This window comes from Takifugu flavidus, chromosome 6 (genome assembly GCF_003711565.1).
Source record: "Takifugu flavidus isolate HTHZ2018 chromosome 6, ASM371156v2, whole genome shotgun sequence".
Lineage (NCBI taxonomy): Eukaryota > Metazoa > Chordata > Actinopteri > Tetraodontiformes > Tetraodontidae > Takifugu > Takifugu flavidus.
This window is the reverse complement of record NC_079525.1, coordinates 10,746,647-10,890,825: the sequence shown is the minus strand read 5'-3', so window position 1 is coordinate 10,890,825 and position 144,179 is coordinate 10,746,647. Positions and strand designations below refer to the sequence as shown.

The 144,179-nt window shown below is 41.1% G+C and overlaps 1 protein-coding gene and 1 long non-coding RNA gene across 3 annotated transcripts; one reads left to right on the top strand and one right to left on the bottom strand.

Moving 5' to 3' along the window:
- The first annotated feature begins 32,638 nt into the window (after window positions 1-32,638).
- On the top strand, window positions 32,639-137,211 carry sorcs3a (sortilin related VPS10 domain containing receptor 3a). 2 transcript variants are annotated; one of them, XM_057036351.1, is made up of 27 exons: window positions 32,643-33,522; window positions 75,933-76,000; window positions 88,033-88,132; window positions 92,863-93,021; window positions 105,058-105,131; window positions 106,340-106,404; window positions 106,740-106,858; window positions 109,322-109,411; window positions 110,243-110,422; window positions 112,448-112,594; window positions 113,217-113,319; window positions 115,100-115,176; window positions 116,381-116,472; window positions 117,465-117,572; window positions 118,439-118,556; window positions 118,639-118,772; window positions 120,239-120,352; window positions 120,469-120,640; window positions 126,309-126,495; window positions 127,222-127,355; window positions 127,608-127,731; window positions 128,212-128,324; window positions 131,964-132,095; window positions 132,207-132,306; window positions 133,369-133,474; window positions 134,057-134,217; window positions 134,769-137,211. In XM_057036351.1, the coding sequence occupies exons 1-27, from the start codon at window positions 32,875-32,877 to the stop codon at window positions 134,825-134,827; spliced, it is 3,684 nt and encodes a 1,227-aa protein (XP_056892331.1). In that variant the 5' UTR covers window positions 32,643-32,874; the 3' UTR covers window positions 134,828-137,211. The 2 variants fall into 2 exon arrangements, with proteins under 2 accessions (XP_056892332.1, XP_056892331.1); XM_057036352.1 differs by lacking the exons at window positions 131,964-132,095; window positions 132,207-132,306; window positions 133,369-133,474; window positions 134,057-134,217; window positions 134,769-137,211 and adding an exon at window positions 128,493-129,489 and having other exon boundaries at window positions 32,639-33,522.
- Window positions 94,451-95,856, bottom strand: LOC130527664 (uncharacterized). Its single transcript, XR_008951094.1, has 3 exons — window positions 94,889-95,856; window positions 94,680-94,803; window positions 94,451-94,606 (listed from the first exon to the last, which is right to left on the bottom strand). It is a non-coding gene; the product is annotated as an uncharacterized LOC130527664 (long non-coding RNA).
- Window positions 137,212-144,179: the final 6,968 nt, after the last annotated feature.

The following is a 144,179-nucleotide window of genomic DNA, read 5'->3' as shown; positions in this document are numbered from 1 at the left end:
AAGAGGGCAGGGCAGAAAATGTGGCGCCATATATTGCCTCAGTGGCACAATTACAGAATCATTTTGTTTCGCCGCTTCCCTGATGCATGAGTTTAGTTCTGTTTGTATCTCAGCATAACCCTGGGCTCCTTGTATGCAGACAGCAGTACATTAGATGAAATCCAGTTGACAAAGGAACAAAGGGCCTAAAATATACAATGAAAAGGAAAACATTACAAATGCCTGACCTGACTGGCACAATTCAGCAGACTTTTTCTTAGCATGGCCTGCCACCGTTTGGCCTGTAAAGCAACAGCACAACAGATTCAACTGGAAAAGAGTATTCAAGGCGAGCTTAGATAGAATCAAATATGCTGCCAAGCATGATGGGAAGAGCTTTGTCTGACTGTAAAATGAGTAATGCATAATATAAACGATCTCCTCTCACTTTACTGGTTCATGACCCTGCCCCCCTTCCCCCCACCCTTACAGATTAATTGAAATGTATCTATTACTCCATTTCCCTTCTACATAATCTGAATTCTTCTCTGATTTTCTTTGAATGGTGTTATCAACCAACAGTCTGTCTTGTTAAAGCTTGCTTGGTGCAGAAGGTTGGTTAAGAGCAGCAGATTGATTCTCCATATTTGGTCAGCCTTTTCTCCATCTGCTGGTGCCTTGGAAGGCTGGTATAAAGATCCCCCGGTGGAGCAGACCCTGCACAAGCCTGGCCTGGACTCATGTGTCTGTTCAGGTGTCTTCTACATGCTGTTATGTCTGAACTGGTGCCCAGTTGTGCCTTGTCTGAAACATTAACCGTCTGAAGGATTCACAGTCGTCTCCTGAAGCAGGAATATGAAGGCATTCCAAAGGTAAAAGTCACTCAGTGAAATGAGGTGGGTTTTTTTTTTAAAATTTTATTACTTAGTCCACTTGCAGTGTAAGAATTATAAAAGGTTAATCCCAGAATGATCTGAGAAACACAGAAAGGGGATGCATTTTAGGTCCAGCTACACATTGGAACATCCTCTTTGATGTTCTTCCCTTTATCCCTGTCCATGCATCTATGCCAACAATTGCCACAATTTTCTGCAGATCTACTGATTCATGGGATTTTCCATTTAATATATTATTTTGTATTAAAATTGTGATTACTTGTGTGCATGGTGAATAAGAAAATCTATGTCACTCAGGATTGAGGCTACACATTTTTGCACAAATGTGATCCAGATAAATTGTGTTTTAAACAAACTATGCACAGTGGCAGTTTGTCTACAGCTGTAAATCTTTAATCCACTAATGTCAGAGGCTGAAGGGAGGTCCTCCTACCTCGGCTGTTGACAACAAGTTGAAATACGTTGGCTTACTGGTATTGCTGTGCTTCCATTAGCGCATGTTTTCACACACTCTTGCAGCCATGTTCACATTCTTAATCACCCAGCATGGCAATCTTTGAGGACTCTGAAAGCGGTAATTACAGAAATGTCAATCGATAATGACATGTTTTAGTTCAGACTAAATGCCTTAATGGATTTCAAGATGTGGCATGAATAATGCACAGACCAAGACATATGATTACAACCATTGGCCAGCTGCTGTTTAACCAAATGTATGTAAAATGACACTTTCTGCCATTGCAAAAGCCCTCGGTATCTACTACGAATTCAGAAAGAGGCTGAAATTAGCATTAAACTTAGCCCAGCCAAGCCGCTTACCCCAGCTGCCCCCCCTGTGAAGTCAATGAATCCCCATGTAAAGGCATTAGATAAACTCATCTTAAACAACACCTCTAAGCACCCTCAAAAAACAGTACATGCTCTATCACCAAAATGTCCTATGTCCACAGATGTAGGATAAAGACTTCAACAAAAAGATGACCAACTTTGCCTTTTGGTCTTTTTGCTTAAAGAGTTATGGACAAAGGGACAGCTGCGTTATCTCAACTATGCTGCTGTACATGCACTGTAGCTGCATGTGGCCCTTCAGCTACCTTTAAGTTGATAATACCTGGGATAATGTTTAGAGGAATATTGCTGGAAATCGGAAACCCGATTAGACCAAAGGTGTCTGAGGCATTGAATCAGACACAGGGCTGCCAATCAGGCTAAAATAAGCTATATGATTGTTAGAACCTGTTAGGAGTTCCGAGTGTTTCCTTCTCCCCCTCCCTGTCTGTGTTTTCCCTGTCTGTTTATTTCCAGGCTGCCCAGAACAATCTGCTGGATCAGGAATTGGCGGTGCACGCAGGCTGCGTGCTAGATCTCCTGCCAACGCCATTCACCACTACAGCCCTGGATGGCAGGATCATTGCCCAGGTCACCCACAAGACAATTCCTGTTACGGTTGTCACTTTGGGGAACCACTCGGAGCCTAATCTCCTTCCTGGCAATCCCAGCCTCCAGGACCCCAATGGTCCTGGGTTACCCCCGGTTGCGCCGCCACAACCTTCAGATTGACTGGATACAGTGCAAGGTGTTGAGTTGGAGTTTGCCCTGTCACTCTCTCTGCCTCAAATCGGCACTGACTCCCAGAGAGAGTTCAGCTGCTCCATGCTCCCCACCAGCACCCCGACCTTTCTGGGGTGCCCGAGCAATACAACGACCTCTGTGAGGTGTTTAGCAAGGAGACGGCACTCTCCTTGCCCCTCCCCACCCGCCCTATGACTGTGCCATCGAGTTATTGACCAGGGCATCCCTTCCTCCCGGTCGGCTATACAACTTGTCACGCCCAGAGGGGGAGGCTATGGAACGGTACATCGTGGAGTCCCTAGCGGCAGGGATTATCTGACCGTCCTCTTCACTTCTTGGGGCGGGGTTCTTCTTTGTTGAGAAGGACAAGTCTCTCTGACCGTGCTTGAATGATGTCATGATCAAGAACAAATACCCCGTTGCCTTTGATGTCTTCTGCATTCGAGCCTCTTCAGGGTGTATGGGTCTTCACGAAGCTGGATCTCCGGAATGCCTACCTCCTGGTCCGGATTCGCAAGGGTGACGAATGGAAGACGGCATTCAACATCCCACTAGGGCATTTTGAGTACCTAGTCATGCCCTTCGGACTCAATGCCCTAGCCGTGTTCCAGGCCCTGGTGAATGACATACCACGGGATTTCCTCAACTGTTTTGTGTTCATGTACATAGACGATATTCTGATCTTCTCCCGAAGCATGGAGGAACATGTAGGTTATGTGCGGCAGGTCCTGGCGAGACTGCTGGAACACAGGTCAACCCCAGTCTTCATCTTACCTGAGGACCGTGTGGTAGGGGTGCTCAACTGGCAGGTGGAGAGGGTGGTGAAGGAAGCCCAGTGTTAGGGTCCAGGGTTGTGCCTGCTTTGTCCTGCAGGGGGTGGTGTTCAGCTCAATTGGTGGCAGCTGGCACTGCAGGCAGGCGCACCTATAGGCAATTTACATCCTGCCACCTACTTAAGGTGGGTGCGTCTGCAGAGTGTTGATTTGGTTTCCACTGTTCGTGTGTTGGTTTGGTTGGTTTTCTCTTGTCGTGTGTTGGTTTGGTTTTCGTTGCCAGAGTGTGGTGGGTTTGCCTCTGGTTTTGAGTTCTCTGCAGTCCTGGAGGACTGCTTCTGGTTTTGAGCTCTCTCTGCAGTCCTGGAGGACTGCCTCAAATCAAAATCAAATCAATCTTTATTTATATAGCATCTTTTACAATCAAAATTGGTTCAAGGCGCTTTCCAGAATCTCAGGGCCTAACCCCAGACAAGCAACAGTGGCAAGGAAAAACTCCCCTTTAACAGGAAGAAACCTTGAGCGGGACCAGGCTCATGTAGGAGGACCCTCCTGCTGATGGCCGGCTGGGTAGAGAGAGAGGAGAGGGGGAGGACAGGTAGATGATAGAATGGAGATGAGAGGCACAGAAACACATACAAAAATACACTATTTATGCAAGCTCTGGTTGCAACTCTGGTTCCCAAGTTCTCTCTGCGGTCCTGGAGGACTGCCTCTGTTCCCGAGTTCTCTCTGTGGTCCTGGAGGACTGCCTCTGTTCCCGGGTCTCTCTGCGGTCCTGGAGGACTGCCTCTGTTCCCAAGTTCTCTCTGTAGTCCTGGAGGACTGCTTCTGTTCCGATTCTCTCTGCAGTCCTGGAGGCTGCTTCTGTTCCCGAGTTCACTCTGCAGTCCTGGAGGTCTGCTTCTGTTCCCGAGTTCTCTCTGCAGCCCGGAGGACTGCCTTTGTCTTCCTTGTGTTGTTTCCCCCTGTAAATAAAACCCTTTGACCCTCTTACCACCGTGTCCCTGCCTTCTCTCTAGTTCTGTTAAAACCCCCTGCTATCGTAACACCCAGCAGCAGCAGCATGCAGACCCAGGAACTGGCCCGAGAAATTGCCTGTTTGTCCCAGACCCTGTATGCTCCCAGTTGCTGCAATGGGGACATTTCTCCCAGTTTGCTTGCCCCCCTGGCATCAACCGGACCATCACCTTCCTTAAGCGTTTCTTTTGGTGGCCGACCTTGGAGAAGGACACGCATGAATTTGTGGCTGTGTGCGAAGTCTGTGCTCAGGGCAAGGCACAGCACCAGGTGCCGACAGGTCTCCCACAGCCCTGTCCATCCCCGGGTCAGTTCCCGCTGGCACCAGGTCCCGCAAGGACCCCCTGCTTCATCGGTCCCTCCACCGTTCGGCTGACCTTGCCTGAATCAATGAGGATTCACACCACCTTCCATGTGTCCCAGCTAAAAACTATGTACAAAAGCTCTCTGTCCCCTCCTTCCGAACCCCCGCCTCCCCCCAGCTCAGATGATCAGCCCGCCTACACTGTGTTGCGCCTATTGGATTGTCTGATGCAGGGGTTAGGGGCCTGCCGTATCTAGTCAACTGGGAGGGGTATGGTCCGGAGGAGCACTCCTGGGCCCCAGTCGTTCATCCTGGATCCAGTACTCATCAACCAGTGCCACCGGGACAATCTGGACAGACCAGGTGGGTCACCTAGAGGCTCCTGTTTGGGGGGATACTGTTAGGAGTGTTTCCCTCTCCATCTGTGTCATCTGTGTCTCTCCCCTGTCTGTTTATTTCCGGGCTGGGCGGAGCGGCTACCAGACTGTACCCCGTTGGGTGATCAACGCACACCTGGAACCAATCTCCAGCCAATCACCCACACATGCCATCTGTTTTATAAGCCTGGTTCACGTCTCATTCTTCGCCAAATCATTGTTAAACCCGTGGTTCAGCCTGGCTCCAAAAAAATTTAAATTCTAGTTTACCTCGTGATTCCTGTTTCATGTGCTATCTGACCGTTCGTTTCTCCTGCAGATCATCCATCTCAGATGCTTGTTCATGCCGCCCAGCCCGCCCTTGTTTGATCGTGTTTCTTCTGCCGCTTGAACCTCTTGGTTTCTCTCTTAAAACCTTGACAGTAAACGAACCCTTGCACCAACTCCAGTCAGTCATGTGGGTTTGCTTTTGGGGTCTATATTCGTGTCTGCAGAGGCATAACATAACCTCCCCTATTGTGATGCAGATTCTTGGACACATCAGTGACAGTACCTTGGGTCCTAAGGGGGGGACCTTCAGACCCACATGCTCAGGTGACCTGACCGGCAGTGATCAGTTTCCAGCATTTGTCCAAGAATCAATCATCGTCTCCTTTTTGTGATCCACAGCCATCAGGAAGCTCTCTGCAGCCTTGGGATCTCTACTGCTACACTATATTGCCAAAAGTATTTGACCACCCATCCAAATGATCAGAATCAGGTGTCCTAATCACTTGGCCCGGCCACAGGTGTATAAAATCAAGCACTTAGGCATGGAGACTGTTGTACAAACATTTGTGAAAGAATGGGCCGCTCTCAGGAGCTCAGTGATTTCCAGCGTGGAACTGTCATAGGATGCCACCTGTGCAACAAATCCAGCTGGGAAATTTCCTTGCTCCTAAAGATTCCAAAGTCAACTGTTGGCCTATTTATAATAAAATGGAAGAGTTTGGGAACAACAGCAACTCAGCCACAAAGTGGTAGGCCACGTAATCTGACAGAGAGGGGTCAGCGGATGCTGACGCACATAGTGCAAAGAGGTCGCCGACTTTCTGCACAGTCAGTTGCTACAGAGCTCCAAACTTTATGTGACCTTCAAATTAGCTCATGTACAGTACGCAGAGAGCTTTGTGGAATGGGTTTCCATGGACTACAGAATTGGATTATTTTGGTTTAAAGCGTATCACAAACCAGGTGGGTAGCCTCTCTAATCCCTGGAGGATTCACCTGGGTCTGTCACATTTGTCAGTCAGATCGTCAATAGATGGTCCAATGGGGGGGCAGATTCCTCGACTCAGTTTGACAGATCTGACTAGCACGTTCATGGCCAGGACGAAGAGCCACTTAAATGGGACCCCAGTAATGATCCTTTTTCCCCCAGTCTGCGCCAGTTAGGTGTAACTGCACTCCCTGAAAGCCTCATCCCTTAAATGCCAACACTGTATAAATATGTTGTGGAAAACATACATTAGCCTGATCTACACACATTTGAGTGCTTATAATTCTATTTGTACTCAGTGACTTTGAAACTTGATAACAGACCTTTTCCCACCTAAACTTTACCTAGAAGGACAATAATAAGCATTCAGAGCTCCAGCTACAGATGTCCCTTCAATTCTCTCTTTTCCAACCTGCCACAATTCCTGATTGACAATTTGCTACCAAACATTCCCCTTTTCATCTGTTTCCTGCCCTCTGCTCTCCCCCCTCATCAATCCCTCCATTACCTTCCTTGTCTCCTCTAATGTCCTTCAAGCATCAGCTTTCACAGAATGGCACTTAAACAGAACATTATGGAAGCGTGTGTGTGTGTGTGTGTGTGTGTGTGTGTGTGTGTGTGTGTGTGTGTGTTTTCCAGCTAATCACAGTACCACAAGAAACTCTTTAAAGGCAATTCTCATTTGTGGACGAAGATGAAACAAAACATCGGTTGGCATCTTGTCTTCCCTAACTGCACTGTTCATGAAGGGTTGAGTGTCTTTGGAGCTGGGGTTGGAAACCATTTCCATTGAGGTCAGCAGTGAAATGTGGTTGATTCATTAGTGTACAGTGAGTGAGGAGACCAGGTCTAGGAGAGCAGCGCTTTCAGATCAAATGCAAATAAACGTCTCTATTGAGCAAAATGCCGCTCATTATAACACACATCTCTTAGTGGACTCACACTCCTATTTAATTAGTCATGGGGACCTTTGACATTGTCGCCGCTTATGCTTGAATTCTGATGTGCTCATAAAAATAAAAAATAAAACTTTAATTCTTACATTTGAGGTTCTGTCAGTAGCAGTAACTGTTTTCATCTGCATCAGATCTGCAGTGCAGAGAGATAAATGATATATAGTGTTTTCTCTCTAAAAATCAATGTCATTAACTCTACAAGCTTCTGAAATAGTGCACGACTTCTGAATCAGTTAAAAGTTGTGTTCAGATTTAGCTCTCATATGTTTGCGTAAACCACACTACAGCTGCACATGGAAATTAGAGATCAAATCTAAAATTTTAGTGATTATTAGAAAAATAGTATAAATATATATAGCAGGCTAACTAGTTATCTGCTTGATGGCTATGTAGCCTTTCCACAGCATCCAGACTCCACTATCATCTGAATTTCCAATCTTGCAGACTTTAAATATATCCCCAGAATTACCTCTAGGTTTGTTACATCCTCAAGGGGAGTCTGGGAAGATGAGGGGTGTAACAAGATTGAATTGTAACCAGGCTAAACAAGGAGAGGAAAACTGAATGGCAAAACCAAGTAATTTATTAGACAATGGTTGAAAAGCAAAATAGCAAAAAACAGATGTGATTGGACAAATTGACATAGGCTCACTGAAAACACACTCTATCAGACTTGGTTTGGTAAGAAGCGCACACCTAGCCGTCACACTTGGTTGCTTCCTGGTTTACCCACTGGTGGAACCTGCTGCTCTCCACCAGCCTTTATCCTCTTCCAGGCCTTGATTAAAAGTGATGTCACCTGCGTTCACTTGCAGCAGGTGAGAGGAGGGGAAAAGATACAGAAAACACACAAAACATACACACAAGGCCCAGAGGCCCTGACGAGGTTAATCCAAATCCTAAACCAGCAGTCCAAGCTGCACTGGAGCCTAAAAATGGTACATATAATAATAAAGCCAAGGCTGTGAAGACGAGGAGGCATTAATCTTTGGAAGTGCACGTGAGATAGTACTTGTACATACAGATGGAACAAAACAACATATAACAGACTGGGCAGATAATGATGATCAAGAACTATAGTCTGAAAGAAGACTTACAAAAAGGAAAGGAGGTTGCGAGTCCATCTCAGGAGATACATATACATGTGCCACACCTACTGTATATAACATACATAATTCCGGCGTGATCGGGGAGTTTTTGAAGATTTAATTCCCTGAAAAACAAATAGCGGTCGGGGGAAAGTGCTTGCACTTCATTACCAGCACTAAGGTATCCCTGAGCAACCTTAATTGCTCTGACTCTTGCACATTTACCCTCACTAAGCAGCTTACAGAGCTGTCGCTGAAAATTAAACCTTAGCTTTACACAGAGATTGTGGAACATGGCAGCAGCTCTTTACCGACAGACGATCCCAAATTCCCCTAAAGCTGGATTTTCACACTTACCATTCACACATACTTGCGTGCCTGTACGCAGTGTGACAAAACTCACTCCTATCAGGCACGTAATTAATTAGGATGGATCAATTAAGAGTCTCTCCAATAATGATCTCATTTGGACAACTCTATTTCAGCTGGGAGGTGGGGGATGTACATAGGGGGTGTCTAATCATGTACAGATTTGACAATGACAAACATTGGCCATGACAGTTTTGCACATGCGGACACACAGCAAATGCTGATCAAAACACATCTTGTCCACATATAGATGCAGCCAACAAAAGCTCACGCATGTATACAAACACACACGCCCACAAACACATGTGCGCACACACACACACGGGCAATTAGGGAAAAAGCCCTCCCCTTGGAAGCGAGCCAGCATCAGCCACAATCACAACACACACTTATCGGAGAAACTATGCACCATAACATTTACTGGTTCAAGAATAAGCACCTATTATTTGGGAATGATTCAGGGCAAATGTCGACGTTGTAACTCGTGAGTTGTCCTCAAAGCAATCAGGGGAAGTTAAACCTGAAGTTTGGAGTGGTTGAGAAAACATATGGCACTTACTAATAGCCTCTGTGTAATCTGTTTTCTTCTTTCTTTTGATGTGAAAATGTACTTGGAAGTTATGTCTTTAGACCACAAAGGGACCTTTTGATAGCAGGTGGTTTTGCAGACTGGCAACAGCAGGTGGTGATAGCCTGCATAAAGGTGTTGCTGAACGGCAGGCAGCCCTCCCTCTGCCACTGGATGGGATTGGCTAGAGGCCCTGTATTTGACAAACTTTGGCAGCTCACTGACAGGGTAGTGGCATGAACGCGTTTTGGCAAGCTGACACAGTCTCTGTGGTTTTTCCGCATCTTTGTTTCTCCTCCTTTTCTGCTGCTATTTCTGACTTTTCATCGGGGTTACGGTGGCACAGGAGCAGAATGGAGGCTGTCAGACAGGTCAAAACTGGCTCCAGGTTTCAACAGTGGAAGGTTTCGGCTTTCCAAACAGCATGTCATCTGCATAATCCATCCGTTTTACTGTTCAGCGTGAATCTTCAGTTTATTTGTACTGTCTGCTTATCACGCGCGTGCTGCAGCCATCGACTACGGTATCAGCCCCAATCAGGCGGTTAGTTTGTGTATGAGTGAGTCAGTCCAGTCAGTTGGTTGTCAATTATTCTCTCCTGCTTTGAAGGATGTAAGAGAAGGTCTCTGTAATATGTCAGATGCTGACAAACTGACGTTAATGAGCTTCAGAAGTGTGTGACATCCTGCTAAACTCTGGCACCGTGGTGCACCTGACACCATCTGCTGTGAGCACAAAACAGAAAACACTGACTACATTTTGAGATATTAATGAATAGCCGGTAAACGAGCGACATCTTTTTTTTGCCTTCTGTCAGACTGTAAGTCATCGTCAGAGTGCACGGCGAGGCAGCTGCAGCGTGACATGCTGATTTATGAGCCGTTGCTTTATTGTCAGTTGTAAAGCTGGTGACTTATGCTGTATGTCAGCACTGAACTCTGATTCTTAAAAGAGGTTCAGGGGGTTGCTGTGTAATCATAGAGAGCAGAGCCAGCGCAGTGTTAAAGCCATTTGTCATGTGTTTAATTGGAACAAAGCAAAAGAATTCTAGGTTGCTAATCAAAGACTCTGTCTTTCGATTATGTTGCAGTATTTTATTGAGATAATTAACCTTGTGTGTAATGTAATTTGTGCTGTCCCTGAGGAATAAACAATTAGCTACACCACATTTGCTATGCTACGCTTGCTTGTAGCACATCTTTGTTAATGTTAATTCTCTCGGCAGCGCTGTTTAAGGGCCTGAAGATCATGGCCGCTCAAAATTGACTTTCATTTAATCATTCTTGCTGATAACCATAATTTTGTCGTATTGCCAGTCACAAAGCTATTTAAGCCATCATTATTTTGCTCTCAGTCTTGATGGCATATATTGTCAAGGCTTTTGACACACAAGGGTTAACTGGTCTGTGCCTTTGGGAATGGAGGGAGGGGAGGAGGCATGTGTATCAGTGTGGAGGTGAGTAAGTCAGACCGGACAGAGTGTGAGATGCTAGAGGGGACAGCAGTGGTTCAGCACTGTTGAGCTTGTGTTAAAATAAAGAACCTAGACGAGAACCGAGGTCTTTGGCTGACTTGCTGCAGTAAGGGGCATTACATGGTGTCAGAGGCTCACGAGTCATCATCTTTACAGGCAGCAAGCTGTGAAGCTTACAAGCACAGTTTGAACTGTTAGCGGCTGGTTTTACAAAATTAAAGCTGCAGCTGGTTATGTCCCTGACAGAGGATGCTGCAGCCCAAAGGAAAGAGCACTACAACATGCTGGTTGGAGCTCTGCAGAGACACTTTGACATATTTAATCAGAAAGACTCCTTAAGCTGTGGGTTTAAGCACTGTGTCAGGCAGCAGGGTGAGCCATTCCAATCCCCGGTATATAAGATTGGTGGTCTGGGCAGATGTGGATATTCCAAACACTGTGTAGAGTCAGCTAGACTGTGACCAGTCTCTCCGTGTCCTGCACGGACAGCTCGCCTACCTGAAACACTGGAAGAGATTGGCTATTGTTCCGCAGAAAGGGACCGATTCAGAGCTGACGTCAGCAAAATTGTCGACAATGACTGGGCAGAGAGCCACCATGAAAGGCAGAGCGGCTTCATATTAGGGATTTATTAGTGACTTTTCCACTCTAGACCAATGTGTCCAGGGCACTGACTTTGAGATTTATATGGTGTGTTGGGTCATCCGGAATGATTCCACGCTGCCAATTTCAACCACATCACTCTCAGATGATTCAGCCCAGTTCCAGCCCCCACCCTCAGCCCCCAGCCAGAAGATCGCTTGGAGGCTGTTTGAACCATCTGGTAACAGAGTGAGTCTCACATACCTGGTTGAGCCTCACATTGATAGTTGCTAAGACTCAGCTACATCCCTGTTGTTTCCCTCTGGTTGCTAGTTGGTGGCCAAAGCCATCGGAGAAGCTTTGTTGGGGGTGCATCACAGCGGTCTCAAGTCATTACAGAAGCACTAAGACCTTCCTCCGACCGTATCACAAGTTTTATGTATGCAATATCAATTATTCCCTCTAGTATTAATGAGTTCATCCATTCCGCTTTTGGACTGTCCTTGAACGCAGCACTAGTTTTAGTAAACAGTCAGCCAGACTTTTAATGTATCTTTAAGTGCACAAATTCAGAGCCCAGATGAAATAACTGACAGGCAGGACATAAAATAGACAACACTGGCTGTACACCAGCTCCCTCAGCATTAAACTAAGTTGTCGCCGGTGTCTCCATTTACATTCTGTCACTTTTTCCAGGCATGAATCCTGCATGAAGTTTGGCCTTGCAATTACCAGCATCATAGCTCATGTGGGATGTGTTATCTCACTTCAGTAGGCCATTTATTCAAAACAACAAATGCGATATCCTGATCAATCTCTCAGGTGACATCAGATCCTGCTCACCTCATTTAGCACTCAAGGCTTTTGCCCTGTAAGATGTTTACCGCAGTTTCCACTTGATTTTGTTTTCCAGAAATATGAGGTTATATTCTAAAGCCTTTAATATCTTGCTGTTCTCATTGGCCCAAAACCATTTTATCAAACCATAAAGTAATTTAATTGAAACAAATATGAAATGTAGAAATAAATAGGATCTGTCTGCAGGGATGTGTGTTGTGGGTTGCTTCAGTAAGAATCCATCTTTCAGAGACTTCGGAGATGAGACTTTGATGATGATCTATAGTGACGTGTTTCTGTTTTTTTTTTTTTTTTTAACCTTGCTCAGACAAATGAAAGGACAGCAAGGCACACAATTTAAAAAAAAAAAAAAAAAACCTTAACCCCCCCAACACACACACACATAAGATTATACAATCATGTAACCCTGATGGTTTTATCACTGAAATAAACTATTTGTCCATCAACAATAGGTGGCTAATCAGAAGACAGAAGCCTTATAATATACGTAGAATAGGGCCAAAATAGCTTTTCTCAATGAGAAGGTTCAAATCTACATTAACAAGAACGTGTATATCCTTTAAAATGATATTTATCAGATATATTTATGACAAAGGGACTTAGCTCACAGAGAGAGTCGAGGTTCTACAATTATATTCAACTGTTATATACACCGCTGCACCCCCTGAGGTTAGGATTAGAAACACTTCATATATAGAATAGAACCATGAATCCTCAGAAGTATATTACCATTTTTAGCTTGTTTATTGCTTACAAGATACATACAGTATTCAGGAATATAGTGCGTAATGAACGCATGCATATCCAAAGATAAACATAAGGGTGTAAGAGTGAGTAAGGTGCTCTCAACAGGCACTCTGAGCATTATGAGATTTTGTAGCTTGCCCAAGGGCATGTCAGAAGTGTCCCGGAACCTCACCTGCTACTATCCCAACTTTTGGTCGACAACCATTACTCAAAAACAGAAACTCTCTGAATGTCAGCTTCTGACGAACAGCAGCAAGAAAGACATGTGCAACAAGAGATGTGCAGAGGCAAGAAAAAGTCCTGGAACCTTCTGGAATTTCATGGTTTTTGAACACAAGGGCACTGACATTCAAGCTGCCTTGAACAGTAACAGAAAAAAGCTCATGGAAACAACCCTTTAAATTAATCACTGGTGGACCCTGTTTTTAGCAGCAAGAACCTCAACCAGGCACTTTCTGTAGCTGTGGCTCTGATCTGCATAGTTCAGGAGGAGTTTGAGCCATTCTTTGCAGCAGAAATGCTTTCATTCTGTCATATTCTTTCTAATTCTCAAGTGTACAATTGTCTTCAATCGAGCTGAGGTCCGAGCTAGCTTTTTCTTTTTAAACCATTCAAATTTAAAGCACGGCTCCCATAAGCATTATTCGTTTTGCACAAGGAAACCACAAAATCATTACCTTAATAAGACTCCAGGCATGCACCTGACTCAAAGGAGCATTTCTAAGGTCATTAACTCAAGGATCCACTTTAACTTAAGGCCCCATTTTTGCAATCTTAGAATTTAATTGCATCTTACACTGCACCGCATGAGATCTCATAAACTTTGGTACGACATCGGCGCTGTCGCTGTGATCATTTCATAACAACGAGTTAGCATAACTTAAAAGTGCTTTAAAAAAACTGAAATCCTGCTGTTGTTCATCCCTCACTTTCAATGCTAGTCGGTGACATTTACTGTTGCTAAATCCAGGAGCAGTAATTAGGAGATAAGGTTGAACCCTGCTTTATTCAGGGCTTTATCTAAATACCCATTGTGAATAGAATGACAATTGCTTCACGATGTGTAAGAAAAGATTATGTGTTTGGAAATTGTCATAATTAACAATCGTGTCTTTGAGAGTAACTAAGTAAGCAGGTAAATAAATGACCTCCTGGCCCCTTTAATGAAGCACATGAAGACCAATTGATTTTACAGCCGACAGGCTTAAATGTTTGAAAGCCTTTATTTAAAATTTGGTTTTTATAGTTAGCAGGCAGAAAGGGTCTTGAAGAGAGATGGAAGCAGTTGAAGAGAGAAAGAGACAGAGAGGGAGAGAGACATCCTGACTTTTGTTTGCATTTCTGCACAAACATCTCCTCAGTAATATTGTTTGCATCTTCAGGGAGGTCTCTGTGTTCACTAATGAGTTTTTGAGTGACAGCTAAGTAGTGGCTGTACAGTGTCCTCAAGTACAGCTCATCTTGACTTTAGCACTGGAATTTAATCAAACAATTTCTTTTAATTGTCTTTTTTATTTAGTTGATTCATTTATTTATTATGCTATTCCTTCTCAGTGGTTTTTGCTGTGGGTCTTTGGTTAGACACCACTTTAAATTCATCAAGTTTGATTCTACCTCAAATGTACTCCATCGCTGTCATGATTTCATATTTCAGCCTCACTCTGAGTTTGTGTTTCTTCGGAAGAGAGCTGGATGCTACCCAATATATAAGGAAATGTGACTATAACTTCCACACTAAAAGTAAATACAGTTGATTAGATCCATTTAATAGATCAGAGTCAGCGTATCCGCGCTTTTATTTGTGGATTGAGTCCATTTTTGATTCCTTTTCATGACACATGTATCTGCACCATCCACCACAGTCGCTGCTCTTATTGGAAGCTGAGTTTGAGCTCTTAACGTTGGTCCAGATCAAATTAGAGGTGCTCCTGCACTGACCAATATGAAACTAATTGGGTGAACCCTTAAATTTCTTTAAACTGCTGGATAATCAGAGGCTCTTGCACATGTACACACACACACACACACACACACACACACACACACACACACACTTGTGCCAGTCCTACTCTCTAACACACATATTCTAACACACAAAATCACGTAGTAATGTGATATATAGAGCAAACAGATAAATTGTTCATGACAACAATAATATCAAAAGGTGTACAGTCATAGGCACAAACACACACACACACACGGATAGAGGCAGAGAAGCACATACTTAGAGAAGAAACATTAAGTTAATTACATCAAACATTGACTATAAAGCAAATAAATAACCCAATATATCAACAGTGAATGTTGGCACTAATCAATAAACAATAAGAAGTAATGGACTCAATAAGGTCAAAGCAATTAAACAATGTATAGTCGCTTAACCGAGAGCAGAGCAACCCAAGAGGAACGGACAGGAAGTGAAGAATTTGAACACCGATGTTAGCAATTATCTCATAGAATTAATGATGGTGTTAGCCAAATGTGCATGCTCTATCTTTCTATGACATATACTGAATAATTGCATATATTTATGAACCAGTGTGCACCAAGAAAATTAACACAACCTGTAGTGTTGATAATTAATAGATAAGTGCTTCCAGGCGATAGTGACTTTACAGAAAATACGGTTGTGTTATTAACTGGTGTTAATACTTCTGTAACATGCTTTAGTTATTCTAACCATTAAAATACAGGATATATATTGTACTTTATAATACTTGTGGGTGTACCACAAGCCTGCCTGGGAGCAAATACTTGCCCTTTTGCCCTGACCTTTTTCAAACCCATTGGGTAAAGACACAGCATTTGAAACGACTGATTGTTGTGAATTACAAGGAAGCTATCCTCAACCAAGCCAGCAGTCCACAAAATATTGGACTGAATGGAACTTTGAACCTTTGTTTCCTTTGGTGCCATGGGAGAAAATCTTAAGATGATTCCATTTTCATTTTAACTGGTTAATTTTGTAATTATATTTCAGATCTTGCTGGCCCCAAAACCATTGGTCCCTGTGTTTGGGTGCCCACCTTCAGCACCAAAGCGTTCCTCAGCCAGGACCTGTACTCAGAGTGAGTCAAACCCTGGCACATATGTCTTAAGTCTTCCTCTGCCTTCAGAGAAAGCCAAATGCAGCACGGCATGAAAACAAGCTGAGCTGAAGAGGAGAGCCTACATTGTGTTGTCATCTGGGTTCAAATGCAAGTAATGAGAATGAAACTTTGAAGTGCAAAGAACGCAGAACATGGGAAAGTAGACCTTTTCATTTGGAGCTTGGCTCGAAGTAGGTCACACAGTTTGCCTTTGTTAACAGATGCTGTTTGTTTTTAGTCTTCGTCTTACTCCGACTTGGAAAACTAAACGTTGGCAACAATGCTCCTTTTTCTAACTGCTCGCTTCAGACTTCTGCACAGCTGAACAACTTTTTGTTATTAGTAGCATTTTTGTCTCCATAGGCTGTTGTGGGCACGGATTAGTGGTTGCAATCTGAACTGAAACCTGTGAGAATGACTGGTTCCACTCCTTTGTCTTGTGGATTAAGACAATGTCTGTTGCTTGCTGATGTTTGATGAGTTCTTTGTGCCTAGACAGGCATTATTGTACATTGACAGACTCATTAGGATGTTCTCTGAGGCACAAAGTGCTCACTTTAATAACTGGGTGGTATAAGAAACAGGAGAGGAGTTTGATATTGTAGGAATGACTCAATGACCAATTAGTGGTCTGCAAATAAATATTTAACAAACGCCAGAACAATTAGTTAGCCATCAGATTGATATTAAGAGAGACAGAGATGTTTACATTCACATCTCTGTATAGATAGACAGTTACATTGCTATTATCACGACTATAATGATGATTATTATTACAGTAGCTTCTTTTATGGATCCGTACAACTAGACTGTGTAACTGCCAGTGTCACTGGGTCAGCTTTCAAGAGGAAATGACTTCAGACACCTCCCAGCTACATCAATAGATAAAATGATCCCTTGGTTACCATGACTCAGGATTAGGAACAATCAAATTAAAGGATTCAGGAGAACCCTTTAACAATGAACTAGAAGACTTTTCTTTACAAACTGTGCCTCTTTCAGCTGCATATTTGATGTGATGAATGTAAAGAGCATATCACCTCTGGAGACTTGCAGTCACTGAGTCAGGCATTTAAAGAGAAAAATGAATATCAGGCTTTTTGTCGATCAAGCGTTTTGATGGCGAAAACAGCGAATGTTGAAATTTACATTAGCTCTCAGAGACATGAGTGCTGTGAGCACTGGACTTCACCCTGTTAACATATGCCTTATCAGAGTGCACGTGGTGCAGTCTAGGGCCATGTCAGGGGAATTGCCCGGCATATTTTAGAGTTACAAATGTGCTGAACAGCCATTTGTGTAGAGATTGGAGGGTCTGAAAAAGCTCCAGCACAGGACCCGCGTGCTTATCGTGAAAATACCAATAAACTGTTTGGGAGTGGTGCTGGGGGAACGAGGGACCCTGCGCTGTAGATTTGTCTTCTTGTATCAGCGCAATGATTTATCTTGGTGATACAGGTTAACCTTGAGTCCTACAGGGTCTCACTTCATACAATGAAGAGGTAAAACGGCCCCTTTCTGGCACCACAGTTATTGTGAGGACTTTGATGGTATCTGTCAGGGAAGAGGCTTTTAGTGAACTAGGTGTGAATATTGAGATTGATTTCATGCCCTTAGTTCTTCAATTGTGTTTGTGTGTGTGGGTGTGTGTGTGTTTTAAAAGAAAGAGACAAATATTCTCTAACTTGGATCCAGGACAATATATGATGGAATTAATGGTTATACAAGAAATACTCAACACCTTTGAATAAGTATTAGCATCCGGAATGTGGTGGTTCGTGCGGAGGAGTTGGAAAGCTGGAAGGTGTAGAGAGCTCTACGAGATCTGCTCATTGAGACAGATGGGGCAGATATGTCCGGGGCAGTTTATTATCTTGGGCCTGTTATTTTTAAATTTGCAACCGGAATGTGATATAATGTGTGACTTTAAAATTAGCCTTTGCGACGGTACGTAAATATTTGAAGACAGTCATTTTTCTTCAGCAAATATCTAAAAGGAACTGTATAAAAATACTAATGAACATGGCGACGCCGATTTATCAGGCGATTCAGTCAAAATTTGGATTTTAGCTGAGATTACATGTAAAAGAGATTTTGCATCTCCTTCTAAATGATATCACCCAAAGCTCAAAGGTGCTTTCTTTTCAAGAAATGTTTTGGTTGTTCTTTTCATTTCATTTCTCTTGACTTGAGTTCTCTTCAGCTCCTGACTTAAAACAAAAGGGTTTTTATTTCAACAGTTTCATTCGCGACCCTCACGGTCTCACTGTCACTACGACCATCTTGAAGTACCAGCAGCAGCTCCTGTAACTCACAACTCTGCGACACTTAGCACTGCACTCTGGTCTTATCAGGGCCTAAACTTTGTCCAGCAAATAATTATTCATCATCTGTGTCTCCATACTGGGGTCACAGGGACAGTAGGAGAGTAGAACTGCTGTCCCTCCACACCGCACTGATCTGCCTGACGATCTCCTGCTCCATTCCTCCCTCATGCATGAACAAGGCTCCAAGATACTTGAATTCCTTCACTAGGTTCAGGAACTCATCCCCATCCCTTTTCATGCTGAGGGCCAGGATTTGGATTGGGAGGTGTTAACTCTGAGCCTAGTTGCTTTACACATTTGGTTGCCAGTGGTTCCAGTGAGAGTTGAAGATTAATAGAGTCACGTCATCTGTAAAAGCAGAGGCCACCAAATGGAAGCCTTCAACAACCAGGCTGAGCCTGAAATTTTTTTTTTTCCTTAAAGGTAATAGACCTTTATGGAAATATAAAACCCACATGAATCCAAAGGACATGGTTAAACACTTTCTCCAAGGCCACAAAGCACATGAAGACTGGTAGAGTGAACTTCCATGTTCCTTCCAAGACCCTGCTGAAGGTATGGAGCTGGTCCTCTGCTCCACTATCTCTGGTAGAGGTGTGTAAACCAATGTACTCCTACTTTTGAGAAATTCTGGGCAGATTAGAGGGCTCAATTAGAGGCCTCTTACTGGAATTATCGAAGTCTTTGCGGGAATTCTTCAAATAACACACACCGTCCCAATTTGAGATCAGCAGCAACCCCCCCCCCCCCCCCTTCACACACACACACACACATACACAATGTTGAACCGCCTTCTGAGGACCCGATGGACCACAGTCTCCTCAAGGCCATCGAGGTGTCCTTCTCTGTGGCCTTGCCAGACAACTCCCAGCAACCGTTGAAGCCGCATTCTTCCTGCCATGTCGATATTCATTAATTGCCTCCAGAGTCAGATGGTGACCAGTTGACAACTACACCCCTCTCTGGTTTCAAGTGATCGATACATGTCACCCCGAGTCCGATATGTGACAGTGTGTGTTAGCAGGACCGCGATGTGTTCATACCACACAGGCTGACAGATCCAGGGAATGAACAACAGTAAACAACAACTTGGGAAGGAGAATCAGTTTTAAATACACAAGGAGACAATTAGAAGCAGCTGAGACCCATGAGGGTAGTTTGGGATCTGTCAGAGGCGGGTAGGGGAAGACAAGACATAGCAAATCTGAAATGACAGTAAATAATCCACAGAAAGATCCCAACAGGATGAGACCTCCACAGGGAGTTTAGTGGTAGTTTATTGAATTGGCAGCACTTAGGGTAGAATGAGACATTCGTACAGTTACCATAAACCCATAGACAGATGGAAAAACATGCAGCCAGACTCTTCTCAGCAGGCGACTCACTCCAAGAAAAAGTGATGTTACAAAGGGGGGCTATTTTAAGATGGAATTTCTGCAATAACGTAAATTGTTCACATTTTTTTTGCTTTTTGATCATTTACTGTTAATGTTTTGTCCAACCCTCCAGTTGCTGTAAGAACCATAAAAACACAAGAGCCCTGTTATTCAATAATATTCCATTTGAAAAATATGTTGTTCACAGGTGAAGAATGTGATATAAATCAATATTATAACCCTCCAAAACCTCAAGGACAAACATCTGATGTTAGCCTATGCTGCCCTTTTATTACTGCATTGTTCTGAGTTGACAAACAACTGAAGGGAAACATATAGAGATGGTGTCTAAACAAGACAATGCTCAAGTGTTGAAATACGCACGTGCACGGGTTTGGAAGGACACCTTTAAAAGTAATCATGAAAAAGATGTAAAATACATAAAGTTTGAAGTGAAAATGGCTGTAATTAAAATCTACATAAAAATGCCAGTTAATGCAATTATTTTAAAAATAAATTTTAAAAACGCACTCTGTTTAAGAAGGCTACAAAAATGCCTTGAAGGAAAACTGTAAACCTTGGACAACAATGAAAAGGCAAACATCAATAGAAAGGAATGGGTCGAAACTACTGAGGCAAAATAAATCTGTCATGTTTAAAGGTAAAAATGAGGAAGGGAATATGGCTGCTAGGCGTTGTACTTTACAGTAACCATGTGGATTTGAAAATATGACCTTTGAGTTGGGTCATCTTAACACTCGGTTTTCACCAATTGACAAACCAAGCATGCACCAGTCCCAATGAAATGGTGCTCTGATGATGTCATTGCGATAGGACCGCCTCTACAGCTCTAGTTTCAATACTTCCATTTTCTGTTTCCTTTGCATGTAGCTGTTAGATGCTGATTCTTTTCCTCTCAAGGACATACCACATATCTTCTCCCCAATGCTGCTCAATCCTCTTTGGCGCAAGAGGAAATTGTTTCAATTAGCATTATAGGGGTGTTGGTTATTTGCTTTGTACTAGCTGATTTATCATTGGCTACAAAGATGAAGTGGGACACACAAACAAAACTCATTATCAACACCGGTGCTTTCCGTGCTTAACTCTCCCCTCTTTCCCATGTACCGCTTCTGCTTTTGCTGCCACCTCCCTCAAGATTGAATACTTTGCATTAGAAACTGGGCCACCTTGGCAACCTGACAAATGAATGCAATAGCATGTTTGGAGACACTTCTTTCAAAAGTTATTGAAGTTGATAACTTATCATTTGCATATAGATAAGGCATTCTTACCTAGACTGAATCCATGGCATATAAAGTAGAATTGTATTTTGGGCTTGGGGAGAGTTTTTCTTTCCTAAAGCTGTGTTATTTCAAGAAAACCTGGCATTCAGTCAGCAGGCGTATTGTTAGAAGTGTTTGGGTGGCACTGGTAATGAAAGCAGAAATGTCACTGTGCTAGAGAGGGTGTAATTACTAATGACATGAAAATTTCATTAAGATGCAGGAGTGAGCATTTTCCCCTTTGGAAAGACAATATCTGTGCAATTACCCAGTATGATTGAATTCAACGTCTAAATTTCACTGTTCTGTATGCAGGAGAGCATCTAATCAGACAAAAGCAACAACAGTGAAAACAGATTTGAAAGATAAACATCCAAAATGTAGCTATTGTTCTGAGGGCTTTAAAATTCTTTAGCACTTGCATTGGTCTGTGCATTTATATAGCACTAAATGCATGATTCATCATTATTGTTGTTGTTATTTCAAGGATTTTTGCTGTGGTTTTATCAAATGTTGTCAGTCTGTGACGGGAATGAAGCTAAGTGGCTCATTAAATGGTGCAATTAATACCTTTAGCATTAAACAGCTAATACATTTTCCTTCACCAACTTCTATGAAGGCATTGCTACGGAAAAGAAAAGCCAAAATATTTTTAATATACATTAAATATCAAAAGCTGCAGCAATATGTTGTCTACACAAACATCCACAAGTCATTTGCATTGTGTGAAGTTGTTGCATTTGTCTAGACTGTTTGTTTTTGCCTTGAAAATCATTTTCTGATGAGAAAACATATTCCATAACCCATTTTCATTAGTGTTGCGCAATCTTGCTACAAGACTGGAAAACCTATTACCCTTTAAAATAGTCCAAGATTTTATGTTACCCCTGATACGCAAGCATGGTAAATATGTACCCTCTCTACATTAAACGATATGATGGGGGCTCAGTCTGTAGGGGACTGGTTCTTGGTTCAAACCCATGCTTTTGTTGTCTGACTACTAACATTATTTTCATTGTTATGATTATTCCACGGTTAGGATTAGCATTGAGAAAGTTCCTGGGTCTTTTCACTGCTGAGCAGACAAATTTGACATTAATGTAAAAATAGTTCAATAGTTCAACCTTTTGTCTGAGCCCCCAAACATTCATTGTACTGTTAGAATAGATGCGACAGGACTGGTAAACATCACAATATTGCTGCGATCAGGTTTTAAATATGTATGTATATTAGAAATAAAATGCTGGTTTTGTTTTTAATTTGTGTCAGCGGCGTGTTGCTTGCTGCAATTGTCAATGAAATATTTGGTTTTGGTGTAAACCACCATGTTCTCTTTTTACTTTAACAAACCTTTGTAAGAATAAAAATGTAAGCTACAACTCGTCTTTCTGACTTTGTAAGGACAATTTTCGACGTGCTGCCGAACTGATTGAATACAGGAAGGTCATAAAAATGTGCGACATATTCATTTTGCCAGCCATCATTTATAAATATAAAGATACTAAGATTCAAAAGTTTGATTGACCAGTGTTTTCATGAGAATACACTGCAGCTGCTTGTATCACGTCCATCTTCTCTTACGGCAAAAAATGGCAATTTAAAAAAGAAAATCAACCTAATACATGTTAACGTGTAAATGAACTGCCCATAAAAACCTGAAATGACCCCAATCTCTTTAGCCTTCTTTTTTGTAAGGATCGTTTTCACTATTTCGCTCTTTGTGCGTACCGCTGGATTACTTGCAGGGGAAAAAAGAAACATAAAAACTAAAACTCCCTTTAGATCATCATCTCCTGCAGAAGCGAAAAAAGCTAACGTTCTCCCCAGCGGACGGAAATGATTCTCATCGTGAAATATTAGTTTCAGTGGAGGTGTTTACTTGCACAGGGAGTTTTATTTTATTTTTTTCTGAAGTAGCTTTGAGAATATTCAACTGGTCACCTTCTGTTAACTGACACCAACCGGGGGTCACAGTGGGGGGTCTATCCTAGCATTCACCATGCACCAAATGAAAATACACCCTTGATGGTGTGAGAGCCCGTCACGGAAACGCACAATTCACACTGAGGGGAATTTACAGCAGGACTGTCAAATGTGCAGCCTGCATATGACCCCCCCACACCGAGGTCCACACTCCACAAGTCCACCAAGTTATATGAAGGAAAACGGGAACTCTCATTGCACTTGTGTTTGTGAGCAGTAGTTCTCATTCAGCAAAGCCACGGAATCCTCTGAGCAGCCACCGTGGAACATTAGCCATCTTGGATTAAAGTTGGGATGCCACAGACACTTAAAAGTGACGTTGAAAAGCGGTGACAATAAAGAGAGGCTGCGCATCAGGCCGGTGGGTTGCGCCTGTTATATGCTACCTTTATGATTCGTTGGGTCTGTAATAAAGTCGTTGGTTTATTCCAGCAACAGTCGCTGGCTAAAGGGCTACGGGTTCCCCCATTACCGGTCAGTAACCAAATCACTTAATCAGTTATCATTTAAGCATCAATACTTATCCAGAGTTTCTAACATGTGCATTCAAAAGTGTCTTAATGTCATTTAAGTGTCACTAAACTAGATTTCCTGGGACAGGATGGTGTTACAACCTCATCTTACCCTCCACTAAAATCTTTTTGATATAAGAATAAGGTCTAAAATCCAGGGCTAATTTGGACTGACCTGAAAATTATTTCCCATTTGAGCTGCTGATGTCCTGACGAACGTCCTAAAACTATAGGGGCAGAAGGTGCTGTTCCACTCCAAAGCCAGTGTGGTATAATGAGGCAGCCTGGGAACACTGGTCTTACTTCTCAGCCTTCTATCCTCTGAAAGGTTAGCCCTGCCCAATTAATTCTGCTGGTTAAAAAGGTCAGGGCCCGGTGCAAAAGGGTTTGGGAAAAAGTATACGCGGGCCATTCACTGCCACCTCATTACTTAGGCTTCATTTATGCTTCGTTATGAAGCTGTAGAAATAGTTTAAACATGATTCTAGGGAGCCAGGACGGAGGTCCAGGCTTCAGGAAAATGAATGGTTTATGTTGGATAGTCGTTTGGTGGGCAGTTGGTCTGCTGCCATTTCCAAAACATCATTAAAGTTGTTTTCAGGTTGAGTACGAACTCTTCAAATGCACCTTTATGTTGTCATTTTCAGACCCAGCGCCAGAAGTAATGACCACTAACAGGCTGGTTAACACGCTGCGCAGTAATTCTGCTGTACTTAGCACCAAGTTCAAACTGCTAAGGAGGCAACCGTACAGTGTTGGACTTTATTTTTAGGATTCTAAAAACTTTTATCTGTTATCCTCATAGCCAAGATTTTATCTCTATGCGTTTATGCATGGAGACGCTCGTCAACAAACAACAGTTTCAGATTGTAAAAGTGGAAACTGTGCGTGTCAAACTTATCGTTAGCCTCGGGGCTTAGATGGTTCATTCACCTAAAACTGACTTGTTGATTTCAGCATATTATTGACTTTAGATGACTCGAAAATAACACTCTTGTAACATGTAACAGTGAATTTAAACACAAGGGATTTGTCTAAATACAACATTATGGAGCTTGGAACTTTTAGCCGTGTCCCTAAATATCCGATATTTGTCTCACATGTGTGTGACAGAACCGTTTTCACCCTGAGGACCACAAACATTATGGCTTTCTGACCCATTGTCCATCCTAATAAATTACAATTATCAGTTTCTTATATTATCAGCTTCTCTGAGACTGCATAGTTTGCAGGCAGCTGCAACAAGATAAAACAAGTTTATCTGCTCAACAGCAATTAAGAAAGACAACAGACCCAGGGGTTCCAGGTAATTTCTTTTGTTTATCACCGAGGGTCGTCTGTAGTCTTCCAGTAATTGTTGCACAACTGCAGATGATCGATGGCGGAAGGACACACACTGACTCCAAGGACCCAATCAAGTCTTAAATGATGACAGCTATGGCGTCATAGGTGATTGTTTGCACCGTGACCATCATTTAAAATGATAACAGGGTCTTCAGTATATGCGTGACCTGTTTTTAATGACAAACTCCTCAGGAGAACAAAGGCAGCAACAGTTCACCGTCTAAGAAATGAAATGCAAATGAGTATGGATCTAGTTTCAGCCATCAGTAAATACAGACCTACACTTGTTGTGAGGAGTTTGATCCCGTCTGTCACCATAGACTCCACGGCTCCACGCAACGGCTGGAGCACTACTTCCTCAGTTGCTCGGCTCTTTTAACATATGCAACAAGATGCTCCAGATGTTTCATCAGTATGTTGTAGCGAGCACTGTCATCTTTGCTGCAAAGTGTTGGGGTGCCGACTTCAAAGCAAAGGACACCGACAGGCTGAACAAACTCATTAAAAAACCAGGGTCTGTTGTTGGGCCCCGCTTGTCACCCTGGAAGAGGTGGTGGTGCAGAATAGAAGCTGAGGAGCAGCTTCTACACTTAATCATCAGCAGCACTGCAGGTAACGAGGCAGGAGGCTGTTGCACCTAGCCATCGCTAGGCTTTTTAATGGAATGCACGTGATATAGATCAGTTTTCTAGTCTGTTGTGGACCACTTAAAGTGCCTTATACTTTGGTCTAATTTCACCCTTTCACACTCACATTCACACACTGGTGATGCAATAACTGTCCCCGTATTAAGCAAACAAATAAATAAATACCATAATTTCCGGACTATAGAGCACACCTGATTATAAGCCGCATAATCTAATTTTAGAAAGAAAATCAATTTTGTACTTATACAAGCTGCACCGGATTATAAGCCGCAGGTATCCTACGTAGTAATATGAAAAATTAGATCGAAAACATTCAGTAGCGGTAGATGTTTTTATTACCGTAAGAGACGAGTCACTGACGAGTGACAAACAGACAGGTAAGAAACAACAACCACTCTTTTCACTTGTATGTTTATACAGAGACCTTAAATCCAAATTTTATCATGTCAGGATTTTTTAACTTTTCTTTTAGTTTAATCCGCTTAGCAACATAAACAAATATATTCTACCGGTAAATGCTTTTCTTTTTTCTAAAGGTGTCTGTAATGCAGCTACCTTGAAATATACATTTGTATCAGCTACACACAAATTACGTTGTTTATGCTTTTTTACTCAAACAATGAACAATCTAAAAACCCCCGATGGCCCACCTCTAAAATCTTCTATTTTAATCGCGATGGCATTGCTTTTGCCTTCCGTCTGATTTGTACAGTGGAAACACCACAGCCGCCTGCTCTCTGTGTGTTCACCCAGTCTTCCAGAACGTTTTCAAGCTCGAGCCACCTGCGATGTTTACATCTAAAAGCTTTTGTCGTCTTTTTGCTTTGGATCAGTTCTTTATGCTGGCGTCTCCACCTTCTCGCCATTGATTACTGTAATGTATGCGAAGATTACGTGCGGCAGCTCGATTTCCTTCTTAAATCGCCAGAGTGATCGCTTTTAACTTAAAAGTCGCATCATATGCTTTTCTTCTAGTATTTTCCATGTTGATGAGGGTTAGTAAAAATGACTGATTCACAATAGTTGTGATAGTGCGCCACGAAAAAAACCATAAATAAGCCGCACCGCAGAATAAGCCGCAGTGTTTAAAGTGTAGGAAAAAAGTAGCGGCTTATAGTCCGGAAATTACGGTAGATATTCACACATCTATCTATCATGGAAAACAATGATATAATAATTTAACTATTTTGCTAATTTAGCTACCTTGCTAGCTGGATGGAGAGGTAGCCCTTTATCTGGTCATGATTTTGAAGGCTCTAGAAAGGTCCTTGAAGGTTCTTGAAAATGTTTTTAGTTCCTATTTGAAATGTTTCCATGGTAAAAAAGGAAAGAAGTTACGCGTCTGGAACAAATGGACGTTGTTAGGTTGTGGTTGTGTCTGTAAGGCAACACTACAGATAACAGATTTCTGACCTTTGGTGAAATCAAAGGGGTTTTTTATAATGCTGTGGCAAATCAGGATTTCTACATATGGAGCAATGGCACCAGAGGAGACTTGGCACAGCGTGAATGGTAAAACATCAAGCAGAGCACCACCACCCCTGCTGATGTACACTCATTCCCATCTATCCGATTCCAGCCTTGTCTTTTCCCACCGCTGGAGCACTAGTTCCCTGTGAATTATCCAGTGGCGTGCAACCTGGAGTCCTTGTGTCCTGATTAAAGACTCTGGAATTCCACCTTGTCTTTGGGGAGAAACCCAGCGATGCTCAGATTGGATCGGGACTGTATCTCTGTGAAGCTCTGATGTTCTCATCTGATCTCAATATCAGCACCTCGCACGGTGATAAAAAGAAACCCTGCTTTGCCCCTGTTTCATAGCTCTATATTAAAGGATTTAATCTCGTCCCTCATGTCTACGGTGTCCATTGTGGGTGCTGACGATTTCTTTTCCCTGGAACCAGAATGTTCAATTTCATTTGCCTCTTCCTGTTGCTCTTTAATGGTTTTCCCCTGGGAAACATTTGCTAGTTTGGGGATCCTAATAAGATAATATGATTACTTCCACATACTAACGCTTAAAACACAATTGTATCCATTTCAATTTCCTACAATGTTGCTATAAAACCAGCTATTCAAGTGAAAAAAAGAGTGTGGTCCATAAAGTGGGGACCTTAATACCTTTTTCATGCCAACATTAATTTCACACCGAGTTATGAAAAAAAAAGAAAGCAAGGAGAAACCAGAGTGTGATATGCTTCTAACTTGATTGATAAGTTCAGTTGTGATTAGGTAGCAAGAAGGAATCGACAGCCTTAAAGAAAGAACTGGTGAGAGGAGAACTTGGGTATCTCTATGTGTGCACAGCATCCAGACTTCACTTTACATAAGCTACTAAACTATTCTAATTAATAGTAGATGGGATACATATGGCTGAGGTGATACATCATTGATAAAGAAAATATTCAATGCATTAACTCGGCCGCAGCAGCAACTAGCTGGGCATTATGCAGTAGACGTGCACAGGAAATGCATTAGCTATTGGGAAAGAAAGGAAAAAAATAAATTGTAGGAACGTAAACCTTAAAACAAGGTTCAGAATTCAATGACGTAGAGCTAAATCACAGATATTTGACCTTTAGGCGGCTAGCTGTGACTCGGCCATGGGAGGATCTGATAGCTGTCTGAGCTGCCAGTGTCTACTTAGAATTAATACCCTAATCAATGCAGGCACCAGTCTAACCCCCCACCTTCAAAACATCTGGGTACTGAATGAAGCGCTTCAAAACATCAGTGATCTGAAAGGTCTTGCTTCCCTCATGCAGGGGCAGATTTATCACCTGGGATTTCAAAGAAATAAATAAGCAACACAAGTGTTTTGGCTGCCAGATGTGAGGAGAAGAGGCAATTAGTGGCGGACCGATCAAAACAGCAGGCGTGACAACTGCTCTATATGCTGAGCAGGGTTGAATTTCCCTCTCTAAGTTGCTCTTCACATTTGACCGGCCAAGTGAGTTGTACCCCAACCCCTTACAACAAGAGAGCAACTATTTTTATCCTTGCGCAACCCTTTGTTTAGAACCCTACAGTGAAATTTGGAATCAGAACAACCTTCCCTGTGGAAGAACAGACCGGTCTTCACTGTTGTTTCCATTAAACAAAGCTTGGCTGTGAACCAGCGACCTTCTCAGTGGTTTGTTACAGTGGATGAATTTGAGGCCGTTATTTGAAGTTTTAAAATGTTGATGTGGTGTCGAAAATGTCTCAACCCTGTCGAGCATGTTCCTTATCCACGAGTGGCTCAACTAGATTGTTCACTGCTCACCAAATCCAACACACTGTAGTTTTAGGTTTCATGGACATGTTAGCTAAACGTGAACATGGGTGTCTAGGTCATGAGGAATTCCAATTCAGCCAATTGTGGCTGATTGCACGTTCTTCCTCAGACGACTCAAATCAAATCAATCTTTATTTATAGTGTCTGTTACAATCAAAATTGTTTGTAGGTGCTTTCCAGAATCCCAGGGCCTGACCCCCAACAAGCAATAGTGGCAAGAAAAAGTCCCCTTTAACAGGAAGAAACCTTGAGCAGGACCGGGCTCATGTAGGGGGACCAGAGAGGAGAAGGGGGAAGGACAGGTAGAGGAGAGAATAGGCAGAGATCAGGGAAATAAATGCTACTCCTACTCAACGTCATCCTCCTTCCTCTTTCACTCTGGCCTTTGTCTTCCGGAATAAACATAACAAGCATTGTTTTTTCATGTAGGATTATGTCATTATTTTTAACTAAATCAATAATTAGTGTTTCATGTCTAGTTTCGGGGGGGGCAATGGTGATGTGTGATGGGTTTATGTTGCTTGATTTGGGAGCATCGGTTGTCCACTAGCCTACTTTTTTAAGTGCATCATGGGATATATTGAGTGCACTCCTTAGGGTACAGCGATCCTCACTTAACTCCAACAAAAAGGCGCACACCCTATGGAGTGCACTATATAGGTTAAATAGTGGGTGGTTAAGGACCAATTTCCTACCATGGGGGAGGGGTCCCTCGTGTCCACCCTGGGGGACATCGTTCACCATGGTAACGTAACCTTTCTAGAGTCTAAGTGTGTCTCCATGTTAACATTCAAGCGGATTTTAGGTCACAATGAGCAGAGCGTGTTTGTATTTGCTGCCAATTTCCTGACTCCCTAAGATGCAAAGTCTGTCATCAATCATCTTGGGCTAATTTGAGCTTTATTCATAAGGGTGAATTTGCAGAATTGTGACAAAATTGTCAAGACTTCTTTCTGTGAGGTAAGTAAACCAGCTTGTTCATGTGGACGGCCGATTTCATGGCTGTTGACGATTTGCTAGAGGACTTTTATCGATGCCAGTGGAAAAAGAGTCATTTAGGCTAGCTGCATCATCTGTCTGCCTGCCTGCCTGCCTGTCTGCCTGCCTGCCTGCCTGCCTGCCTGCCTGCCTGCCTGCCTGCCTGTCTGTCTGACTGTGCACAGAATGACAGTGAAAGCAACACCTGCTAGCTGCAGAGTCATACTGACGTCGGCCTTCGTGTTGTGATTAACGCAGTATTATTGCAGTTCAAATGGGTTGATTCAGAAAGCCATAAGAAATCAAACCATAAAGCCATGTGAACGCTCATATCTTAGACCATCTTACCAATGATGTAACGGATGCCTGGGTTTCAACCTTTAGTTGGTCTTAGAAAGACAAAGATTCTAATGTTTTACTCCAGTCACCAGTGTTGAACCTCAAAGCTTAATACTTTAATAATGACTCCCTGAGCAACTGGACTAATTATACTTGCACAATGTTGAATAAAGCCCGGCCTCTGCCGAAGCATGTGCTAATCTATTCCCTGGTATCAAAGGAAAAGGTCCATTACAGTTAGATGTACAAAGACTCTTAATCATACAGTGACCTTTTGGATTGATGTGCAGGGAAACCCACAAGAGGTTGGTCCAAATGTAGCATGTTTCCTTTGAGCGCTTTAAAGTGTTTACCATTGCTGTATGTAATTGCGATTTAGACCGCTTTCCCACCGGTGGAAAAGCCCGCTAACACCTGCTAATATCCAGCTTTTTTAGTTGGTGTGAAATCGGCTTTAACTCCTGGGTCAAGTGACCTGGCAATAGAGCTGGAATTAACAACTCTGGCAGCGCCAGATGAATTACCAGTTTACAAAGCAAATAATGCAAAGTGTTGATCAACTCAGTTGAGAACATTTTTACCAGCAGGTTCTTTGACTACTAATATTGAAGAAATGTTAAGTATCCACATAAATGCAGCGACAGTCTCCCCTCCGAAGAGGTAAAGTTCATTGATGATGACTGCTGATTGACACTGGTTGTTGTGATTTTCTGTCCATCTCTGTGTGAATTTATAATTGTTAGATGACAACATGGAGTCGCACTGTTGTGCTCTGCTTCCAAACACGCTGGGATGCTGTATTGTGGGTCTTTGTCAGAATTTAATTTTTATACATAAACAACAATTAAACCTTTAAAGCCATTATGAGGGGAAACAAATCAAAAGCCATTTTAAAAAATCTGAAAGCAGTAATAATTGTTATAAAAGTCTTCTTTCTGACAGTTCTGTGATCTTTACAGGCTTAATTCTTGTTTTAATTGGAAAGTTAATTAAACCCACACGCTGTCATGATAAAGTTATATGATGTTTACAGATGAAGACCTTCGTAATAGTCGTAATTTAACATTGTCTTGTGTGAAAATCATGTTTTTCTGCTGTCTCGCTGCAGGGAGTTCAAGGAACGTTGTCAGTTATAGATGTTCGTCTCTGGGTCAGTATAGAAGCAAAAGTCTGGCTGCAGGTCTTGCAGTTCTGGGAGTCAGGTCAAAGCAAAGCATTGGGCCACCGAACCTGTAAATATGCTCGTCTATAGCAAGGAAACAGGCTCCACTTCACTACAGTACTCGCCTGACTCACAAAACCCTGTTTATTTGGATGTTGATCAATTTAAGAACTTCTCTCTAATGTATCTTTAACCTCCATTATTGGTTTTCACTCCATTAATAAACTGGGGGGATTGATGAATGTCAACGACAAAAAGATGAGAAGTTTCACTCTTTCCCATTAAAATCTTATTATTTTTCTCTCAATTTAACAAGAGTTTTCAGTTATATTGATCAGACTTTTTGATTAGTCAGAGTCCTTGAAGGCTGACGTGTCGCACAGAGGAACCAGAAACGGGAGCATTTAGCTGACAGATCAACAAATAATCTCATTATTAATACGTAGCAAAGAGGCAAATTTAAGGAAAAAGAGACCAATGTGACATTTACAAGGGTCGGGAATGGCAAATTTAATAAATCCAACCAAACATCATTATTAAACAAAACTACCCGAATCAATTTAGATAAAAATTGATATTGTACAATTTTTTTTACCGGTAGTTTTGTACGATCTCACAGTATCTGGCATTAGTTCTTTTACACCACCGTTGGAATTAAATAGATGTTGTACTGGAAGAGACCCCGACCATTTTTCAGATCCAAAATTCAACATATTAGGTCCATTTGTTGAATAGAGATTATGGAAATATTTGGGAGGGGGAGGGAATGAAACTGGATCCCTAAGTTTTATTTATTGAAACTATAACTCACAACCATATCTGATTTATTGTCCTTTTTTAAAGGAAATAATGACACAAACAGAGTCATGTTCCACCAAATGGGAATGTTCAAAGCAGATGATGCATCATTTGTGTGAAACGGACCGATATTTTAATAAATTCTAAAATTATGCTTATGCATGGCGAAGGTGGGACGACTTTGGGGTGAGGGAGGGGGTGGGGGGGGGGTCAGGACTTGGGAAAAACATTGACAACCCTTTGCTGCCTTGTCTTGGTGTCCTTGGGATGGTCGGTGTGTCGATGGGTCCTGCTCTGTGGAGATTCTTCTGTCCATCTGTGCTCCTGGCGGAGTGCTGATTCATCCAGTGTGTGTGTGTTTGGTGGGGGGGCAACATTCTATCTATCTATCTATCTATCTATCTATCTATCTATCTATCTATCTATCTATCTATCTATCTATCTATCTATCTATCTATCTATCTATCTATCTATCTATCTATCTATCTCCTCACACTGACCTCTGGCCTCCTGTCCCCCTTCAGGTTCAGGCCAAAGTGACACCAAATGTTTTTGAATGTATGATGTGTCTTTTCCTCTCATCCTTCCATCCTCCCCTCCTGTGCTATCTCCTGTTCTCCTCCTCCTTTCCCCAACAGGCCATCAGTAGGACCACGGATAGCGGCTCCCTCTCTCTCTCTGTCTCTCTCTCCCTCCCTCACTCCCTCTCTCCCTCATTCGGCAGCTGGCTGTGAGACAGCTCCTCCCTCCAGTGTGGTGGCTTTCCCGACCAAACATCCTTGGACGTGCACAGTTTCGCTGAAGAGCACTTTTGTTTTCACTAATTCTAACGCCAAGACGGACGGAGCGTCAACCAATCCATATCGACGAGAAACAAGAGAGTAAAGCTGTCGAGGGCATCTAACGGTGCTTATCTCCCCCCAAATCTGTCAGCGATGGAGACTTGGGCTGGCTTTTGCCCAATCTTCCACTTATCTCTGGCTATCTGGCTGATGATAGCCGCTCATGCCCCACAAAATGCCAAGGCGGAGATAACTTGCGCATCTTGCGCGTCGCCAATTCAACTTCACTCGGATAAATTACAGCCACTAACGCGCACTTCGCAGGCAGAGGAAGCGGACACTCTACAAAACATCCGAGTAGAGTTTAGGGAACTCGGATTTACTGAGCAAAATCCTGGAGTGGACGTCGAATATGGAACTGGCGGTTCTGCAGAACCCCCCCACTTTCTTCAAAACGCCAGTCTGGATAAAGTTCACCCAAATGCAACTTCTGCACCGTCCGGCAGAGACAAACGTCCTGGCGTTGACGAGTCCGAAAAGGGTGAGGACGGTTCAGTCCGGAGGGCGAAGCGGAGCGTGTCTGACTTTGCCCGGTTCGGTGATGCTGGCGCGCTGGAGGAGGATCGCGGATCGGTACTTGACGGACACCGACAGGGAAGGTCCGACTCCAAGTGGAGCCGAGAGGACGGAAGAGCAAATAAGCGACCGGACGAGCGGAAACTCATCAGCAACACTTTCTCTCTAACTGGGGACTCTGCGCACAACCACGCGGTGGTTTACTGGTCCGGACAGAACAGCAGCGTGAGTAATCCTGGATTAGGGTTTTATTTCTCTAAACACTTGAACTCTACAATGATACACAGTCTGCGTGAACACACACACGCGCACACACGCATACACACGCACACACACACACACACACACACACACGGCGCGCTGCCGTTGTGCTCCGGCTGTTAACAGGTGCACCGGACTCTGCGCACCAGCGCATCCGGCTCCCGAAATGCGACACTGTAAAACGAACTGGACCACGACTGTAGGCCGACCCACTAAACTTCCGTCTGTTACCAAATCTCATCTCCAAATTTGATTAGTGACTTCTCACAAGTGTGGAACTCGTGCGCGCAGATCGGTTTCGCCTGATTGGCTGCAATAGAAATATATGTGATGCTGTTTGTGGCGTGTATGAGATATGCTAATGCATGATTTATACCCCCAGAATGAATTCAGTCTAAACTAATTGATTGGGGAAGGAGGAAGTCATAAATTATTCTTCCATAAAGGCGCACATTATAGATTGTGATTTGCACTCGCGCATGACTGCACAAGCCTCACCTGAATTTTGGAATAGATTAAAAGGAAAAGCCGGGAATAATTGCTGATATTTTCCTGGCTGGTGAAGGTACCTCCACTGTAAGATTAACATGAAGGAACTGTTGTTGATGCAGTTGTTTGCTTGGGGGCTCTAGATGTTGAGACAGTCCAATATCCTAAACTGGAGATTAGCAGCACTCACACAAAATACCTTCTTGGCTGCCAACATTTAATTTGATTTGACACTTATTGTTCTTTTTTTTTTGACAGAACAGTGGAAGATTTAAAGGTGATGCTATCAAATTGTATGCTTTGGATTTGGCACGAACCTTGTAAACGACACATTTATTTGATTTGTTTGCACACATGGACACCTGGAGTGCCGCTGTAGCTCTCCATCTTGACAACAGACACGAGCTGCTGCTCTGTGGCGCACACCTTCACAGCAGCACTAAAGAGTTCTACATCATAAATGACACTGACCATATTCAAGCCTGCACACTGGATGGAAATCCAATCCCTGATCCACAGAAGGACCCTCATATGTGAAGAGAATAATGAGATCAAATGAATTACACGATTGTGGAGGCTCACAGAAGGGCTCGCCTTTGTGGTTTCACAAGCTTCATTTATGTTGTCATTGCTCTTCTCGTTTTATTCCCTTGAAAAATCAAGATGAATGCCATATATTGGTCCTTGTGCATGCTGATTATGACACGGCACATGAACTTGTTTTTTAACCCGCAGTAAAGATCGAGGCACTATGAGGGAAACATGCTCGCATGCGAGTGCGACTGCATGGGAAGGGTTTGGAGCTTATTTATGACAGCTGGCCCATAGCTTCCAATTTTTAATAATTATCTCAAAGAGCAAGGCCATTCTGCAGCTTCTAATGCTTTGCAGCAAAAATAAGGAAAATTGACGGTGCCCTCTGGAGCCTCCTGGAAAGAGATAAAGTGTGAATCGTCACTGGTGTGGTGATAAACATAGTGTAGGAGCAGAGCTCGACCACAGTAAGTGAAAAAGTCACTCCAGGCCTCTTGGTTTGAATGTGTAGCTTCAAGTAGCTGACAGGGATGCTAAAATTGTATCATCAATTCGTGTAATTTTGCAATTATCTGCCATAGAGAAAATTAACAAACACAATTAATCAACTCAAGATTACAACCTGGTTCAAGCAGGTTTCCCTGAATGGGGCACATACATGAGCAGAAAATACAGTAGAGAAGACAAGTGCATCATCCACTTGAGGTAATAACTGCCAAATCTGGAAAGTATAAAGGCTAAAACAAGGACCTGTGGATGCTTTTATACTGGAAACAAAACCTTCATTGGAGCACCTTTGATAACAAGGCTGAATTTCCCTTTGTGACTTAGAAACAAAAACGTTGACTTACTGTATATTACTTAGTATTAGACAGTAATTTGTGATTATTTAAATGTATTCTTGATGCTAAATGTAGGCTAAATGATTGATGCCACCACTCAATGATGTTTAGATACCAGATTAAACTGACACAGAGAAAAAAATATTTTGTTTTGGGAAATAAATGAGGATTAATGTGGCTAAAAGTAAGATTTTCCCTGCTGGTATATCAGCAGTGACCTTTTATGTTCTTGTCTGGGCACATGTCAGGCTGTAGCTCTTACAGAACTGACCATAAATGCACCATAAACCATAAACAGGCACGCCACAAACAGAATGCAGATATAAAGTGTATATTTTAAAATCTTAAATAAGGAACCAACAAAGCAGCTCTTTCATGCCTGCTGCATGTTTCCTAGCCGTCTCTAGCACTTCTGTTGCAGCATCCCATTTACCCTCTCTTCCTATAATAAATGCACATCAAACGTGCACAAAGTGCCCTGTCGTGACACAAGCCCGATTACCATTTCTTCATGCATTAAAGCCACATCAAACTTGCACCAATTGCACTTTTGCACAGCAGCCTGCTTCTCATTTCTTCATGAACTAAACCTGCACCAAAGGAGACAATGGGTATTCAGGGAAAAGCATCTTGTTAATTATTATCACAAATCTGTTTTTATGTGCCCCATCAACACACGTTGGTATATAGCTGAAGCGCTTTTATCAAAAGTTGAAAGGAATCACAGCAAGTCTCCATCCTCCTGCTACATCCTTGTAACTTAGATGATGGGATTTGAACTCGCTGGTGCGTTCTTGATGACAGCCTGCTTGCTTGCTTACCTTTAGCCAAGAGCCAGTGTTGGCCATGGGGCCATGGGACCAGGAGCTGCGTCACCCATGTCCTGTTATTGTTTCAGGTCTGGTTCCTCTACAAGTAACTCAAGACAGGAGACAATTGTGCCAAGCCCAGGCCCATTTTTCCTTTAAAATTCAGATTATTTGGCTAGTTTGGATCGTTCGTTGGTATGGTACGCATTGCTGGTATGGTACAGTTGGTCACGCATACGCATAAGCATGGAAACGTAGTCAATAAAACCCAGAATAATTATTGAAGTGTGAGTCCTGTTTTGAAGTGCTGCAACTGCGTATAAGCAACGGTTTTAATGACGGTGTCACCCCATGTGTATGTTGTCATATGTGATGTAGGTGTCAGAGGCAACCATTCTTGAGTACACATAGGCTCTGGGTAATGTGAGCGCTGGCCCCAGGGGGGGGCATTTGAGCTTCAGCACAGTATGGAATAACTGGTTCTAGCGTGAGTGCACCCTCAGAGCCATTCGTCCATGCTGACATCACGGGATTCTTTACCAGTCATGCAAAGGGAAGCGTTGTCCTGGTGAGCGTCCAACAGTTTTTCTCAGCTGAAGAAGAGTTTCAGATAAGAAGTCAAACATCTTCAAGACCGTAAAGAAAATATCCAATCACCTTTGGCTCAATACTCTCAAGACTACTAAAGGCTGGATGAGGTCTGAGTATACAGGTACTACCTGAGTTGTTTGTTGTGCTACCCTGAGGTCCCTGGACAGTGTTGTATCCTTTGATGCATGAACATAATAAAAATACACTCTCATCATCTCTGTGAATGTGCCTCCCTTGCCGTCATTGCCATGTTTTGGTCTTCAGTCTTTTTAGTCCTGCGATGTGGCTCCGTTTATGGCTGAAGAAAGTCATGCAAAGGCTTTGACATTATCTTAAAGTTTATTGATATCAGATTTCGAGTGGATTAACGCTTTGTTTTACTGTGACACAACACTTTGAGGTCCCTTCATCCGTTCAGAGTAGCGAGGTTTGAGAAAATGAGGGATCGTATGATGATGGCGTGGTCTTTGAGACAGGCACGGGTCAGTTACAGCTCGCCAGTCATCATGGACAATCCTTTGATTTTCCAAAGGGAATTTTCACAGGACATTTGTCCAATATTTGAAAAGAAAAGTTGATTTTTTGAAAATCCTCGTATAACAAGGAACATAAAGATGTCTTTTTCCTGCTAACTGTCTCCCAAATAACTTAATTTCCACACTGTGTGTTGCATTCTTTCCTGGCTGGCTTTTGCTCTGTGACCTAAAAGCTTTACAAAAACAAAAGCATCAGAAAGGAGATTCCTTTTTTTCCTCTTTTTTTCTAATTTTCGAATTCCTCCTCCCTCGTTTCCTTCCATTGCCAGCAAAATGCCTTGGCAAAGAGCCGCCGACCACGTAATGTGAATGGAGGATGTGTGTTGAATGGCCCCCGGGGCAAAACTCTTGACTGCAGTTATAGTCAGGTCTGGGCTAATTCTGTCTCTTAATGTCTCAGTTTCACATGGTGTCTTTGATAGCATCACATACTGCTCAGAGTCTTTGAAGCTCCATGGATAGATTTGGCATCAGAGTGGTTGATTTTTTTATCATTTCATTTTTAAACAAAAATGCTCCGCGGGACAACTGACTACGCATAATATAATTAAATTAACTGTGTGTGATGCACTGAGGATGAAATCTATTGGAGTTAAGGTCAAATACAACTGCATCTCTTGTAACTTCCATTTTCATGTCCTGAAGATTCATTACTCTCTTTTAGATTATAATGTGAAGCCCAACGAAGAATGTTGCAGTTTGTCTCACAAACTTTTTCCACCATCGACAAAAGTGCACTTTTTCTTTTTTAAATGAAGCATTTAATGACTTTAGTGAATGTAATTCTTAAAAAAATGGAAAGAAAACACTGTTTATAGCAGCGTGACCAAATTTTGTCAAGAAGACTGTGATTATAGCCCAGAGATGCAATTTAACAAACACATTTAGTTCTAAAAGAATAGTCACGCTGTATAAATTATGCAACCCTTGGAAAAAGGAATGAGAGAAGATGTCAAAATAAAATTGTCTTTTTTGGTCCTGTGTAATGAAGCTGTCATCCACAGACACCCAAGAACGCAAATAAATTTAAGATAAATCTAAAGAAATAGACCGCAAACACATTATTTCAACTGCAAATGGAAACCTTTCTTGTTGGGAACCTGATTTTGTCAATTGTTCAAATAAAACAAAAGACAAAGTTCAAAAGTGGTTTTATTGTGTAAATATTACAGTAACATCAAAAACCATCAAGTGGACATTGCGACAAGGTCTTCAGCTGATCAACATCATTCAAGACTCACTTTATAGTTCCAGTAAATGTTCATTGAAAGCACTAAAATGGGACGCTTAGTGTGTTAAAACTCTTCAATTTGGAAATGCTGCCGCGTTAAAAGGGCAATTGAAAAGCCATCAGGTGGAGACGCAGCACGTCTGCTGCTGCAAGACGCTGCAGTCTGAGAGGGTCTCGCATTGTATGGAGAAGCTAAAAGCTTTAAAGCTGTGAAGGTGTGCAACACAGACAAGAGGCGTTAATGCTGCATTTAGCAAACGTAATGGTCTCATTATTTTTCCTTGATGACTGCCAGCTTGGCGATGTGTCTTCCCACTGACCCTGTTCGGTAAGGGTTCCTCTCAGTGAGGGGGTGTACGGGTACTCGCGCCGTGCGTTAATCATCCTGATGCACCGCGGTGCCATCTGCAAACACAAATACAGGTTTCTCTGCTGTTTCGTTTAAAAAGGTGAAAATTATCTTGAACTGCCACAGGCGCCATTTACGGTGGCCTCAGCTACCTTTGCTATTACCGGTAAGATAGATAAGATAAACTTTATTGATCCCACATCAGGGAAATGCACATGTTACAGTAGTAGCCAGTGGTATACAATACTAAACGAAAAACCATTATGTTATGTACATTACTATGTACATTATGCATTATATACAGAGAGGAAATTATATACAGAAGGGAATATTATACTATATGAAGAAAAATGAAAGTGCAAATAAGAGTAGAATTGCGGCATTTACAGATTGCACAGGATGTTGCAAATATGTTGTAAATATGCATAGAAAAGAAAAACAGTATAAGAAAAAAAATATATTAGATTGCACAATAGCTTATCTGCTGATTCCGGAGGTAGTATGAGGGAGTAGTGCAGAAAAAAAAAATCTAAAGTAAGGTAACGTTGGTGCAGTTTGCCATCTCCAGGAGATGAGGAGATCAAGAGAACCCAATAATGAAGCGACAGACCGTGTGCTGCCGACCTCTATTGTTTCCTTGGCCCATTTAATGACCAATTTCCGATCATCACAATGTGAAACTCCCTAAATATTTTTCACATTTTCATTAAAATTTTTCTCTTCAATAGAAGCAATTTGTGTGCGGCTCGGAGAACGAATGCAGCTGATTCATATTTGTGCCCGTGCTTCTCCGGCATACACGTGCTCATGACGCAGCTCAATAACAAGCTGCCCGAATGCTTTTTCTGTGCTTCGTTTTATTCTGCAATTCCACCAAAAACTTTGTTAAACAAACAGGACAGGGACAATTCTCCCGTCACATTTACAGAAAAACGAGAACGACGCGGCGCTCTTCTAAAGGAAGCACCGCCTCTATTCATCCGACTGTAATGCAGAGCTGCCATTTTAAAGGAAACTGAAATGAATGAGGTTGTGCAACTTCTTTCCCAAAGATGAATTTCCCATTGACTATTCTTGATCTGTTGCCTCAGCGGTTGCATCAGTGGGGGGTGCCACGCCTGCAGGAGCCTGTCACTGATGGAGACTAATGTTGACACATCACACTCCAGAAACTGCAGTCAATTAACAGGTTGTCTAATTAAAATCATCCACTGGTTTATCTGTGGCACAACGAAAGCGCTTGCAAAGTGGGCGCTTGCAAAGTGGGCGCTTGCTGCGCGGGCGCGATGATCCGGCCCACTCCATGTTTCCCCCTTTTATTGCCAGCACTTGGAGCGCGATTCTGATGATCTGGATTCCATTTCTGTCTTCTCTCAAGACGTGGGGGGCGTTGAAACAGCCAACAACTAACTCAACTTCTACTCACTGACCATCCCCTGCTCCCACCTTTGGTAGCAACCACGTAGCATCGCATCAAACACAGTAAACGCCTCTTAGTTTCTCAATGGGCATGACGGGTTGCTTTTAAATGTTAATGATGCTGGAAGGGTTGTTTCAAGTGCTTGATGGGTCTTCTTTATAACAGAATGAGTTATTAATCATGAGTGCTCGTTAATAGCTGCTGTTTTGTACAGATGGAGCTTTCATTACAGAAAATAGAGGCACTAATCCCACTAAATACTGGCGATACAGAGAAAAAAGGCCAAGACGGACACTTTAGGTAGAATGACTTGCTGACGGCCCGCAACCTGTCTCCCATTTAAAAAATTGATCACGGGAATTGAGTCTTTCTGTGGACTCAGGCCAACAATCCACCGGTCCCCCAAATCAGCCCCTTGGCTCACTAACATGGAGAGAACAAGAAGAATGAAACGTGTGCGCGTGTGTGACCAATGTCGTAATGAAAAAGATGTAAATATTTGCTTGGATTTGGAATTCAGTCATTACAGAATGTAAATTGTGTGGTTTTTTTTTAAAAAATGATGCTTTCTTGTCCCAAAAAGAATCTAGAAGAATCCAAAAAGCATGGATTTTTGACAGTATCAGGAATATGGCAGCTGCTAACATGTAAAGGTGATGTGCTCAAATTCTAAATTGTGCAATCAACCGTACCAAAACACATCATTTATTACGTCTGTGTAGATTCTCAATCATCCAGGTCATTGTATCCAAGGTAGTTTTCTCTGTCAACTGGACTGGGTTTCTTCTCTTGAAGACGTTTCGCCTTCTATCCAGAAGGGGAGAGAGAGCTCTCTCCCCAGCGATTTCAGAACTGAAGAAGCCTTTTGGATAGAAGGCGAAACGTCTTCAAGAGAAGAAACCCAGTCCAGTTGACAGAGAAAACTACCTTGGACATTATTTATTAATTCACATTTTTAACAGATGTATACAGAATTTCACGTATTTCTGGCTGCTCTGGTTAAGAGTAACGTAGATATAGGTGCTCATTCTGGTGTAAACTGTTGTCAAAGATCTTTGAGCTTCAGCATCTTTATCATACATGGAACAAGCTGTTGCCACTAGTAGCAGTGTTTGTTGTGCGAATATACACAGGAGGGTGGTTTGCGTTGCTGGTCAGCATTGGCTTTTACTGGGGAGATGAGACACACTTACAACCATCTGTGTGCAAAGGGCCCCTTCGCTACAGGCAAGAAAGTGAAATGCCACTGTCACATATCACAAAACCATTTTTGTGAGTGTTTGCAAAATTTCTTTGAGCATTTTGACCACATCAGTTTGATCATATCGTTAAAGTGGTTGCAAAGTCGAACCATTTACAGCGGAAAATCCGCGACCAGCTAAACGACTTCTTTACGTGGGGGCACCTCTGTGTTCACTAAATGTTCCACATCCCATTGTTACATTATGGATGAAACAAAATAAACAGCACATTCTTTTTTTCCCCTTCTACTACACCCCCGTGGCTTCTCTGGAGTCACCCAGCATGCAAACGATGGCGGCCGTATGCCAAAGCCCTTTTAATTATCACACATTTCCTCGGCGCTTGACCTTTTCCTCTGAGACACGAGCAGACGCACAAACAAAAACGAATGTCCGCCTGTCAGACATCAGGGTGTCGAGATGCTGCTTGTCCAAACACACCGTCTCCTCCCAGCTGACAGCCGATAGACCTGTTTCCTTTAATGTCCTCAGTGTTTATCTGTTGTTCTTCTCCCTGATAACTGCTCTGAACGCGGGCAGGATGTCACTGTTGCGCGTGATTATTAGCATGTGTAGGAGGAGGACCAAGACGATTGGATCAGTGCTTCATCCAGATGAGGGAGATGAACGAGGGGGGGTCTCGTTGGGGACCAAGAGACCGGGACGAAAGAAGCCAGACCAGGGAATTATCACATTGCATCGATTAAATATGAATGAAGGCATTTATTTTTCGACAGACAACAGATGAATCGAGTGTGTTGGTGTGCACCCAAGTATAGCTGTGTCCTATTGCTCACTCCATATAGACAGGACATGCACATTTACAGCAAAAGACAAAGAATAGCGCGCTGTATGTGTTAGTCCACTGGTTGCCTGAGATGTCCGTCGCTTGATGAGCGCGCTGACGCTTCCTGTCATTCCTACATTTTACCTGCTGGCCTCTCCTCAGGCAGTGCATTTATCCATCACTAGAGGGAGTGGGTAACCTAAATAATAATAATAATGTGTAGGAGTTGCAGGACAGCGGTAGATGAAGGGGAAATAAAGTCCAGTTATGATGTACTGTCTTTATTTTACAGCTGCTGCTAAAGGAGGCAGCTCAATATTCCATAGGTGGGAGGCTGCTAACAGGCTGCTGTTGGTCATACGTGAGATTATTCATGCGCTGGAGGGATTATTTAGCAGACCCTGATCTAGATAAGATTAGCTATTACAGCAATATGTGTTGTAGCAATTTCGGGCCATGAGGATTAATATTGCCGACACGTCTGGCTGAATCACGACATTATTACTTTGAGAAGCTGTTAAAAACTTTTAAATGAAGGTGATTTGCAAAACAGGGATGGCTTCTATAAACTCATATCAAAGAATGTCGCTTTTAATTATTAAAATTATTCGTTCATCAAACACTAGGGATTTTGAAGGATGCTGTAAAAATGTAATCTGCGGATTCAGCTAACCAGTTTTCTCTTATCACAGGAGCCTTCATGCATGGACTCTTACAAAACTGCTCATTTGGAAGATGAAAACATGTGGCACATGTGTGGCATTCATCGTAAATACTAAGGATTCCAGTCACCTCTCACATCTGCATCCTTATACCTTTCTGCTACCTTTGTGCCACACACTTGGCACATATAAAAAATGTTTGTTTCCCTAATTGAATTTAAAGCTACACGGTTTTTCAGGTAGAACAGCAGTTGTAGAGCAAGCCGCTACAAGGGTGTTAATCTAGCCAGTATAGATCCATTGCTTATATGGCAAATTTCTTCATTTATAGAGCTTGAGGGAGAGGGAATTTGTCCAACCTTAGCAAAAGAAGTGACAAACAGTAGTGAAAACCAGGCTAGTTATTACACTGTGGTAGCTTTTGCTAAAACAAGAACTGTAACATCTATGATTCATCATATTTGATATCCATTTCTTATCTGCCCATTTGATAAGAACTGGTGCTTTTTGTTGCAGCATTAGTGTAATTGGGAAATTAAAGGTTCATCCTTCCACCATCTGTGTGAAACGATCTCCTAATATACCAAAACATACTCTTTTTAACAGCAATGACACAATTTTAGCTTAATGAGCAAGATAAGAACCACTAAGAAATTCTATACACACCACCATCCATCCATCCATCCATCCATCCATCCATCCATCCATCCATCCATCCATCCATCCATCCATCCATCCATCCATCCATCCAGCTCCTTTCCTTACAGAAGACAAACACAAATCTGTGTTGCAATACAGTATTGGGTGTGTGGGTCCTTTGAAAAATCTGTATAATAGAATAACAATATTTCAACGGATGTCCACCAGTTGGAGGTTCTACCTCATGCGTCAGCTCCTGCATCTGCAAAGACACATCTGAGCCTCCCCCTCAACCCGAGGCAGATCTGTTGTCAACACGGGGGTAGAGGTCAGGGACGTGCCGTCACCGACCCCTCGTCAGAGCTGGGAGTGACGGGCACCCAGAGCTTTAGAGCGGTGACAGAAAGAAAGGTTTTCTAGGACAAACCAATATATATAAAAAAAAGACGTGAGAGCAGTGTGGCTTGGTTAGCATGCCTTTAGAGCGTATAGTAGTTGTGCAGAAGCTCACTGCAAGAGTGTGTGTGTGTGTGTGTGTGTCTGTGTGTGTGTGTGTGTGTGTGTATGGACTGCATGTGTTGTCGCAGTAGATAGTCTTTACACAGTTTCTACGTTATGGAGAGTGACATGCAGTGTGGGTGGATTTAGAGTTCGGACTGAATCTGCTCCTCAGGCGCTGGTGTGCACAGTGGGATCGAGGAGTGAAATGACGGAAAGAGCCCACTCCACATTTTTCTGCGCTCCCTCTGGGGCCACCTCTGTGGGAGCAAACTTCTCTCAGCGCTGTGGTGTGTTCCATCAGGATACAGCCGAGACTCCGAGCAGCTACTGGAAGTGTAGGTGTGAAATATTGGCACTGACCATCATGTGACCATCACAACCACACACACACACACTCACACAGAGCCTTTTCCTGTATTTCAGACAGCAAATAGCAGCTACCTGCTGCTACAGATTAAGATATTCCCTAAGCTATAGGTTATTTAGCTTACACTAAATGGCCATCCATGTGTCTGCAGGTGTCGTGTCCCATGTGTGTTCCATGTGTATCCATCCATCCATCTTCTTGCTGCGAGGTGACCCCTGCTGCTGTCCATGTGCCTCCCCCATGTTTTCCGCTTGTTTTACTCAATCAGGCTGCAAGAAATCAATTATTTGATGTGCAAGATCTTTGTTTTAAATTGTATTTTTCCTAAATGCCTTATATTTTGTGCCTGATTTTGTGCTTTACGGTTTATACCCGTGAACAGGGAGGGATTTGTCTTGGTAACGGCAGGTGAATTTAATTGGCTTCATCTCTGTGCATCAAATAATGTGCCTTTGATTGGTGCCATGGATTACATGAGCTCTGATAATAGTCCCCAACATTTCCATTTTGCAGAAAAATCAATCATTGTTAATGTCCCAGGTAATAACGGAGGATAAATATAGAAGATGAGATTAAAAGAGAAGAGGAATGACTCCACTCATGTCCACCATAACAACCAGTTCTTGCCATGTGAATAGATTCCAAAGGGCCAATGCTGTGGCATATGTTTTCCCAAATTAAGAAGCAGTTAGAAGGTTTGAATTGGCTCCTCTCAGTGACTCCCCAGATGGATGGAGATTTCCCCGAGGACAGGAACTTAAGCCATCCCCAGCTTGCACACCTCCTCCTCTCCTTTAAGGGCCCTTCTGCGGATTTGAGATATGTCATTTGCACTTTCTGACCTTGAGAAGATATCTCCATTTTCTCCATTAGACACACATAATATTCCCTTCCATCCATCCTCGAAAAGTGCTGGCTGAGCCTTTGGGAATGTGACATCACTTTGCCCCCGTTGGAAGATGACATTTGGAATTTAAATATTCCTCTTCGGAGGTGCGTTTGGTGCAGTTGTTGGATCATTTAATTCCTGAGTTACACGACTCTTCTCTCGGGGGAATCTTTTCCAAACAGTGACATTGAACACGTTGAAGTTGAAGACAGGGTTAATGAATCCGTTGCCTCGCCTGTGGCGCTCGGGGCAATCAAGTCTTTCAGGACTGTCTGGAAATGAAAGCCTCCCTAGAAGCAGAGATTTTACAGCAATTAAAAACAAAGGATTTAGTTTATATGAAATTCTGGGAGGCAGAATCTCGGCTCGGTGATTTATTGGCACCTACAAGCTAATGGTGTCAAACTCGATTGGTAAGCGCGGTGCGTTGCGATGGCGCCCGACGCCTCCCACTGGTGGAGGACTGGAGAGGTTTCCTGGCCATTTATCTTCAGCACTGGCAGCCCGGTGGCAGCTGTGGGCTATACCATCATAAATCCTACAAGGATGAGGAATGAACTGATCAATTAGAGCACGGCATTAAAATGGTCGAGATGTGAGAGGAATGGCCACCGCCTTTCTCTGGTGCGGTAATCCAGCTCGATGAAGCGCGGCTGTTTTCTCCATTTACCCTGAAGCAGCCAATTCATTTAAGGGTTCTGATTTACCAGAATGACCAAAACAGCTGCAAATATTCAGCCAATCTAATAACTATGATCAGACCCCCCCCCCCCCAGGTTTATTTAAATGCGTGGCATTTGTCGCTGTGATGAAGAAGCAGATTTGCTTAGCTGTGGAATCGATTCTTGTTCTTGTCCAGTTCACTCAGTTTGTGGGGGATTATGTTGACCTTGATTTTATGGACGAAAGCCACAAAAGTGGAAAACCATCTGAGAGGGTTTGAATGCAGTTTAGAGGCATCATGTCCAAGGATTTCCTGTCATTTTCACTTGGATCTTTGAGCATTTATTTATCCAATGAAAGGAAACTTAGACGTATTGTATACTTTGTGTAGTCTTGAGCTCCTCCCACAGTCCAAAAACATGCATTTGGGGGTTAAATCGGCCAATGTATGCTGACCTTAAGCGGGAATGGATGTTGGTCTTTGTGCGTTTGTGTGCCCTGGGGTGAGCAGGCGAATCCTCCAGGGTGTAACCTGCCTCTCGCCCCAAGGCAGCCAGTTGTAGCCCCCCCATGCGGCCCTGTTAAACGGGGGTGGAGGTGAAGATGGATGAATTGATGGAGGGACGGTATATTCTGTTAATATTCTGAGTGGGTCTTCCTTGGATGAAGATAAATGAGATCTACAGAGCTGTGTGAGGCCAGCGGGCAAATCAGTGGGAATCAGCTGTTTTCTTGTAAAGGAATCCAGGTTTTGCTGCTGTTTTTATTATTTTCTTTTGTATTCATACTTCCTGGTAACCTGAACAAATTTGCCAGAAAATATTATGTACCTTGAACAATCGATGTTGTTGACCTGAGCATTAATTGAATGTTTTAAAAATCACACAAATTTGTGCAAATTTAAATTTTTGCTCTTGAACTACAAAACTGATGAACCTGATGATTGCGCTTGATAATAGTTTAATTGTCCATGATGATTTTAACATAGCAAGGGCTTAAGGCGGATGCTAATGAACTGAGAATGCTCAGATATAAATGTCCTTAACCTCCCATCCCCCAATGATTGTGGACTTGGAAGCAAATGACCCATTTTTTTCATGAAACTAACCAAACTTTAGGTGAAACGCCATTTCCATGGTTTCTTTTGCAAAGTTCATAAATAATTTACAACTCAAAGATACAACAGTGAAGCAGGCCGACTTTGCTATCTAGGTGTGAACCGATGTATACTCACAGTTATGTGCCAGAGCTGGTCCACTAGATTGCCGATCCAGGCAATCGTACAAGAGATCGACTGCAGCGTCGGCTGTGCTGACGGTTTCGGTGTTTCAGCACTTCCTTTAACGGTGAGGGTGGACTCCCAGAGTTAGACGCCGGTCGCACCAATGTGGATGATGGTGATCTGTTAACGCAGAGACCAGAACCTGACGGGGGAAGCTCAGTGGGGGGGAGATTGTTTTGAACAGAAGCGGTAATTAACAACCTTCAGACCAAACATGGCTCCTCTCTGAGATTTTCTAATCATACTCCCCCGTCCTCCCTCCAAGTCATTGTCTGCTCAGTGAAAGCTCAAGGTGGGTGGCACGGTGGTGTGGTGGTTAGCACTGTTGCCTCACAGCAAGAAGGCCCCGGGTTCAATCCCCGTTTGGGACTGAGGCTGGGGACTTTCTGTGCGGAGTTTGCATGTTCTCCTGTGCCTGCGTGGGTTCTCTCCAGGTACTCCGGCTTCCCCCACAGTCCAAAGATATGCATGATTGGGGAGTAGGCTAATTGGAAACTCTAAATTGCCCGTAGGTGTGAGTGTGAGAGAGAATGGTTGTTTGTCTATATGTTAGCCCTGCGATTGACTGGCGTCCAGTCCAGGGTGTACCCTGCCTCTGCCCATTGTGCTGGGATAGGCTCCAGTCCCCCCACGATCCTCAGTGGAGGAACAAGCGGTAGAAAGTGAGTGAGTGAAAAGCTCAAGGTGTCTTCTATTATCTTTCAACTTCTACTTGAAGAGTTCCGAGGAAGTAATTCTGCGAATCCTTTTTAAAGTACACACATACAAACACAGCTAGTTTGCACTCTTTGATTTAATTATCAATATTTCAGTTGTCTGATAGTTTACGCCAATGGTTTCAGGCAATATTGGAAAAAAAATGTCAATATTTGACACATTTTGTACATCACATCTGCACATGTCCTTTTCTATATTATCCAGTTCTTCGCAAGTGCAACTTATGAAAAGAAGCAGCGCAACACCATTATTGACAAAAGCATTATGCAAAGCCTCACCATGCCAACTAATCCCCCTGATCCTTACTCTAACCTTAAAACATATCTTAACCCTTAAACAATCCTTGAAGTTGTGAAGACCAGCCAAAATGTCCTCACTTGGAAAGTAGAATATTCAGTATGCAGCAAGTACAAGAACACACACACTTGCTTTTCCTATTCTACGAATTTTAAGCTTGGGCGATGATCTGAAATTTACCTTTAAAACAACTTCAGTACTTTGCTTACTGTAAAAGTGCAAATATTTTTAATCTGCTTACAAAGGAGATCCAAAAGCTCGCCATCAGCGAGTTGACCTGACTATGTTATCGGCGTCTCATGTCCATATTTCTTCTAGCTTCCCTGCCCCACTGGGGGTCAGTGTAATTTTTTTCATTTTCCATATATATATAAATATTTGGCATTGACCTATTTCTACTTTGGTTTGCACGCTGCGCTGTTCCTTCCAATTTCATGCTGACCGAGTAACCCCTTGCAAATTTGGTGACTGGCCCTCAGGGAAATGGACAAGGGATGATAGTTCAAAAGTAATAGTAGAAAATATGACTTCTGACAGAAGTGGAAAGAAAAGAGAACCCCGTTTAAAGTGGAGTTTTTTTTTCCCCTTTCAGACTGCAGGACACAGATGCAAACCATTGCTGGAATGATGAAAACTACTGTAGTTTGAACAAGAGAAAAATCAGTCATATCATAAAAGCAAAAAATCCCCAAAAATTCATTATACCTACATTATCACTGCAATATAGCGATTGAGAATTTTTGACAGGTTCATCATGATGTGGATTAATCTACCACAACTGACCACAAGACCTGAATTCATGTGATAAATTAAAACAAAAACACACCCAGTTGTTTCCCTTTGACTTTCATATCCTAAAAGAAGATTGAACATTACAACAGAAACACAAATAAGAGGACTTTGACAATCCCTTTTGACAAACTTGACCTTCCACATAGGGATGTCAGGACTTGGCAACACTTTGGCTTTTGTCACAGATGATGTATGAGGGCATAGACACTCTGAGGATAATCTGGCAGCGCAGTCATGGGGCATATTACATCAGCAGATTTATTGATGAAACCATTTAATGACTTCACCTAATAATGGCACTCTTCCATACCAGTTCATCACTTCTGGCTTATGGAAAGAGGACAGATCGGGTCTTTGCAGAACTGTAACTTGCAGATTTCAAAAAAAGAAAGAAGGAATACAGCAAACATGAGCACCAAACATCTGAAAATACGCTCTCAGAGACAAACAGTAGAGATTCACTTTGTTTTTCTTCCCTGTGTTTTTTTTCCCTCCTGCTCCGTTGAGGATTCCGTGCAAACATTAATTACTAGGCGCACTGATACATTAGCAGTCAGCACGGAATATAAAGCAGAAGCTGGTCTAAAAAAGGAATTAAGCTTATTGTTCCAATCTACACCCTTATGATAACCAATCTGTGGAACACTGCAGTGCTCTGCTCTTTGCTGTGGGTCTCATCTCGTGATTTAGTCAAACGTATAAACATTCACTCACCAAATTCCCTCTAAACTTCTCTCCCAACAGTGCAGACTTGAAGCTTTGTCTGGTTTGAGCTGGAGGGCTGCTGAGCATGGTTTGCTTTCTGTCTTGATTATGGAGACCAAACAGAATGCCTCCTCATAAAAGAGCCTCATCGGAGATTGGATGAGATTCTTCCGGCTCTGAATGCTAATGACTGATAAATATGTAATGTCATTACTTCATTGTGTTACAATTCCCACAGTGGTTGTTTCCTGTGATGTGTGGTTTTTTTTTAAACTGCTCGAGACCTGATGTGCGTTGGGAGGTTGACAGCTGCATGTTTCATTACAACTACAGACAATTTGATTGGTTTTTAACACATTTTCTACACTGTCGTGCATTTACATGGTTAAACACCACTTGTCATTTAGAACAGAAAGGTACTACTCTCATTCTCTTTGGAATAAATTACGTTTCCCATTATCCACAGATGGATAAAGCTGTTATATCTAGTGGTAACTGCTCGGGGGAGGCAACATAGAGGACCCCCAAATGTGAAACAATTCAAATGAACTTAGATTTATTAATGCAAAGGGAAACTGGCTGGATAGACACGGCTTCTGCAGAGTCTGATTAACAGAGCGAGAGAGACCCATGTGGAGGAGGTTTAAACCCCACCGAGCAAATGCCAGGCCTAACCATTCCGCCCTGCTGGTTCACCTGCAACCACAGCAACAAACACAACAGCCAAGCCTGGAAAAAAGAGCTCCTCCATTCTGGGGAGAGAGCAGAGGCGTGGGTAGGTGGGAACTGAGGGTGCTGCTTTTATCCTGCCTGTGTCCATTTATATTTATGTAGTAGCTTTTCAACTCATGAACTAAGTTCAATAAGTCTGTGTCGAGGACAAGTTTTGAAAGAGCAGTTTATTGTAGCGTTGACAACAACTGATCACCAATCAGGTGGGCTAAATGCTCCTCAGTGCTGTGATTGGTCAGGATGTGGGAGTGGGCATGGTCAATATGTGTCAATTTTTTAGGAATCATTTTCTATATGCATAGAACCTCCCTGACTAATATAGTAGTATATGCTCCTCTATTTGTGGCTCTATAGATAACTGCTACACCATATTTTTAAGCTATCAAATTGGTTAAAAACAGGTGAGAGGGATGAAAAAGTCGTTCAGATTTCAGCGTCGCGAGGGGACAGCTGAGCACTGATGTGTCCCTCATTTATGTCTTGAGCAATTTTAACTTCAGATATTAGTTTTCACAGAAAATATGAAATGATAGGCGCCACATATAAGCGGAAATACCCAGGATGGTTGATGTAATAGCTGAATGTTGCAGCAGCAGTACTCCCCCCTTCCCCCAGCATCAAAAGGTTCCCGAACACCAAGACTGAGGTGTAGGAACTGTCATTTAATTTTAATATCTAATTATAGACAGTTTGCAGAGTGGGCACCTGAGTGCTCATTGTGCTTTGCTCCCACCTCGCGATGGTGTGGATTTATGGAAAATATCCGACTGAGCAAAGTATAAGTCCCTAATTCAGACTGTGAAAAACGAAGCTGCAGTCAGCCCTCGTGATTTATTAGATTTTCTCTGAAGTCTTCAGGGTTTGTCGTCTTGCAATCACAGTTCATATATTTTCCGCTCGTAGGAGCAGGAGCTGAGATCTACGAGTAAGTGTGCAAAAGAGCAGAAGATTATTGGCTAAAATTGTAATCCGGTTTAATTCTGGCAAACATTCAGAAGAACATAGGGCTGACACATAAAACACTCAGATGTGCTGGATTCACTGGACTTATCAGATGCAGATAATTGGTGTGTGTGTGTGTGTGTGGGGGGGGGGGGTTACAGCCAGAGGGTCAATCAGTTCAATCAGAACACGTCAGAGGGGCAGAGCATCAACATGGTCAGGAATTTCATTAAAAATGCTCTGAGATAAATCAGCATTTACTTGCTGTTGTATTCCTGGCTAACCTGTAATGAGTTAAACTCAGTCTTTACGCCATCAGGATCTGGTCTTTACTTTGGAGTTTACAGAAATGTCATTAGTGATTTGTCTGGCAGTGATTACAGCAAATTTTGCCTCACCCCTGTTTGACTGTTGCTCTCCTCCAGTTGTAAGTCTGCCTCTTTTTATTTTCTATTGTTTCCATCTGGTTTGACTTTGTATTTAGTTTAGTGAGTTCGCATTAAGTTTCAGATTTTTGACAACTTAACCTCTGATTAAGAATAAAATATCAACACTCTTTGGCTCTTTCAGTCTCTTTTAAGGTCTTAACTCTGCCTTCTGAGCCCCTGAGCTACAGATTGCAACAACTTCAGAACGTTAAAATATTACACACCATTAGAATTTAAATTTACAAAAACAAGTTGAAGGTGTTACAATAAAGGCAATGACCTGATATCCTCTGCACTTTTTTTATCATCTTAAAGGTTGCCCCTTTAATTAACCCGTGCTCATTAATTTTTGCCTTGTTTTGCTAATATACAGAACAAAAACATTTAAAATCTTTATTTATACAGTATTCATTATTCTCATTTCAGATGAATCCATTCTGAGGCCAGGTCTAAAAACATAAATGCTTCTAACCGTAGATGTCAAGACTCACTTTGTGGGCTGCCCCTTTTTGAACATGTTGGTCACCTCAGTGAATTTGGATATTTGTTCCACGACCATGCACGGTACCGTAATTGGACACAGAGGACTAACTAAGAGACTAATGAGACTCTGATGTGAATTTTAATTGAGTTTCTCTGAATAATCACCTTGTAAAAAAGGGGCATTATCCATTTCCTCCAGTCTCATTTATCCTGTAAAATGCTTTTTATGTGTCATCTTCCGCCATCAGCTTCAAAATCAGTTTTCTGTCTAGACTCATATGGTGCATAAGAGCCCCTTGGTTTAAATTCCCCTCATCTTTTTATTTACGCATTCCGTGGATACAATCTCAATAAATGCTCTTAAGGGGTTTCCTTGATGGATTTGAACCAAATATGAGGCTTTAATTAAATACACACACTGGTTACAATTGAGATTATTTATGACAGTATGTTAAAGTGATTTGTAAAAGAAATACATGTTTTCGATAATGTCTGTGCTCTTACCCACATATATGTGTAGGTTTCACTGTCCATCAAGGATGTGGGTCAACACAATGTGTGTGTTGTTGCCCTTTTGCTGGGAATATAGAAGGGATGGACATGAAAGAGGAAAAACATCAATGATTAGCCACATACATTTCCATTATTAGGGAATGCTATGTGTATGTATCTACACAGCCCATAATATAACCAAAGAGCTCCAGAAGACACAGTTATTGAACATATCCAGTACTGACAAAGGTGTTGGTCAATTAAATAAAGATGTTTTATGTAAGAACACATGAACCAGAGGCTTTCTAAAGGACTTTAATGAGGTGCCATTGAGACTGTGTCAACATCATGAGGGTCTCCTTCATTAGCAAACATGTAATAGCAGCACTGACCAGACAGACAAGTTTTCAGAACATGATTTTAGGAACATGCTAATGCCACTCGGTACACCGGATTGTCATTGTTTGTGGAGCCACTACAAATGACAAGGAAAAAAGAGTCAACCAGCAATCACCGAAGCATTGCCATGAAATAATTTTATGTGATAATAACTTGGCACCAAACTCTTCATCAGCTACATCGGCAGATGCCTTCAGTGACTAATTTATTGTCTGTTGTTAGTTTAATCTGACTAAATCCAAGGCAATGGAATATCCCACTGACAAGCTGTGCATAGCATTTGTAAGGAAATGGGCTAATTGCAATGACTTTCACAGCGTCTCAGCCTGTGTCCATATGTCCATTTGGATGAACCCCTGTGGAATCACAATATGGAACAGACCTTACTTTCACTATTAGAATTAGGAAGCATGCTGGGACAGGCCTTCTGATTCTGCTGATGAGACCTTGGCAAGTGTCGCGTGTGAATCATTGAGTCCTTTAGCTACAAAGAGAGGGAATAGTTTGCAGAGAAAATAAAGAAGATGTGATTTTTTTCCCTCTTTCAGAGGGGGAAGTGGTTTTGCAAGAGGCGACAATGTTCATGGCCCATTTAGCCCTGAACACATCAATTCCAATGTGCCATCTGTGTTTTTCACCAGGAAGAGATGAAGTCCCAGAAAGCATGATAATGTGGCATGGGGGAAAAAATGTCCCTGCAATGTTTTACAAGTGCAGTGCTGAACATAATTCCATTCTACCGGAAGTCCACTGAGAGATAATGCAGCACAGAGAGCTCTGTCAACAGTTCCACAAGTATCGTCTCATTTAAGGAAAATATGAACTTGAGTGACATCCCAGTCCTAATCCATAGGGTTTCACAAGATGTTGGCCCACCAACTCTCTAGGGAATTCTTTCTACGAGATTCAGGAATGTGCTTGTGGGAATTTTTGGACCATTCTTGAGGTCAGACACTGATGTTGGACGAGAAGGCCTGGCCCGCAGTTTCCGCTCTAATTCATCCCAAAGGTGTTCTACCGGGTTGAGATCAGGACTTCCTCACCAAACCCCCTCATCCATGTGGACCTTGCTTTGTGCACTGGTGCACAGTCATGTCCAAAAAGGAAAGGGCCAACCCCAACCTGTTCCCAAAAAGTTGAAGGCATGAAATTGTCCAGAACATCTTGGCTGGAGCATTTAGAGCTCCTTTCCCTGTTGCTGAGGGCTCAATTCCTGAAGAACAACTCAACACTATAACCCCCCCCCACCACCACCACTGCAACCAGTAGTGTTGTAAAAAAAATAACACACACACAGGTCTGTAGCTCATTCATATGTACATGAAACAACCAAACTCACACAAACACAACCCCCCCGCCCCCCACCCCCCCCCCCCCCCACACACACACACAATATATATAGGTGCGTATATATTGGGGTGATTTTTCTTTTTCTGACTTCCATTAGAATGCAAAGCATCAGAAAGCCCAGGAAAGGGAAAAAACAAAGGTGGGAAGTTGAAGAGGAAGACATGAATGTGAAATATGTCTGCAATTGTGTCAACTGAATATAAATTGGGCATAAAAAAGATGAAGATGGAGAGGGAAGAAAATAGGAAAGTGAACTTACAGAAAGTTGTTTTTATGATACTTTCTGTCGTAATGCCGCATGGCATGCTGTAGAATTAAGCCTGCTTTGAATAATTGACTGTTTGCCACAGTTCCTCTTTAAGAATACAAGAAAAGCGTTCAACAAATGGTTTTTCACCTGTTTTCAATATGAATCCCCAGGGAGGGCTGTTGCGAATATATTCATCATATTTAATTCAAAAACACTTTGTGGATAAGACTTCTGCAGCTTTATGGGATCTGATGAGTAAGGGTAACATTCACGCCCTGGGCAATGTTTAGACATTTCATTAAAACTGTGGTGGTGGTTTAGTGGGTGGTGGATAGCGGTGTCCTGGAGGTGCATCGAATATTTTCGCCTCCTTTAAGATGAATGGACAGTTTTTCGTTTTCTTTGCTCAATTCGCCTCGTTTTGGCTGTGCCCCAAACGTGGGCGCTTTCTCTCCCATCTGATTTTGCTCATTTTGATCGTGTCTGTAAAAACGTGTGTGTAGATGCATCTAGCAATTAATCACAATACATTCCTGCATGGGTAAGTTTTGCCGAGCAAATTTGTTGAAAACAGTAAGGAAAAAAAAAAAGCTTTTTCTGCTGCAAACATTGTCAAAATTCTCCATCAGCGCCTCTCCCCGTTCAGTCGTTTTTGAAGAATAAGTCCAGGAATCCTAAAAATACTCCCTCCTTAGTATAGCCAAGGGGCCAATCGGATGACGGATCCTCTTGAATATTTATGAGATTTCCAGATTTATCCTGTGAAAAAGAAATGGCTTCCTGTCCTCTTCTCTCGTCCGTGTGTGTTGCCGCTTTTGATAAGCATGGATCTGCAACGTATAGTGAAAACATCTTCTTTGTTTCTGGTTTTGTCTTTTGTAAAGCTGCACGCACAACAGTGTACTTCTCCTGCAAACCTGCATGGGACACATTAGCAGTAAGACATCATTGACCAGATTAACCTTTACTTGGATCTTGATCTAAAAGTCAACCGGCATAAACCATCATTCTTGATTGTGGTGAGCTGGCAGCCAAAGACAACGTAGCCTTAATATGAGGCAGGAGAAACCATTGTTTCAAAGGTGTGAGAATGTACAGATTCAAAATTGTCCTAATAAAATGAGAACAAGACTTCCCCAAAACCCCACTTTATGTTCGCGAGACAGTGGCATAGACAAGGAGGCAGGCACTAGACATAAAGAGTCTGGCACAGGAAAGGCAGAATCAGGCATTAAATACTCTTTGTGATTGGGAACAGGTTGAAACAAATGGAGCGGGGCAGAAACCAGAAACACACAAGGGCAGTTAAGTTCAATTACCTGAATCAAGAGGACGGACATATGACATCTCCATCTATCTCTATCTCTCTATATTTACACCTATCTATATATGTATAGATAGATATGTATGTATAAATGAAAAACAGAATTAAACAGCATTTTCTGCATTAAATGGTCTTGGTTTGCTGCTTGTGCATATTTTGATAACATAATCTTGGCAAGTGATGCGCAGTCATTAGAAGCAGCAGAGGAGGGCATGAGACAGGGACTCCTCCAAAAGGGTATAAATCTGATGTAATGTGCTAGGACAGTGCATAGTATCCCTTCTGGTGGTGAGCAGAGGACAGGGAACACAAGACAGAAGCATTTCATCAGATCATGGATACAGAAGAATGGACACAAATGTCCCTCCTATGAGATTGAGAATGTATTTAGCATTTATCAAGCTTTGCCTCTGGCTAATAACTGGTTAAAGGAAAGGCAAGGTTAACAGGTGAGATGCTAATTTTAAGAGTCCTATTCACCCATTTTAATCAAAAATGCCATTGAACACAATTAGGATTATTATTGAACACATTTAGTGATTATATTGGTTAAATCCTTTTCAGAAGAATTGAATGTGGTTTTGAACCAAGAGTAAGAGTAAGAAAGGAGGAGCAAGAAAAACATTCTGTACCACCTGGCAGAAGACACAACCTCTCTCACCCATGCATGAGAGTTGCCCAGAAGAAATGGTTGCCAGATTGTTGAAGCATGAAGTACTAACAGCTTTGCTCAAGGCTGACTTCAACCTTTTCCAAAGGAATGGAATACAAGATGTCTGTTGAATTTACAATTGTTTATAGGCCCATTTTGTGAAGAGATTTTGTCCCTCGCATAGCGAAACAAGGGAAAACCAAAGAGGTGAGAAGATCATTTGATAAAATGAGCATTCCTCTCAAATGAAGCTGTACGGAATTTAAATGATAAATTGAAGCTGGAAGGGTGTTATCATGTGGAGTAATTGAACAATTCCATTTCCTCTCTGTGGAAAAAAAAAATTGTTTTAGGGTTTCTCCTCTGGTCAAATTTAACGTGACATTTTTCATTGATACGTTAAAGTGCAAGCATGCAGCGCCGCCACAGTTAACATGTTAGCCTTATAGCAAAGACATTCTTGGTTTTAATTCTGGCTCAGCCCTGGGATGAATGATGCATCGCCCCAATATCAGGGTCCAATACAACCTTTAAATCATCCTTCATTCAAGAGCACGATGAGGTTACGAGCTGATCCTGTTGGTTCAGCAATGCACTATGACAGAAGTTCTGAAGCCTTTCCATGCCAAGGCCCCCAAACAGCAGTAGCTTCTTACTGGGTTCAGGCTGCCTTCAACCTCTGCGATTTCTCGAGGTCCCCCTATTTGTTTAGGGGGGGTTAGCGCCATGGCCCCCACTCCAATGTCTAACTGTTACTGTGGTTCATTACATGTAAGTGTGGTTGTTTGTGAAGCGGCTTAGTAAATGTTCAACACAACCAGTGAGAATGACAAGGTTGTCAGAGATTCTAGAGATTAAAGTTGAACTTTGCAGGCAGCACATTTGTATATCCTCCACAGAGACGTTATTGTGCTGTGGACTGTATTTACTGGCTGTAACATATTCTTGGAGAAGTTTTGGAAGCTATGCATTACTGGTTGTTAGCGCTCAGCTTTGTGACATTCTCTTCATTTGTCTCCCAGACATGGAAAGCAGGTGTTTGAGAACTCATGTCTGACTCTGCTGGGAGCACCCAGCTCATCTCTACTCTAATGAGCTACATGAGACGGATTGTTTCTTTATCCTTCATTTGACTTTACAACAAAAGTGTCTTAACAAAACTGTTCCGCCGCTGACGGGATATATTTACCCCTCCGAGGCACCCGAGGAACAAGTTGCCCCGATGAGGTCTTTGAAGGTGGCATAATGATTTTCCTGAGGCAATGTTTTGGCACTTTTATGGTCTGGCTGTCAGTGGGCCTCAGTCTGTTTTTATCGCACATTGTGACAGTGACCTTTTGGCTGCAGTAATAGTAAATGTAGATGTTTAGGCAAGTGCAAAAAAACACATTCCTGGTTGGAACTTAGGTCCACGTCAAAACCAGCAGCGATGAAACAGCAGCAGTTTACTGAAGTTATGTTACACTGCAAAACAGCAACTACTCTGAGAAATACTGCCTTTAGACCCAGGAGCTGTCGAAGCCCTCCATACAATAAAGATTAATTACAAATCTATAGGGGAGCCATGTTCTCGCCCTACCTTGAAGGTTTCTTGACCTCTACATGCATAATTATTACAGCACTAAAAGAGTCCAGTTTCACAATGGCGAAAGCACAAGCTGCCATTAATAAATTCAAGGACATGATTGACGTGATCTAAACAGCTTTTTGCTAGTTGCTTGTTTTGAAATACAAGTTGTTGGTTGTTTTTTTTAAAATATAAGAATGAGACAATGAGAATAACAGGCACAGAGTTCAACGTTTTAGCTTTTCAACTGTAATTTCCCTGATTGCGTAGCGGACTACCCTGCACTCAAATGGAGTTCGCAACTGATATCTGCACGAACACACAGAATCTGCTCAACTCTAAGATAATACAGCACATTTTCCAAGTGTCGTGCATGAGAAGATGCCTGGCAATACTGCTGCTTCCTTTTCTCCTGAGCAGAATATAAAATGATCATTTTGCATCATATTTTATTATTATTATGCTTTTTAAAAATAAAAACAGAATGAATTGTTTAGGTAAAGAAACATTTTCATTCTGAGCTGTCATGCATGTAATGCAGAAGGCACACAGATTATCCTGCAAGAATATTTTTAATATAAAATAATCATCATTATTCTTCAGTGACCAACAGGTAGACAGGATGTTCTGCTTTTTCATTTGTTTGTGTTGTAACAAATATTCCAAAGCGGATATCCCTAAATTCCTTTGCACTATCGAATGACTCAGATCAAATTTGAAATTTTCTTTTTAAACCTGCGTCCGCCTGCTAATTTTGATGTGAAAGGACCAGTGCTCTTCTTTCTCTACAGAGTTTATTTGCTACAAAAGGTCAAAACACGGCAGAACAAGATGGAGCATGAGAGGATAAAAGAGGCATTAGATGGACTTGACACTCGAGGAATCTGAGCTTGTGCCCCTGAAGAAGGTGATGGATTCAATCAACATGCAGGCAAGGAACAGAAAGATATAAAAAGAGAGATTGTGTGAGATGGAGGGGTTTGTATGGAAGTCGATAACCAACAGGTGACAGAGCTTGTTATGTTATTGATAGCAGGAAGAGTGATACAAACTCAACTTCCTCCTGGCTGTGGTTGATGTTTTTAGTGAAACAGAATGGAATCATCCATTTAGTGCCCATAGGCAGGGTCGAGAAGTCTTAGACTCCTGCACTTTTCTATTGCCCCCCCCCCCCACAGTGGAAGCAGTGGCCAAGGTTAGCTCTGTGGCTACGCTGCACTTTCCGCACGGCTGTGAATAAAGCCAAGGATCTCTGCCAGATGCATTTTCTCTAATTCAGTTTGGAATTGGGACAGTTTATGGGCAGCTTTACATATGGCAAGCCAATAACCGATCCATTTTTCTGTTGCCAAGGTGACTGTACATCTCCCTTATCATTAAGAGTTTTCAAAGTCTGACACTCTCGTTGGTTGATTGCAAGAACAAAAGTGGTTAAATGTCATGCATCTTTTCCAAACCAGTAAAGGGGCTAATAAAGCAAAGTAATAACACATGAATATATAAGTAGTTATATATCGTAGTTGATTCATTACAGGATGGTAATATGGACTGAAGTATACATAAATATCGTGACGCGTTCAGGTTCTAATATAAGTGTGAGACAGCTGTGAGTTATGTTGGTGGATGATGGAGGAGTGGATCAGCGGTGGACGCCAGTTTTAGGGGGTTCTGCCTGCACTCAGAGGGAAAAGAGAGGTTTCAATAATATCACCTACTGTAACGGTGAAGCCCACAGTGAATTTACAGGTGCAGTCATCAGCCCTGGCACACACGATGAAACAACCCACCAGTCCACATTCATTTGGAACTTCAGAGGTCCAAGAGTCCCGATTGTAAAAATTCAGGTGCAGGGTTATGAAGATTGTGCACAAGAGCCATTGTTGTTTTATTATTGTCTAAAAAGCAACTGTAATATGCACCATTCTTCACAGCGTCACCTGCTGCTTTTATTACTTTTCTCACTTAGATGTGTGAATAGGTGATAATGCATAACTGAGCGAGTTAGGTCTTTTGGTAATGCATTGAATAAAATTGTCCCCATAAACCATTAAAATGAGCAGAGAGGGACATGACCATTTACAACTCTATTTTAAATCAGCATTTTTGTGTATTAAGCACTCTGGACTTTTAAAGCAATTTGCTAGATTGCCAACACAGATGATCTTCCAGCATAATAATTGATTCCTTAATGTGGACATGTGATACTATAAGAGAAATATTTGTCGGTTTTCTCTCATGTATTGTATGTTTACATGATGTTTTCATGTGTTTCTTTTCTAAAAGAATGAATATTTGAATGCCATGGCAACTTGTCATCTGTGCCAAAGCCAGTTTCAAATGGTCGGAAATTACCTGTCATTTTGACACGTGCCAAGCCAGAGGCTGTCATCCTGGTTAGCCAGCAATGTTTTAGAGTTAATTAACTGCACTAATATTGGAAATGTAATCAGTGTTTCTGGTCCAGACTGCTGTCTCTTGTTTCTACCCATGTGAGGTAGCAACTCCTTTCTCAGCACAACAGCTTTCTTTTATGCTAATTAAATATTTAACATTTTCCATTACAGTCTACGGCAACTAATTAAAAACAATAGTTTCTTTTGTTTACATATTTGTTGCTATTTTTTGTAAAATAGGTAAAACACTTTTCATGTCATAAACAATTATTAAATTGGTTTAATAAAAAATCATAAAAAATTGTTACACAGCATAAGATTTAATCCCATCTGAAAATGTATTTATTGGACTTTACTCCTTCAGCTACTAAACTTGTATGGTTGCTTGGATCAAAATTTATTTTGTGGAACATCTTAAAGTTACCATAAGGGACCACATTTCGATCCTTATTGTGGGAGTGGGAGTGGGAGTCAGGGTTAAGGTCAGGAAAATTATGAAAAATTAATATCAAATCAATCATCATTCATTGAAATGTTGGGGTCAAGACTTGAATAATGTATTGTTTTAAGTTTGACTTTATTATTTATAATGTAATGCAGTTTAAATTAGGAGGTCTGAAAAGAAAAAAAATTCTAATATCTCAGGACATTCTAATAAAAAAAATCTAAAATAAAAGGCAAACATGCTGAAGAGTTGAATGGTGGAATAACTGAAATCATTAAAACAATTCAAAATAAACCACAACAGAATAGATATTGATTACCTTCTACTACTGATAGCCTTGAAAAATAATGTAGCGTTTCACAGAATCAGATATCAAAGTATCCAATTAAGTCTATTAAATATGGAATCAATTAATACTCGAAGGGCACTGTTTACTTGGCTGCAGTTTGATTGATGATCAGTTGGAAATGGAAAAACCTGTATAATCAGCATATGAACTGAACCGAGTCAATGTCTGGTAAAAATCCCATTATGCCCATAATAAAACCAGCCCATAGTAAGGATGGTGTAAAAGACCCAGGCTGGTCTCAGCCACCATGATGTGATTGCGTCCCATTCCTCCACTCCTCTATCCCAGTGTGACTGAAGAATTACTGGATTTGAAGCAGTTTGAGGGTCTGCTGAACTGTGAATATGTTTCAACCCTGGACAGCTGTCTTGCCCTGAGTGAAATGTGACGGACAGGAAGGAGAGCATGGGGGGACATATGGAGATGTCCAAGGCATACAAAGAAAATTTAAAAAAAGAAAAATGATGGTAGCGTGTTTCTGTAACCCCCAACGACACAAAAGCGTCTTTCTTTTGCAATTTTTTACAAGACCCTGAACAAATTCAGTAAATTCTTTCTTTGAGGTTAGTAGCAAAGTAGCATAGGGTGAACTGAGATAATCAGGTCTTTATTGACACCCGCAGTGTCGATTCATGCCCACGAGCTGGGTGGTAACAGCAGCTTCAGCAACAAAAATTAAGACTGACAAAGTGGATCAACGGCCCAGATAGTGGCAGTAAAGCATCATTTCTGAATAACTCCGCAAATCTGACGAAGCCTTAGTCAGCAAAGGAGCTGGGGGGGCATCAATCCAATCTAAGGAGATTGATCCACTAACAGTGTTTGCATGTGATGGTGGGAGAGAGCTGAAGGGAGGGCTGGTATCCAAGAGGCATGTGATTGAGTACATAAGGCTGTCAAGACGCCAGAACAGCTTTAAGTGGTTTTATTGTGTGATATGTGAGCGAGAGTGTGCTTCCACAGAGTGATATGCGTGGGAGTGGGGCGAGACTTCAGTGAAGTCTGCTAAGTAAAAGCTGAGGAGGTGACTGGAGAGGGGCGCACGTGTTGGCGGTCTGAAAAGGTCACCATCATCTTTTTCAATAATATTGAATTCATACTGTCATCTAGTTTAAAGTGTGTAAGTGGCTGAAGGAGCTGAGCTGTTTGGACTTTCTTAGCATGTGGTCACACTATAATGTAATTGATTGGCTATTCCAGTTATTTCATACCAGTACATCGATGTTCAATAACATCAGAGAAAGTTTGAAAACAGCTTCTGGAGCGTGCAAATTTTAATTGAAAAATGTTTATGGGCGACTCGCCAATTTAATTTATTATATGTATTATTTATTGTGGAATACCGACTGAAATTATGAGTGCATGAGGTTTTTATGAAATTAGCAGATCGATGTCTGTCACTGACCAAAAAGGATCTTGACAAATTCTGCGGAGCCAGTAAAGCACGTTTAAATTCCCAGTTGATTATTTAAAAGAACCAGTGGCGGCATTGTCTTGGATCAGTGTCTACAGTGGAACCTAATGAATACTAATCTACATCCATGGTTTGATTTCCAGACATATTTGCTACAGTACCATCATGAGCCAGAAAAAAAAAAACTTTTCTGAATATATTATGCAGAGTAGCAGGTGCTGTTGCACTCAAACATTGCAGTCTGAAGCGATTTAGACACATTGGCAAATATTTGCAATGACGGTTTAGATAAGGCGTTGATTTTACCCACACATCATGATGCCAAACTCATCTTATGGTAAACAAAAATATGAGCTTATTAACTTTTCACATGTCAACAGCCTTGTTTAATTGATATTTTGGAAAAGGAATTTAAGAATATTGTTTTTATTGAAAGAGGATTTTCTTTTCACAGTCCATGTTTTCCTTTTTTCCATGAGAACTTCAGAAGAACGCATAATTCTTGGGGTTGCGGTTATTGAACAATCACCTTGGTAACGACACTACCCAACTCTCTTGGACTTGTTCCAGTGTTTAAGCAAATTTTACATTTTGATGTACGATACGGGTCGGCGGTAGCTCACTCTGTACGGGACTGAGCTCAGAAGTGGAGGCATCTTGGTTCAAGCCCCGGTGCAGACAAAACTTGGGAGATGTTCTGCTAGTAGGTGGGGGTGCCAGGGCACTGCTGAAGTACCCTTAAGCAAGGTACCAAACCCCCAAATGGTCACATAGGACCCTGGTAGCACTGGTGATCCTCTCTGTGACCCTGAAAGGGATGAAGCAGTCAAAAAAAAGAAAGAAAGCGATTCATGTTACTGATGTTGCTATGCTCTCTGACCTAAAGCAGTGTTAGCCCCTTCTGTTCCGCTCTTCATGGTGCGTTATTACTATGGGGATTATTCGCCTGTCTATCGGCAGAGAGAGGGAAGAGGAAAGGCAAGAGTCTGGGACCAGGAGTAGCAACATTGACTTTTAGGACTGGCGAGAGATGCGAAAAGCAAACGTGGATATTCTGTGTAAAGAGGAGTGGTTAGCTGTGGTGACCCCTGAGGTGAACTGCGTTGTATTATTTATCATCTAACTGTCTGAACCAACGGTTTGTTGTTGTTTTTTTTACCCGAGTACGCTTTCGTTCAGGTTAATTATGGTGGATTCTTCATTTTTCACAATTATTACATCATTTCAGCAACAGCTTATAATTATTGACCTGCTATCCTTATAAAACAATAAAGCTTGAAATCATACTTTGAAGCCTTAAATCCATTGTGCTTTTGGCAGTTGCAAAGAAGGTCCGATCAAACAGAAGCTGCATCATTTGTCTCAAGCGGGAAACAACAGAGGTTTAGTTTTACCTAGTCCCCCTACATGAGCCTGGTCCTGCTCAAGGTTTCTTCCTGTTAAAGGGAAGTTTTTCCTTGCCAGTGTTGCTTGTATGGGGTTAGGCCCCGGAGTTCTGTAAACGCCTGGAAACAATTTGGATCGTAAAAGACGCTATTATAAATAAAAAATTTATTAAAATTGATTGATTGATTTTGAAGGTCAGAAAGAGATAGAGTACAGAACATTAGAATGAGGGTAACAACAAGAGGATGAAGAAAAAAGACCGCGAACACGTTCGCCTGCTGCTGAATTCCACCTCATCTAAACTGTGCAGGGACTTTAAACTCCAAGAGATGGTGCCTGCAATCTTCCCAGTTGATAATGAAGGTGCCGCTACAATGATATCAGCACAAAAAAGAAAGTTAACCAAAAAGACATCGTTCTCCCACAAATGTCGTGACACGTTTATTACCTTGCTTTTCTCAGGGTCGCTATTTATAGAGGAGTGAGATGCAAGGACAATAGCAGCCAACAGAAAGCAGGAGAGTTTAATATGAGCACACACAGCAACTCTGCAGTTAGTGTTTGGAGGCAAGAGGTGCATGCAGTAGCCACTTACAGTCCAAGATGACTTTTTTTTTTTGATCATGAATAAAAATGGCTCTCTCGCTTTCCACATGCTTCTGTGATGCTGATTAGGTTGGGAAAAGAAATGACTAGGTAATCTAGTCACATTTCCTTCTACTGGATTTCTTGATTTCCCTCTCATCTCCTTCTGTCTGGAACCAAAAGTAGAAGAAGAAACGAGAAGCTGTTTTTTTTTTTAGTTTACATGATTGTTTGTGGTTTCAGAAATTCATTGGCATTAACCGCTGTGTCTGAGCGGATGATAGTAAGAATAAACCTAATTCTCTTTCTAATAATCACGTCAGAGCTTCTCTTCCTCCCCCAGGAGGCTTGAGGGAAGGCTAGAAAACACAGACCCAGGCTACGTTTAATGAAACCTAATGGTTCTAATTGCCTGCGTCAATAGGAAATTGGTTAATTTCTTTCTGCTTTCAAGGAAATGCCTCTACATCGGGAGGTTGCAGTGTTTTTCTGAGCTAAGAATAAAGGAAAAACCTTAGATTTAAGGTTTTTATATTCTGCCCCAATACTGCAGTGACTCAAAGTAATTATTTACTGGATATACATCTTAATAAAATAAAAAAGCAGTCAGAGTTATCCGAAATAGGAAAACAAAAACTTTTTTTTTTAATTTAAAAGCTGTTCACAACTATAAAAATGTGATTTATCTCTCCTGATGAGCCAGTGAAACCATTCATGTTAGTTACTTTTTATAAAATATATCACACACTATTATAGAAAAAATACACATTTGACACACAAGACTGGAGCTTTTTGACATGCATGATGCTTACAAAGCAAGTGAAGACTGACTCAGTGATGCGGTTTGCTCATCCGCCTCTTGTCCAACCGCCATCCATGCCACATCTATATACACAAATCAATTGGAGTTAGGCCAAAATCCCCCTGTGTGTAGTTCAGATTCATACTAGCAGAGAAATCTCTGAACACATTATTAATATTAGCGGTCGTAGACTTCCTTGATGGTCGTAGTTTTAACAGTAATAGTGTAAATTGGTAGACTGATGGTCACCTGGAAGAGAGATGGGATTGAATGTTAACCTTGACTGGTAGTTCATTTCCAATACTGAACAAATAATGTGGTTTCTTAAAAGTCTATAAGTTGTAACAGTTTTTTAATAGTGGAAATTTACACTTTGCACTTCTCTTCTGAACTTGCTTTTAGCAGATAAGTACTTGCGTCTCATGTGGTTGTTCTTCTTCCAAAACTTCATTATAGATTATGATCAATTGCCATCTCTTGGCTACATTTGACACGAATGCCATGCATTTGGTTTAGATAAGTTTTCATCTTTTCTTTTTATCAGTCCATTTACCAGAGGTACAAATGATCTAACATGTAGTCCAGCTCAGCTGAACAACTTCCAAGAAGTATGATAATCAGAACAGAGTACGACCTGATCAAATCGTGCTGTTATTGCTTTTTTATTTGATGCTGTCAGTTGGCCTTTTCCTCCTCTAATTAGTTTCAATAAAGTTTCAGAATTGTGATAAATCCTGTCTGGAAAAATAAAAGTTGTTTCAAATGTTTCCTTTAATGCTTGTGCTACATTTCAGTTCATGTGAACTTCTTTAAAGTTTTGAACAGATTGGTTTGGAAAATCAATCAGTATTACTGTGGTATCACAAAAAGGTTTATTCAGCAGATTCTTTACCAGAAGGCAGCTAAATAAGGCAAACAAACCCAGCCCAACAGATGAAGACAAGCAGATCAACAATCCAAGCAGAAAAGGATACGAGTGGCACGGCTGGACGCTTTCACAGGGAGCATTTGATGCAAGAAGGAAAGGAAAGAGGGTTTAAATACACAAGGAAGTGAGCTGGGACAAAAAGATGCAGGTGAGAGACACATGAGGGTAATTAGGGTCAAGAGGGGGGACAGAGACAGACATTACAGGAGGACACGCTGAGAAAATGTAAAAATTGAAATAAAAATAAACAGCAAGACTTTTCACAATGTGAAGATAAAGTCTCTGATGTGTTTTCATATTTATGTTTATTTTCTAAATGCAGAGGTCTTGTGATCTTTTTTGGGGGTTTCTTTTTGTATGGCTCTCTTTGGAGCAGAGGTTGCCTTAGTCTTACCTTAAATGGCCTTAAATGCAGTCAGTTGGCCATTGAGTTTATTGGGCCACCACTTTGATGGATTGTTATTTCTAGTTTTGGTTCATGCATTCCTTTTCATTCCACATGATCCAGTCTCTTCTTTGAAATAATTCCCACTTATGTTGTTAAGGAAAGGCTGATTTGCTGAGGGGCATTTTTGCAGCATCTCCCTGCCGAGAGCACTCCCAAACTTTACAATTTAGGCCTTATTATTATTTTTGGAGTAAAACTTGAGACTTCGAACCACTTTAATATTATTTACCGGTACTTGTTTCACTTCATGCAGGTGGATGAGGAATTTTATTTTCATACATCGCTTCTGCCATCACAGAAAGCAAATTCATGCAAACTTTTAGAAGTACTTGGGAGTGACGATCGCGTGTTGACTACATTTTGTACCGGATGAATCAGCTGCTGGTTTTCCAACAAACAAGATTGGTCTGGTATTAATATCACTGTGGTTGTCACGGTGACAGTTACAAAACGCCTGGTGCATATCCTCCCCCAGCTTTGAGGTTTCCATGTACTGTATTTCTACTGACAGCAGCTCTCAAACAGCACGTTCGTGTCTGTTTTCAAGGAAGCTGTAGAACCGTGTGGCTAATTCTGGTGACTTGATCCTCTCCTGTAAGATCAGTCACACAACAACTTTCAGGTATTTTAAGGCTGTATAACCAAAACAAACATCTTGACTCCTGGCAAGGCCAAATGTACGCAACCTCACTGCTAGCCTATCCACATGGTTTCAGACAGAAGTTTTTTCTGCTTGTAAACAAATGCAACATACAAATACATATATCATTATAAATGAGCGGATGGTTCTGGTACCTGCAGGTATTATTGTAGGATTGAAATAACATCTGGAGGTGGAACCCCACACGATCAAGTTCCCGATTCAGGAGTGGGCATGCCCTTCCCAGCCCATCCAACATGTTCTTACGGTATAATTATAGGCGCCAGCATCTCCCCAGGGTTCCAAGACTGGAACATTGTCTTTGTGATGGACTTGAGCAATACCAATGACCAGCCAGGCCCTTCGGCAAGCTACTCAGGATGTGTTCCAATCTGTCAGAGGACTATCGAAAGCAGGAAGCATTTGACTGAGTCAAAAAGGGAACTAGGCTGAAGAGGAAATAGAGTAGCTGCTCTTTTGACTTACTCTCAATGACCTATATGTAACTGCTGTGAATACCATTGCACATTGTCCAAACCTCATTCTCCTCTTTGAGGTATCAAGGCAGCTGGTGTTGTTGAAACAGTTTCCTGCTGGGAGGGGAGAAAGGAGGAGGAACATGAGCAAATGTGGGCAAAATACCAAGAGCTGGTGGAGGACTGCCGAAAGAGTGGGTGGAAGACCAGGCGCATTCCGGTACAAATAGGTACAAAGGGATTTGCTGTCCGGTCCCTTAGCAAGGCCTACGGAGCCTTGGGCTTAACCAGAACAGCAGCTGTCAGAAACAATGTGGACGCAGCAGAAAAGCATCCTCAGGACTGTGAACCAATGGGGACAGTAGATGGTCCCTTGGACTCAGCCTTATTCAGGTTGCTTGGAAAATGGTGTCTGTTGTAAGACCCAAAACACTCAATGGCTTCGTAAAATGGCATTGATGATGAGTCCAAGCGCATCAGAGGGGGACGGTAGGACGAAAAATGGAGAGCAGTCAGGAATTTGTTCGGGTGAGATTTTTTCGGCAGCAGAGGTGAGCGTCTGTGGCCCACGAGCCATCACCGAGCTGCCTCGTCTGGAGCTGCACCAATAGATCAAGCTCTTGATGGATTGAACAATGTCGCCAAAAGGACAATATGCTGCAAGTTTAATATTGCCGAACTCATGCAAGATACTTTCGTTCTGTCTCTGTGTGGTTTGACCCACAGTATTGCCCATTCTTAGACAGGCAATAGAATGTGAGTGGGGGATAAATATCTATTTAAGGGTAAATGTGTTTAAAACAGTGCATGGCGTTAATCATCTGTCCTGCTGTCTTGGTATCAAGTGACCTCTGCAGAGATCTGCAATGACATGCTAGTAAGCCTACGGGTAAAACTCTCTAGCTCACTCCCTCTTTTCTCTTGTTCTGTCTCACAGCAGTGTGGGAAACTACCAAAGCTCGAAAACATCAGAAAAACCAACTAATATAAAGAGGTAAATGATAGGATGCAGCTAATTCCTGTCTCTTATTTGCTGAGTAATCAAAAAAAAATCTCTCATCAGAAATTATGCAGACGCAAAAACACGTCTGTAAAGATTGATCGTTTTCCATCTAGGGTGTGCTTAGATCTTCATCTGCCAGGGTGATTTATGTTACTTTAGACTACAGAAAGCATATAATATGTGTAATAGTGTGTCTGATGAGAAATCTATACAGTAAAAGGAGACGTTTCCAAATACTGACTAAACATTGGCTCATACCTCACCTAAATTCAGACCACCCACTGCTTCCCTACTGTCTAAATTGATTGATTGTCTCTGTCATTTATTTACTGCATAGTACATCACTGTTATGCATCTTTAGATCACTTTGCATTCTGATTTTTCCATAACTCACTGTTATTTTTTAGGCTATATCTATCTATCTATCTATCTATCTATCTATCTATCTATCTATCTATCTATCTATCTATCTATCTATCTATCTATCTATCTATCTATCTATCTATCTATCTATGTTGGGGGGGTGTTTAATTTTTGTAATCATCTTGTGTAAGACATTGTTTCCATATGAGACATTCTCTCTTCCCAAACACAAGGCTACTGTTATCTAATTAGCGAACGTGCAGGGCTACATTCTTATGAAAATTGTTTCTTCAGAAGGATGGAATCTCTTTGAACATCTCCAAGACTGTTACTGGGAGCATGGGCAGAATAAACCCTCTATGAATTCAATGCTACATTTTAAACTTGGCCTGCTTTCCTACTCTTTGCTTTAAATGTAGCTCCATTAAACTTTACATTGCATCTTATTATCATCGTGGGACATGTCCTGCACGTGACGTCTGCCTAATCTGTGGCTGCCTGGGTTGTATGGCATGATGGGCTGGAGTCAAGCGGGCTGTCTTGGCTGCATCCTCGCCTGCACTTTGATAAGTTCCAACCCTCAGTGCAGGCTCCGCAACCAGACAGATAGAGTTTGTTTCACTTGACTTCCTCGGGAGCTGGTCTGGGAGACAGATGTATCACTGGAACGTGAAAAATGTGCAGCTTGACAGTCTTTGAGGATGCTGTCCTGGAGGACCTTTGAATGTTAAAAAAATATAGATATGAAAAAAGAACAGCCTAAATTAATAATGATGATAAAGCTATGTCACTTTCATTCATTTGAAGGAGGTGATGCAGGTTGTGAGTGAAAGGATTTTTGGAATGGATTGAAGTGGTAGCAAATTTACAGCACAACAGCAGCAAAAACACCCAGAGGAAGAAAAAACTGAAATAAGAATAGAAAATATATAAAAAAGAATATATATATATATATAAATCTGAGATAAATGGATAATTAGCCTTTTTGTATACCTGTACATAGTACAGAGAGTGTATACAACATACATATCAGAATATATAATATTCAGTGTGTGCAAAATGGTTGAAATGCTATTAGAGAATTGTAATGTTATTGTGTGAGTCCAGTGGTAAAAGCAGTTATTTATTTATGTAATTATGTTTGTTGTGCAGTCTGACAGCAGCCAGCAGGAAAGATCTGTGATACCTCTCCTTCACACAGCGAGGGTGGAGCAGCCACTCACTGAAGGAGCTGCCCAGTGCTGCCAGGGTGTCCTGTAGGGGGTGGGATGTGTTGTTCAACATGGATGACAGCTTAGTCATCATCCTCTCATTTCCCACCACCTCCACTGAGTCCAGGGGACATCCCGGGACAGAGCTGGCCCTCCTTACCAGTCTGTCCATCCTCCTCCTGTCCCTGTCCGTGATGTTGATGGACCAGCATACTATCCCATAAAAGATGGTAGATCCCACCACAGAGTCATAGAAAGTCCTCAGGAGTGGTCCCTGCACACCAAAAGACGCCTCCTGAGCAGAAACAGTCTGCTATTGCCCTTCTTCACAAGGGGATCTGTGTTGTGAACCTCACATGTGTCCATTTGTTGGACAGCAATGTCCAGCTATTTAATTCTTAGACTTAAGCGCTCAAGTTAGGAGTTAATTTCACCATGCAGGGAACTTGAGCCCACCTGTCCATCACACTGAAGCCCCACACTGATGGTCTAGCTTGTTTTTTAAAGACCTGCTTCTTCATAAAGCAAACATGTATCTTGCACCAACAAGATCACATTGTTCCTCCAACTATTACTACGACATACTTTAAGTAATTTCCTCTGGGCGCTGAAAGCATCGTCACATTCATTTCCATTGAAACATAGCGGTCAGAAGTCGCCACGTTGCTCTGGAAGCTCAACGAGTTCACTGGTGTAGCCCACTTCAGCCACAATGTAATAATTCCTCACTAAAGCTTCGAGTTTAAGCAGACAAAACAAACTCCTTTTCTAGGGTTAATGCTGTTTTAAGCTGTGACTAAAAGCACAATTCTGATTGTAACAGATGCTATATAAATAAAGATTGATTGATTGAAAATTAGAGTCGCCCGCGAGCGACATGACCTTCACGTCCTTCTCTTTTGAAAACTTCCACTGACTTTCCTGTCACCATTGAATGATTAGCTTCTAAAGGCTGCTTTAGTTTTAAAAACATTACTGCTTCTTTGGACACCTGGTTAAGAATCGCTGACATTAATGTCCTTTCACGTGCTGAAAAAGTGCGAGTTATACAATGTTAAGTTGATTTAGTGTTGGGGATATAAGCCGGGAAATGATCTGACTGGTACATCACTGCACTTAAATATAAGGCATTTTGAATACTTGTGCAACCATGAACGTAGTGCAGGTGAATTCAGCAGCCTCTGCCTAGAAGGGGTGTCGGTCTTGTTGGAGCCTTAATGATCTGCAGCCTCCTGCATGAATGGAGGAGTTGAATTTGTGATAGTTTGTAGGCCAGCTGGGTGACAATTCTCTTTTCATGCCACACTGCCTCTACATCTGTTGCTGTAAATGTCAATGATGCAGAACCGTGATGTAGAACAGTTTCATACCAGTCTGAGTGAACCGGTGTCCACTGGTGTAGCGACTTCCCACCCCAGTCTGAGCCAAAGTTCAGACAGGCTGTCACTGGGCTGTACACAGTGGTGTTGATGCTCCACGCCACTTAAATGTCACTGTCTCATCGGCTTGTCTTCAATTTCTTACAAATAAAGATGTTTTACTTGCACAGAAAAACACACCAAAAAGGCCCGACTGACATGTAAAAAGCAACAGATTTATAAATTAGTATTTTACATCTCTTACTATCTTTATATTTACACAGGGCCAATTTCTGCACTGTGCATTTACCCACTTGAGTTGATGGTCTCTTGTGATGGCGCCAAATTGTGTGAAAAGATGTTTGTCTTTCGGTGATGTTAAGTGGCAGCTACGAAGCTACCAGTTGACAATCTGCCAGGAATTTCTTGCCAAATGACAGAATAATTGCAAACCCATCGATGTGCCACTTAATCACTTCAAGATAATGATCAGCTCGAGCTTCCATCCTTCTGTTGACTACCTTGTGTTTGTTCACCAACCTTGTGCTTTCAGCTTTCTGACATTTCGCAGTCAGAGACAGAGAACGCACTTCTGCTCAGAATGGAGAGTACAACGCTCTCAGCTCTTTGTAATTCCCCCCAAACCTTCTAACTTCAAAATGTCGGAAGTCTGTTTGTTTTGCTTTAATGAGTTGATTTGATTGCAACTTGAGCCTTTGACTACAGTGAAATGTGATGTGGATGTCACACAGGGAGCTTAATAAGATCATCTAAGCTAACTGTTGTGTTTTTTTTGTTCATTTGTTTCTTTGTTTTCAACGCTCCAAAGTTAAAGGCAATATTAGATTGGCCACAGCATGACTGAGGTCCGACCCATATTACTGGCCAGGACAATGTATGAATATGTTCTTTTTAAATTTGAAATTTGCTTTTTGGATGCGCTCTATCTGTTATAGATGGAGGAAACACAAAGCAGATTACAGCTCTGGCCCTTGTTTAATAGGCGTAATTATCGAGACATAGATATATAATAGGAGTACCAGCACATTATTACCTGAACCAACGATCGAGCTGGGATTTGGTAGCTGACGTAGGAGAATATGCAGAAACTGTGCCTTTTTACCATACAATTATAAACAAACTATAGTGGCATAAATTGTATTTGAAAGAGACAAAATACTGTGTACTAAAATGAGAAAATATAGTAAGCACAGAAAGAAACTCTAAAAAGCACTATCATTTAAAAACATGCATACTTGTAAATACTGTCTGTAAATAAATCCAAACAAAGCAGCTGTGGGTTTTTGGGGTTGTTTGTTTTTTTGAAGTTTTTTGGAAGTTCTGGGTTAGATGGGAACAGTCATGTAGGGACAAGATCATGTGGGTTGTGTGAGTCAGCCCCCCAAGCAGACCACATGACCACCAAAGTCTGACAAGCCCACGGGAGCACGTACGCACGCACACGGAGGTGCTCTCATTCTGAAACTACGCTGTCCCATGCGTACATCATCAAATTTGGAAGCGAATATCCCCTCAAACGCATGCAGTTGCACATTGATTCCCTTTGCTTTGTGAAACCTTTGCACAGCAGAAATCCTTTGTCATCTTATTCAACAACGCCCCTCACCCTGGCGCTGCATCCTTGCATGGCCTGACCTACTACATGCTCTGAATTGCTGCAACGTCCCTTGAGCATGTGGCACAGCTTGCTAACAAAAATGTACTGTAGGTTCCTGATACAACACTGGTTGCTGAGACAGGCCGTCGTAAATGAGGCTCCCAACAGGTGCTGTTTTTTTCTCCAATTACCAATGTTCTTTTGCAGAACTTGTTTTAAAGTCTTCAGGCTCTCAGAGATGATTCAGCTACCATTTGAAAGGCCTCTTCATCACCATAACTGACGCGATACATGTTCCTTTTTGCGGTGGTCTCAGTTTCAGCTCTGACCCCAGTAACTGTCAGAATATTCAGCATTCCAACTTTTCCTCCCCCTCCTAGCTAAGTGACTCAAGAGAAGCCTGTCTGGGTGCTTCAAATAAATGGAATCTAGTTGCATAGAGGGAAATGTTGCTGAGAGTCATCGACACAGATGAACACAAACAACAGTCATTTAATCAGAAAGGGGGAAAAAGGAGAGAGTGCACACGCTAGTTGACCGAAATAGCATCTATTATATGAAAGGCTGTTGCCTGTGCTCAGGTCAAGCCAACTGTGTAATAAAAGCATTTCCACTGCTTCGGTGCACTCTGCTTTGTTTTCATATTCACTTTGTTTTTCCTATCAGATAGTAGTAAAGATGTGTGATCCACGATTCATGACGACTTGCTGCTGATTTTCACCTCAAAAAGCACCAGCCAGCGGCATAAAACTAAAATCCACTGAGTTCAGGAGGTTCTCAACATTAGACATGTTCATTAAAGTTGGGAATCCTTTTAGCAAGGGGTGGGATCTAGCTGGAAAACAGTGATAAGCCTTATCCTGACATCAGCTTCTGTCTGTCTTTAGCTCTCCAGCAGCAGATCTTACTTCTGTCATCTATCAGTTTTTGGACTTTTTAGTCTTTACCTCGAAGATTTATTGTGAATGTTGCAGCCTAAAGAGGCTCATTTTCTTTCCAAAAAGTCACAACAAAAGGAAAATTGCTGGATCATTGCTGATTGTATAGAGGAAGTTATCTGAATAATAGAGTTAAAGTGTTTTATGTAACTTTATGGAAAAAGAAACAGTTTCCACAATTATAAAAAAAAAATTAAAATCTGGGTTTGACTAAATTGTGACTGTGTGACTTATGAAAGAGGATAAAGCGTGAACAAAGCACAACAGATAATTCAGGTTTGAGTTTTTTATTTGTTGTCTTGTTTATCTTTATCTCGTGCTGTTGACTCTCTTTCTACTGCCGCCGCTCACATGTTTATTGGGGGAAAAGTGCCGGTCAAGAGGACATTTTATTGATTTTAATGACAAATAAACACAGTGCAAAATGATTCAAAACTTCTTCCGTGTAGCACATCAAGATAATGAAAATGACTGAATCTTTAGCCACGATATTAGTGAGCAAATATGATGCGTTGCATGTACGTGCAGGATGTTCTGTTATCTTAATGTTCACAAGAAAGTAACTGTCCAAATTGCATCTTTAAGACAAAAGAATGACTCTAGACTCTGCCTCTCCACTCTGATCTTCTTAACACTGTCATTGTTTTCTAGTTTAAAATTCTTCCCTCCACATAAATAAACCTACAGGATATTTGAATCATTCATCACCAAGTGATTCAACCATCAAACTGACATTTTGGTACATGGTGGTGTTTTATTTCACAGAATTCAACACCTCCTCTAAGCTAAAGCACAGTCATTGCAAAGCAAATTAAGCCAAATGTAAAATAAATGCAACCTTTAAACCATAAAACATTGTTGAAAAAAACAAAATCAATAAAGTTTGCCAATTGATGAAGGCATGTCAGAATATTCTGATGGATTCCTGGAATATCAATTCATGAAACATTGTACCAGCAGGTGACTATAAGACAAATATCACATTTACATGTTAATATGCCTGTTATGACACAAATGTAATGCTTGAGAGTAATTCGTGATTCTTTCCCTCACAGGTCATCCTGATTCTAACTAAGCTGTATGACTTTCACATTGGCAGCGTCACGGAGAGCTCGCTTTGGAGGTGAGTTTTTAAAGATATATTAAAAAGGACTCAAGTACATTTACAACTGGTCTTTGGATGTAGGCAATTACAGTAATATTGTATCGTTTTGGGGTCACCTGCAAACCAACCAATGAGTGTTTTATATTCATTATTCAACAGGGGAAAAAAAGGAACTTGTCTGACTGGCGCCAACGTCGATTTGGTCGGTATTTATTATGTGACGCGAATGTTTAAGGGAAACGTCCAGAATCAGACCGAGATCTGTATCTGGTCACAATCAAAACCAGTTCATGAATGAAACTTTAAAGCACACATGAGTCAAAACAGACTATTTTGATAAAATCTCGGCTCGTCTAACACAGGGTCTAACAGGGTGTGACATACAACCCAAAATGCAGTTGTTTTTGGAGGGCGTCACATGGTATTTATACGTTATCATGACTACAAAGGATATTTTAAATGCTCTGAATGTTTACTTCACTTGTTTAGAGGAATTCTACATATAACGACCCTACAATTTACAAGATATAAAACAATATTGGAATTACCCAATCACACACAGAACACATGCATGCTAACTGCTGTCACGGCAGCGAAGAGTGTCTTGATGGAAAACCCCTTAAGTCACGTTATAGAAAAGTTCCCAGTTGAGTTTTTCTGTTTGGACTTTAGTCATTAGTCAAATTATTCTCAAGAGTTTCACTCAGTCAAGGTTAAAGAGTTCACTTTTAAAATATCGGATATTAAAAAAAAAAAAATCATAAATTCACTCATGTGGAAAAGCAGTTTAGAGTTGTTTTTTTCTGATGGACTACCTCTTTTATGAGGTTATATGAATAGTTTTAATTTGAGGTAACTTAAGTAAATAATAAAAAAATCCATCGTTATTACTGTGTTGACTTGAACTAAATACGCACTTCCTGCAACTGGAAAATAGCACAATATAATCTCTGCAGTTTCATCTTGTCTAGCAAGATCAAGTCAATATAATCAATGAAGCACTGAGGCTTAAGTTTGGAAGTCCACTTTAATAAATCTCAGTGAAACATCTAGGATAAATTGGCAACCAAGTTTAAATTGGTACCATTGGTATTAGAGGGGGTTTAGGGCACCAGGAAAGGGGCACTCACAGGCTGCAGATGATATTTCAGCCACAAATGCACTTTAAAGGAAAAGCTAAAGCTCAGTGAAAGCAGAAGTTCTTCAGTAGTTGTGATAGCTGGCAGGTAAAGGACGAGAAGGAGGGAAGAGAACAGACTCATATATCATACATGCAAGTAGTTCGTTATGTTGAAGGCACAGAATTGGATCAGTGAGAGGAGAGGAGAGGAGAGGAGAGGAGAGGAGAGGAGAGGAGAGGAGGAGAGGAGAGGAGAGGAGAGGAGAGGAGAGGAGAGGAGAGGAACATGTTTCTGATGATGCCCGATAACCCTGTTTTACCTTTGAGTGTTAGCTTGGCTAGAATAATGACCAGGGCTATAGAATTACTGATTATAACCTTTCACAAAGAGGAAGGATTTCAGCTTCATCTGAAACGTAACAGAGAGTCAGCCTTCGCTACCTGGACAGGGAGCTGCTTCCACAGCAGGGGGGCCCGATAGCTAAGGGCTACTTGTAGAAATTGGATGATATCAGCCTTGCTGAATGTTGCCCTGAGCGAAAATTTCTGAACCCTTTGTGAATTGTTAGTATACATAATTAGCCAATGAATGCAACTTTCCACATTTTGATGTAGCTTCTGCTTATAAGTTTTGATTATGTAAAGTCTTCTTTTTGTTTTCAGTTGTTTCTTCCTTCTATGTCTTTAGTTTCAGCTCTCTTCCCACATGGCTACAGACATTTCCTGTGTATTATCTGCAGTCCCATTCTCTATAATATTGTTTCTGACAAGTGCCCACAGAATCTGTATCAACCTTAACCTCTCCGAAATCATTTTGGCTGAAGTACTCCTGAAAACAGTGAAATTGAGGGTTTGAAGCAACTACAAGTACAATTTCAAAAGGTCACAGACATCAGGGGGGCCTCTCTGAGAGTGCCGGGCCCTTATTATAGGCACTGACCTGTGAAATATAGCATAGCCTATGAACATGCCCAGCAAAATGATATGAGAGGATGTCACTCTTTACACCAAGGTGACCCCCCTGCCCTACTAAACCAGGAAAAGCATCCACAACCAGCGAGTGATAACACAGAACATTCTTATCTCTATACAACCCCATGTTTCTCTAAACCATTGTGCTTGGTAATATATCACAGCATACATCCTGATCAGTACCTGGAAACGTCCCAAGTACAAAGTCAATAAAATGTCCACATAAGTCCCTGCATACACGGGCAAATTTAAACACGGGCAAGAGAAGATCCCTGATTAGCCTTTATTCATAGTAATTGTTCATTCATTGCTAGTTTATTAGCATATTCTTCAAGAAACGTTGAAATTCCAGTACAGGCTACCATACACCCATGTCTCACAATAAAAGAATGAATGAATAGTGCTGTTTGTTGTATTTACTGAGCCAAATAGCATTGGACAACTAAGTGAACGTGTTTTACAAGAGTTCTGTGGACATGTTTCGATGCACTGATCAGTAATGGTAGAAATCGTAGAGTATGTAAGAAGTGAGGAAATGAGGGATCAAAATTGAAGCACGACAGTCAAACCTTTTCCTGTTTTTACGCTTGGCTGCATTTATAGCCGGAACAATGTTGCGATGCTCTCATGCATCTGGGCCCTAATAGAGACAAGCGGATGACAAATTCTTTATAATCACTGTCCTCTTTCCTGAATCTGATTCTTTTAGCCAACGATCTTAACAATGAATAACTGTTTATACCAAACAAAACAACAGTAATCAGCATGCTGTGTATTTTCTGGAAACTAAAATTCTAAAATAAAAATAAACTTCAATCCTGAAGTTGATATCGCAAATATTTCTATGAGGACATTTTGACACTAATTGGCCTGCTTACCTCAGAACATGAACCATTTATTGTTTGCTTCAATGTTGATTCCAATGCATCTTTCATTTGCATTGGTTGGTTTAGTGGAAGTATGTCATTAATCAGTTAGCTTGTTAAAAAACTATCCAAAGGGGGCTCACGCTCCATATAACTTGATGAGAACCTTGAAGTTTTGATCTCATCTTAAAGTTCTAGTATTATACTATGAGCATTGATCACATTTGATACATTTTGATCCACACATGGACAAAATTCCAGTGAGAGGAGGCATGAGACCACCTTTGGAGACGCCTCATGTTCCGTAGTTGATTTGCTGTCAGCCTTGACTAGCCTGACTTCGCTTTGATCCACTCAGCCACATTGATTTGAAGACCCCTTCAAAGTTATGCACAAACAGACTGATCAGCTTCCATTCTTTAAGGTCAGGGTGTTCATTAAAGTTGACAGACTGACATGGACGATATTTTGAGGCGCTGCCACTGACTTGACCTTCATAAAAAGGAAGCGTTCCACCTGCCAATTGGGACTTTTTTTCCTCCGAAGTGATAAACATTCTCTACAACTGCTCATCTTCAAACACAATGAGAGCTGTGACTTCAACGAGTCAGGGAGGAGGAGGAGAGTCCCAGACCAGAGCTAACACTGGACAACAAGGCATCACGATGAGCCAGGTTTGAAAACCTGTCCTGAATAAGCCTGGTGTCTCCTGTCCTTTTGTTCTGAACCCAAGATGGCTGTCTGTATTGTTTTTAGCTGAACTTCAGTGTTTTCAAATCAAATTTGTTCTACCTAAAATTAGCTGATGGCGTCATAATACTGGATGGATTTCCTTTAGCATCTACTTGGTCTGTGAGGAATCTCGGAGTGATCTTTGACCAGGATCGAGTGTTGCTTCTAGGATGGACTTGTAATTTCCTGGCACCCCTTCTGAAATAATTCTGTGAGAAGCTTTCAGATATCCCAAAGTGCTGCAGATAGCTCCGATAAAACTATCAGGAGAGAGCACGCTTCTCTTTACTGGCTACCCATAAATTCCAGACCCTGCCACCTATAAAGCCCTCAGTGGCCAAGTTCCATCACACCTGGAGAAGCTGATAGAAATATAAGATCCCAACAATCTGCTCTGCTCTAAAAGTGCTGGTTAGCAAGTGGTTCACAAAATCTTTGAAAGATGGCTGAGCCTTTAGCTCTGAGGCCCTTCTGCTGTGAGATCATCTTGTCCAGGTACAGGACACTGATGCCCTCCCTACTTCTGAGATTAAACTGAACACCCTCCACTGTGAGAAAGCTTTGAGTGGGTGATTCTGCAGCTAGCATCATTCTCCTAGACCAGGGTCATCAAAGTCCTCCGCTGCCGTCTTAGGTCTGCTGCTACAGTCTTACCCCAGGCTGCAGAAACATGATCCACTGACAGGTTTCTCTTACTTCATTGGTTCACTGCTGCTCCCCTCCTCCCCTCCCCTCCCCTCCTCTCCTCTCCTCTCCTCTCCTCTCCCCTCCTCTCCCCTCCTCTCCTCTCCCCTCCTCTCCTTCCTTCCCCTCCTCTCCTCCCCCTCCTCTACTGTCCTCTCCTCCCCCTCCTCTCCTATACTCCTCCCCTCTCCTCTCCCCTCTGTTCCCTCCTCCCCCTTCTCTCTTCTCCTTCCCTCCTCTTCTCTCTCCTATGTTCCCTCCTTTCCTCTCCTCCCCCCCTCTTCCTAAGTGAGTTTTGCTTTTGTCAAAACAATTCTTGTTTACCCGTTCTGCCACAAAAGTATGTGAAGAAAAAAAAATCATCTTTTTAAAAGTGTTTCTTTATTTCACTCTTACTTTACTTCCACCAGGTATTGAGCCGGTTCTCTGCTGAGCACTTGCATTTATGAGTCTCTCATCCCCTGCAACTTCCACGTAGAGAAAAGCAGGGATGATTTAAAATTGGAGTCTGCACACGAAGTGCGCGATGAGCATACATCTCAGAGGTTATGGCAGATATAAATCAAAAGTTTGTTTGCTACCCTCATCCATTACAGCGCAGCATTTTGAAAAGAACTCAGAGGGATACAAAAGTTGCTGCTGTCAGCGGAGCGTGACATATTCTGTAAGGAAACATTTTTTCACTTTAACTGTTTGCCTCATTGCTTTTATAGGGCTTCTAAACCGAGGGTATAGCCTATTATTTTTAAGAGAAATCCTGTAAATTGACGCTCAAATCATCATTCTCCTTCAGCATGCACATATGAACTGTCCATTTGTGAATGCGGTCAAAGTTTATAGTGTCATTTACACTTTGGAGATAAAATTATTTTCAGCCCCTCCTGCTCGCTGTCACCCACAGCTCACAAATAAATATTTCAGCCCTGTTCTTTATGTGTAAGAATGAAAAGGTTCACTGCATTTGAAATACGACTTTTGACAATGCCAGTGGTGAAAAACTGTGTTGTTTTGTTCACATTTCTAAATGGCCTTACTCTGTGGTGTTTTTAATGCAGTCAGTAGTAAAATAAGCACAATTCACCGGATGTAACTAGACATGGAAACAGCATTCACAGGAGCCCTGGGGCCCACTGTCATAACACCAGGCCCCCTAGGGTGTTCACCCCCCACTTTGAATTCCAATGGTTAAGCAGTAATTGTTCACTATAATATACGTTTTGGACAAAAGCTCCATTTCCAAAAACACAACACATCAGATTCTGACACTGGAATTCAAAAGATTTCAAAGTGGCTTAACACTTCCTGCTGACTGTTTAAAGTCAGTTATGTCATCATTAACGACACTCCAGAGATTCTGCTGGAGCACAAAATTGCTCCCCCTCTCCTACGTTATTCCGTTCTATAATTGAAACTTTAAATTTTCCAGGTCGGCTCTTGGCATGAATAAAAAATGACAGTCATTCCAGTTGTTCCCTGCCCACCTGCTTTATTGGGGTTGAAAAATACACCGGTACTTTTCCCGCCATGATTTGCATCACATACAGTAGAGTCTAACTGTGGTCAGCCATTGTTGGGGTTCAAGGTAGTTTTCTCTGTCAACTGGACTGGGTTTCTTCTTTTGAAGACGTTTCGCCTTCTATCCTCCTTCTGGATAGAAGGCGAAAGAAGACGTTTCGCCTTCTATCCTCCTTCTGGATAGAAGGCGAAACGTCTTCAAAAGAAGAAACCCAGTCCAGTTGACAGAGAAAATTACCTTGGATACAATGACCTGGATGACTGAGAATTTACACAGACATTGTTGGGGTTGGGCATGGTTGTGAAATGCTAATGGTCAGGACAGTAGTGACAAAAGGAGTTTTTATTATCAAAAAACAAACTTCTTGGCTTCATAAAATTATCATTTCATCTGGGAGGATATTTAGTTTTGTTTTTTTAAAGATGTATTCTTGAGAAGAAACATATTCTGGAGAAGAGCGAGTGAGAAAGGGTACAAAATAAGGATAATTCACTACCTGCTGTCAAGGCTGACCAGAGTACAGGAGCTGTGAGCAAGATACCCAACACATGTTGTCACTGAAAGCGATCTGTGAATGTCAACACTTCTGTCCCACTCCTGCTCTTCCTTGAAGGTATTTCTTCAATGCTGCATTATGCGAGCTGGGTTTTTATTTGGCAATGGCCTGATGGGGAAATTCCCCGGTGGAGTTTCATTGCCCCTGATTGATAATAGATCACATACAGCAGAGGATCACCAAGGTGCTGTCAGGTTCTGCTGCTGTTGTCTGCTTGCGTGCAGCGGCGTGGAGGGAAGCCAGTGTGTGTTCTTGCAAGGTTGACAGGCACATTTCATGCTTCTCTTGCTTTTGTATTACACACAAAAAAATGACACACAGATGTGCGTTAACTTAAATAGACTTAAATAGGAATGCTTGAATTAAGCTTCTGAGAGTCTTTTTGCAGCCTTTCCTTCTTTGTTTCTCATATGCTTGATCAGCCCCCTAATGTTAACAAACAAACACAGACACATCTTCAAGTACAGTATCTTCCAATCTGAATGTGGTGCTTCTCAAAGTGCTTTTCAGTTATGCTTCAGTGGATTAAGCATTGCAGACTATTAAGCAGTTGCCCGAGGTGAAAACATGGAACTCTGGCTGCGCTGCGGGTGCGTGCGAGAGAGCTGGACTGTGCGTCTGTTGCGATTGGCCTGCAAGTTCACATAAAAGGGCTCCTGAGGGTGCGTGTGTCATCCACTTCTTGACAGCAGCTTCTGTGTACTAAGATAGACCAAACTCATGGTGGCAGTCTTGATTAGGAGTCGCTAATGTGGGCTGTCTCTGATCAAGGCTCCCAAAATTAAAACTTTTACACTGAGATTCACTTTGGTAGCCTGCTTGATGCATCCATCCATTCATCTTCTACTGCTTCATCCATTACTGGGGGAGTGGAGGGGCTGGAGCCTGTCCCAGCTGCCTTCAGGCAAGAGGTGTCCAGCTTGATACACATATAATTTAAGCTCTGTGTTTTCTGTGGTTGCAGGTTTTGGGCCTTTCACTGTAATTGTAAAATATTTTCAAACTCAGAATGTGTTTGAAGTTCAAACACACAGCATTTCTATTTGGAGTCCCAGTAGATCCCCGCAAAAAAGGACACTGGGCTGGCAGCAGGAGAGGTGAGGGAGCACTGCTGAGGTGCCTTTGGGCAAGGTACTAAACCCCCATAATGTTAGGAGCGGCAGGTACTGACACTCCGCCCCCTAGACACCATGTGCATTTGTCCATGTGTGTACCGCACTAAAAACAATCATTTCCCATCTCTCGGAATTTAAGGCTGTTTTATACTGAACACAAAAACCACAGACCTGCGGCGGTGAACCCCTCAGTGTGTAGGTGCAACTGCTGTGCAAGAGCACGCCACTTTGGGCCAAGCGGAGCACGAATTTACGCTCAAATTGAAACTTCCGTGATTTTGCAACAGTGCTCTGTGACAACATCTCTGCACGGGCAGTAGAAGAGTTCAACAGACTCATCCTGACAAAGCCAAAACGGCATTTAGGTGCCAATGCTGCTGTAGTGAGTTCAACAGAGCAGAGGATTGTGTATACGGCGTCCCAGTGTTCTGAGCTGTGGGATATGAGTCTGGTGGGTGGAAAGGCACTAAGATGGAGGGAGATCCACAATACTGGATGTGTTCAAACTGATTTTGCTTCTCCTCCTACTTATTCCTAATTAGAACCATAGCCACGCTTGCTGTGTCTTGCAAAGCTGTAGCCTACTTCCAAAATAGTGGGAAAAGAGAATCAGCCAGGAAAAGCACTTCCTGTTTGGTCGCTTAGCAAAACGTGCACACATCTGCGATGCGCTTGGGTGAGCCTGGCACCACTCGGTGGCGCATTCACTGCGAATCAGCCTTGTTTCCTTTTTTCCCTCCTCTCCTCTCCTCATGTGCTTAGTTGCTTTTGTTCTCAGCCACCTCTGGTTAATGTACTTTTTCTTTTAAAATAACCACTAACACTACTCAATGTAAGCGATTCATCGTCATCCGTAACCTGCGCGCTTTGGTTATAAGCACTTGATAATCCTTTAATTGAATGTAGCAGTAGACTGGATAAACGCTTCAAGGAAGTCGTCCTTTCCATTCATTTGCTCTAGCTGCTTCCTTTCGCTCATCCTCACTGGGAGGCTCGAACCACCCCCACAATGCCTCAGACCTAATACTGATGAAACAGTACAAAAACAGGAAACAGGTCACCAGTCACTGTAGGGCCATTGTAATAACAAACGTATCACAAATTACCCCATGGACATTTCAGACCCACTACGGTCACTACGGCCATCTGCTGTCGAAGCTCTCCTTCGATACTTAGTTATAACACCAGAAGCTGCATAACAAAGCTCAAAACCTTGCAATGTTCTGTCAAACTCAGAGATTATCGGTCTTGCAGAACCTCGAGATTGAAGTGAGAATAAGTCGGATTGCCAATGAGATGCAATACTCAGAAATGCAATGCAGCAGCTATGAGTTTTCAGAACTCAAAGAGTAGAGCCAGATCAGTGTCACTATGAAAGGATTGGGCCAATTACACACTTTGTTTTTAGAATGAAAACAAATATTGTGTCTTGCTATCATTGCTTATATCATCAGCCTTTGGCTCACGTGTTGCTGCAACAAGATGCTGCAACAGACAGGTGCCGCAGAAGCAGCTACAGTAAATCTCTAATGCACAGTGTTTTTCAGGCACATCAGTCAAGGCGTGTTCGGAGTCTCCTGACTTGATTTTGCCGCGAGGCGCTTCACAACGGAGCCTCTCCTCTCCCCGTGTCTCTCACTTTCTGATCCTCCTGCAGCTCTGCATGACTTTCCTTCCCGATGCGAGGCAATTGAGTCGTTACTGCTTTGCTCGGACTTCGAAAACCACATGATGCTTTTGTATTTGGACCAGTGATTAGTATTGATTTTGGGTTTTCTGTTCTCATTGTTTTTGGACATGCAAGCGTAGTTTTCATTCTGTGACGTGCAGTCAACAGAAAGACTCAAATCACACCCACAATTTCTTCAGTCTATATATCAGGGCGCAGTGTTGTGATGAGCATGAGAAACTTTAATATCTTTTTGTATTTGCCTGTCTTCCTTACTGCCTGCCTGCCTGTCTGTCTGTTCGTTCCCCAGTGCAACAGTGTGGCGGCAAATGTTCTGCATTACAGGCAGCCATATGGCAAAAATGTACAAGTATTCCCCAGTGCAATTCCCATCTGTCTTTCCCCCTTAATCACTTGATGCTCTCTGTCTTTCTCATTCACTCTATGTCTCTTTTTATTTATTATAAATATATATGGAACCCTTTACTTTGTCACTGTTCATATGCAGATCGATTTTTTATTTTGTGTCATGAATTTTTTGTCAAAGGTTTTTTCAAATGCCCCCCCATGTCAGATTCTCAGTAAACTTTTCCCTCCAGAGAATCTGATGTAGCTTTCTGATTCAAAGCTGCCTTAATCTCCTTTACTCATCACAGACGTTCTAACAGTTGCTATTTTCCATCACAGGTCTGCAACCTCCATTGCAATGCTCAGAAACCACCAGTCTGATCAGAATTGAGCATGCTGTATGTTAATAACTGTGGTATAGAGCCACATCATCCTTTATAACCCCACATTTATTTGTTTATTTAAATTATGATTTGTTGAGAGCGTCAATAAAGGCCTCATGCTCATGTTATCAGAGTTACTTTTTCTTTAACTGTAAGCTAAGGTAGTACAGCGGTCTCTCTCTCTTTCTCATGAGAGGAAGTTCTTTTTTTATCCTGGACCTTTGCCTCCTACATTTGAGCCTATCCCAGCTCCCCCTGGTTGAGACGCCTTCTCACGTCTCTGGCGGTGGCGGTCACAGATGAACCTTGGTCATTGAGCAGCATTGTGTAGAGTTAGACTCCCAATGGATGAGGGAAAAAAGATAAATGCTATGACAACAAATGTCAAATCAGTGTCACAAGATCGCCAGGGAACCAGGTTATGTTCTTGCAAAGATTAGCTATAAAAAAAGTATTCCTAAAATATTATGAAGCGTGAATATATTTATGATAAAGGTCTTTGTCTCGACTAAGAAGTGGCTTCTGTAAAATTAATGAGCCCTGAGTTACATTACCATTCTACACAATCAATGCATTTAGCAGTACCGTGGAAGCATTTTTTTCAAGAGTTCCAAACAAATCTGGTAAGCCGTACTTACAAAAATGAGCCAAGGAGAAGAAGAGGTATCCTAATGTCAACATTCACATCATGACAATCTGGATTTTTTTTTGTATTATTATTTTTTTTAAAGCTCATTATAATTTTAATTTTACATTGTTTAATCGCCTTCCCATGTGATGCAATAACTTATCCATATTTGCTGTGTGATTCTCTGTCGATCTGCGTGCTACTCTTTCTAATTTGCTGCTGGAATTTTTAAATTTCCCTGAGGGAGTCATCCCAAAGGGATCAATAAAGTTGAGTTGAAGTTGAAAGCATAGATGCCACTCAAAACCATGAATATTGGCTCCCTCTGAGCACTTGTGTTTAAACTTGTGTATATAATACATTGGTTGTAGTTATAAGAAATTATTTCAAATGGCTTTATATGTTATAACATTGTTCAAAACCGTTTTGTCCATTAGAACAGCAGTTTTCAAAGTGTTAAATAACATTGCAACTGTAATTGTTAAGTCCTTCTAACTGATTAGACCTTTTGTGAAAGATGGGGTCATGATCTTAATCCAAAACCTTCGATTCTGATTGCCGCAAAATCAAATGGTCCATGCCCCTGTAGTACCAAACACAAAATATGTTCTACATTCTGGGGAGAGTTGCTATATTTTCTACCATCTCTGCTCAAATAGGGTCATCCCAGGCACATTGTTTCTCCACACACACTTTCACTTCAACATTGCTGTGGAAGCAATATTGTCTGTCTGATTCATTACCATGCTTTGTAATCATTGCAACTGTGCATCTCAGAGTTTCGGGAATTAATATAAATGACGTTCTCCAGTAAAATTCCTCCCAAGCAAAAAGAAATACTGCCAGAAGCATGTTCACTTCCTTTCTATGGAGACAGATATTCCCAATTATAGCTATGCTGCACTTTGAATGGGTGGGTTTGTCACATTGGAGAGATGTGTTTTCAGATCTGGGCATATGAAATACAGCTTTCACAAAAAAAAAACAAAAAAAACACAAAAACATTGTGTGGCACAGTAAATTCTGTAATAGTCTACTTGAAGCAGACTCTGTAGTCACTATTGGGAATGGATTCATGGTGGTGAATGAATCCAGACAGTAGGCTGGCAAAAAATAAAATATAAATGTTCGTTCGCAATGTTACGTGACTATGGGCTAGTCTCAGGAATTTTTGCTTTTTCATTTTCCATATTAGTACTTATTAGAAAAGAATTCAAAATTATACCTCAGATGTCTTCTAAGGTTTCTTTTCTTTTGGCACCTATAGATATTGGTTTGAAATGGTAAATATAAAGATTTGAATCATGCTGTAATATTGCTTTCTTGGTGTTTGGTTACAAATGAATAGTTACATAAGGACTACTTCCTTTGACTGATTATGTCATCAAGCTTTGTTTTGCTCCATCTCATGTATTTTTGTATGTTTCTGATTGTATCTTTGGTTTTACTTGTGCCGTGCAGGTCCACAGATTATGGGTCCACTTATGGAAGAATGAATGACAAAATAGGATCCAAGACTGTCCTGAGTTACCTGTATGTCTGCCCAACCAACAAGAGAAAGGTGAGAAGAATTATTGCCTTCGTTCATGCTAACTAAATATGGAGCCGAGTCAGTTCAGATGTGTCCAGCCCTACAGGTCATCTGTAAGGAGACCTCTTTTTCTCACAAGGTTATTGTGAAATGGTGAAATACGTGAGCAGTCCTTTATCGGACTTTGCGAACAAAGCTTCTGATTTATAATAAGAAAAAAATGTGTCTTTTTTATCTTTCCTAGAGTAATAGTGGTTAGTTTTTTCCCACTTAATTTCTGTTCTTTAAGGTGCTTCTGCACCTTTAAATCTACCTTTCTGGACTCTATCACCAGAGATCCCTCGCCCTTCAGGGCTGTTCTGACTGAACTGGTTGCTATGCTTTCTACAACTCCTCAGATAATATACACGAAATTACTAATGTGGTGTGTAGCTATTAAATTCTGTGAAGATACTGGAATGTATCCTATTGGCTAGTTAAGGTTTATCGCAGCCATAAACCATGGGTTTCATCTGAAATGGAAAACCCAATAAGTCAAAAGAACATTGTTTTTAACTGTAACAATGTACTCATGGTTAAAGAATTATGAAATATAATTTGGCAGAAATTAGGACATCCAAATGCAACTACAAACCCTAGATAGAGACACAATTCTGTAGTAACAACCCCAGAGTTGTTTGGACTGATATGAGAAAAAGGGGGAAGGAGTTAGACTTATGGTTTTAACTCCTATAGGGATCTTGCTGCCTGGGATTTGACGAGCATGATTTAATTGGTAATTTGAGACATATGACGAAGTCATCTCTTATTAATTTTGACATAAACATTAGGTTAGGGGTTAGATTATTCAAGTAAACCCAGAGCAAAACGAGCCCAGACTCAGAGCAGATCCATGAAACAGTGCTTAAAACCTGTGCGGAGCATTTGGGAGGTATGTTCCAGTGCATTTTTTATGGAATGCCTAGAGAAATAAAGGATTCCCCCTATCCGAAAACACTCAATTGTTGCCCCAGTTGCAAAGTGCTGTAATCCCAAAGCCCTGAAGGGTTTCAGACTCCATTCATGAAGGCGTTTGAGAGGGTGATGAAGTGTATGACTCGGGCCTAGGTGCAGGAGACCCTATGGAGCCGGTAGAGACATTGCTGAACAGTCTGTACCACATGGTGGTTGGTGGTGGTACACGTCCCATGCTAGATCTCATTGTATTACCTTTTCCTCTGCTTTTAATACTTTACTATACAGCCACATTTGCGTGTTGAGAATCCTCTCCATAGATTTAAACTCGATTTCAGCATTATTAGTTGGATTTTAGACTTTATGACTTTATTCATATCTCACAGTGCCCAAGAGTCAATGGTGTTCTCTCTGAAAAGCTCTACTCTTCCACTGGTTCCCCCAGGAGTGTGTTCTTACACATCCCTTGTACATTGTAGTAAGTTCAATAACAGGCATCATCAAGTTTGCAGATGACTCCATCATAATAAGTCTTAAGAGAGAAGAATTGGTTTATGGCCCAATGGTGAATGACTTTGTCAAGTGGTGCGAGGAGCATTACGTGGAACTCAGCATCCAAGGACAGCGTTATTGATTATAGAAAGTCTGCACTTACTCACAAGCTTATGGAGATATAGCAAGTGGAGGTAGAACCAGTGGATAGATGCAAATACTTTAGAACTTTGCTGGGTAACGATTTTCTTTTCCAGGCTAATGTGGATGCTGCCAATTAGAAGATCCTACAGCGTCTTTATTTTTTTTAGAAGACTGAACACATCAGTCATTGTTGCCTTTTTAGCAGTCTGGTTTGGCAAGCTTAACCTTCCTGAGCGAAACAGGCTGGGTCATCTTGTCAGTGTTGCTGACAAGGTTATGGGGTGAATCAGTCTCTGATTTATATGACTGTCACATCTTTGGACGGGTCTGGTTATTTTGAGCTTTGGTGACCACCCCCTCTACAGCGAGTCTCTGCTTCTACCCTCAGGTTGAAGGTATGGAGGTCCCATTCACATGACCTAATGTTAACAAATCTCTTTTACAGTGCTGCCATTAACATGCTGAATTTGCACAAATGATTTTACACTTTCTTTTTTGCACACTGGTCTTTTGGACTATTGCATGTCTTGGTCAATCTTGTAGTGATCACATTGTTTTTTTTGTTTTATGTGCTGGTCCCTATCTGTGTTGTGATACCATCTCCTTCACTATTTATTTTGTGGTCTTTGTTGTTGGTTGTGTTTTTTTTTTAAATATCTGGCTACAACTTAATTTCCTCCCTGTGGGAAAATAAATTTGACTTGATATGAATTGACTTTTTACAGAGGTTTTGCAGATCATGTCGCTTTCTCAGTAATTCCACCTGAGTAGAGCTCATATAGCCTGACGGTCAGAGCGCTTGACATGTATTGTTTATTTTTAGACTCTCCAAATGTCTCTGGTAGGTCTGCTGCATATCCATTTAAAATGTAGTAATATTGACAATTGACACTATTTTTTTAAATCTAGATTTCAAAACTCTAATTAAAAACTATTGCGTTCATTATTATTTTTTAATTAATTATGATCTGTTTTCTGTGCCATTAAAAGTGGTCGCCAAAGTTAGAGTCAGGCAAAAATGTAATTCAGAGAAAATATATGCAGTATGTGTAGTTTCACTTGAGGTTTAGATCCCTGGATTGTTGAGCTAAACCACTTTGAGACCTGGAGACACACATTTCCAACCCATTTTATGGGGTGATGAGTATTGAACTCGCAACCATGCTCATAGTAGGATTGTAGGTCCTGTGCATTGCTAATGCCAATAGTGCATTACATGTATTATTGACAAAATTAAAAGTTTCTGCTGTAGATATCTCAATCACCTGTTACATAGGTGGATAGGATTTACCCATATGATCACATTCACATGTCATTTTACTAGAGAGCGGTCACATTTCTGTTTTAATTGATTAAAAAAAATGTCCTAATTGCTGCTCTCTGACGTTCCTTTCAAATGTAAGAACACTAATATATTATAATAATATAAGTAGGTCAAGGGGGTTCTCTCTAAAGGCCTTTTACTGCATCTGATTATAAAATCTTTATTGTAATGACATTAAGTTGCAAAGTTAATTTGATTTTTTTATTTTCTGGTCTAATTTATTGGCGAAGCAAATGTAAGTCAAATTAGATTTTTAAAATGGGTCATTAAAACAAACTGTTGAAAAAAGTGGGGGGCTTAAGTTCAGATCCATGGGTAATGAGCATATTGCAGTGATACATTTCGTTTATCATCCAAACCAGGCACGAACCATGGAGTTCATGAAATATACTTGCTGAGGAGTGTCTCGTCCCATATATCACTGATTCATACCTGCTAACACATGCAAGTGATAAAATAAAAACAGTTATCTATTCAACCTTGATAGATTTCTTGTTGTTACCCCCTCATTAAGGCCTGAGAGAAAGCCATGAGAGGAAATCTTAATTACCCATACCTAATGCTATTGTTAGCTGTAGTTTTCAAAGTGAATAATTACTCTTCAGGCCACAGTCAGAGGGGTTCGAAATTGTCCCCCAGTTGGTGATTGGCTGTAGGGTCTTTTTAATTACAGATGAAGCATAAAAAGAAGGCTCATTACATAATGTGCAAGGAATGAAAAATGTGGCAGTTTTCACACTCCTGCAGTGGTAAATGAATAATAGGTGATCGCAGCCCTTTTCTATGTAGTAACAGATTACCTTGCAAAGAAAAGTTAGAGGTAAAAGCCTTTGTTTTATCATGAGGTTTGTAATGAAAAAGAAATGACAATCCACCGAGTTTTGGAGCATTGTATTTTCCTTGTTTGTGTGATCAATAATCCTCTAAAATATTTTTAATCACACTGCCTACACAGCTCTCTTTCCTATCCCTAACACACACATATTGTTGGACCTCTATATTTTTGAGGACTTTCATAGAAACTACCCAACTCCATACCCCAACCACCTAAATGTCTTACCTTGACCCCAACCCTGATCCTCACCAAAACCCAATTCTGATCTCAACCTTAAAAGCAAGTCTTGACCCTCAAACAGCCCTTTGACTTTCCAAGAATATCTTTATTTTGCTTGTAGTATTTTGGTACTCAATATGTAGCAAGTACAGGACCACACTCACGCATGTGTGTGTATAAAACATATTTTAGTCAAAGAGGAATCCTCTCTCACCATTTTATCTGTAGCTACAACAACCAAAAATGTCATTAGTGTAAAGAAATATGTATCGTGGAATTCTCGCTCTTATTGAATCCTGTAATAACTGTGGCAGAGTCACTTCAAGCATGAAATCAATAAAAATGAGCTTTGACAAATGTGGAATTGTTAAAATGAAAAGAAAAGATTTTAAAAGTAACTGATGAAGACAATAACATTATCCATTTTGTGGAATTGTGCGGTGTTGCTTCACACCGTTGTTTACCACCTAATCGCATCAAGAACATAAGCTTTCTTGCCTTTTGTTACAGTACTGGTTCAAATTGCTTCTTTTTTCCTCTAGTAAGTGCTTTACAGCTTTAATTTATCTCATATTTCGCTTCTCACAGAGATTAACAACCTTTATCTAATTTTGGAGGAATGTTGTTAATTTCCCACCTAGGCATGTCTTGGCAACAGAACTTGTTAGCTCTGTGTAATGAATTTGGAAATATATAGTACTTATTTACTCAGCACAGTACTGATTTAAACATGACTTACATCAGACTTTCCACTCAAACTCACCCTTCAAATCCCCTCCATCTTCGTTTCAGATTATGGTGTTGACAGATCCAGAGTTTGAGAGCAGTGTGCTCATCAGCTCTGATGAGGGAGCCAGCTACCAGAAGTACCGCCTCACTTTCTATGTCCTTAGCCTTCTATTCCACCCCACTGTGGAGGACTGGGCCTTAGCCTACAGTCATGACCAGAAGGTATGTCTCCTCCTGATGTAACATTTCTTTTCTTTCCTTGTCAAGTGCAACAGCTTCAGCATCCCTGTTCACACTTCCTGTTGATGTGAACAGTTAAGCTTTTGTTTTGTACAATTTTACAGGAGAAAAACATGACACTGCAGCATACAAACAGATGGGAGCATTGAAAGATTTGAGCTCTCAGATAACTTTGATCAAGGTAGCATACTTTAATTAGCTTAATCAGCCCGTTACAGTCATGGCTGGAATCATAAGAACATCTACACAAGCGTTCTTGGAAACAAGTCCTGTGGATCAATGGGGTTATAATAGAACTCCTTGGTCGCAGTGAGCAATGATATGTTTAAAGAACAAAAGGGCACAGAATTTAGTGAAAAGAACACCTGTCCAACTGAAGGCTTTGTGGTTGTGTTGCCGCCACTGGCATGGGGAACATAAAGGATAGAGGGAAGAATGAATTCAATGACATTTTAAATTTCAAATTGAGGAAACAGATGACACCATCTGAGCAACAAAAGGTGAAGTTAAAGAAAAATAGCTTCTACGAATGGATCCTCTTTTTCTTTCTGGTTTTTCCTTCAGGAGTCACCACATTGAAGGATACTCCTCCATCTACTCCTTGCCCTGTTCATTCTCTTCTTGCTCACCAACTAACTTCATGCCCCCTGTAACTACAGCCAAATATCTAGTCTTATGTCTCCTCTATGTCATCCTCAGCATCCCTCTAATAGTATCAGTGTCCATCCCTGGGCATGTCCAAACTATTCTTGCTGGCAGTCTTCTATCACACAGCACACCTGACACTTTGCTCTACCTGTCCCAACCTGTTTGCACCCACTTCTTCATCTCTCTTCCAGAAACTACATTGCTCTGGACTACAGACCCTACGTATTTAAAACCTGCACTTTCTGTATCTCTAATCCCTATAACTTCACTCTTGCACTTGCCATCAAGAGGTGTCCCACAGAATTGGACTTAAATGAAAGACTGTTGGCTGCTACAAAAGGGTTTAAAAGCTGGGATGTTTGCTAAAACAGGTGCTGTGAGGTATTAACCATGCAGAGGGTCCAACCTTTGCTGCAGGACTTTTGGCAGTTCTGTTTTTAAAAATAAATGGATACAGATGAAATGTGCCATCTGTAAGTAATTAAAGGCTTTTTGAAGATCCTTTTGTCTTTAATTTGTTTAAGTGCCCAAACAGTTGCAATACCAATACCATATGAGAATATAGCCATTCCCTTGGTTACTACAAAACCGTGGATCTGCTTGATTTTATCCAGTGCATTCCCTCTCCTACCAAACGACCCCTAAATCATCCCCCTTTCCATGTCTCACACGGTCAATATATTATAAAAACTGTGTTCATTTTACTGAGTGACATGTTAAGTTTGTTTTTTTTCCCCCAGGACCCAAAAGCAAGCAAAACATAGTGGTAAAAGTTCAAAAACCAAGTCTTTATTCAAAGATCAATTTAGCAGTCCTCCTGGACTGCAGGGAAGCACTTGCCCAGTCTTCCGGGGCACACAGAGAGCTCCAGCGAGTTAGGTCCTGCGCATTCTCCAGTTCAGCAAGGCTGCATGAAGACCTCAAACGAGCAGGGAGAAGCATATCAACAAGCTTTAAACAACTGATGATGAGGAAACAGGTGTCAGCTCTACCATGGGGAAACACCAAAACTCTCCAACGCCAGTAGACAGACGCTCCATCCTTAAATAGGTGACCTGATGTAGATTGACAACAGATGCGCCTGCCTGCAGAGCCAGCTGTTGCAAATCACGCCCCCTGCAAGAAAAACCAAACACAAGCTGGAACCCTTGACCCCAACATAACAGTGTCATTTAAAGTATACGTCTTTCACTAATTTTACCCCTGTCAGGAACCAGGTAAGAACCCAAATGCGGCATACGAGTCTGGCTGAACACCGCTTTATTGCCGGACACAGACAACAGAAAGGATTCACCGGGAAGCGAGCAGAACAGAATAGTCAGGGACAGGCAAGGTCGAGATCGGGCAGAAGGCAGACAGAGATTACAGGGGAGCAGGCTAAACAGAATCGTCAGGAACAGGCAAGGTCGGAACCGGGCAGGCAGGCAAACATGAAAACGCTGGAAAGTCATCGGGAACGAATAACGATCTGGCAGAGAGCAGGTGTGCCTCCGGGGATTAAGAAGAGTGCTCATTAGTGTCCTGATGCACAACAGGTGTGCGGGGCTAGGCGGCTCACGGGCATGATTGCCCGCAGCTGTGACACCCCTGTATGTGCAAGAGTATCCAAAAACATCAAATCAAAATCAAATTGACTTTTATAAATATTATGGAGCACTGCAAACATTTCCCTGCAGTGTTCTAAGATGGGTTCTAGCAAAATGGAACAATTAAGTTCAATTAATGGACTGGAGCCAAAGAGCTGCCCTGCACCTGGTGATGTAGCAGGAACGACTGCTGATTGCCGAGCAGTCATGACAGTAATGAACCTGTTGAAAATTCACCGACTACCACATCGGATTTAAGCCCTTAGTAATTAATGTTACAGTGTACATGTGTTGGTGAAATACACAAGTAAATACAGTGTGAATGTTTATCCAAGCAAATGCATTAAGATGTACAGAAATTAGTACACATGTAGAATATTCTTCTTTTTTTTGGATCATTTGCAGTTAGCTGTGAAGCAAGCCTCAGACTGTAAACGATTTAAAAATGCGATTTGTATATAAAGGAAAAAATTTCATCTTTTTTGTCATCCTTATCTGAATCTACTGAGTTCACTGAGGTCAAATAGTCTTGTGAAAGTCTTGAAGGTTTGCTTAGACTTTACCACATTGATAATGTTGAGATGGCAAGTTAAAGTGTGCATCTTTTTTTTTTAACATTTTTAATTCTTCAACTGCCTTCTTCTGGGACAACAATGCAAATGCTGTGATTATCATATTTACTTCAATTATATTTACTCCAAAATTGTTAATCATGTCTTACTGGAACTTTCAAGGCAGGCGCAGTACCAGTGGTATAATATGTGCATTTTTTTCTCACAACTGGCGAATAGTTTACAGATTGCGTCATTCTGAATTTAATCAGCTGTGAGTTGGTACTAACTTAAATTTACCCCTAGGGACTTGAAGACAACCCTCGAGCAGGGCAGCATTTGATCAATGTCAAGACAAATAGGGTGTCAAGAAGGGTTTATTTTAATTTAGTTTAGATTCATGATTCTTTTCCAATAGCAACCATTTAGGTTGTTTAAGGATTTGGAACTCTTATTGTCTTTATCAGGCTCTTAGTTTAGAATTTTGAGACTTTCATTAGATTTCTAGAACTTTATAAAAACTATTTTCTCATTGCGTCAAAATGTCGTAACAAAATCAAAGAGTTATATGAACAGGCTGACACAGAACATCAGTGGATGTAAAAATACTCCACAAATGGAATAAATAAGTGTTATCATAGCTCCCTGTAGACTAGACATAAAGGTCTGCCTGAAGGCTTGTTCTTTTTACTTGGTGACTAAAAAGTGTTTTATTTTTTAATTGACACCTTTTCAGGAAAAAACATGAAAATGCTGGTGGATGTTTAATAGCAACTAAAAGAGAAATGCAAGGGGAAGACAAGCTGATGGTTAAGAAGCCACAATTCTCTGGTAGCATCAAAAATTGTATCAGAAAATACAATTGTCAAATGTCAAAATCTGGTCCTAAAGGGCAGAAATCCAGCTGGGGTTTTATCCTCTCAGGCACAAAATAGCTTTCACCAAGACAAGAGATAACCAGGTTAAAGAGTTGTCCACCTGGTAAATCAGAAGACCTGGTTGGATGGACCCCTCAAGGAATGGTTTTCGACATCCTTAATTTATACTGCTGCAAAATATAGTCTCTTTGTTTGTTTTGGGGTTGTTGTTTTTTTGCATCTGATCTATTACAAATTAAACATTACAACTGTACATTGTGATACTACATTTCGACATGAATTAAGTCGATTTGTGAACTTTCCAACTTATACACAGTATATTGGGCAGAAATTTCTTGTATCCAAGGATCAAGTGGACATGAAAATGATTGTCAGATTATTTTGAAACAAATTTAATGAATGTTTTTGTCATTTCTTGATGTCTACATATCCCTTGGTGGAAATCATTGTTTGAGTCAAGTTTTTACATGGAAAAACTAGAGGTTTGAGCGACATATATATTGAACGACATACCTAACTGGTAATAGCATTCTGATTTATAGTTGTAGCCTATAGGTCTTACTAATGTCCACTTTACTGTACTTTTACCCCTCTCTCTTCCAGGAAACCGTTATTCATAAATACATCCCATTACTATTAGGCTATCAGTGAGTGAAAACATCAAGACAGCTTTTTTTTTAGGTTCTAGTCGGGTTCGTTATGACTCCAAAGCAATGGGAGAGTTTAGATATCTTGAAACACTGGAAACAGTATTTGTCAAAGCAGCAGATGAGGTTGGTGCCATAGCAACAGTAGTTTAGACCATCTGCTAAATACCAATGAAGAACATTACCTCCTGAAATTGTTTGCCATTTTAAGCGGGCAAACGTCGGGGTGTCCTACTTTGTTCGTGACTAGAAATGGCAATTTTTATGAAATTATATTGTACAGATTTTTTCCTCCCAAAAAGGTATTTTATTCCATTACAACTGTTTCGCTGTTACACTTGAATCTGTCAGTATTTCCTAACAACTCGGGCATTTCGCTGGTTGAATTTAATCGTCATTATACTATATACAGTATAAACTCAGCTATCAATCAGATAGACACATACTGGCCGACTCATGGAGGGGTTCGTATCATCATCAGTGATGTGTACAGGTCTTCCCTATTTTATTTCCTGAAAAGGATGAGAACAGCAGATAGCCATAGCACTCTGATATGGGGATTTTTAAGGGAGAGAAAATACAAGAAAAAAAAAGATTCATATTAAAGCCACCTTTTTCCTGCAGTACAAAGGGAAATACCTTTCTGCGGCCTGTGTCTAAGAAAGAACATTCTCTCCTCACAGCAACCTAATTAATTTTCTTTTATATTGTAATACATTCCCTATGCGCCAATATCTGTCATTTAAATGAAGAATCATATCTAGCAGGCAAAGGAGGTGTCAGCTGAGGTTTTCAGTAACATGGAAAGATACTGACAGGGGAACACTGAAGGATGGGGATTCACTGTTTCCTGTTAAAGGTTTTATTTTTAAAATGGATCTAAAGAGAACCCTTCTGCCACCGACCAACAATACCATCCACATTAGGTATGCAACAAAACTGAGATTTTGTATGGTTTTGATGCAAATGAATTGAAGAAAAGAAAAAGTAATCCTGAATAATTTCTCTCCTGGATGATTTATCGAGTGCGATGTCCCAATTGCATTTCTGAAAACATTTAGTCAGGTGGCAGTTCAGCTTGAAATAATTAACAGCATAAATTTGCATCATTAGGGTGGATTAAGTCAAACAATGTTTGTATGTTCATGGATAAAAGAGAGTGTCTGAGAGGACTTTTAAATTGTGGTGGGCTTTTGGCTTCCCAAGATGGCTGATGATGCGGATAGTCTTTTTTGTTTGAGATGTTTGTTTGAGGCGGTGGTGCAGTTCCAGCCACAAAATTCTAGATTCACATCCCTTTTTCATCAAAATAGTCATCAAGTAAATGGCAAGTTACTTGAGTATATTCACACAAATCACTTCTTATTGATTTGATAATTACAAAAGCATTAAGAGGATTTTAATGAAAATTAGGTGAATCACATTTCTTAGATCATTATAGAGGTTTTCTTTTGTTCTTTTTATACTCCAAATGAGTTGCCATGACAATGTAACAGGAACATTTTGATCATGGCTATATATGGGAAGGGAAATTACATTTTTTTTTAGATTTCAATGGAAAATGGAGTCTATTGCAATTATATTAAGTAGGCTGATTAAAAATGTGTTGATTAATAATGCATTTGTTCCATTCACAGTATACAGAAATGCGATTTCAATAAAAATGTGCGCCATTTCTCCTAATCAAGGATGAACATGTTCAGCATTTCAAAACATGACTAATCTCAGTAGAAAACCCTGATTACACATAAATAGTCCAGGGTTGGCATTGAACTCCAAGCCTTTTTTCAAGTTACATCTAAGGCATCACCCTGCAGCAGTATAATTCTTTAAATAATTCTATTATTAAAAAATAATAAAAATAAAATATCAAGTGTACCTTAACTTAATGGCTGAAGTGTTTAAAAGTCACCTTTAACTGTGAAAATAAAGCCCTGTAAATGAGTTTCTGAATATGAATAGGCATATAAAACCCAGAAAGCTACACACTGTCCAGAAGAAGCCTTGAAAGTCTTCATGATTTCTTTGGGGAACCAGAGCCAGCAATGTCACCTCAACTGAAAATGACTCTGTCAACTTAACTCAGTCATCACCAACGAGTCAGGCGGAAAAGTAATTGAGCTCATCCACATTACACAACAAGTGTGTCATTAGTTACACGAGGTGGGAAAAGTGTTGAAGAGTTTGCCGAGATGAGACTGGACTTAAATAAGTGCTGCTGCTGTTGTCATCCTGGGGACCTTATGTGAATGCTCTTTGAACAGATAGGTGGAGGCTGCATAATGATAGGACACTTACTTTTTCTTCTGTTGAGATTTGCAAGCCGCCAGGTCAGTTACAATCATGAGAGGGATCGTGCAGGGAAAATGGGAGTAGGGGTTTTAGATGTGGGCTTGGTGGCAAAGAAATTGTGCTCTCATATTTTTCTGGTAATGCTGCAGTTTTAAATTCCAATTCTATGGTTTTGTTCTCCTCAGGTTTGCAATGGCATTCTAATCCTTAAAATAGGTTTATGAGAAATAATGAATCATGAGAAATACTGCAGGAAGTGAAGCTAGTGGGTGGGTGGTTTAAGAAAAGCCTATACAACATGTCAATGAGCAGCAATACTTCTGTATATTGAAGGAAAAGTAATCATTTTATCCTGATTACTTCTTTTATAACATTTGCCAGCCTTTAAATGTGCTCCAGGTCAAACAATACATTTACAATCTGCCTTCGCTGTCCATTTCTTAATATTGCTACAGTGCCAAAATCTCTGTGAGACTTCTAAGACCTCTTTTTCCAGATGGAATTACTCATGGCAATGCTGGCCACTGCCTGAGGGTCACCTTCAGGCAAGATTCTAGATTATGTATCACATCTTTATACTCACTCGTACCACCACGCCTTAAAGTCTCACTTTAGCTCTTGAGTAAACCCTTCAATTATGTGCAATAAATGGCAAATACAAAAAGGGACTTTGTCTTGGCATTAAAGCCTTAATCTCAAATGGTGATGGTGATGGGTCGATCCGTCAATGATTCTGGTGCATGATTAAATCTATATTGAATCTGCAAACATTTCCCATCAGACCATACGTCAATAGCAGCAGCCTCATATTTGCTACTAAGGGCTGTTAGTTACCAGTCTAATTATCATCCAAGTCATCTTGACATATGTCAAACTGTGTAATGTTTCTTTTTATTGCCTGCTATCAGTACGGCGCCTCCTTGATTATGTCCCACAGGTCCTTATTAAACGTTGAGCTTTATACAGTTGACAGTCTTGTCAGCTGTATAAAGCTTCAGCCTTTTTTTCTGCCTTCGTCTTTAATGTTCGGACTACACTGCAGCTGCCACTTTTGAATTCAGCAGTTCCAACGGTGCTCTCCTGTAACAGAGTTTCCAGACAGAAAAAGATAAAAACACAGAAAATAGTAAGCAAAATGTCCAGCACCAACACCATTTGATCAAAAACAGAACAGGGTAAAGAATCTAGAAGAAAGTAAAATCTAAAATCTACTCTGAACACCACCAGTTTAAACAACCTTGTCTATTATTTGCAATAAATTGACAATAAGAACATTGTGTGTGTGTGTGTGTGTGTGTGTGTGTGTGTATATATATATATATATATATATATATATATATATATACAGTATATATATATGTATAAATACATACACAATAAGTACATATACTTAACATATCAGGCCACACAAAGCTCAGCAGCAACATTAAGCAGACTTATATCAGACTCAAATATATGTCGTTAGAGGCATTTCAATTACTGCAGCTCATTAACAACTGGTGAGAATCCATCCATCTAAATATTTCGAACCTTCCCAAACAGATTTTAACATCAGTGTATCTTTAAGTTAAGGTTGTGTTTCCAGAATAGTGTTTATTCCAAAGCGTTCCCTGCTTGATTTCTATTTGAGGGATCATCTTGGTCTCAGTTGCTGATCTTGACTCCAGAATAATGCATTTTTTTCTCACCAGCGAACTGGCAGACTCTGGTCAGCCACTCCTCCAACCTAATCCTCTCCTCGCGTGTCTTGACAGGAATGGCGTTTACACAGATTTTCATTAGATCAGCCTTTGGAGGCTGGAAAGGGGAGGAATTGTGCACCAGGGCTCATTGCGCCACAACCCTGCATAAAAATCATGGCTTTCTTGAATGTTGTCAAGCTTTTCCTGTTACATTGCTGAAAGAAAATATCTTCTAAAAATAGCACTATGGTTTGGAATTGATTTTAAGCACAGCCTCTACCCAAAAGGTCACACTTGTTCATCATCACAATAGCAGCTCAAACAAGTAGATCACCTGCACCTTGCTGGCGTCTGCCTCAATGTGGAAACCATTCGTGATCCAGCCATGAGATCGTCAATCTGATCAGTCGTCTATTTTAATGCATCCATTTTAAAGTCTTCTTATCACTCTTGTTATTTTCACAAATATCACCTGCTGAAATCCAACTACCATTCATGTTCATTTCCTATAGAGTTGGAAAATGCGCACTAAATGACCGTAAGGTCAAGATGCACTCTTGCCCTATAATACATTCATTCATTACATTCCAATGTTAAATGTGGATGAAGGTTGTGCCTCAATTAAAAAAAATAAAAAAGGATCATTTGTTCATTGTTGTGCAGACAGATAAGTTAAATGATAAGCATCATGCAATTTATTCAGTATTTTGAAACTAACTTTATTTACCTCCATTTATATAGCCTGTATTTTCTCAAAAACCTCACAAGCTTTCCAAAGGGCTGCAGAAGGAAAATGATACAAAACAAACAAGGTCATAAAACACCACCTAATAGAGACGTAAGCACAATAAAAGAGTGAAGCCACACAACTCACCCTGAATTCAAAGAGTAAAAAAGTTTTGAAGTGAATTTTGTTTTTGGTGAGGACATTTTAACATCTGCTGATTCAGTTTAAAACCCAGGTTTGTAACTGTGACTTTAACTTACATTTTGGGGTGACCCAGGTCAAAATACCAACATTAAAGGCCCGGTTTGGTAAAATAAAAAAACAAATTAATTTAAATTCAAGAAGTCAAATCCTATAGGTAATTTGGTAGAGGAATCTGGGAGCCATCAACATTTAAAAAGGGACATTTGAGCATTATCTGCATAGAAGGGATTAAAGTGATTAAAGACATCATGTTGAGGAGAAAAAAAGCAGTTTTTAGTAACCGGGAAGCTGTTATGAACAGCATGTGTCATAGTTTTTATCTCTTATCTCTACTTTATCTGTTTCTTTATTTTTAGTCTCCTCTCAGTCATAATAGGCAAGCGTCTGTCAGCCTGCTTGGGAAATATTCTGCTATGGTTTCTCAGATAGATACACAGTTCTTTTTGTTCACAGCGTAACCTTCCCTTGGCAAAATGAGTTTGGTGTCCACGAGATTTGGGGAATTAAAACTACAATTAGCTCATTTGGAAACGAACAACAGGTTCAGCTGGTTTTGTTACAGCAGTCCCGGAGCTCATACCATCATACCAGTCGCCCTCTTCATCAACACCAAGGATTCTTCCTGATTTCACCTGGACTCTTTTCAAGCGCGCTTTCATTTTACGCTTCCAACTCATCTTCCATCTCAGGACAAAAGTGGTACCAGACAATAAAAACAGAATACAATGAGCTGCAATAAAAGCATCCCTTGTGAATAACTGAGCTACTTGATGATGCTCCTAATCTTCTGTAAATAAAACAGAGATTCAGTGTCATCCAAAACAAAATACAAACCAACAAAGTATATTTACTGTTTTTCTGGCTATAATAATTATTTACCATCTCGAGAATTTAACAGTGATGATATTTATTCTCAGCTTCTGCTGCTGACTCCTTAAGGTGGCAGTGACAGCCGGCAGAGAAGACCTTTGATTTATCATCCTGAGTGGGAAACTATGAAGCTTAGTCTGTGACAGCTGGAATTTAAGATGTTATTGAACTGATATATGGAGGGAGGAGAGGCTCAATCTGGCCACTGGCCTCATATGTCACTGTCCAGAGTTATGAGGAACACTGCCTGCTGCCTTGGACAAAGCTAAACACCCAAGTGAGGAAAATAATTACATTTTATTTAGAAGTAGACAGCACCAATGGTCCAGAGCATGATCTTCAGTCTCATTCTTTAGGAATAGGGTTGCATCCCATCAAATCAAATGGTTCAGAAGACTCACCCAAACTCAGCATCTTAAAAAGTCTGTTAGTGGATCACCATAATCAATATACGTTGGCCTCCCTTTTAGATAAATAGACACACACACTCTCTGCTCAACACCTGAAAATAATCCTCCCGAATCCATGAAAAAATCCCCTGAAAACATTTCAACATTCATTCTCACAATACACTAGAGGGGCTTCTGGCAACACTCCGCGCAGGCGCCGAGCCACATGGTGATGCTCCAGGTGGCGATGCGGGTGGGGTTTGCTGGCTAGCTTCCTTTGCCAGTGCTGTGGTGTCCATGAGAAATCCACCTGAAATTTCCTGCTGCTGACTATCTCCACCTCTGCACTATCGATGGTCAGAGGGGCGCTCTGGGGGCTTGTGAGCCTGATTGACGATTAGCATTTACTGGAGCCCCAATGGGAAAAACAAACTCATGCAAGAGAGAAACCCAAAGCATAGCATTATATAGATTAGATGGCACAGAAGAGAGCACAACACATCTGTTTTCCTCTCTGAGGAGTGATCCTGCTGTCTTCCTGGCAAGTGTTCAGCCAGGATTCCACAGACCCACTGTGTCTGCTTTTTGATAAGGAATGTTGAGGGATTTAATTCATTTATTTCTATTCCAGACACAAACACGGATGATTATATGATTAAAACCAACATTTTTTTTTAAACAAAGCACCTGATGCAAGCTCTATATTCATGCCATCAGATGTTGGCACACCCTACCAGCACTTCTAGTTGTGTGACATACAGTCGGCATTGTGAGTCAGAAATGACATTATCAGAGCCTGATGGTACAAAAAATACCTAGTATCAATTTGGTTGAGAAAGACTGAATATAATTGGGAATTCTGCTGGATAGCCTGTGTCTAACTCTCTGCTGCTTATGAATGCTGCTAACATGAGATTTAAATACACCCGTGGACGTACATATTCCCCTGTTGACAAATGTGTAGCAGGTGATAAATGCGTATCCATTTATCAAAACACTATCAGGCTTGCTGTGATAAAAGAGCAGGGACATTAGCACAGACCTTAACCGGCTTCAACGAATTGCTGTGCTGCAAAAAAACCAACAATTTGCCCATCCAGCAAGGTATAATGGAGTTTTTACCCCCATGCAACATCAATCAATAACGTTAGGAAATGCACCTGGATTATTAATTGTTTACCTGAGAACCAGAAAATGCAATTAGCAAATGGAAATTGGGCCACTGGCTACACACACCAACGTGTCAACACAGCTATACATCATTGGCTTTGTGAGAAAACCTGGAATAGTTGAAAGTTCTAAAGCAAAACCATCATTTTGCAGATTAGGCATAAAGTGGCCACACTGATATCATCGCTATTTCTGTTTTTCTTTCTTTGTTACTTTTAAATGGGTTGTTTTTGTGCTGTAAATTAAATAGATGTGTTAGCTAAAATACCAGCTGGAATTATCCAGCCAGGACTACTTTTTAAACCAATGCAATTAGTAGCTCTACCTGAGGACACACATCCACTTTGCTTCTCTTTTCTCTGATATCTTTACAGTTGTACAGCTCTGTTGATTTTGGAAGAAAATGGCAGCTAATCCATGAGCACGTCACACCAAATAGGTTCTACTGGTGAGTCCCTTTGCTACTTTTCATTTATGAGGCTGTCTCATTCCTTTGACGTCCACATTCAGTTTACTCAGGAGCGCTGAAACGGTTTATGTTTCACCCAACTGAGCGAGTCATTACAGCCTTTTAGAGTGTGTCACCATGTGGTGATGCTGCTGGAGTTCAGTTTACTTTCTCCTGCCTGCGTGTAGTCAGTCAGAGATTTATCCCCTCCGTCCTAATGTATTTTTAGTTTGTCACACAGTGTCTCATTCATCCCACACCCAATCTGGATTTTATTGGTTTACCTAAAGACAGATCAACTCAACATTCAACTCAAACTATTTTCAATTTATTATAAAACTGGTGACCTCATTAAAGACTAAGTGGTAAGCTTGCTGTGATCAATAAGTCATTAGTAATTCCCAATAAAAAAGCCCTTCTTCCAATCACATTTAAAAAGCAAGACTAGCTGCAACACATACAAGAGTTATTTTGATCAAACATTGGATTTAGATGGAGAAAATTCCTTTTAAATAAATACGTAAATGTTTGTGTTGTTTTTTGTGTGTACCATATTAGAAACTCTGATTAATTGTGGATCTGGGACGTTCTTGTCACCTTTTATCACTTTGCATTTGATGGTGACCCTCCCTGCAGTCTACCTTCTATGTGCGCGTGTGTGTGTGTTTGGGTGTGTGTGTGTGTATGGTCTACGCTCATCACAACACAGCCCGAATCAATTCTCAGTCATTAATGTTCTCTGAGGGGACTCAGGTTTGCAGTTCAGCCACATCGACGGTTACTTGCATATAACTGTATGTGGAGTTATTTCTGAACTATTGAATTATAGTCCAGAATATGGTGCACAATCATTTGTCATCTTTTCCCTGCACTTCCAAAGCTTTTTCAAGGATGTCTAAATACTGAATGGGGCTCATGTGATGGCCAGGCAAGCCTCCATTTGGCTGCATTCACACAATGTCCTCACAAACCTCCCAGAGATGTGAACATACACACAATGGTGAAATGATCAGGAAAGCAAGATTTATCCGAAGCTTACTGCTGACCCACAACTGACCCATCACAACATTTGGAATATTGCGGCATATTTATAGAAATTACTAACTTTTCATCTTCCAGTGACTTGTACCATTTTGTTTTTTATTATTATATCCATGTGTTTCGCTTCATGATCATGCATATGACTGCAACATTTGTCATCCTCCCAGGTCTGTCTTGGGCCTAGACAAGGAGCCAGATCTGGTCCACTTGGAGGCTCACACACCAGATGGAAGTAGGTGCACCCAACCCAAATTCCCCTTGAAGAGCAATAATTAGTCTCTCGTGTTGCACTTTTATAATCAATCAAAGTGTATAGCAGTGGTTTAGCTTCTTAAGGCTATTTTCAAGCTATATATGAAGTGCAATTTTCATAAGCAACACATAATGCCTAAAGAAGCACCCCTCCCACCAACACACACAATGTGGGATTGTTGCTTTTACAAATATAACATATAGAAAATACATTAAGACTGGCAAAAAGAAAAGGCAACAATTTCTCTAAAACAATTAAATGGGTAATGAGTGCTTCTAAAGGTCATATGGCTTGTTTTCCCTCCGACATGATAGATGTGCAGTATGTCACGTGCAGAGCCCAGATGTGCACAGAAGCGAACAGGAATTACCCTTTCCCTGAATACATCGAAATCAGCTCTTTAGTGGTTCAAGATGACTACATATTCATACAGGTAAGAACCCAAAGAAGATAATGTTATTGCCTTGAGCCCTGCCATGTCAAGGTGACTGCTAGCTGACATAGAGACAGGACGAGTTGGCATGTTGGTGGAGGACAAGGTGCCCAGTGGCTGCAGCCCTCCCAAAGATAGCTGATGACGTTAACAGGGCAAAAGCTAGCCAGGCCTGGGGCAGGCTGGAAGGCACAATAATCTTCCTCCCTCTGAAAAAACCCTCAGTGGCTCTGCAGTAGCACAACAGCATCCACGTCTCTGGGGCAAATTAAAAAGTCCATCAGTTGCTGGACATGTCATCAAATTGTGCTCTAAATGATCTTTAGAGTCACCACTGGAGGCAGACTTAAGGCCGTCTTGGACTCAGCACGCCACACGCAGATCTACGACGAATAAACTGTTCAGTCTGCATGTGCTACTGCCGTGCAAGACCGCACTGCTCTGGGCCGAGAGGAGTGGTGCAAGAGAGGGGTGCCAGCTGCAGCTGCTCGATTTGAAACCCTGAAATTTAGACACAACTTTCATGAAGTTACCAAAAACAAGGAATTCACATCTGAGAAGGAGATCGACAATGTGGGGGGGGGGGGATTGAGAGCGAAGCTGAGAAGAGACAGGTGCTGACAATCAGGATAATAAGAAAGTGAACAGCAAGAAATGAGGCTCACAGGAGGACGAGCCCACACAGAGGAAACAAATAACTCTATAAATATAAACCCCAAACAATACTGGAACAAACACAAGATCACACTGAAACAAACACAGAAAGAACCCAAAAAGAAATCTCAATCCCCAATTTTGCAGGGTGATATTGAGAACAGTGGCGACGCAGACTGGGCCTGATCACAAAGCCAAAACTCCACATTTAAAGAAGCTAAAAATGGTCAGAGGAGACTTTTAATTAGTGGCTGAAAACTAATTAAATTCCCATTTATCTGTTAGAATCCATCCGTCTGTTCTAGAATGTGTTTTGTAAAAGCTTCCAGCAAACCAACAATCTCTTCTCCATGCTGAAGCTTGAGCTCAGCCCTGATCCCTGTATGATTTTTGACCTCTGTTTTAATTAATAAATAAATAATCTAGGTTATGTTATTTTCCTAAAATATAGTTGTGAGATTAATCATGTGAAATGTCACCATGGAATGGTAATGTCCTGAATACCAAGTGATGCAGATTTATGAAATTAGTCACATTATAATTTGCTCTACGGCATGAATATTATTTACTTTGGCATATGTAAATGAGACATACATTTAAAAGTAATCAAGAAAAGTAAACTGGTCCATGTTGCGACTTTCAACGGCTGCAGTCGTCCCCGATCTGCTGCAGCTGATTTTGATGAGGTGGCCTGAGCGATCTTTACTGTATATATGGGCAGTTACTTTGATAGCGTTTTAGTAAATCAAAGCTCCGAGTTGTATCATTATTAATCGAGAAGTCTAGCGAAAATCGTCGTCCTGGATCCTTCTGCGCGTAACAGCAAATTGGGATGTCAGATTTTTATTCTTATTTATCTGTTCACGAAAGCCTTTCCTGTGCAACCTGCCCTTGCCTAAGCAATACACTCAAAAGATAGGGCAAAAACACCTCCTTTCTGTTTGACCTCCGCAGAGATGTTCAAGTAAACACACACCTTAAACCTTCAGTTCAGGCACCTTCACATTTGAACACCTCAGCATTGAGTGAAAGGGAAGAGAGGATGGGGGAGGAATCAAACACACTAAGTCCACTTACAAAGTGCCTCTGGTTACCCATCCATCGATCTTCCTCTCCTGCACTCTATCGTAGGGGGGGCTGTTGATCAACGCTCACGTATAGACCATAATATCTCCACTTGTAACTCCTCCTGTCTCTTCCAAACAAGTCACTTATAATGTCAGCAAAACACCCAATCCTGTCCTTCGACAATGATGTTGATATCCCTTCAGCAAGGCACCTTGTGAATTCTGGTCCATCGCTGATGAGAAGTAATGGATCTCTGGTCTTCTGCTGTTCCCACTGGATTCTTTGGCCTAATGGCGACTCTAACAGCTGCCAGTTATTGTGAAGCACAAGCCATCACCGAACAACTTGGAGTGTTTGCAAAGTGTTGGCATCTTGTTCGTGGCAGATGGGATTTGGTTACTTATAGATTTTCCTTGACAAAGATTAACGAGGCTATCAATTGTCCCACGAGATATTTACCAAAGTCCTCACTAAAACCACCAAGTGTGTCGACCCAAAGGCCATCGGCTACTAAATGAAAGAGATAGTGTTGAAAAAAATACCCTTTTTGTTAAGAAGTGCTTCCATTAGACACAGGAAAGGAAGTGAGAGACCGATTTGTGCGTGCTTTTAGCCAACTAGCATTTAAATGAATGGAGATAAACATCTCTTATTGTGAGAAATAAAATAAAAAGTTGAGGAAAAGCTTTCGTGAACTAAGAAAATCAACACCAACTTGTCTTTGTGCTTCCTTTGCTGCAGGTTCCAACATCTGGACGAGCCACCTATTATGTGTCTTATAAGAGGGAATCATTCACACAGACTAAACTTCCCAAATATTCCCTGCCAAAGGTAAGGAAAAACCCTTTATTTAACAACCTGAGTTAAACAAATCGAACAGAATTTGAACAGGATTCTTTGGTGTAATAATGGACAGAAAGAAGACAAATAGTTGCCACACATCCTAAAAATTTCAATCAAAGCAATGGAAACGGCATATTTATTTTGTTACATTATAGCTAGTTCAACAATTGCAGTCATCTTACTGACTTGACTATTGAAGTTGAACAATTTAATTAGTATATAGACAGTATTAGTCACACAAACTGTTCTAGAGGGAAAATACCTTAAAATTCAACTACATTAAAGCAGATATCTATTTCACAGAACTAAATTGTCAAATTAATTATAGAATGATGTAAATATGGGCAAAATAAAAGACCAAGTTTGAATATGATTATGTCTGACAGCTCCTTTATTACCTATGTAACTGACATCTGTCCACTTCCCTGTGTTTTATTTTAAATAGAACCAATTCAAAAGGAATTGCTGACATTGAAATGAAGTCTCATCACCCAAGTCAGAACCATAGTCGCCTTACATCAGACCGCCTTACATATTTAGACAAAACCAAAAATAAAGGAGACAATTCTATAAAATCATTGGTGTTTACTGTCGCTGTCATTGGTTCATCTGGAAAGAGTCACACCGTCTTTTAAAGGCCTAGCCATGGCAGAGGCTCTGCAGTCAGACCAAGCCCCCAAGTGTAGCGTATGTCATCAGCCATTTATATTCACAGCCCCACATTGATCTTATGACCGGTCCCACAGGGTCAGCGTATTCTAATCCATCACCTCTCTGCCTCCGGTCATAACTCCTTAATCTCTCCCTGCTCTCTGATAGGATTTACACATTGTCAGCACTAATGAGAAGCAAGTATTTGCAGCGGTGCAGGAGTGGAACCAAAACGACACCTACAACCTCTATCTGTCCGATACGAGAGGGGTCTACTTCACCTTGGCCATGGAAAATGTTAAAACCACCAGGGGCATTGGAGGGAACCAGATGTTGGACCTGTATGAGGTAGGCACCCAGTCAGAAGAGCAGTTCTGATTACCGTAGGAAGTTTTTTGCATTTTTCTTCTCAAAAATAGCATGAGCATTGATCTTCTGGGAAATCCAGTGGAATTAATAAAAAGTTTATGGTTGAATTTATTAAAAACACAATTTGTTCCAGCCATTCACTTGAATATAAAAGCTCTTCATCCACATAACAGAAAAAAAATGAAGGACATACAAACTGTATTACGCATATAAACGTTATCTTTTTCATTCTCAGCTGTGAACAAACAAAAATTCTCTATCTGATATCAGACACACATAAAATACATATGAAGAAACAAGATTCTATTATTTACTGCCTTTAATTTATGCCACACATATCCCCCTTTAATTACCTGCTTAACACCATCTGTATTACCCACATATTGCATTGTGACCTTATTCTACATAACCACATTCTCTATTACACCCTTATCTAATGGTATTATTACAGTTTATGTACAGGGACAAAAGGCAGCTGCTGTGCATGAATTATGTTCTCTTTGCTCTTTGCTAGTAACACTTTAGATCAGGGTACACTTAAACACTATTAACTACTTGTGCAATGGCAACATATTGATGCTTCATTAGTCATTCCATTTGTGAACTTATTCTGCATGTAGTGAATGGTGAATACGTGTTCCCTAATCTAAAGTGTTACTGACCTTGTTACATATTGGCTACGACCGTTTGCGTATCAATTCTCATTTATAGTGGCAAAGATAAATCTGTCCTCCCCACTCCCTGCTAATGCCAGTTTATCGCTCCCGCACTGCCAGGTGTGACCGAAAAAATGGAAACAAGTGGTAAATTAGCTAACGGCAGTGACGATAATTATGGACACAGGTGTGCGGGTTCATATTAACCGTGCGACATTCAATGATAAGGTGATTTAATTACATTTTCCACTTGGTCACAATTGAGATTCTTTTCAGAGCCCAAGCAAGAGAGTTTTGCTGCACTGCTGTCTGAAAGATCAGAGCTTTTTCACAGAGAAGATCTATGCTGTGGAACTCATCTCATTTATTGTTCGATTTTGACAAACTGCACCTCACAGAGCAAATGTTCCAGGGCAAAGACACGGCTCCAGTCAGCCCAGTGACAGCACAGAATCTGAAAGTTGTTCAGTTCTTCAGTGTAGAAGTCATGTTCCCAGGGACCCTTTTACTCTTTTTATCTGCCACTCTTCACTAAGTTAGGCTATTCTGGAACTGAGAAAGTTGTGCTTTTTCAAAATTATCTGTTAATCGACACTAAGTGATTTATTTTTTAATGTAAATGAATTTCTGTAATCTTTCCTTTCGACTTGTCACAATAGTCTACAGAAATATTGTAAAATATATATATTTAATTTCAAATGCACTGTGGAACTTTTGACATCCTATAATTTCTTTCTATTTTTGCCATTTGATTTGGCTTTCTCCAGCTGTCTTAAAAAAACACAATAAATAACCCTCCTACACAGCTTTCAAAAATAACTGTAAAATTAGGAACTAAAATGAATTAAAATAATTACCGTTATGGATAAATTACATAGAATGGATCAATGTCTAGGTCATATTTTAGCATTTGTCAGGAGAATGAAAATCCCAACAACAATCGAAAAGTTTGTTCCAACGACATGGAAGGCCTCAGGTTTGCTGCAGACTTTCTAAACACAACTACCTACAAATTGTCAGCTGTCCTGCCTGTGAATGCCAGTGACACGCAGGCAGACAGCACATCCAACAGTTCTTTTTTTCTATTTCATACATCCTGCAAGTGCTGTCCTAAAATCTCTCCCAGACATGTTCGATGATTGGATGAAAAGTGACACTAGTTAGAACGTTATTACAGAGAGCACACAACTCAGCCACACCAACACAGGATAAGCGTGCCGCACAAGTTAGCTTATTTTCCAAATATATCCAAAAAATTAAATACAAATTAAATCAACACCTGTTTTGGTTTTTCAATGCAAGCACAGAAAAGCTACATTGAGATCTAACTGGTGTTTCTGGTCATCAGGTGACAGGGATTCAAGGCATGCTGATCGCTAACAAGAGGCAGGACAACCAGGTGAAGACATATATCACCTACAACAAAGGCCGAGATTGGAGGCTCCTGCAGGCTCCTGCAAGTGACCTTGAGGGGAATGACATTCACTGCATGCTGGTAAGACTTTGTACCGCTCTCGCTCCGTCAGATTGTGTATGCTAGTGCTATCAAATGTAACAGGCTATTAAAGGGACTGTGTTGTATTTACATGCTCCCTGTTATTGTGCAATAATGTGACATTTCAATCGCGACGACAGATACTGTAACTTTTGATGATGATGTTCACCCTCACTCCCCACGATGTCCTTGTGCTCCGTCTGCTCTTAAGATGAGAGCAGGCATCTTTTTTTTCTGCTCTGTGAACAAATGTAATTATCTTCTGTTTGTGTGTATCTCCTGGGGACTTGGCTTCATATTTAAATGCAAATTATTTCACTCTCTCTATTAATGATTGATTAAAAGCAATTAACAAAAACCTAGGATGCAAAGCTGGATTTGGTAAATGAAATAAATGTGTCTGGCTTTTCTTCCTTTCTTAATTTCCAAGTAAGTTGATTTCTTCAAATATTTTACATGGTATTAGATGACAGTTAAACAAATTTACTTAACCTTCATTGCAATATCAATAAATCTGAAATGACTTATTCTGCAATGATATTTTCCATAATTTTAACTGTTATATTTAACTTGACAGTTCTAATTTTCTACATTTGATATGACTGTTTGTTCCTCTCTGCAGCCGTTTTGTTCGCTCCATCTCCAACTGCAAATGTCAGAGAATCCGTACCTGTCAGGAACAATCTCAACTAAGAGCTCTGCACCAGGGATAATCGTTGCCACAGGTATGACTTGTACATTTTTGACTATTATTTCAGCATTTCTGACTTTAAAAACCCCATCAGTACAGTATATGAGCCAGATGGGGGCCACTTTCAAGAAGTCACCCCCTCTTTGCTGGGCTAACACAACCAGTCACACTTCCATTCACATCTAAGGTCAAATGACCATTTCCTCTAAATGCATGTCCTTAGACCTGGGGCGGGAGCCTGGGCTCCCAGTAACACCTCAGTCCCCATTGGTCTGAGGCCACACTGCTAGCACCGCACCACTGCCTCCCTTATCGAGAACATCCATTTACCTGCCTTCAGAAACAATCGATTGGCTTCCTCAGTTTCAAGTCTTTGTCAGTCTGTTTTCCACCATTTGATTGAATGTTGGAAAAGGGTATTGATTTATATTTACATAACAAACATGGTGGGTCTATTCCATCAGCACCTATATATGCCCAGACTATAAGAATGTTTCTCCCATGTCTGGTGATAATATTCCCAGACATCCAACAACCTCTGTTGGCAAACAAGGCTGATCTATGGAGGTTCCATCTTGAAAGGATGAGCTCCTAACATCTCAGATGATCTCACAGACATGTTGAGAACAATCTAAATCAAAACGAATCAAAGATTCAAAATGTCCATTATCATTTGCACAACAGAACAAAAGCCAAGTTGTACAATGACATTTTTTTCTTGTCCTTTCCAGTATGAATGTCATTAAATAAATGTATGCATAGAAAAAGAAAAAAAAATATGACTAAAGATGAAAAGGATAACAAAAGAAAGGTGTGCAAAAAGATATCCATGCAATTGCAGAATATGCAAATTACACCAGAGTTTACTGGTGCCGAGCCAAGATAGTAGATTAGATGAACAAAGGATGCAAGCTCACGTGCTACAGATTCCTCCCATCATCCTTTTCATGTATTTCAGACGGCAAATACACAAAGAAAAATAATAATACGTAAGTAAATATCGTCCAATAACCAAAACAGGAATATAGATAATTTTTGATTATTGCCTATCCTTGAGTTTATGGAAATGAATTGAAGGAGATTCATAATTGTCCAATTAACCCTATAAAGCCTGACACATCGAAAAATAGCCAGAAAATTCTAATTTTTTGGAAATGAGATGTTTATTGAACCTTTTAACAAAATCCCAATTTTTTTTTGATTTTGTTTATGACATTTTTTCAAATATGATACATTAGGCGATTTCGGCAACTTTTAGCTCACGACTATGTTAACACAAAAACAAAGTTTGCCCATAACATTTTGACAATATAGAACATGAACAACAACATTTTTCTCTTTGGTTTTTTTGCATAGCACTTTTTAGCACAAGAGGCACACTGCAGCCTCTTTTACGGTGTGGTGTTGGAGTTGTTTCTGGAGAGGACAGTGGTCTGCCACACTTGATTTTGGTTTAGAAAAAAGAGACGTCTCAGAATCTCGCGTATCAAATATGATACAAACGGCTTTAAAGGGTTAAGGTTTTTTCTTCCTTGAATCTCATAATTCAGCACTTAAGTCAAATTATAGGAATCATTGATAATTTTACTTTTGGGATCTCCAAGTTCCAGTTTGAATTTGATTGTAAATAGACATCACTCTCTCCTGCTGTGGTTTAACACTAACCCAAATGAGAGAGGTCATCTGCTCTCCTTCATCTCCCACTTAGAGGCTTGACCCTGCAACCTACAGAAATCTACTGTCTGCAACAGGTCTTTGTTTGATTTTCCAGTTGTTTTTTTGTGTCACATATTCTGTTGGTATTTCCAAATCAGGAAATATTGGAGCGGAGCTGTCGTACAACAATGTCGGCATGTTTGTATCGTCTGATGCGGGCAATAGCTGGAGAAAGGTGCGTTTACCCCAAGATGTATCTCATTTTACACCCCACTATCACATTTTACAACACTGACATTACAACAGGTTGTTCTTCAAGAGAAAGCCTGATCAATGTAAAACAAGATGATCTTTGACTGTTGAGTCAACAGCCTTAATTTACAATAAACACCATAGTCGGTGCATTAAGGACTAGATGCCAAAGTGCTCCATTATGAGTGGTTACTATACTGGATCTGACATCCAGACGACCCCAGAATAGTTTCTGGTGAAACGGTTCTTCCTGGATGACCAATGTCATCTATACACACCTCACACAGAGGCAGAGAGAACCTGGCTTGACAACTTCAAATAGTGGCGTGAAAACTCTGCAGAGGCGAAAAGGGAGAACTAGCTCCCAAATGTGTGGTTGATGATCTCTGCAGCTCAGGGAGCTGTGGACGGTGCTGCACCTTCAAATCCTCTTCCAAAGGGGGCATGCCAATCTGAGACCACAATTTAAATCTTAACTGGATTATGGCTAAAAGAAGTTGCAACATACTTGCTGTCACTCACAGTTCAATCAGTCAATCAATCTTTATTTATACAGCATCTATTACAATCAAATTTGTCTCTCAGTGCTTTGCAAAAGGTTGGACAAAAAAAACCTGTGCAGTTATTTGCACAACTAGTCGGTTTTGGCTGGGGCCAAACCAACAGCAGCTGATGGAAATGTTAGCATGCTGGACCTGGATAAATCCTTGATCAGCAATTTTTCCCTTCTGAAACCAATGGAGAAGAAACTGCTGCAACTAAAATAAAAGTCCAACACAAAGTCATTTTAGTCCTCTCCCCTTGTTCCATTGTAACAACGCTCTCTATAGAAGCATTTCTTCTCTTCACTCCAACATAATTTCTTAATGTCAAGCATCACTTAGTGTTTATTCTGTGTAATTGGATTCAGGATGTTGCAGGAGCCTATTCCAGCAGTTATTGAGCCCAAGACACTAATACTGTGTGCACGCTGGTTCGATCTATCGCAGCATGTGTGTAACAATCAGCTGCAGACTCAGATGTAGACTTGAATCTCCAAATAAGATGAAATACACATCTTGGACTTGTGACTTCAGCCTGGGAATTGAAACATAGGAGACTTGTTGTGAACCAATGATGCTTCAAAAATAATGTTTCTATAAATAAAGATAGAAAAGAAAATCATTTTGTGGTTTGTACGTGTTCAGATTTTTGAAGAGGAACACAATGTATGGTTTCTGGACAAAGGAGGGGCGCTTGTCGCTGTCAAACAGCCATCTGTGCCAACTCGCCACTTATGGTACGTCCACATTTCCTTAAGTTTTGAAATTGCATCACACCTGGTTTGTTGAGCACATTTAGCAAACCACAGCGCTTTCTCTAGATTTAGAAATGAATGCCTAATCCCACAATCTAGATTTTTTTTCCCCCGTCCACTTATCTTTGAAAGCCAACAACCCGTGGCCTGCCTTTTAGTGTTTTCACGAGCGTATTGCTTTCCTGTTGCCAAATCAGTGTACTTCACTGCAGGCTTATCCAGGTGAGGCCAGATCCTCTGGAGTGTCTTTGCAGCAATTCTGAAAATAGATTTAGAGCCAGTCAAGTGTAGCCTGCTATGTTTTGCCTCCAACCCAATTTAAGAGCAGCGGTAGAGGAAATGTGAAAATTCAATGACATAGAAAGATGTTTGTGGATCTACTGTACAATGCTAGTTTTCCTACCAGATCTTTATACAGCAAATAATCAAGCAGTATGTATTCTGACACCTTTCTATCAGCACCAACGTCAACTTTAATTGTTTGAGCTACCATAGCTTGTCTGTTGAGCCCACCTGTATCACGCTTTGCACCCCACCTGCATCTGTTAGGCCCCGGCTGTCTGCACGTCACCCTGTGCCTGGTTCACTTATGTTTCTATCTTGGGCTTGACCAGATCAGGATCACCACTCAAGAGCTGCAGTTTTGGAGAAGCACTGACCCAATCACCTAACAGTACAATTATCAAGTTAACACATCAACTTTGAGGACAAAAGGTTAATTTGTGACTAAATAGATCCCATAAAGATGATAAACAGTTATTTGCTTCACCTCTCAGTGGCCATGGTGTTACGCCTGATTGGTGTAGCTTTAATGTTCACCTTTTAAAACACAAGGCATAATTGTGCAGGCACATGGGGTTAAAATGTACACCTACAGTCCGTGCCCTGCTGCGAACAGGCTTTGATATCTTATGTGCCTGATTTGATGTTCTGACTGATGTGTTTGTGATGTGAATACATTTTGACACACACAGGATCAGCTTTGATGAGGGGAGAGAGTGGACTCAGTACAGCTTCTCCCCTGTGCCTCTATTTGTGGATGGAGTGTTAGTGGAGGCTGGGACTGAGAATCAGATCATGACGTAAGTCTAGAATGTTAAAATATATTAAAGACCCTCGCTGTCTGCTGGATTTCTCTTCCTTTGGGCGTTGTGTTTCAGTAACAAGCCAATCAAGTCAATGCAATGATTATTGTTTTGGGCATTGTAGAGCATTTTTATACTTCTTTAATGTTTTTGATGCATTTATTTAAAATGTGAAGTGTGATTGTAGATGCTTTTGTTTTTATAATATTCCTTTACCTGGGATACACTGTTGTGCTTTTAAGTCCTTTTTGCATGGGTATAAACAATGTGCTCTATACATATTTCAGTCATTGTTAAACAGTTGTCTGTTGTTCATTTTACAGTTTTCTCATTTTTGTTGCAAAGCAATGAGCTTTGAGCCAGTTTGCTTTTGTTTCATTTTTTTAAGTTACAGTAATGGCATACTAACAGTTTTTCTTTTAATATGATAATGCATTTCATTTGAAAATGTGCTTTTCAGGACACTCAAGGTTACCTTTAACATTAGCGCAATAAAAACACAATAACTGACAAATGACACGTGAAAGAAATTAGATATAATTACAAAAATGGCCAAGAGCTGAATTAACAGATTAGATAGAGAGCGGCAATGTCTCCATCCCATGATAGCATAGCAGATGGGATTGTGAGTGTTGCAAATGTAGGAAGAAGTTTAGATAACAAGGAATTTAAAGAGAAGCCAATGTAGTTGGCGTAGCTAGAGCTGGGCCTCATCTGCGTCGCAGTGGGATTGTATGTTATGTGTTTGGAAACTATCACCTAGGGTCAAAATTGTTGACCATGAATATTAGGGGACCGAGTGTAGTGGAAATGGTTGTGTTTGGGGAGTTTTGACTTGGGGTATTTTTATTTTGTCCCTCCAGCTTTTTTGGTCATTTCAGCCACCGTTCAGAATGGCAGCTAATCAAGATAGATTACAAATCTATCTACAGCAGGAAATGTACAGAGGAAGACTATCAGACTTGGCACTTACATAATCAGGTGAGGAAACCTAAGATGTTACATGTGATTGTTTTTGGAAATAAGAACACTCTTAACAACTGCCGTCTTGTTTTGCCAACAGGGTGAACCTTGTGTGATGGGACAAAAACAAATTTTCATGAAGCGAAGGCCTGGAAACTTCTGCATGCTGGGAAGGGACTACTCCAGAATCCTCTCAGCCGAGCCCTGTATTTGCCGAGCTCATGATTTTGAATGGTAAGATGAGATTTGCACAGTCGATGCTTTTCTTCTACTTTTCCAGTCAGCAATTACCTGCGACTGTTTTTTTTTTTTCACAACAGCCTCCATTACACAACTGAAAACATGAACTTGAAAAGATACAACAAAAATTGATAGAAACTCTGGAAGAAGTGGAGGTCAGTTAAGTGTAAGATAAAACAGCACAGCTGTTATATATTAGATCCTGAACTCCACTAAATATGTCTTAATAAAACAGCAACAGGATATTCTATGTAAAAGGGGGTTTGATATTTTAGAACTAGCAAAATTAATGGCCAAGAAGGACTTTGATGTGCTACAAATGGCAAGCAGCTTCTTATCAACAGCTGAATGTGGATCCATGGGTTAGCTTGTCTGAGAGTCTCACTCAGGTGTCCGCCTGGAGTACACCACCAGTTTTATAATACAGCAGGCAACAACATAGCCATTCATGGCAGTTTAGGAGTACGAATCTCCAATACAGCAACACATTTCTGTTCATTCGCAGCCATGATTCATTTTCATAAAAGGTTCATTGTTTTCCTTATTTTGAGGGTATCTTTTGAGGAACTGAATCATACAACGCAGATTGTTGTATTGAATATTCTTTTATAGATGCAACTTGTGTATTATTAGTTTACTTTATTTACCTCAAGTTCCTTCAATATTCGGAACAGTTTAACATCGTGCAGAATTTGCTCTTAATGTCACATTTGTTTGCTTTTTAACTCAGTAGAGATGCCGGGGGAGGGGCGGGGGGTGGGGTGGGGGGGGGGCATAAATAGTTTCAATTTGTATGTAAATCCTAAATTGATGTATTTTTTTTTTATCTTGTAATGACAGATAACTGAATAAAAGCCATCCCAATACACAGTATTTATGTAAATAGCTTGGAGAGGAAAAGACAAATGCTAATTGGTTCTCGCTGAACTACTATGAAGTTGAACACAGAGAAATCAAAGACAAAAGTAAATTAAAACCTTCTTCCTGGAGATTATTCAGCACATGCTTTAACTTCTTCAAGGTTTACTGACACTAGTTAGGAAGAAATAAAGCGCCACAAGACATGTCTTACAACCTTTTCTGGCCACATGACTTCTCAGACATCGTCAGACTGGATGACAACAGGAATGGTTTTACTGAAGTTATTTCGGTTGGGGGGGGAGTAACACTGGCTATTAGAGGGTTGGGTATCCTAACTTTTATATGAGTTCCAATCCAAAGTTCCGTTGATAACTTTAATGAGAAAAACAAGGTTTATTTTTGTTGTAAGTTGCACTTTATTAGACATTGATATGCAAACATTTCCTGATGAAGATCTATTTAAATATTTAATAACATTTAATTTAAAAATAAACCAAATCCACAAGAAATCACATATTTGTAGGTCGTTTCCATTCCTAAAATTATTTTTGTATAATCCCGTTCATCAGCTTTCTGAGGACTGACTTTCTGTTCCACAGTGATTATGGATATGAACGCAGTGTGGACGGGAACTGCCGCCCTGCCTTCTGGTTTAATCATTCCATGGTCTCCCGAGGCTGCAGCCTGGGTCAGAACTACTTCAACAGCACAGGGTGTGTACAATGTTGTACTTATATATATATATAAGTATATATATAAATAAAATTCTGTGATTTGTCTTGGGTACATGTGAGTTTGAGCTCAAGTTTCTGCCCTTTGGTCTCCAAAGATACCGTAAAGTGGTGTTGAACAACTGCACCAAAGGAGTGAAGGAGATGTACACCGCTATAAAAGAGCAATGCCCCATCCGACCTCCAAAAGGGCTCCTGCTGACCACAAAAGATGGAAAACTGACTGCCAATCTTGGCAGCAATGTGACCTTCCTGGTCCATCTGGATGAGGTAAGACAAAACCAATGTGACTCCTTTATTATTCTGCTTGGATAGATGTTTCCCTGAGGCCATGATTTAGTGACCATCTTAATATAATAAGGACTGGGGCTTGGCCACCTATTCCACTTTTAAAGATGTTAAAACCACTGGTTGACCAGCACTCTGAGAGTGGTGCGGCCTATTGGATCATGTGGTGCTATAAGCTTCTCCAGGTACCGTATTTTGACGACTATAAGGCGCACCTAAAATACTGAGATTTTCTCAAAAATCGACGGTGCACCTTGTGTGTGGACTGAGTTCCAAAATCTGCTGTGCGCCTTTGATGGGTGCACTACGGTAAACGCTCCGCCAATCGATTAGCGGCACACCTATGCGTAAGGATTCCCTAAAATGGCGCCGGTCAAGCGAGACGCGTATGAATGAGGCTTACTTTAAACTGCAGGCCATCGAATATGCGGCTGAAAATGGCAATCGAGCATATGCGCCAGGACAACTGTTGCACAGCGGCTGCCCGCGGATTACCAGGAGAGGGTGGCCATCTTCCGCACCTACTGCCGCGACAAGATAACCGTGCCCAGCCACATCACCAACATGGATGAGATCCCTCTGACTTTTGACATCCCTTTGACCCACACAGTAGAAAAAAAGGGACCAGCACGGTGGCGATACGCACAATGGGGCACGAGAAGTCGTCGTTCACCGTGGTTCTCGGCTGCCACGGAAACGGACAGAGCGCTGGGTGACGAAAGGCGAACACTCCTTCACAAAGACTATGAGGCAGCAGCAGGCAAGTTATGCCACCATATGCGGGTGGATTGTAGACACATGGGCTATGATACCGTCTTCATGTATTGGAAGAGCTTTCACAAAATCAACGCTGAAGCGGAACCGGTCGGTGAGTCCGATTCAGATGATTAAGAAGAGGAATTCGGGATGTTGGACATTGAAATAGTGCAGCTGTTTAATTCAGATACAGAAGGTGAAAACTTTGATGGTTTTGTGGCGGAAGAATTAATATTTTGTTCAATAAATGTGTCGAAACTCACTGTTTTACTTCCGTTGTCATTTTTTACTGTATGTTTCAGCATGCGCCTAATAATACAGTGCGCCTTGTGGTCGTGAAAATACGGAATGTTGCAGCTTTGCCTCTCGGGACCTTGTTTTAAGAAAAGAAGAGCCAGATCACGAGAAATGTGTCCCCTCTCCTTAATTCCTGTCAGAACTCACGGCACTTTGGATTGGCTTCTCAAACACCTTTTATAACATCTTGATGACAATGAACTACAATGGAAATTACTTAAGCTTTTAAATAGGCCTTTTGTTTAGTTGAAGGTTTTTTAAGTGAAGACCGGATTACTACAAGTGAGGCCTACAAACCTGTAACTGAAAAAAGTAGACACGGGGGTCTCAAAGGTACCCCAACTGGTCCGGGGCTATACAGCCATACTCAACAAAATGTGATGCACTTTTCCATCTGAACCAGCAACAACAAACCGATGGGTCCTGGCCATCCATGACCCAATTATTTGTTCACTACTGCTATTACCTTGGATCACTTTGGATAGCTACCTGACCACTTCAGACTGGGAGAACCCCACAAGTTTTGGAACTGATCTAACTTGTCTAGCAATCACAATTTAACCCCTGACAGTTGGTCATTTTGTAACACATCAACTTAGGAGTCAAAATGTTCATTTGTTCCCTATAGTTGTTCCCTAAAGTACCCCAACTGCCATAGTGAAAATTACATTCAGTGGACTTCAGTATCCCGGGGTTACTGAGTTTATCTGAACACAGAGTTCTAAAGCAAACCTGCCGGGCTATTTCTGCTCGCCACAAAAATAACACAGTTGGACTTTTGTAACAGGTCACAGAGAGATCCCTTTTGGTTTTGTCCAAATCCGTTTGTCATATTGCTCTGTTAGAATTCAAGTGTTAGTGTTTCTTTCATCACGAGGACGATTGTGAGAATGGTGACATGAGAGGGGCTGCAGATTCATTGTGGATAAGTGCAATTTGTGGAATATGCTCAGTGAATTCAAAGTTTAATTTATATTCATGAAGCCTGCCGTGGCTGCATTTCTTCCTCTCTGCCTTTAAATATTTAATGGATAAAAGCTCTCTCACCACATTTCACACTAAGAAAAACGATAAGTTGCGATATTTCATTTTCCTTGTTAGGACTCTTCTTGATTTGTTTGGAAACGGTCATGGAAACCGTAGCCACCCTTACAGATGGGCTTTCAAAAAAGAGACAGTTTTTCATTAGGTGGCAGCAGACAAGTGACTTGTTTGTGCTGAATTTACATCAAGCAAATCACAATTTTTTTTTTAAAAAAAAAAGAAAAATTACTGTTTATATCAAAGATAAGCTGGGTAATTTTAGATACCTGAATATTTGGTCGTTGGCTCTTTATAGGACAGACAGATGGGAAAGTGTTAATGTTTAGTTAATTACTAGGCTTGTTCCGGTCAGCAGTGAAAACAGGCAAACATCAGCAGAGAGAATTAGGTCAGTGGTCCAAGCAGTAATAATGTAATACTTTATAATCCAAAAACAGAGTACACGTGGGACATGCTCGATGCTTTCTTATAAAAGACTGTCAGACAGACCGAAGTAAGTTTAAATACACAGAAGGGGAGGACAATTGGACACAGGTGAGACAGACGAGGTTTAATAAGAGGTAGGGAGGGAAGACAGGGGGAGGCAGGACTGAAAATCAAAGAAAAACAGGCAACGGCGAGATCCCTACATCTATCTACTGTTTTACACTCTGACATTTGTTTGCACTGGTGTTTTGGCAAATGTATTCCTGCTTCAGTGGAATTAGTGAGCTGGAGATTTCTGCTGATAACTGTAATCTGACATGACAGGCACAGCTCCTGTGGATACACAACCTAAATTTTTAGCTCACTTTGTCAAAGCAAGACATTTTTCAAGACAGTGGTTCAAAATTGCTGATGAAGACCAGTTTTCTCTTGAATGCAATCTATTACATCTTTGTTTTAATGATTGTTGCTCTCATTTGCATTAATCAGATTTAGATTCAATTTGAAATTCAAACTGGCTCATAAGCAGAAGTCTTGAATTACAAGACTAAAATATATTGCTGATATATTTTACAAACTTTGTCACGCTTCTGCCAAAGCAGAAACGCTCAGTCGATATAATGTTTTCCGGCATACACCTGAACAAATTCTGCCTGTCTGTCCAACCACCCCCACCCCCGTCCACTGACAACAGCGCCTTTATTGGGAACTCCAGCGTTGCCTGAAAGCTTCAGTTCTGATGTGTTTAAATCTTCTGGGAGACACATGTGCACACACAAACAGACCAAAAGTGACATTTAGAGAGACAGGCCAGCATCACTCTCATGCAGATTAGCGAAGCCCGTTGTGGCAGATACAGAAGTCAAGCATGAACGCAGAATGGACGGAGAGGAGCTGAGTGACACTGCAACCCCCAAGCCAAGTCTTGTTAGCACGCCAGCTAATTAAGGTCTGTCCTGCTACACTGTAGAAAAGACAGCAGCAAACCACACAAGTGCCTGACCTCATCCAAGATATAGTTCATACAAGTGCTGTCAAATAATTCTTGAGCAAACCACCACATGCCCAGGGGAACCCAATCAATAATAGATGTATTAAAGTTTTGTCACTGTGTGTTGTGGTAAAGCTAGCGTGTAACATAATAACAAATGAGGGCCCCACTAGCGCTAATGACAGTAAGCCATGGGGAGGAGGGTGGTTTGTCCTTACATGCTTTGAGGCTGTGGCAGCTGGAGCCACCAATGTCCGAGCTGGACGCTGATCCTCAGAGAGCACCAGATGTGATCCCCAGAGGATACAACCAAAAACTCACATCTGCACAGGCCAACATGGAGGTGGTGCTCGGATGTAAAGTAAATCTTTTGGAATTTCCTGATTTTCTGCATTCATTTGGTATCATATTTGCTTCTCAAGTCATTCCGACCCCTCTCTACAGGGCTCAGGTCAGGTTTTTATTATATTCACTGCTCAGGTGAAGGTCGATCCTAGTTTAATCAGTACACCAAACCTTTTGCCACTACCAAACAGTGTCATTGTTGTGCTTTGATTAAATCACTCTATAAACCTTTCTAGGTTTATATAGATCTGATAAGCCTTTTTGAGCAAGGCATGAGTCTGGAGCAAACTCAAAATGTGCTTGTGGTTTTAACAGTTCACATAGCTCTAGTCCACACCTCCAAACCCATTTTCCTAATAAGACTCCAGGTATGCTAACACCTGACTCAAATTAGCTGTTACAAGGTCATTAGTTTAAGTGTTCACAAGCAGTTTCCATTAGCACAATGAGAGTTTAATGGTTGTTCTCAGAATGTTTCTGTTATTGTTTAGGTACGTTATATTTGTCGGTATCCTTGACCGAGATGATGATCAGATGACATTTTGTGACAAATTAATGCAGAAAACCATGAAATTTCAAAGGGGTTACGGAGGTTTTATGGCCACTGCACACCAGTAGATTATTTTCTGACACATATATGAATGTATATATGGAAATCTCTGAGCCATCAAATGATAAACAAGGTTTAATTAAGCAGCACACTGGAAAAACCATGTTGATCCATGCATTTTCAGAGATTATCAGTTGAATGTAAAACCCCCAGGGTGGGACAGTTATGATATAACTGGTACACCTTCTGGAGCTTCATTGGTTCTCTTGGTTGTTTAGTTTTTACAGTATAATAACAAAACTTGCTCTCAATTTGAAAATAGTGTGGGTTCTCTCTCTATATAACCTCATTCAGAGCAATTTTATGTCATCTACAACTATTTTCTGGCAATTTTCCAAACCAGTTTTGTAATTATGTCCACGAACTTAGTGCAACCTTAGCCTCATGTGGAAAATTTGTGGAAATTTTTTCTAGGGAGCAAGCAAATAACTTTCTATTTTATTTTCATGAAACGATTGCACTGACTTTCTGCATAATGTAGCCGGTGAGGATCACATCTCACTGAAAATTTTCTGGTGCTACATTCCTCAATGACTGTTTCCACCAGGCATTAGTATTAAAGCATTAGTAAAACAATTTGAAGTATCAGATAAATGTAATTTTTTAAGTTAGATGAAGCATTTTCTTCCTTTACCATGCTAAATACCCTTGAAGAAATCCAATTATTAAGTAGATCACATGGTGCTTGAGTACCAATTAGCACAAATCTTATTAAAAGGTAAAGGTTTTTAATCTAATAAGCACCGTTCTGTACCATTATGTCAGCCTGTCCATGCGATGTATGCCATTAAGGTGAATGTGACAGATTCAGACCCACCAAAACCTACATAGAGTGACCTTCAACTTGTCTTGGCCTAATGAAGTCATTGAGAATTTGACACTAGAATTTAACCTTTGTAATAAAAAAAATCAATTTAAAGCACTTGCCTTTACAATATTCTAGATAGCGTGTGTGAAATGTTTTGCTGCCATCTATCAAGGACTGTGTATATTAACATCAAATCCTTTTTTTGGGTGTTGTAATAATTCTCTTGCATACTTTGGTTGAAAAATGTCTTCCTTCCAAAAAGGATCATCAGATTTTTCCATGCTAAACCCTTTTTTTTTCCACATACATACATGTAATTCCAATTGTTAAAAAGATGGAAAACTTTCTAACAAGTAACTTCCTGGCATTCCAGGGTGACTCTATGCGCACCAACATTCAGCTGGATTTTGGTGACGGGACAGCGGTGTCCTACTCTAACCTGAGCTGGACGGAGGAGGGAATCAAACATGTCTACAAAGCTGCTGGAATTGTCCGTGTGACGGCGCTGGCAGAGAACATGCTGGGTTATGATACCACAACACTCTACCTACACGTCACATGTAAGTGAAGCAAAATATCTGTCAGCTCCAAGACATTTAGTTTAGTTGTAGGATTAGGAAATTATTCTAAAGTTATTTGGAGCATTCTGTTGAGCATTTTGTGCAAGAGCAAATGTACAATGGTCAAACTACTTAACACAGGTAAAATACAATGCAAAATATTAAAGACGCGGTGGTAGCTCAATCTTTTGGGGACTGGACTGAGAAGCGGAGGGTTCCCGGTTCCTGTCTCAGTACAGACAAAATATGGGAGGCGTTCTGGAATTAGGAGAAGGTACCCGAACACCTTCACAGCACTGCCAAGGTACCCTTGAGCAAAGTACCACACCTATAAATACTGATATAGGGCCCTGCGATAAACTAGCAACTCATCTAGGGGACTACCCTGCCTTTGCCCATTGTGTATCCCCCCATGACTCCTAAGGGGTGAAAGCGGTTAAGAAGATGAGATGAGAACATAATAAAGACATGAGCTGTGTTTTTCATTTTGTCAAACTGGCAAACATTATCCCAAAGATTACTGTACAGGATCCAAGATTCCTGTCAGGTCGACTTCCAGCGATATCCCGGAAGCATTATGACACAAGAAATAAAATGCACAATCAGAAAAAATGGCAAATAAAATGAACGTTGTAGTCTGGTTAGTCTGGCCTCAATTAAACTGATGAGAAAAGAAAGCAAAGAAATTCGATTATTCCAAAATAAAATTCTTGTTCTTTTTATTAGGTCCAGTTGAACAGGTCCAGCTTCTGGCACCTTTTGTGGTCATTAGGAACAAGGAAGTGAACATTACAGCAATGGTCTTGCCCAGTCATCCACGTACTGTAACGTACTTCTGGTGGCTCGGAAACAATACGGAGGTAGGTTTTCCCACAACGCTCATTAAAAATGGGGGAAAAAAATCGTCTTATAAAAAGTTAACAAATCAACTAAATAAAATGAACTGTTTGGGGAAAATCTCCACCATCATATTGGAACTGACATTTTTAATCAAATTGTTCCATTAGCAGTAACTTATACGAGAAGACACATATAATTAATATCTCCAAACTGGCTGATGTGTTCGTGAGACATGTTACACCATGACCAACATGTAGCTTTTGTTATTGCAGCCACTGATCACATTGGAAGGCAGCATCTCTTACACATTCCCTACGGAAGGAATCCACACCGTTATCGTCCAAGTTGCCGCAGCCAACGTCATACTTCAAGATACCAAAGCTGTCGTTGTGAAAGGTCAGCATTTCTATGGCTTTAACTGTGCGCTTTATAGTTTCAATCCTTTGGGTTTAATTATGTAATGTACATCCTAGTTGGATCACGCTCAAGCAGCTTCCGTTTTCTGACCGAGAATTAACACTTCCTGAGCTTATCGCCTCTTCCCCAAGTTAAACGAATGATAGCACAATTAGAGGCACCTCATTTCAAATTAGGAGTTTGTCTGCAAGTATCCATAAAGTGTTCTGATTTATGACAGCAAATAAGCAGGAGTAAAGCTGTGCCATTTCTTAATTATCTCCAAGAGCATGTGGTCAATTTGGCCAAAGGGAAGTGAAGGAGTTATTAAAAACTGCCTTCTTTTCATCAACTGTTAACCACCTGAAATTCTACTTGAGCATAATGATAGTGTCCCCAGCTACACAAGAATAAAGCTCCCCCCACCAATGATCCAAATGAACTAATGGCTGATTCCACCCCCCTGACTCTCCTCGACAGAATTCTTCAAATCTCTGCTTTTATCTTTCTCCCCAAATCTGGATGAGTTCAACCCTGACATACCCGAGTGGAGACAGGATGTTGGGAGAGTAATTAAGAAAGCTCTACTCCAAGTGAGTGATTTTCATTTTCTTTGTCCTTTGTGTTCTCTCCTTCCCATCTTGAGGAACTCTTCTGTCTCTTTTTATATCCGCTACTTTCGCTCTTCCGCCGACATTTCTCCATTATTTCCTCCACTCCTATTACCTGTGCGCCCCAACACCCTGGGCTCATTGGTGCAGCAAGAGGGAGCCCTGAGGCCAACCTCCGATTCATCATCAGATAGAAGTGGAACTGCACCTGCTTTCATTTTCTCCCAAGATGGCTTCCTTAGCTGCGATTTATCAGTCAGTGATCTTACCTCCGAGCTGTAATTCTGCTCGTTAAAGGGATGTTACACAGTTGAGGGCTGTACCACATTAATGGATTTGAATGAAGAACAACCATTGTTAAGTGCCACTCATATTTCTGTTGTTTGTCCTTTCTATATATTGTCTAATATCACTATTCTTTACTTTAAAATCTTATAGAGCTGCAGAATATTTATGCAACATCCTCGAGTTCTGGAAGTCAAAGTCGCAAATGTGGGTATATTTAAAAATGTTTTAACCGGGAGAATAAAAGGTAATAACAGGCTTTATTTTTGGATTAATAATTGCTGCTGGAAGCCTTCTAAATCCTCTCATTCTGGACAGCCAGACTCAGCTGGGTGCAAATCAGTAATCAAAATGCAATTTAGCATGGACAAAATCAGGCAGCAAATATGCTGTAAATGAAGAATGTCGGCAAATCAGCTCTCATTATTCACCCTGATACCAAGATTTTACAATCATTGGTGCGGTTCATATATTTTGTTTCATATATTGAAGTTTTCTTTATTATTGGCATATTAGGGTGATAATTCAGACTGTTATTCCAAAGGCACTCTGACCAAGGATATCCATATTACATATTTATGGATAAGTATAATAGCATAATAAATGAGTAAGTACCTTTATTTTACCAATTCAGAATATTTGTGTTCTGAAATTCCAAATGTGTCAAAAAATTGGCAACATGTTGCAATACAGCAGGAGTACCTGGACTGGCAGGAGCTCACATTGTTGCCCAAGTTGCTGCATCTACTTTTGTTCAAGTTATTAAGTTCTATTGTTTTAAAGTTTATAACTCATTCTTCTGACTTGCCTGAAGTAAGATGTGCCCTCTGTGGTCTTTGTTGAAATGATAGAAGCCTCTGCAGCTCAGTGTTGAAACTACTTTTAGTGTGTTTGCGCACTCACATTAGCATTTACACCACTAAATCACCCAGAAATAAGCACAAATATCATCTCCTTTTGCTCTGTTGTATCACTATCTTTTTTATGGCCACTCAAATCTTCACATAAAACACTCAAAGCTGATAAACTGAGAAAGTCACAATGCTAAAAACTCCAGCTTCTGCCGCTGAGTGTTATCTTAACATTACCTGTCTCTTCTTCCGTTGAAAACCGTGCCCACACTCTCCGTACCTGGATTTTGTTGCCGTTCAATTATATTTTCTAAATCTCAGCTGTATATCCTGTTGCCTATTCTGGCCTGAAAGAAATTTAAGCATAGAACAACAACAGCCAGGCGGCTGCTTCCTTTGTTACAATGCATAAAGATCTTTATTGTAATAGAAGTCTACTATGTTACATAATTAACATAATCTACTTTATGATAAAGATTGTCAAGTCACATTAGTGGCCAGGGAATGTCAATCTTTAATCAATCTTTATTTATATAGTGTCTTTTACAATCAAAATTGTTTCTAGGTGCTTTACAGAATCCCAGGGCCTGACCCCAAAGCAACAGTGGCAAGGAAAAACTCCCCTTTAAGAGGAAGAAACCTTGAGCAGGACCAGGCTCATGTAGGGGGACCCTCCTGCTGATGGTCGGCTGGATAGAGAGAGAGGAGAAAGGGAGGACAGGTAGAGGAGAGGAGAGAAGAGAATAGGCATAGATCATAGAAAATACATAGCAGAAAGCAGAAAAACTACACAAGAAATAACATGTGCAGATGTAAGCTTTTTATTATTTTCATCACTTCTGCTTGGTTAAATACTCAACTGTTAGTTGAATCTGCCATTAGTCAGCATCCTTTGTTAAAGGTAAAGCACCTAATAACACCCAATTTATTACCTTTCATCATAATCGGGCTGTAAATGTGCATTTTTTTTCTACAATTGATGATTATTCTGATACGGAATTCCACCTCCACCATTTTCACATACATCAAATGAAGAGATCCAATTAAAGAACTGCGGTAATTAAAGAACTAACATTAAGCTATAGCATAAGCTCACAACATAATAGTTATTATAGACACTGCGCTCTGAATAATTAGTGACATTATAAATGTAGTAATTCATAATTGAAATGTGAAATTTTTAATGTCTATTTCAGTCTAGTCCCCACTGTCTGAAGTATATTAAGTGTAATCAGCAGCACTCTATAATGCATAAATGCACTGTCCCCGACAGTCATGGGGATGTGCAGCAAAATTTGGATGTTTTAGACCCTCTTGCATTTTATGTTAAATTCCAGCCTTTTGCTGAAATAATAATAAAACGAACCTTTCACCGACTCAAATATAACTTAACTAAAACCTGAAGTATTGCACTCACACAGGTATTTAAATGCTTTACTCTATTGAAGCGTCCCAAAGACCCTCAAGGCTTTGTAGGAATGATCCCAGATTGGTGGAGACGCAATTGCAGTTAACCTTCTAGAATGTTCTCCCGGGCACTTGCAGATTCTCTGTGTTCTTGGGTTCTCGTTCATGTCTCCTAAAAAGACCATTTTCCCAGGTTTGGTTAGAGACCAGCTCTGACATGAGTCCAATCTCTAGGAAACCATTTTTTGTATGTATATACATTTTTGCAGCCTTCCCCTGATCCTAGCCTTGATACAATCCCGTCTCTGAACTCTGGGGCAATTCTCTTGATGTCATGGCTTGTGAACAGCCGTGGTTTAAGTGGTCACACCACTGATTTGTTGGTTCAATCCCACCCCTAGATTCTACATTTCAAAGTGTCCTTGAGCAAGTTACTGAAGCCCTAAATAGCTTCTGTGTGTCGTGTGGCTGAATGTGCACATATGGTTACAACTAATTCCTATAGTGGTTATTCTGCCATCAGTACATGGACGTGAGAGCCAACTTCTAACGGCAACCCAAAATCTAAAAGACTCTGAACCAAGCATGTAAATGTATGTACATGCAATCAATAGATATCTATACCTTTTCTAACCAACTTCCCCTTAAAGACTTTGCCACCTGGTAGGGGCGGGAGTGGGGTGACACATAAAGTGAAAAAGTGTTTCTCATCATTTTTGTCACAGATATGTCTATATAATTTTACATAGAAAACCTGTTGATCACTCAATCTTTAGGAGATTAAGCAGAAAAGGTTTCTCTGCTTAACCTCTTAAAAAGTCTTCATAAATTGAAAATGTCTGTTTGACTTTGAAAGGCTCTGGGTCTTTCTGTGTCATTGCCTGGCTTTTCTGCACATGCCCCAGCTTCCTCCCACAGTCCATCTGTCCACAGGGGACATCCGTCTCTCACCCTGTCAATGCTGGAATTGGATTGATACTCCACCCCTATTACAAACAATCAACAACATAAAAAGATGTTTGATGGGGATTAAGGTGTCGCACCGTTCTGATCACAAACCATTCATCGTCTTCTTTAGATTTCCGACTTCCCAGATGAGCAGCTTTTGGTAGCGGTTTTCCCAGGAGTTCCCACAGCTGCTGAACTCTTCCTGTTACCTCACAAAAACCAGTCAGGAAGCAAGAAGAAGAGTGAAGTGGAGCTAGAGCAGGTAACTAACTCAGCTCTGTGTGTGTGTGTGTGTGTGTGTGTGTGTGTGTGTGTGTGTGTGTGTGTGTGTGTGTGTAAATGCATTAAATAATGGATTGTTTTATTTTCACAGGCATCTGATATAATTGTAAATGCACTGAACCAAAACCTGGTGGAGTTCGAGCTCAAGCCTGGCATCCGCGTGATCGTGTACAACACACAGTTAACGTTGGGTAAGAAACATTTACCCTCACTCCTGCTAAAGCTTTGGATCCTGGATCTGTCCCATTGTCCACCTTTTGCAAGTGTTCATTCTTGATGCCAACCCAAAAAATAAGGGAGAGGTTTGGTGTTATAAATCAGTGAAGGTTCTTGATTTCATCGAGCCAACCAACCAGAATTATTGCACATGTGTGCCTGAGAAATTACAATTTACCGATTACAGACAAGACTCACTTGAACACTGTTCTTTGTGTGCTTGACATTTGAGTCGGGGGGGAAGAAAAAAAAAGAAAAATGTTATCAAATCAATGTTGGATTATTGGACCCTCATGTAAATAAACTAGACTTTTTTATTGGCTAAGACCTTGGTAGCCCTCTACAGCTCCTGCATCCCAGTTCCTACATTGTATTTATTGCTTGGCTGCTTTCATTAAGATCAGAGTCTCTGGAGGCTGCAGTTGTCTGAAGCTCAGCGTGCCAGGTATTAACACTCTTGCATTTGCTCCATGTGACATTCTGTAGCGCGCAAACTAATGACATCGGAGGTGTACTCTGAAAAGCCTTCAAGCCGCTGGAGAAAGGTCAGCATGTCTGAGCTGAAGGGCTCGCGGTAACACCAGGGGGTCAGAAATGGTGAGGCAGGGCTACAAAAAAACGCAGGACAGATCGCACAGTTAAAAAAAAAAAATCAATTCAGTTCATACGAGTAGATAGTACTAACAGGTAAACAGGTAGGTTAGCCAATGCAGTAAGGATCCTATACACTCGAATTCAAACTCAAAGAGGCACTTCACAAAAGGCAGGCAGGCTCAGGAGGAAAGATAAGGGGCCACGCTTGAGGGTAATTAAAGTTAAGGCGGGTAGAGAGGAGGAGGGAGGGGGCAGACGCAGGGACAAAACATGACAAATCTGAAATATACCCAACAGACAGATAAGAAAATGGCATATGATGTGAAGGTGGCTGCCACGGAAACAGAAATTTGTACTGCGGCAGCAAACAAGAAAATGTTCAATTACGCTAGGATGGACCTTAGAGAATCGTGTTAAAAATGTCTCTTCCTCTCTTCAAACAGCACCGTTGGTGGACTCCAACCCCAGACACAGCAGTTCAGCCATGCTAATGCTTCTATCGGTGGTTTTCCTGGGCCTAGCAGTGTTCCTCATCTACAAATTCAAGAGGTAGGCATCATTTGGATGATGTCCACCCGCTGCCCATGAGCTGGTGTAACTCCGGCACATATCATTAGTATCATTAGCCATGACTGAGGATTCCAAATAGAATAAGTTATGATTATGTTTCAAAGTTTCATTTGACCAGCTCATCTGGAGGTGCTAAATGCTTAATTCAATGCATGCACCAACCAGATTTAAAATGCAGAGAAAACGACCATTAAAGGGTGTAATATGTGTTTGCCGTGCTCCGGCTGGTATTAGCTGAATAAATTATTCATACTTAAAATGATTCTCTTGAAAAGTCAGGCTGTAATGAAAAATTGTCATTAATTATGGATACCAAATATCCCCCATTAGACTCAAGAAGATGCCTTTTCCACTGAATGTCTCAGTTGACAAAACAGAGCAATTAATAACCCCAAAACCGAAAAAGTAATCCAAAATAAACTTGACAGTGACTAAATCAAGATTGCGTCCTTAAAAATACCAACGTATGTATCTATAAATAGTCTACGCATTGCCTGCCGAGTCCTTTATGTAAAGGTTTTGCTGGCCCACTCCTCATTTTTAATCTTTGTAAATGGTCAGGAAAATCCCTTGGATCAACATTTACACTGAAGGGAGCCAGGAGAAGGAGCAGGAGATGATTGGGTCAGTGGGCCCGGGCGACAGCACGTCTAAAATCACTCTGAGCGAGTTCTCCTCATCCAAAGAGCTCATGGAGAAGGAACTGGAGGCCAGGTCCAACAGTAAGTCCAGACCTGTTTGTACAGGCCGTGTTCTATATACAAGTCTTACTGGATTTCTATTGATCTGAGGAGCCCAAGTTGTAGACAATAAATAAGTCAGAAATATTCAGAGATTTAAATGGGTCTCCGTGAGGTCTTTGAGCATATGTCTTATTAGCATTTTAAATTAGCAGAAGAACAAAGAGATGGCCCTAGATGAATTTTAACATTGTAAGTATTTTGTAATGGTTAAATAAAAGTCAGCCATAACAACACGGTGCTTGTTTTTGGATTGACAGTATAATAAAATCAATATTCCATCATATTTTAGAACTTTTAGACCTGTTTACAATAGATGGATATACATACAACATTTGGTGGATGGCGGTAAAGTAGTCATGGATCCTCCTCTCTTCTGTGTATACCAGGAAATAATGCCTGTGGATGCATCTTTTTATTGAAATATTTAATATCCATGCTATTAAAGTCAATGTTGATGAATTCTTATTTCACATGAAGTCCCGACACCAAACCATAATGGTTCTTTAATTTCCTTTCTGTTCTCCCATCAGGGGGAGTTGGAAACACCTGTGAGAGCACGAGGGAGATTCCAAACTGTACCAGTGTGTGAAATAAGGAGGAACGCTCAATGTACAGCAGAGTGTTGCGTGAGTAAGGGTTGGTCTCGTTCTGTTTTGTAACTCTCAACACAGATGTTAATAGTTTTTTAAGGGACCTCATTTATACGGACCTAGATGGACGCGTCGTCCAACATTGTCCATGCAGCAAATGTAAATGTCAATCACAAAGTTATTGTAATTACTTAGAGATTGTGCGGATGTATAAGCTACAGGATAATGGTCATTTTCGGAGTGAATTCACTTTTGTCCACATCAATGAAGAGTGATGTAAATTTCCGATGGCGTTTGTTTTAAAGATCATTTCTGCCTATATATCGACTATAATGTCTGAGTCCTCAAACAGGGAATATTATTAAAATGTACATTGTCATAATTTCTGATAAATGTATATATTATTACTTTGCACATGCCCATAGTCTGAGTACCATGATGACTGCAGAAGTGTTTAATTAAAAAAAAAAAAAATTACTTAGAGAATTTAACTTTATTGCTTAGGTCCTTGACTTATGCATGTTCTTACTGAGGACACAATTTATGTGCTGTAGATAAGCAAGTGTTGTAATTATTTTTTTCCTAATCATTCAAACAAAATGGTGAAGCAATTTTGTCTAAACATTTCACATGGTCTTACTTTTCTAAAAAAAATTACTTTTGGCCGATAACTATCCAGTCGAGATGAGCGATCCGTTACCACAAATAGAACTGCAGGACTTTTGGTGGCTGTCGTATAGTTAGAAGCCGTCTTAATGTACTTTTGATGTGAGCAAAAGCATAATTAAAAGAAATTTTATTCTATGTTGAAGAAAATAAGGTGCCATTCAATATTTCTAATATATCAGAAGGCTGTTGGGTTTTGGTGGTTTGTTCTGTGTTGAATTATTTTACGGCTGGGGAAAAAAGACGCACATTGTTAAAGACTTTGTATTTTAAACATATGTTTTCTTATTTTCTTTTACCCTTGGTTGCACTTTGTTTCTTTGTAGACCATTTCATTGTGGTTTTAGAGATCACCGACCTCTTCAACAGCTAGACGACAGAATTCTTTCAATAGGGCACGAAGCCGGTTCCAACATATTTAGGGAATTTATTGAAACTTTCAACAATGATTATGCTTATGTTTGCTGAGATTTTACAATAAAATGCTAGCACACGGTGCATCTGGAGTCCATCCACCCTGGTTCGTACATGCACACATTTTTGTGTTGGGTGGAACCAAGTCACATCAAGAAATTGAATTCGTTGAAAAAACAGGCAAAAACAGGGTTTGTTTGTATTTTGGCTTTAAAATGACGAGAAACCATGTGACAATCCTCAGAAAAACAGGCAAAAATGTAACAACATTTAGGTGTCAGACCAGTTTTACCTTCTTTTTCAGTCATTTTATCTGGAACTCCTTGGTATCGCACTGAATGTAGAGGTGGAAATGAGAATTATTTCAGTTCATAACAGGCCGTAACGCCGTTACCGGGCAAGAACATAGCGAATAGCTTGAAAAAGGATTTTTTTTCATAACTGTAATGATGAGGAAGAATAATGTGATTTATACAGTATTCAGACCTTATTAATGGCCTGATTGGAACATTGTGAACAGTCTCCTTGCAAAGAAAATTATACAATATTGTGGTGATTTTTGCTAACCTCAAGATTACTGATGTGCATCCTCCACAATGTGACTCTTCAAAATGTTTACAGAAAGCCAAGTCTCAGCATTTATGAGAACACTGCAGCATTTTATTCACCTGACAGGTTTAAAAGAGTGTTGGCAAATTCAGACCGGAGCTGAAATGAAGAGATGCCAATCGAAGGGTCCTCATAAGTACATGTACTTGAGTAACACTCTTAGTTTCCGTCACTTATTTATGATATAGAATTTTCTGGTCGTAAAATGTAATCAAGTAGCAGTAGTAGAAGTTTGTGTTATTCTGAATAAATAATGTAAACTCACTTAGTTACGTTCCATCACTGAGCAGGAGACACGTTTTAGAGTTGAAACGTGCCAACATGCCGAAACCTGTTTCTAGAACAATATTGAGAGTCTGCATATTTGTCAGCTGTACAGCAAACTTTGTGCAACTTACCTGTTTGCTTTTTTTTTTTAAATGAGAAACTGTTCACTAGAAATTGCCACAATTATCAATCATCATATCTTCAAGGCAACGTTATTATTGCGTGTAATTATGTGTGAATTCAACATCTTCAGATTAATTCATACTTGAAAAATGATGGGGAAAAAATTCCTGTACTGTTCTTAAGTGCGCAGAAACCCACCTTGCATGCACCATCAGTAATGCTCTTATTCAGCTTTAGTTTAATATTTCTACAGTAAAGCTGTCATTTTTAAATTGTTTCAAATAAATGTATTTTTGTACATCAATCATTCAGTGTGATGATATTCTTGTGACATTAAGAGTCTAAAGCAGCTGTGATGTGCAAATTGTTGGGCCGCCTGATGGCTGTCAGCTTCTGTACTATAGAGGGGTGCTGTTTGTTCAAAGGGGTTTTAAATACACTGTTTTCCATTTAAAATATTTAATGGAACCAAAACGGCGCTAAAGTGTCAGATCTTGATATGCATCAGGGAGCGAAACAGTCTGGAAAAGTCAGTTAGACTTTCTTCCTCTATGCCCTTTTCTATTAAGACCAAGAGCTTGGCAAAGATCTATTGACAACTGTTGTGTGAGGAACATCTTCATTTATAGATTATATCCACTTTTACTGACACCAACATCTTGTGCCCTTCCTGATAAAGAAATAAAGTAATAATGATGAAGTTACGTCCCGCTTGCTGTGCTGCACCTTTTCATGTTTAAATATATATCTTTCTCAATTTCACTGGACCTGGATTACAAATGCAACCCCTAAATTATTATTTGAGTCTGAATAAAGCGTGATTGGTGCTTCTATAATTAGTGAGGATCCATATTTTCCTGCTTCTTATCCCATTGATACAAACGTCCAGTCCACATATTTCACTTTAAAAGACTGCAGAGTTCTCTAATTACGCCTTTGGTTTTTGCCCAGTTTGTCCTCATTTCATCCCATATCGTCTGTGGTAGGTCAGCTGTTCAAACAGGTGATTTGCAGGATGTGACAGTTGCCAATGTTGGGGGCCCTTTAAACTCAGCGGGAGTTTCAGTCTGAGGGAGGGGTGAGGGCAAGCATCTTCTCAGCAGAGGGGATGGCCCTCTGGAGCGATTTCTTCTCCACACACACACACACACACACACACACGCAGGGGATGTCAGCGCACTCTCAAAGGAGCACTGGCAGAGTGACACCAGCAGTTTTTCCATCAAAGTCCATCTCCCGGATGGTCTAAGGGACAGGACAGCCCTAGTTTTCTTGCCAATCTGTGGGGAAGACAGTCTAAAAAGCTGAGCTTATGTCCACAAAAAGACATGTTGGACAACCCTGCTGCTCTGGGTTGAATTAATGTGACCTTGCAGCAGTTTCTCAAAGTCCTTCACAGTGTGACAATAGACCTTGTGAAGAGCCCACTCCACCTGGCCTGCACAGTCTTTTAAAACACACCAACACACACTGTCAGTACCAGACATTGTCCTCTGGTCCATTGCCTTCAGTGGGTGCTTGACCTCGTGTTTCTCCAACCTGCTGATGTGGCCGCTGTGGGCTTGTGGGGCAAATGCAGCTGAATAAACTAGCACTTTCCTTCTCACCACCTACATTACAGTTTTATTACTCAGCTGGGACTTGAACCAAAAACCCACCAACTCCCATCAGCATGATTAAAGTCCATAGCAACGATGTGGACTGTAAGGAGACATGCAGCATACTGATGATGGTATTGTCTAAGGGTAGCATTAGCATCCAGCCATCACCATCACGACAGTTAACAATCGAGGACAGTATGATCATTATGTCCTGATGAAATGGCCACACCTACATGTTTTCATGTACTTCTCATAAAGGCTACACATGCACAGAAGCTGTCTCCATGGTGATCAAATCAAATCAAATCAAATCAATCTTTATTTATATAGCGTCTTATACAATCAAAATTGTTTCAAGGCGCTTTCCAGAATCCCAGGGCCTGACCCCAGACAAGCAACAGTGGCAAGGAAAAACTCCCCTTTAACAGGAAGAAACCTTGAGCAGGACCAGGCTCATGTAGGGGGACCCTCCTGCTGATGGCCGGCTGGGTAAAGAGAGAGGAGAGGAGGGAGGACAGGTAGAGGATAGGATAGGTAGGAGAGGAGAGGGGTAGAGGAGAGGAGAGGTAGAGTGAAGGGGAGGTGAGGGAGGGTAGAGGAGAGGAGAAGGAGGAGGAGGGGAAAGAGGAGAGGAAAGAAGAGGAGAGGAGAGGAGAGGAGAGGAGAGGAGAGGAGAGGAGAGGAGAGGAGAGGAGAGGGAGAGGAGAGGCACAGAGCACAGAAACACACAAAAAAATATGCACAATCACTTCAACGGGGCCGGCGGTCATTATGCAGCTCCGATGGCAGTGATACTGCAAATAGATAGGGGGGGGGGGGGGGGGAGAGAAGCAGAAAAACTACACAAGAATCAGCATAACTAGTCTGCTTGATGAGGAGAGGAAAGGAGAGGAAACCATGACCCAGTGGAGTGACAGAGGCCTGTCAGGTGATCATGTTTCCGGACCCCGGCAGCCTTGCCTATAACAGCATAGCTGGATGTGACCTAATGATTAGACGACCCCTAAGTATGATAATTTGTCTGTCTATGATAGTAACTGGAACTACTGAATTAGTAACAGTAAGCTTTTTCAAAGAGGTAGGTTTTGAGTCTGATCTTAAAAGTAGCGATGGAGTCAGCCTCCCGTACCTGGACAGGGAGCTGGTTCCAAAGCAGGGGGGCCTGGTAGCTAAATGCTCGGCCCCCCATTCTACTCCTAGAAACTCTGGGAACCACAAGTAGACCAGCATTCTGAGAGCGGAGCGGTCTATTGGGCTGATAGGGTATCACTAGCTCCTCCAGGTAGGATGGAGCTAGGCCTCTGAGGACCTTGTAGGTCAGAAGAAGGGTTTTAAAAGTTATTCTAAATTTAACGGGCAGCCAATGAAGCGACGCCATTACAGGACTTATGTGATCTCTTTTGTCAATACCTGTCAGAACTCTGGCTGCAGCATTTTGGATCAACTGGAGGTTTCTTAAAGAGTTGTTTGGACACCCTGATTATAAGGAGTTACAGTAGTCCAGCCTGGAAGTAACAAATGCATGGACTAACTTTTCAGCATCAGGCTGCATCAGTAGCTTCCTGATCTTTGAGATGTTCCTCAAGTGAAAAAAGGCACTTCTAGAGACTAATTTAATGTGTGAGTTGAAGGAGAGATTTTGATCAAAAGTTACTCCTAGATTCCTCACAGAGAGACTAGATGTTAATGAGATACCATCTAGAGTGATCATGTGATCTAATCTATCCCTGAGAGGTTCAGGACCAAACACCATGACCTCAGTTTTTCCTGGGTTAAGGAGGAGGAAATTTGAAGACATCCAGGACTTTATGTCTTTAAGACAGGTCTGGAGCTTCACTAACTTCTCTGTCTCCTCGGGTTTCATGGATAAATAGAGCTGAGTGTCATCAGCATATCAATGAAAATTTATCCCATGCTGCCGAATAATGTTCCCTAAGGGAAGCATGTACAATGTGAAGAGGATTGGTCCGAGTACGGAACCTTGAGGAACTCCATGGCTAACCCTACTGTATGAGGAGGGAACGCCGTGGACATGGGCAAACTGGTATCTATCAGATAAGTATGATCTAAACCAGTCTAGTGCTGTCCCTTTAATCCCAATCACATGTTCCAGTCTCTGTAACAGGATGCTGTGATCAACTGTATCAAAAGCAGCACTGAGGTCCAGCAGAACCAGCATAGAGACCAGTCCATGATCGGAAGCTATGAGAAGATCATTAGTGACTTTAAGAAGTGCTGTTTCTGTGCTGTGGTGAGCTCTAAAGCCTGACTGAAACATCTCAAACAGGCTGTTCCTCTGCAGGTGCTCCAGTAACTGAGTCACCACCACCTTCTCTAGAACTTTAGAGATAAAAGGAAGGTTGGATATTGGCCTATAATTTGCCAAGACATCAGGATCCAGTGATGGTTTTTAAGCAACGGCTTAATCACTGCCACCTTGTAGGACCGGGGTACATAGCCTGTCACTAAAGAACCATTGATCTGGTCCAGGATAGAACTGCCTATCAGTGGTAGTAGAACATCCTTCAACAGGTGTGTTGGGATGGGATCTAAAAGACACGTAGTGGTCTTGGATTTCTGAATTAGCGATGACGCCTCAGAAAAATATATAGGGCTGATGACATGAAGCTAGAGTCAGTAGCATCCAGTGTCACCTGGTTTGCTGGCCCATATTTTTGGTTATTACCAGCTGTCCAGAGGTCCAATCCACCTAATTAGAAAAATTTAGACAATGGTGAAGTCAGATGGTGTTGGTGCACGGTTGCAGAATCAATCTAATGTGGGAATGTGGTTGGGCAAATGATCCAAAAATGTTAATGAGCCCTACTGCAGCACCATTAAGAGACCATCTTCTTTCATTAATCAATAAAATCTCCCAGTGCTGCCTCTGACTCACTGTCCGTCTTATGAAAACACTGAATGGATCCACACAACAATCCTGCAAGCAAATTATCCGCTAGCTCAAACCAAATAAGTTGGAAACAAAGCTGTTGTGCTCAGAGAAAGTGTCCACGGAGAGGACAGCTTTGTCATCTCCATCGAGTTTTTGTCTCTTTCCACTCACTCCCATGGAGATTACATTCAATGAAGTATGAAAATACCCCGTCATTTAATAAAAGTCTGACTCAATAAGAGAGTGTTTGGTGGACAGAATGTGTTCGAAGCAGCACTCAAAGTAAATCGATTGTGGTTTTTGTAATGACACTGAAAATGTAAATGCATTTGCTGGTTTGTTTAGGCTTTGAGGTGGAGAACTTGTTCACAGAATCCTTGCTAATCTTTTTATTATTCATGATGATGATGGTTTGTATGGCCTGTATGTGTGTTAAATGTTACCGAGTGATCCTCAGCTGGCCATCAGTAGGAGGTCCCCCAAGGTTTCTTCCTCTTAAAGGTTGATTTCTATTTCTTACTTGAGGCTCAGCAGCTAGAGTGAAACTAGAGACTTAAGGAATATATATATATATATATATTAGACTTAGGAATAAAAAAAATGCACTGGGTTAACTGGGTTTTTATTAAAAAGCTGGAGTAAAGGTAATGTTTTCATTTTTTTAATGTCACTTTTGTTGATATTTCGTGTTTTCTGCTCTTTTACATCATTTGACACCATGAAATCTCATGATTGATGCATGATAAAGAGGGTAGGTTGGGGTAGGAGGAACCATCTCGCACGCTGCATGAGTTTTCATTTAACTGTCATTTTTCTTACATGGCAGTGAGCAATACAGTGTTCTTTGAGGGATTCTTGCCCATTTCTTTAAGATTCCCTCTGCTTTTGTTTTAAGATTTCTTCTTCAGTCAAATCTTTGTCCTTTTTTAGAAATAGGCATTTAATATACATCCTAAAATGTTTAGGTGTGCATGTGGCCAATCCTTTTCTGTGAGTTTTTGCTAGGTGTCTAGTAGAGCATTCAGCATGGTTGAAAGGTAGATAAGACAGATACATCAGATGCAGAGTTTAACATCAGTGGCTGCTCTATCTTGATGACAATTTAGATATTTGGATTAGTGCTACCCCTTAAAATAACCCATTAAAAGATAAGTGTAAGGGATAGTGAGCCATTTAGAAAGTTTGATTACTTTGTTGATTACTTAAGAGGGATAAAAGAGATTAAAGCCTTTAATTAAAAAGAAAAAAACATCAGATACCAATCTCTTTAAGGAATGAGAATTATTATGTTTTCCATCCAGACAGTTCATAACACTTTTTTTTTTAAACCAGCTCCAAACGTCCAGACCGTCTAAAGCTGTTAGGCTAATTTGCATGTAAATCTTTTATCGTTGTTTATTTGGTGTTTACACTGTCATTCTTTCACCTTGTTGCTTGCTTGCAGACAAATGTGCCATTTAGCCTTAAAATTAGAGAAATAAAATTACTCAATGTTCAAAATACACCTTAGTGTTCCCTTAGCCACAAGCTCAAGGTGTTTACATTCAGTGTATTTAATAAAAAGGGATTTCATTCAACCCTCTAGAGACCAACCCTGAGACCATTAGGTGTGTATGAAGTAGAAGTTGAGACTGTAGAACAAGAACAATGATGGCAATAAACTATATTGTGGTCCCTCTGCATCATAACGCAATATTGTGTCAGACGATTTATGGGCAGCCATGGGCAGCAACATAAGCAGAGACGCCCAGACTTCCCTCTCCCCCCTACTTCTTCCAGCTCATCCAGGGGGATCCCCAGGCCCCAGGGCGTTCCCAGACCAGTCGAGAGACATAGTCTCTCCAGCGAGTCCTGGGTCTTCCCGGGGGCCTCCTACTGGAGGGATATGCCCTGAACACCTCACCCGGAAGGTGTCCAGGGGGCATCCTGACTAGATGCCCAATCCACCTCATCTGGTTCCTCTCAACGCGGAGGAGCAGCGGCTCTGCTCCTCCCAGATGGCAGAGCTTCTCACCCTATCTCTAAGGGAGAGCCCAGCCATCCTGGAGGAAACTCATTTCGGCCACTTGTACCCGTGATATTGTTCTTTCGGTCATTACCCAAAGCGCATGACCATAAGTGAGAGTAGGAACAAAAATCGACCCGTAAATCGAGAGCTTCGCCTTTTGGCTCAGCTCTCTCTTCACCACTACGGACCGGTGCAGAGTCCGCATTACTGCAGATGCTGCACCGATCTGCCTGTTGATTTCCTGCTCTAATCTTCCCTCACTCGAGAACAAGACCCCGAGGTACTTGAACTCCACCACTTGGGGCAGGATCTGCACCTTGAAAGGCACTCCACCTTTTCCCGACTGAGAACCACGGCCTCGGATTTGGAGGTGCTGATTCTCATCCCAGCCGCTTCACACTCGGTGGCGAACTAATCCAGCGATAGTTGGGAGTCACGGGCCGATGATGCCAACAGGACCATATCATCTGCAATGAGAAGAGACCCGATCCTTAGGTCACCAAACCAGACCCCCTCAACACCAAGACTTTGCCTAGAAATTCTGTCCATAAATGTTATGAACAGAATTGGTGACAAAGGGCAGCCCTGGCATCGAGGTGAGGTCGACTATATCCAGTCAGAACTTCTCAACCTCGCACACCAGCTCAGGCTCCTTTCCCATCAGAGAGGTGACATTCCACGTCCCTCAAGCTAGTTTCTGCAGCCGGGGATCAGACCATCGAGGTCCCTGCCTTCGGCCGCCACCCAACACACAATGCACCCCCTTGATC

Coding starts and splice junctions, on each gene's coding strand:
- sorcs3a (XM_057036351.1), top strand. CDS start 32,875: ATGGAGACTTGGGCTGGCTTTTGCCCAATCTTCCACTTATCTCTGGCT. Junction 116,473..117,464: donor GTGCCAACTCGCCACTTATG/GTACGTCCACAT, acceptor TGACACACACAG/GATCAGCTTTGATGAGGGGA. Junction 127,732..128,211: donor CAAAGCTGTCGTTGTGAAAG/GTCAGCATTTCT, acceptor TCTCCTCGACAG/AATTCTTCAAATCTCTGCTT.